We start from the raw sequence: 114003 nt of genomic DNA on the forward strand, positions 1-114003 counted from the left end.
GTCCTGTAACACCCTGCAGTGCCCTGAACTACAACTTGAATTGAAATTGAATTGAATTACAGTTTTGAAAAAAGTCAGCAAGTAAAATGAACCCACCAAAAGAAGCAAGGAACAGACGAAAGAACATCATAAACAACCTGCAGACACATTTGATAAGAAACCATAAGACTGCAGTGTGTCATTTCCTGATACAGGATATGTTAGATTATATCATGCTTGTTGATCTGCCAGAACGGATGAATAGTAATCTGTGATGTGATGTGTACACGGTAGTAGACGTGTGATAGCCGAGTTAACAGGAGACGCTGCAAATCAGTAACAGAGCTGCTGAGCTCAGCTGATGTTTGAACTTGAACTTTTATCACACACAGATCTACTCTGGCATCCCCTTTTGCTGATCAAGCCATTTCTAAGAACACAAACAATCACGGCACCCTGCAAAAGAAAAAAACGTCCACCAAAGTCATCAAACGGGACTTTTATGTCTACTCTACACGAACATTCTTTAACTTGCATGTATGGAACAATTTCTTTACAAAGTCAAAAGTTAATAAAAGCATAATTTTTAGTGCATAGACAAAAAAAGAACATAAAGAAGACTTAAATGCTGATTGAATCTGTATTTAGTGGGTGTTGTCGTCTACAGAGCTTTCTCAAGACGATACAGAGCTACAATAACTGCACTACCGGTTGTGTATGTGCATCACAATTGACATTCCTTAAATGATGTAGTCTGGGATCATGCTCTTCAATTACAGCGTTCAAAAGGGCAGCATTGCATTGCATCGGGCCTACTGCTGCTGCTGCTGCTGACCTTTAAACTTTTTGTTAACTGTTATAAGTCATCATAACTGCAGTGATTTTATACTGTTCTTTTGCCTCAGATTTTCAAGAACCATCAGTTCTCAAAGAGGCACTGTACAAAAACTTCAATGCCGACCTCTGAATACACTAAATACCAGACGTAATACATAATCAGGCGGCAAGCTCTCTCTGCAGCAAATGGTAATGAAGTGAAAAGAGATCAAAGTGGAATTAAAAGTGGAGAAACTGTTCTACCACCCACTGAGATGAATGGACTTTGAAGCAGTCATGTGTGATGCTGGATTAAATCTGTCAAACATGCAGCAGCTACATAACTGCCTGTATGTCTCTGGTGGCTTGTGATGGCTTGGAAAAGTAAAGGAAATACAGCATTTCTACACCTCAACAAAAGCATCCTCACAAGATGTCATGTATAGTGTTTATAGGAGGGTAAGGTGCACTCATTGGCTTATCATTAGGTGAAATGACTTCTAGTCCATGATGAACTGATGAAACATGGAAGGATAATGCAGCTTCTTTAGCCCATGTTCTTCTCAATCCCACTTTACGTGAAGTATGATAAGTTAGTCTTATTAAGGGCTGCCACTAATGATACTTTTGAAAATCCATTAGTGCTCAATCGATTAATTGTTAAACATATTAAATGCCAGAAAATAGTGAACATCACATTTGAAAAGCTGGAAACTGATCATGTTTGGCATTTTGCTTGATAAATGACTTAATTATTAATTAATTAATAATCAAAATAGTTGATGTTTCATGCTCAAACAATCGACTTATTGATTGAACAACACATTCTTTAAGCAGTACTCTTATGATGAGTTTATGAATGGTATTATCCACAATAGTAGTACTAGTAGTAGTAATTGTTTAATTATAATGGCACAATATGTTATTTTAGGCATCTTGACTCTATATGTAGATGAAAATATATATTGCATTGCAAGTGTCTCCTTAATTGTCAGTTACTAATGCCACTGTGTTCATTGTTATGCTATACCAGTACATATTTGGTAAACTACGACGAATAAGACAAATACTTTTTCCTTAATAAATTGCAGTAATGAATATATATTAAACTGTATTATTGGATATATGAGTTGAAATCTTTATAGTGCATTCACGAACAAATAATTGTTATCTAATAGTAGCCTATATGGTAGTAATAGTAGTAAATTAAGTAATTATTACATATAATAATAAATTAGTTAAACCATTGTGTTTATTTATTGCTATTTTTACGATTATTTTATTTGTTCATATACATGTATAACTGAGAATTTAGTTCAGATTTATTTATTTATTTTCTTACTTACTAAATGGAATTGACGCTCTGGCACTTTAAGAGAGCTTTGGAGCCATGAATGAAACGCGGCCATTCATAAAAAACACATGGGACGGATGTCAGAGCAGTCTTGAAGACGATTGGCTCGCCCTTTGACTGACTTTGTGTTCTAGCCAATGGGAGGGCAGCACAGGGCTCGGGCTTTTAGATCCAGCGGTCAGAGCTCTTCATTGAGGAAAATCCACAGCCGAGTTTTGATACGAGGAGCTGCAGGGGATGTAGGGGGAGGAAGTCTGCGTTCATTTTCACACTGACAAGAAACTTCACGTATCAAGTGAGTCCTGTATTGTTATCATATCACTTTATAAAAACTAGCGTGCATACGTGGGCTTGTTTTTGCTTCGTTTTATTACATCAACGCCGTCGTCGCGGTTTTTTTTTTTTTGCTGGCTGTGAGCAGATATGGGCAGACGAACGCCATTTTCTGAAAATCAAAGGCAACATTGCGTCCATTTCCCCCGCATCTGTCAGCTCTGCAGCGCGGTATTTCCGTTTGCAGCAGCTGTCTTTACGGCCTGCTAGCATCACTAGCAGCGTGAATCTTTCTCTGTGGTAAATTTCTCAATGGTGAGCTGGTGTCTCTCTTCTTTCTCTTCCCCCCCCCCTTGCGAGAGTCAAGTTTCACCTCATTGAGAAAAAAACAAAACAAGGTCCCTCTCCCGTGCGTCACGGCAAACTCCATTCACAAATCTTTTATTTTAGTTTTTGTTGTGTTTATAGTCAACTGAACAGAGTGAAAAGACAAGGATTACCGAGTCGTATCATTTTATTTTGTGTTGGTGTCGTTTGAGCAAATTAACCAAACTTCCAATACTACAATTCTTCGAACAAAAGCAGTTGTAGCGAGGGCTGTTGTTTACTTACTGAAGCCCACTGCATTCATCATCAAAGAGAGAAAGAGAGAAAAAAGACATTGTGAAAACATTTGTGACTTTCGTTTGTTGTAGGCTAATCATCATCTAACAATTATGAGATAAAGCTATGAGACAATTTATCTTTTAGTATTTTTTTAAATTGTACTGAATTTAGTTTGATTAACTAAAAATAATATGCTTTTGAATGGGTTTTAATTGGTTAGAGCCTGATCAGGGACTTTGAAACTTATCCAAACAGGTTTGGACCCATTTTTCTATCACCTATGCTAATGGCAAGGCTTGTAAAGTTACTAACTCATCATAAAAACACTTTATTGAAGTAATGTTGTGAAGTATAGCCTACATGATATCTGATACAATTTGTTAACAAAAATCAAAACAATAATTCGACCATAAAGTTAATTCTTGACCGTGGGAACTGTATGTGTGACAATCTGGACTGAAGCCTTTATATAATTGACATATACATCAGTTGTGTAGTCATGTTCAGGAGAGTTCCGAAAATGGGGCACTATTCCATTTAATTGCCTTCCTATAAACCTGTTACAGCCACCCATTATTTAGCAGACTGGAACGCTTCAACTAAGTGCATTAGACTAAACATGTTTGACCACTTGATAAAACTCCTTTTTTTGCTGTGGTGGTGTTTAAAAATGCCTGTCGTTTTTGCGACATTTAAAACAAAGATTTATCCAAACTACATTAATGATTAACAGTGCTGCCAGACTGAAGGAAAGTGGACTATAGGGCCGCTCAAATATGGAAAAAATATTGAATTTACAATTATTTAACACAATTACTCATTGGAAAGATGTTTCATTTATTGAATAAAAAAAAAAAAGTTAAACAGATCAATAGTGAAAGCACCTGGAACTGTGAGATTACCCTTCTTCATACTTTTCATTCAGAACACAAGACAAAATAAGAGTTAACGTGCAAAACATAATGTGCAAATGTTACGACCGGCTCACAGGCCACAACAAAATAGGGAGATGCGCAGTCAACTTAACAATAATGAAGTGGCATTTATGAAATAATAATGCAAACAGGAAGGCGATGAGGTGTGGTTGTCAGTATCGGTGATGTATGAGAGTACAGTGAAGAATGTGTGGAACATGAGGAGGAAATAACTAAACCGAATGAAATCCTAATGGTGCTCGGTCAAGGGAATGCTGCACACTGGTCCCGGGGCAGGTGGGGTTAAATGGCCTGGGAGGACTGGCCGGGTGCTCCCAGGCTCAGAGCCGCCACAGCGAAACAATCGTTTTTCTTGATTATTTTGTTTTTAAAGATCATTAGGAGCCAAAATTGTAATCGTGCTAACATTTTTCATTAATTGCACAGCCCTTAATGGACTATACAGCTGCTTTTCTGTTTATCTCAACTAGCATCACCTATTCAGACGTCTTTGGAGAGCAGTTCCTCCTGCAGCTTGTATGCATGTCAGATTTAAGTTACAGGATGTTGCATAACCCTGTCATTGATGATAAAGCTTTTATAGTCACTGTAAACCTCGCTGTGGGGTCAGTATGTCAGCAAAACGCAAAGATACATGAAAAGATGATAGTTATATGGTTGTAGTAGGAGTAGTAGTAGTAGTAGTAGTAGTAGGCTAGTAGCAGCCAATGCATTGTGCATCTAATATATTGTGCTCATCTGTCCTCCCACCCCTCCTTATTGCAGGGTGAAGACTTCTGCAACATGGACGGCTTTTATGACCAGCAGGTCCCTTTCGTGGTCCCAGAGAGCGTGAGTTTTTCACCCTGTGCAGAAAGCCGATCGACGACTGATTGCATTAAGGGTTTACGATTTATGTTCGCTAAACAGTTTTTGTTGTCAAACTCCTAGAAATGTCACGCAGAGGGAGCAGAGAGATGTCTCAGCGACCGGAAAAGGAAGTTCATGGACACAGAGCTGGCTCAGGACACAGAAGGTAGGCTCATCATGGCCTCATGTCCACATGGAAAAGGGTTTACTGTGTTGGTATTTACTGGTTACCTGGAAGAGTGAAATGGCTGTCTGGGAGAGTTTTTGGAAAGTGACTTGGTTACAATGTAAAAGTTATTTTACTAAGGAAAGTAATATTGACTATGCATATTGTTACGTCTATTTTAATATATAATATATATAATTCATCACTGTCTTGCAGAGCTCTTTCAAGATCTGATCCAGCTCCAGGAGATATGGATCGCAGAAGGTGAGACCTGCAAGCGTCATGACACAAAATGCACAAATTGACTATTACACACTGTATGCACTTCTCTGATTTAAAGCCGTGTGCTCATGCCCCTTCCACAGAGAGTAGTAATGGGGAAATGTAGGAAATGACTAACTAAAGCAGAGAAATATGAAGCACTCAATACTGTATTAATATTGGATGAAGAATTAGTAAATGTGATGAGAAGCGTCTTTTAACATCCTGTCTTTTCCCCTCTGACAGCTCAGGTTCCTGATGACGAGCAATTTGTCCCAGATTTCCAGTCCAATAACTGTGAGTAGCTGCTCCTCCTCTAATATTTAGAGAGAGGGCTCAGAGTTGTAAAACGGCGAACAAGGGACTACAGATGCAAATTAGCCTAAGGCTAACTCTGGTGCAATGCATTAAATGATTACATTTATGTTTAAATTGCACACTGTCCCTTACAAATACAATTGAAATTGAATTGAAGCATTTAGTAGAAGAAAACATGCTTTATTTATGCCTCGACACGTGGAAATGGCCCCAAACATTGGCTCTACTTAGACCTGTTTGAGTGACTTTTTCCTGAAAACTCCAGCACCTAGCTGATTATGGAAATTATTAAGACTAAGAAAATATTGATTATGGAAATTATTAAGACTAAGAAAATATGACACTATACATTTGTAAGCTTAAAAAAAAAAAAAAAAAAAAAAAAAGATTTAAGTCTTAAGTAGAAGCCAATGGTCTCGGGCCACAGATGGTGTTGACAGTACATAAACTACAACAATGGCAGCTTTATCAATAAGTAGTCTCTCATTGTCAGATCTTACTCCATGAGTAAGGTCTGGCTACACCACACACAGCCTATATCCTCGATGTTCCACTTCCACGATTGCTCTGTTGCCGCCGGAAATTCTGCCGGATTTCACTCATTTAGGCCGGATATTTGTTGCCTTGGGCTTCCTTTGTGTTGGCGTTCTAACCTCGGGTGCATTTCTGAGGACTATGGTTAACTGCTCCTCAGATCTCTGCAGGGTAAATCCAGACAGCTAGCTAGACAATCTGTCCAATCAGAGTTTTCTGTTGCACGACTAAAACAACTTTTGAACATAGGCCTACACATTTCACCAAAACAAGTTCCTTCCCGAGGTGATTTTGCAGCGGCACCGTGGTTCCATACGGCGGTTAGCGCCGCCCAAGACGATTGTGATTGGTTTAAAGAAATGCCAATAAATCAGAGCACATTTTTCTCCCTTCCTGGAATTCCGTGGGGACTAGCCAGACCCTCCTCCGCAGCGCCGCGCTGTAGGAAGGTCTGGCCAAGCGAGACTACATCAACACATACATTTGGCGAAAGGAGAGAGAAAACACTCTGGCTTGTTTGCATTTCTTTTAACCAATCCCAATCGTCTCGGACAGAGCTAGGCTCCGGACGCAGCTCTCCAAATAGTCCCAGCAAGGAACTTGTTTTGGTGGAACATTTGCAACCCGCAATAGAAAAAGCCACATAAAAAAACTTAAATGAAGTTACCTGTTCACACAGTACAGTAACGTGTGAAGAAAGAACAAAGCAGGCCTGCCTTATTGCACAATTCAAATTTTCATCAAAACTTGCAATATTTCAGCGTCTAGCTTGGTGGCTCCGGAGGTTGTTGTCGGTTTCCGTGGCGAATGGACTCTTGAGAACGGTAACCCACAAATACCAGAAGTGGAAGGGCACAGCCTGACATGTACTTGCAATGTACAGTACTTTCGGTGCACCAGACTAATCAATAAATAAAGTAGCAATACTACACAAATACTCACAATATGTTTAGGATGTATAATCCGTATAGTAACCAGTAACTATAGCTGTCAGATAAATGTAGTAAAGTACAATATTCCCTTTCTGTTGTAGTAACAGTATAAAGTTGCATACAATTAAAGTACTCAAGTGAAGTACAAGTGCCTCCAAATTGTACATTGTTGAGGCTTTGTGCAGTTTTTCTTCCAGATAAAGTTTTTATTGTGTTTACGGAGTTAGAGTATATGACCCTCACACCAGCCAGCAGTGGATCTGTGCCAATTAGATGATGGTAGTCATGTGGTGCAGGTAATGGTACCTTTTTAAAAATAATGATGTCAGATAAGACCTGGGGAAATGGAACATGTAGTGCCGCTGCCAAACACGTACTGCATGTATTTATTGCTGCTTGATAGCTTGCCTCAACTGAACGACTCCCGGTCCGGACAATAAATCTGACAGCGATTGCGCTGTGGATGGAAACCTCTCGCCGCAGAGTCCAGGCCGGCTGAGATCAGATCGGAGGCTTTCCTTCTTTTCTGCTCAAACCCGAAACTACATCTCTAAAAATAAGACACCGAAGACATCGCTGTGTGGCTTAAAAATGTTTGTTTACCAAGAAACTGTCACAGGCTGGTTATCTTCTTCTTTTTTTTTTTTTTTTTTTTTTTTTCATTTATGCCGTTAATTATACTTTTCAGATGGTAGATCCTCCTTAGGTATCCTGTAACAACCAGGCTTATTCCAACTGTTCACGTTTCTACTTATTTTAAGACATTTGTTAAAATTTAGTATTTTTGTCGGTTAACCAGGACCATTTTTTTTCTGTGGCTTTGAGCACACAAACCCCCCCCCAAAATTCTGTTCACTTACGTTGTATTGAAGTGGTGGCAGAAGTCTCATCAATAAATATCTAAAAACCTTGGCACATAAAAAATAAGTAATACATCATATTTATATAATAATATCTAAAGATATAATATTTGATACACTCTTAAGTCTTCTTTTTTGATAGTTAAGTATAATCTAATACCATTTCATCTTCTAAATTCTAATGTATTCTTATACTGCATACTTAACAGTATTTTTTTTATTTTTTAATATTTCTTACTCTCCTTCCTGTTTTTATTCTTTATATGTTAAGTGAGTGTTGTAGTTTGAGAGCAAAGATTAACCGGAGTCCAATTCCTTGTTTGTTTGCACAATCCTGGCCAATAAAGCTGATTCTGATTCTGAAAAGAAAGTATAAATTATTATTCATGAGTGTGTGTTTGTTTGTGTGTGTGTGTGTGTGTGTGTGTGTGTGTGTGTGTGTGCAGTGATGTTTCATGGACTGCCTGCCAGCAAAGTGAAGAGAGAGCCCAGTGTGTCGAAAGACCTGTCTCCCTGCAGAACGCCTCACGCTGACATGTGCCTTTATAGTTACAGGTACAAAATGACTGTTGTAGGCCAGTGTGTTGTAAGATTTTATTTATTTTTTTTATCGTAAATATATGCATATCATGCAGACGTTTATGATTACAGCTGCTTCCTGTTTTCTCTCCTCAGTGCCTGTGACAACAAGCCAGCTGGGCTCAAAGCTCTGACTCCAGCCTCCACACCCGTACAGTGCGGCTCCACCCATCCTGCAGGACCTCCACCCGTACAGAGGCAGTTGCAGCCGTCTGCCCCCCAGCTGACCAATAACTGCCCCCCGGGCCACGCTCCTGCCCCGAGCCCCTCCCACCACCGCATCCTCCCACAGCCCAACCAAAGCCAGCAGTTTGCTCTGCCTCATGTCAGCTGCCCCAGTGCATCTTTTAGCACAGAACCAAGGTGAGTTCAAAAGTTAATAATGGAGAATTTTTTAGACCTTTTTTATTTTTCATAGGACAGATGAAAACATGAAAGGGGGGAGAGAGAGAGGGGGAATGACATGCAGCAAAGGGCTGCAGGTTGGAGTCGAACCTGCGGCCACTGCGTCGGGGAGTAAACCTCTACATGTGCGCCTGCTCTACCCACTTAGCCAACCAGTCCACAAAAGTTAATACTTTTTTTTTTTTTTTTTTTTTTTAACCTTTTTATTTAACCAGGAGTTAAAGCCAGGCAGCGGCACAAATAATATGGTATCAGACATAAGACAAATTTATAACAATTTCAAATGGAGATAAAAACTGATGTTAAGATAAATGAAAGATATTAAACATTTAAAACCTCTTCAGCCAGATGTGCTGGATTCCAAGTCATTTTAGAATCGCTTTGAATGCGTCCATTGAAACCAGCTCCCAAAGATTGGTGTGGTTTAGTAACTGATTCCAAGCCGAGGGAGCACCATACTTAAACGCCTATTTCCCCGGTTCAGACACATCTAACGGTCCCTAATGTCCATACATTAGGGACCGTTAGAGGGAATAACTTCCCATACTTTATTCTAGGATGTACACGCGAAGGTAAGAACAGCCTCACAAATAAGAACACGCCAATGGTTAAGTCTACTCATACAAGGCCAAGCAGACACTGAACAATGCTGAGTCAGGGCTATGAGATTTGTGATAAATCTCAGTGCTCCATGGCAGACAGTATCCAGCATGTACATACAACATCGCCGTAGTCCAGCACAGACCCAAAGGTGGCAGCACCAGTCTCTCTTTGGCCTCAGGAGGAAAAGCATGTTTCTAAAATAAAAACCCAATTTCAACTTGAATTTTTTTTTTTTTCCACCACTTGCTGCATGCGAGGCTTAACTGAGAGTGAATAAACAATTATTATTCCAAGATACGAGGTTTAATAGCATTTTAAGCTGGAAACAAAGCAAGTTCAAATCCTGAAAGCTCCTCCGGTGTTGTTCCACACTGCAGGTTCCAGCGGCAGCTGTCGGAGCCCTGCTTGTCTTTCCTCCCTCCGGAGAAGGCGGTCAACACGCCGTACCAACCCTCGAGCCGCGACGGGCGCCCGCCGTATCAGCACCACCTTTCGGAGCCCCTGGTTCCCAACGGCCCCAGAGGCTTCAAACAGGAGCTGGTGGATCCACGATACCCAGAGCCGGGGCCGCCTGGTCCAGGTCTGGCCCGGCCCCAGGCCGCCTTCAACCATGTCTCCATCAAACAAGAACCAAGAGACTTTGGTTTTGACTCAGGTGAGGGTGTCCTCTGAGTCGAAGCAGATTTGACTCACAAATTGCTACATTTTTGAATGTGCGAAACATAATTAACATGGCTCTGACAGGAACATTTTTAGATGGCACAGTGTTTTAGTAGTGATTCAGAGACCAGAAAGCATGCTTTGTGTGTCTTCCAGAAGTTCAAACCTGCCAGTCGTCGTTTGGGAAGTCTTCAGTCTTGTACCAGAATAACAGTGTTGGTAAGTTGATGTGTTGGCTTTTAAAATAAGTTGTTTCTTGTTGCATTACAAGAGAGAAAGAGAGTCATTTTGTAGATTTTATTTTTTGTTGTCATTTTTTTTACTTTATTGTATTATTATTATTATCATTAAATTTATGTTTAGGTTTTGTCATTATACATTAGAGCCAATATTGATACAAATATTTGATTTAAAATCCGATTGCAACAAAACAAACAGATTTCCCTAACGTTAGTTATTGGTAGTTATTTATGAGTCCTCACTAAAATAATATAATAATGCAGTTTAAAAATAAAGTTGTTTTATTGTCACAAGGGAACATCAAAATATGAGTTCTGATAAATAAAAATACAAACTTAAGATATGAAACAAAAGAAATCCAAGCGTGTTGCCCACAGGGAGGTTGTAGAGCGCCCTCCGGTGGACAAACTATGCAACGCCAACACTCAGAACGCGGTTGAAGGGGGTTTTGTCCGTTTTTGTTTTATTTTTTTAAGATACCGATAGTTTGGAAAATATCTAATATCGGCCCGCCGATATATCGGTGTGGCTCTATTATACATATCCATATATGTAAGAAATTATTATTTTACTACATGCTGGGTCCATTCAAAGCTCTTTCTTATGGATCTTCAACTCATTTTTAATGTTATCAAAATGTTCAATACAGTTTAAATGACAAGAAGAAATAAGTCCTTTCTCAGTAGAACAAATGTAAAATGTCCTAATATTAAATTTTTACGCCCCGCAGGGTTTGGTCCTGACAGAGAGCCACGTTTGTACTATGATGACACTTGCGTTGTGCCAGACAGACTGGAAGGTAAGACAGAATTTGAACTTTAAATAAGCATTTAAGTATTTCTAATTACTGCTGCTGGTGATCTGGAAGGAATAGACCTAATAATGACTATTGTGGTGCCCCGAAATAGCGAGAGGTGTACTTATTGTTTCCTGTTGGACTCTGTAAGCAGGTAAAGTGAAGCAGGAGGGTTTGCCGTACCAGCGCCGCGGCTCCCTGCAGCTCTGGCAGTTCCTGCTCACGCTGCTGGACAACCCGGCCAACGGGCATCTGATTGTCTGGACGGGACGCAACATGGAGTTCAAACTCATCGATCCTGAGGAGGTCAGTCATCGTCCCACACCACACAGGGCTGTTTTTAAGAGGCGTACTGTTAGAAAGGCTTGAATATTATTCAGCTGGATGTTTTATTGCTTGTTTTTTTTTTATTTTAATTTTTCTCGTGTCTGGTGTTGTGTTAGGTGGCTCGGCTCTGGGGGCTCCAAAAGAACCGACCGGCCATGAACTACGACAAGCTGAGCCGCTCGCTGAGGTACTACTACGAGAAGGGCATCATGCAGAAGGTAAAGGCAGGTTTCACTTGTCTCCTCCAGTACTCCATTCAATTCAATTTTATTTATAGTATCAAATCATAACAAGTGTCCTCTCAAGACACTGTACAGATAGAGTAGGTCTATACCACACTCTATAACATACAAGGACCCAACAATTCCAGTAATTCCCCCAAGAGCAAGCATTTAGTGCGACAGTGGTGAGGAAAAACTCAATTTTAGGGAGAAACCTGGGACAGACCCAGGCTCTTAGTAGGCGGTGTCTGATGATGCCAGACACCGGTTGGGGGTGTGAGGAACAGTGGCAATAATAGTCCCAATAAAGATAATGGAACAGAAATACTACTAGAAATAGTAGTTGTAGTAGTTGAAGCAAAAGTAGCTTTTTTTTTTTTTTTTTTTTTTTTTTTTGGGGTTGTCCTTATCAGAACATTGTCGTATTACACGATCACATCTGAGTTCATTTAATTAAAATGTTTTTTAAATGGTCATCTTTAATCGTCCAGTGAACATCATTCATTTGTCCCACCTCTGATTGGCTCGTCCTGCAGGTGGCTGGGGAAAGGTACGTCTACAAGTTTGTATGCAACCCCGAGGCGCTTTTCTCCATGGCTTTCCCAGACAACCAGAGGCCGAGTCTGAAGGCCGACCCGGACGCCGTCCCGGCTCCCTGCGAGGAGGACGCCCCCCCCCCGCCGAGCTACGAGGACGAGGGTCCGTACCTGGCCGACGGAGCGGAGCAGGGACTGGCTTTCCTTGAAAGCTACCCGTTCTAGACTCCACAGCCTGGCAGCTGGAGGGAACAGGAGGTATTTTACAGGAGGAAACTGAATTACTGAGCAGTGTTTTTGAGATTACCAACACGTATACCCCACGTTGTGTTTGCCACAGAAAATTTGAATTCATCAGAGACTCTCTCATCGAAAAGAAATGTCTCTTTTGCCAAAAAAGCTTTGGTTGCAAAATGATGATTCAGCTTGGAGCTAGAATGCAACTCTTTGTCGGAAACTATTGTAGTTCCGATTTGGTTTTATTTGTTTCAATGGCTTAGGGCCAAAAAGAAAACCACAGAAGAATTTGGAGATTTCCAGAATAAAGTTGTAATACTTTGAAGAAAGAATAGTAATATTAAAAGATGAAATTGTGATTTTTACGGGGGGGGGGAAAGAGTCCCACAATAACTTGTAACTCACTGTTTCAGGAAAAACGTTGTACTTTGAAACACGAGTTAAAAGGCTAATGCATTTTACAATTCAAATGTTTCTCGTGCGGCTGTATTCTCAAAATATTACAGCTTTAAATTAAAGTTTTACGCTCATAGAGTTTTTCTCAATATTTAATATTTCTCCTCGTCGCAGGGACCCTACAACCTGCTCGGTTGTAGTTTTGTAGCATGGCGTAGCGTATGTGAACTCTGGGATCTGTATTTCAACCAAAAAACATCTCAAAACCATGGGCACTCCTTAACTGATTTACTTCTTATTGTGATTTTTGGGTAAACCTTATACTGCTTGAAAGGGACACACTTGTATTTTCCAGATGTTATAGTCCTCCTATAAACATGTATATTGAAATGTCTTTTGTGTACTTTTTCTTGTTTTCAAAGCTAATATTTTTGGCATTATATTGACTTGTAATTTTTCGTAAACTGTTTTATGACAAAGGTACTGCTACTATTTTTCTGTAATACTGCCACTACAATGCTAATAATAATAATAAGCATGGACTTTCTTAAAACCGACTCCCCAGTTATTGTACTGAGATAGTTTTCTGCATTTTGTATAGTTGATTTGCTTCGTTGTCTAGAAAATGTGTATAATTATATATGAATATATTTTTGCAAAAGGCTGCATTTGCTTGACGTTGTACTATGAGCCGCAGAGTTGAGCTTAGCCTGCTAATGTATTGCATCAACTCCAGCCTCTCCAAGAGGGATGACTTCCAGCCTTTGGGTCCTACAGAAAGAAATGGCTGTAATGTAATGCTATATTTTGCTATATGATCACATGGTGGTTTAAGCGGAGGATGTGGTGTATGTGGAGGCTGGAGAAAGATACTGACACTGGTGTGATGTCTGCCCTCAGATACTGTATGTGTGCCTTCTGTTATCTTTACTGATACAATAAACTATTTTACTCTTTTATTTTGCCTCACTTGTAGATCATTTTAAAAGATATTTTTTTTAAAGCTCTGTCTCCAGTAAAGAGAAGTGTAAAAGCTTCCAGCACCTGGTATTCCCAGGCAGTGTCCCATCCAAGGCCTACTGATCACCAGGGCTGGAATGTAACTAAGTAAATTTACTCAGGTACTGTACTTAAGTACCCATTTTCTTTCAGTTTTCCTCTGCAGTAAACATTTGTCCTTACAGACAATATCCAATCAGTCCCAAATATATCCTGCAAAAACAATGTCCTCAGTTCCTGTAATCCTTTCAGCAGATTTCTGATTATCTGACATGTTAATACTCACAATATAATGTCTGTTTCAACTGCTGCATAATAAACCCCTACACATCTTACTTTGGTGATTTCCTTGGGGTCAACATATACACTTTAACCACCACTATAACTATATTTACACAAAGGAGGAAAGTCTTTTTTTGTCATTTCGTATGGCATTTGTTTTATTTACTTACAATTTTACCAGTACATCAGAAGCACCTTTAGTCCTTTCACTAATTTCTTGCAAAGAAATGTCTTTGTTCTGCAGAGCTTTAATAAGAGAGTTCTTCACACTAGTTGAATTCTGAAAGAATGCCCACAGGGGATGCTTGCAACTGGTAATCGGCTGTTTTACAGGCAGTATTGATTCATTTAATATACTCATTTACAATCAGCTAACATGTCTTCAAATCTGCCACACGCTCAGGCCCACCATAGTTAGTTTTTGCATCACATCCCATCAATTGATGAAGCTAGTCAGAGTCAAAACACGTCAACAGTTAACACTCCTCCAAAAATGTATCTTCTATAGTTTCATCTGAACGTGATATTTACTCTATATAGGGGTCAGTATTAACTACACCAATTAACCATTTACCACCCACTGTTGCACCCAGGGGGAAACTAACACTTTGTAGAATATTCATGAACTGCACTGCTACTTGCATGGATATGAACATGTGATGTAAAGATTAGACTCATTTTTTGGTCATAAATCAGTTGTATTGACAGGTTATTGATTGGGATCCATCCCACTAACTTCCCTTTCCCTCCTCTCCAGGGAGACGCGTTACCGACCTGAGGAACAAGCCACCTACTCCACCTACGAGCCAGATGTCTGACTGTCAGCAGCAGGAGGACCTTCCTGTGCTTTAGGAAATTGTTTGCGGTTCCAGTACCAGTTTTTATATATATATATATATATATATATATATATATATATATATATATATATATATATATATATATATATATATATTGTGTAAATGTTTGACTGAACTAGGTTTTTATGAAATAAAGTTTTAGCAGTAACCAAGTGGTCTCACTGAAGTGAGACTAAGACGAGGGACTGTTAAACAGAGATGGACTCGGTATAAGAACCACAGCAGAATCATTTACACAACACCCACTCCTTTTTGGAGCCTCATCTTTTGTCTCGTTTATACTCGTAGATCTCAACACTACAATTATCTTCCCTTTGTACAGCGGGATAGTGGTAGAATCAAAGGTTGTCAAATCTACATATTTTTAAGAATACAGCATGGTATTTATTCTGTATTATTCTTTGCAATTTGTGGGAATTGCAGCTCCGTGCCAAACTTGTGTTATTACATTAAATAGTTTGTTCCACATGGTACAATATTGTTCTGCCTCAGTTTCCCAGACTTTGTAGGGGGGAAAAAAAAACCCTAAGGGTACTTATCTTTCCTTAGTGGCTACATTGTTTCCACTGAAGTGCTTCTCTGTTTTTAAGCAGTGTCACCTTGTGTCTGCTTTTATCGGTCTTAAACTCTGCCATAATGGAGTGTTCCAACATTCTGATTACTGTCCAAATAGTTCTTACTCATTTTCCTAAGGTGTTTATTTATATATATTTTTTTAACTACATGATTTATCATAGTCCCCCACACGGGTGTCAATGGCAGTTTCTATTCCCAGCTGAATCCATGCTTGACAGAGAAAATCCTTGCTTGATACAAATTGTATCATTGACTAAGTGGCTGATGTTATATACAGTACATGGACTTACTGCCTACTATGTTTAGGTATCACAACTTCTTTATCTGTGCTTTTGGGTTTTAAAGCTGGCTTATTTTCTAAAGGAGCTCCAATTCAATCATGTGAGAAATATATGCTTTGGTTTACTTGTTAAATGTCCATTTGAAAACAAAAGTGTGTTTTTTCACAGTTATTGGGGTCAGTTCATTTCAAGCTTTTTTTAGCCTCTTTATTAAGTCCTTTTAAAGTAACATTATACTACGTTATGCTTGGAATAAAAGATAATTTATGTTTAATCATTAACTTCTCTATTGTTTTTATTAAATCATGAATTAAGTGAACAAACCCCAACCATGTTTAATAAGTAAAGTTTTATATTTGGGCCAGTCCCATATCCCATGGTGGCCATTTTTAATGTCTGTAACACTCTACCAAAGCTCTACCTGGACTGTTTGCAAATATATAAGACCATGTTTGCCTTTACAAAAAGATGAGGTCTTCATAGAACCAGAAATGATCCAGTCAGTAAAGAGATCTCGAGAATAACAACTGCTCAAATGTGGACAGACATTTAGCTAGCTAACTGGAATGGGAAGTGTTTTTGTGTATTTTTAAGGACAAAAATCTTTAAATATCTTTGTGCACAGTGCACTACAGGGTGGTAGTTTGAAGAAGTTAATTTCTCCACACACAGGAGGCTCCCTGAACACTTACGAAGCTTATGCCAACATGTCCTTGTGTAATTACACACCTGACCTGTTCAGATGTAACATATGCTGGGATGGCCCAAAAATAGAAATTCAGGCAAACGTTGCACTTATATTAGTAGGGCGTTATATATTCTGAATGCAGCATTAACCTATCTTTGACTAGCTTAGGTGTACTTGATCAGCTAGAGCCAAAGCAAAGTGTAACGCAAGTTCAAAATGGCCACAAAGGAATTAAAGTCTACAGAGTGAGCTCATCATCCAGTTCATTACAAGCCAGCTACATAAAGCCCACAGGTTTCTTTCCTGTCAAACGTGTCACATTGTACAAATAATGAATAATTGTACAATGATGCTGTTGATGAGAGAGAACTTTTTGTGTATTGAAGAAGCGCCTTCTCTCTGGCCTCCTGGCACTGTGTGTCAGTGTGGCACCTGAGTGTGGGCCAAAAGTAATGCCTCTTCATGGCATTGTGCTTATGACACATCCAATACTCTGAACTATGTTCAGCTAACTGTTATGCATGTTTTGATTTGTTTTGGTTTCTGCATGATTCCTTGTGTTTAATTTGTGTACATAGCTGTGTTTCTGTCCTGGAAGCTTTGTCCTGATGTTACTGTGAGATGATTGTAGCTGTTGAGATGCCTCTAGGCTTACTTCTATAGAAAACTGACTTGTTTTTATGTTTTGTTTCATATATCCGTTAGTATTGATTTCACAACACCAGCCTCTTTACAATATAAAGTCAAGAGGCAATGCTATTTGTTTTCTGTAAGGCTTGAAATTTCAGGATCAGGAAGAGTATTTTGGAATGCATCCCAAATTTGCTTTATGACATAAATTTTATGAAAAACATTGTTTTCTTTGGAAGTGCACTTGGCCATAGGTAGCGATAATGGAAATGATTATGATAAGTTGACTTCTGTGCTGCAGATATTAAAATGCTATACAGGCCACAACACTGATAGAATGAAAATCCTGTTTCAAATTAGTCAGTAGTAGAATAGCCCTGTAACTAATTGAATATATAACATTCTTACTGTAACTGTGATTGTTCATTAAAGTACTGCCTCGAAATGTGATATCCATTGGCTTTGTTGTAGTTCCACCCCACACTTATTACAATTTTAAAAGAACATTTAGAATATTTCATTTAGAAAGCCCTGTACCGTATTATCTTCCTGTAAAAGTAACATTTAGCCCGGTATTATTTTGCGTAATAATAACAGTACTTACAGTACCCAAGTCTTGGCAATCAGGGGAAACAAAAATAAACACTGTAACTATAAATATAAAACTAGTTAGGTTGTTTCCCCAGAAAGGTCTGTACACTTTTAGTTGTGTCATCTCCAATGCATTTTCTATCTATTAGACATCAGTAGGCCAAATCCCACTCTATCCACCCTCTCTGTCTGCTTCAACACACACACACACACACACACACACACACACACACACACACACACACACACACACACACACACACACACACACACACACACACACACACACACACACACACACACACACACACCTGCTTGTATCAGGTTAGGGTTATCTATTGGCTGAGCAAGCTCCCTGTCTCCTGACCTAAACTTCATGTGATTGGTCAACGAAGCCATCAGTCAAGACAGTCAGCAGCCAAGATGGCGGAGGCTACGGGTAAAAGAAAAGATAGCTTTTCATACAAAAAGATGACTCAATAACCGTTCAGTCGTGGATTTATCTTTATGAAATGATTGTGAAAAGTCACAGAAGTCCCACGCCGGATTACGAAACTTCTGGAAGGGCTACGGTTGCACTGAAGTCCTCTGCCCTTTGAAACGGCCAAGCTGTTAGCTGTCAGGCTAAAAACACAGACCAAGGCTAGGTTGAGTCATATTTATTATTTATTTATTTTACAAAGACAATATAATGATCAATGCCTCGATGATGATAAATGAGATGTTGACCCTCATGTGGCACTGACGCTCCAGTTACTCCTGTTAGGTCAGTGGTGAAGTGTTTGCATGGGTTTAATTCCAGCTTGAGGTCTTTTCATTGGCAGAACTGTCCCCTTGTGTATGTTAGACCAGGCGGTGGTGTTGTGATTCAGTATAATAAGACTATGGAGAGAATGTGATAGAGCAGAATGTAAACTGCTGTTGGTAGTTCTCATAACTCTCTGAGAACGTTTAGTTCTGGTTCCATCTTCTCCACTCAGATGGGTTTTGAATTTGACATTTTGTAGGCAGATAAATTGAAGGCAGATTGAAGTTCTTCATCGCTTAATATTGTTCTCCCCCCGCCCTCAGCTTCATGCCTTCCTGAACACACACATTGCATGTATTTAAATTGTGTAAGTGCCACAGAATCGTTTGTTAAGGTTGGAATTGACTGGTGCAGATGACCTCATTTGTGTGGTTTGGTCATCAAAAAAATAAATCTGAGAAGACATGAAATCAAACGCACACTTTCAAGCACTGTGTGTGTGTGTTTTAAAAGTGCTGTCGCCCACCATTATTATTATTATTATGCCAAAGTTACAGTTAAGTTGGATAGCTTGTTTGACCTGCTGCCCAGAATAATCCAATAAACTCTCTTCCTCCTTGTTTTCTCCCCAGATGAGTTTCTGGACCACAACTGAGAAGTTCCTTCACGTCATTCATGTCCTCTTCATACTGTACTCACAGTGTACTCATAGTATTGTATGTCATGATTTTTGTGCGTAAAAAAGTAACCGTATAGTATGTCGAAAAAAAGTGATAAAAAGCCATATTATAGTACGTTGAAAATAGTGATAAAAAGCCATAGTATAGTATATCTAAAAAAGTAATGCACAAAGCCATGACATAGTATGTACTCATAAAAAGGCAGTAATAGTAGTAGTATTATGTGTTATGTAAAAGAAAAAATCAATGTAAGAGTCATACAAAATGTCCATAAAAGTGGATGTACATTTTTTGGGTGTAAAACCTTTAAATAAATTATCGGAGAGTGTGCAATACTTGGAAGTACCCTTCCAAGCGCGTTGTCGGGTTCAAGACCTGCTTGCTGCCAGTGTATGTGCAAACACTTAGATAGGACACACATAGGAATAGACAAATGCAAAGTGTGAACAATAAATAACTGTACCAACAGCTGATATGTCAGCTTCAGGAATAGCTCACTGAGATAAGCTACTGACTTCAACTCTGAAATATGAACAATAAATACAACTTCCAACCAGGATAGAGTATCAGATCAGATAGCTCAGTGTGATAGAATGCTGGTTGGAAGAACACAATGGTTGTGAGTTCAATACTCATGAGGAGCACATCTTATGATGAGGTTCATTAGTCAGGAATACAAGGTCCTTCACCCAGGAGACTGGGGTTCATGTCCCATGTGTCATGGAAGTACTTTCCAAATCTCAACTGTACTTGGCTCCATAAGGATGCTGAGGACAGTTGGGATTAGGAAAGTACTTAACCATGACACATGGGACATGAACCCTGCTCTCCTGGGTGAAAGACTGGGGATGTACTTATGACACTTAGAAAAAAAATTTATTGTTCCAGTTGGCAAAAGGTAAGGTGCGTTGCAACCCCGTAGGGGTTGCAACGCACCGTTTATGACAGTTGGGAAACCCCAATGCCGCCCCTTCGGGGCGGCATTGGGGTTTCCCCCTCTGGGGTGGTATTGGGGTTGCTTGTGGGCGCTGCCTCCCTGGGCAGCACCCTCTCCCTGGGCAGCACCCTCTTCGGTAGGCACCACCCCGAGGGGGTGGTGCCTACCTTACCTTGTGCGCACCCTGCTGGGCCATGCTGGATGTGAACCCGGGTCTCCTGGGTGGGGGGCTGATGCCTATTCCACTCTGCCGCCACCTCAGCCGCCACCTCCAGCGAATACAGTACGCAGTTAAGACGAATTGTTGGGTTTAGGAAAGAAAGAAATTTTCTGTGAAATGCAGGATACAAACACCAGTCCATCAGGGTGATTGAACCCTAGACCTGCGTGTCCTCTAACTAGCATTCTATCATGCTGAGCTATCTGATCTGATACTCTGCACTGGTTGAAAGTTGTATTTATTGTTCACATTTCAGAGGAGAGAAGTTGAAAAACTGTCAAGACAAATGTGGGATTTGATCCTTCAACCTCAGATGGTTGAGTCAATAGCTTATCTCAGTGAGCTATTCTTGAAACTGGCATTTCAAGTTTCCATTCTATTATTTGTTGTTCAAACTATGTTCTTGTAGACTAATTGATTTCATGTGACAAATAAAATGTATTGATTTATTGGTTGATTGATTGATCTGCTAATTGAGCTGTTAATTGGTTGATTAATGTATTATTTGTTGATTACTTAATTGATTAATTAGGAATAGCTCACTGAGATAAATTACTGACTCAACAATCTGAGATTGAAGGATTCAATCCCACTTTTGTCTCGACAGTTTTTCATTTCTCTCCCCTGTAGTTTGAACAATAAATACATCTTACAACTAGAGCCTTTCCAAGCGTTTGACAGAGCTCAGCAAGTTAAGGTGAAGGTTAAACTCTCATGAAGACTGGAGGATGAGTGTTCCATCCCTCTGTGGTGCTGTCATTTTCAAAATCTGAATTGAAATTAAAACTGAATTGATAAATTGAAAAGGAACTTCTCCGTTGTGGTCCGGAAACTCTGCACGCATCTGGGGAGAAAACAAGAGAAAGCAAGAGTTTATTGGATTATTCTGCTTCAATACATTTGTGGCCATTTCTCTTCCTTAAGGAGGAATAAAAGACACTGAGACACAAGGTAAAGCTACTAGAGCTGAGAAGTGTAGCTCACATACAGAGGACAGGCAGTGTTTTGTTAACATCATTTAGTATCTGAGCTGCACCCTAAGGTCAACTGCACGCAGCTGCATTGCAATCCAGCTGACACAAAGACCGTGACAAATGAAATGTGTGATACATATTAATATCAGGGCTGCAACCACGGGGGAAAGAAGGCCGGTGTGGTCCGATACTCCACCGTACCACTAAAGATTCAGTGCCGGTGTTGTGCCCAAAAAAGACTGCCTGCCGAAATACGACTGCACACCACTAGAGGGCGATGTTGATCATGTTGTCCTGATATCTAAACCAAGAGTAAATAAAATGTTATTTAAAAAGTTAAAATAACTGTCCCATTTTTGAGCGGGGAAATATTTGTCACAAGTTTACATGAGAAACAGATTGGACATACATTAGCTAGATTACATACATACACATATTTATAGGACATACATTATTTAGATTATACACAATTTTTAACGATTTTCACGAGAGCAGCACAGGGGCGCACTGTGGCCAAAAAAAAAAAACAAACAGGGATGCCATCAGCAAACAGTTCTACTGGCCTGAAATGTCAGATGACATTGACACATGGGTAAATGTTTAAGATTGCCTCTACAGCTATAATCACACTGTATGCCCTCACATTTAAATACATCTAGGTCTACTGTAATTCATAAATTCATAAATAAATTCATTAATAATAAATAATAATAATGACTTAAATAACAAAAATACTTGACTACTTTAACATGCTATTATGTGTGTGTGTGTGTGTATATATATATATATATATATATATATAAAAATTATATATATATACTGTGTGTGTGTACATACACACACACAGTATATATATATAATTTTTTAGAAGAATAAAAAAAAAACATAATGTTATCTCTCCCATACCACGCACACACAAACATTTCAATCTTTTTCATTCAGGTGGCCCAGTGTGTGAACACGGAGTGAGTTTGCCTGACACACGTGACAACATGAGCTAGAAACTCAACTTTTGGAGTGTGCTGATTGGATACTAGGCTGATTGGATACTAGCCTCCTCCAGAGCCTTCCACAGGTCTTCATCAGTGTGATGGTTGAAAGGGTCCAAGTTCTTCCTCATGGAGCCTGTAAACAGCATTGGGTCCTGGAAAACAAGGGGGGGCAGCTTCCCAGGTTAGTCATTGAATCAGTTGACTTTAATCTAGTTGAGTCTCCAACTATTTTAACCTATGGTGTTAGTAAACCGTTTTGGGCTACGTTTTTTTTTTTTTTGCAAACTAGGGTTAAGAGACTTAACAGTTAAGCAGCCATGACACCATCAGGGTCAGTAGCACTAGAGCACCAGTGTCGAAGAACTTGTTATTTGAAGCGGTAGCTTCATCAGACAAAGAAAGGAGTATTGGTATCTTTTCCCTTTGTCTAAATACCTGCTTCTCCTTATGTAATGTACCTTCCTGTCCCATTCAAGACACTGGTACTTGACAGGTCTTATGTATTTTACTAAACTAGAGAGAGAGAGTGGTAAAATAATGTGATTTTTACACAGCAGTTCTTAAGGTATGAGTCTGTAAAATAATAATAAACTGTGAAGGGTGGATTTGCTGAACAAGTACACACTCTCTTGATAAATATGTCTCAGCAAACCTACTGTTTTGGCCCAGAATAGCACGGCATGCATACTCAGGCTGTAGCCACAAGGGGGTGTTGCTGCCTCTTGGTACAGCAGAGAAGCTACAGACCATCAGATTATATAACCAACCCATACCAATTCATTCCCATCAAACTCTCAACAATTGTGCATTGATGGAAACTTCAACTTGAATTTTACAGACACAATAGTTTGTGGTGTTGCACTAGACTCGCCAGCTCAAAAGTCTTCTGTACATGGTCCGTTGTAAAACTGATCATGAGTTGAAGCTTCACATTTAAATACTTTGCTACTAATGTAGAAATTAACAAATGAATCATTGGATATAGCACAGTGGTAATACTGCATGGGTTTACTGCCCAATGGCAAGATGTACAAAGAAGATCATGTGCATCTTATCAAGGCTTTAAATAATGCATGCTAACTTATTGTGATACAGTGTGTGATACATGTATACACAGTATCTCAGAGTGTTTTATATTAAGCATAAGGTCAAACTAAAAAAATAGTGATTGTATTTAAAAATCAATTCAAATGAAAAAATTAAATCCTGCAATGTATACTCTCTGTCATGCTGCAATTCTGTTTAGCATTTAAATGAAATATGATGCCATACAAAAAGTCAAATAAAAACAAATGCACTAAAACACACTTATTACAAACACTCACTATAGCGCTATACTTTTGTGCATAATTAATTCATAGATTTAAGGCAGGCTTTCTCACGTGTATATACAAAGCAAGCCTGTAAATCATAATGGATGAGAAAATGGTTATTAAATGGAATTTGAAATGGCAAAATATGAAGATCTACATATAACTCTGACATGTTTACTATGATAGCAGTGCTTGGAACGTTTATTCTCAAGAGTCAGGTTTATTTTGATACAGTCCCTTAAAACACATAAGGTAGTTTCTGGGAGTATATCATTAAAAAAAATGGTCAGAGGGCACTGGGACCATAGCCATGTATTTACGTCTATGACTGGGACACTCCGCTGCAGTGCAGCATCCCAAGCTGTAGGGGGCACTGCGACATTTAATGGCTGACGCAGAAAGCAATGGAGACAGCCTATCCAGAAAATGACATGTCTCTGAGCCCTTGGCTTTAACACATGCACCTTCAAATTTCTGTGACTTTCTATAAAATTTAACTACTTTTATCCAAACATGTTACGGACATTGTGTCGGGCCGGCGGTGCCGTTTTTAAGGTAAGGACACTGTTTAATCATGCACCAACAGTCTTTCTGTGGTTATAGTTGACAAACAGGTTGGCTACCTAGCTAGCTGTTTGCTAACTTAATACGTTGAAGTTAACGTTACATTAGTCAGTTATTTCAACTGGTAGCACTTGACATTTAAGCTCCCTATATGTGCAGTTATATCAGTAAACACAGAACTTTCTCAATAACATAAGCAGACAACGTTACCTGGGTGCTGTTCCTGTTAAACTGGTTGCAGTGCGTGCTTTTGGCCCATACGTACCTCGTAATCAGCGTCTTAACAGCTTGTGACAGCGTTTACAGATATTATTTATGGGTCTATTACAATGCGCACATATGCTAGATATAAATAATATTGTATCTGAACTTTTTTGTTTGTTATCGTACTGCACTGCTATTAGTACGGATGAAATAACATTGTAGCTCCAGCACGAAGAGGTACTCATTGACGTGATGGCGTCATCAACCAGATGTTTTCCCACAACCTTTCAGTTTCAGCCATTCATACAGTCACTGGTTTCAGTGTTGTCAGATGGGAAATGTTAAACTATCGTTATAGAGGCTTAACATTGTTTTATTTAAAAAAAAAATATCGTACGCGTGTCATAACCAAGTGAACAAATAGGCTGTAATTTTACAAAACACGTATTAAATGACTTTATTGACACGCCTACAAATTAACATTGTTTTTTAAGCAAACTGATGTGGTGCATGGAAGGAGGTATGTCTCCATAAGTCCATCAGTCTGACAATGTTTGTAATAGCCTGCTATTACAAAACTAAAGTACAAGACAGCACGACTGGAAGATATCCTGCTTGAAGGCCATTAGTTAATTAAATAAATAACTGGGCTAAGTGGTGCGTTTAAAACGACTTGATTTGACCACAGCATAGGCTACCTCAGTGAAAAGGTTCAAGCTCCATCTCATAGTTGCTGTATATCATCGTACATTATGGCACTTTTGGCATTGTTGTCATCCAGAGGCCAACATGATCATATAAATACAATAACTATGGTACATCTGGCAACACTGTTACCAAAATTGAGTTCTCGGAGATAGTAAAAGTGTGGGTATTATTGTGACAGACTAACTGATTTGTACATCACTGTGTGTCTCCTGTCTCTGCAGACCTCTCAGCAGACTGCGCCCAGGCTGTGGGTGACTCCAGCACAACAACGATGGGCCTCCCGCTTACCCATGAACACCGTAGTCCTGTTTGTGCCCCAGCAGGAGGCCTGGGTGGTCGAGAGGATGGGTCGCTTTCACCGGATCTTAGAGCCAGTAATTATTTTCGTTTCAAAAAGCTTGTATACGAGGACGTTACTTTATCTCTCCATGACCACAACTCATCTATATATATTAATAAAAGTATAGGGCTGCACAATATGAGGGAAATCTGCAATCAACAATATTACTTGCGATAAATAAAAACTGATATTAAAGTGTGCTAAGTTCTGCACATTTCTGCTGTATTCTGCTAAATATAACAAATTGCTTGTTGAATTTAAAACAAATGAAAGGAAATCATTTTCATCTTTCAACTAACGCAAAAAATCTCTAAATGTCTTTTGTGACATTGCAGCCTTTTGAAATGTGTTTAACGCGCCAGTTGATATCACAATAACAATAAAAAACACAATATATTGTGCAGTCCTAATAGAGAACTAATACTTATATTTTATTCCACCCTTTGTCCTTTCTTATAGGGACTGAACGTCCTCATTCCCATGCTTGACCAAATTCGTTATGTACAAAGCCTTAAAGAGATCGTTATTGATGTTCCTGAACAGTCAGCTGTTTCCCTAGGTAAGTATATTGTTTTCCATTTTTGGAAAAGTGAAGGCAACAAATGACATAAACAATTGTGCATATTAATGGTTGAATTAACCATCTTCATGGCTGAATGAACATGTTCTCTGTCTTTACACAGATAACGTGACTCTGCAAATCGACGGAGTCCTTTTTTTGAGAATCTTAGATCCTTTTAAGGTATGCTGGTAAGAATAGGTGACGATATATTCAAAAGTACAAGCCAACATTCTGTTACTACTAGTGCCTGGTTGGTTATGTAGGGGGATAACATATAGTGATTATATTATTGATAACTAACTCACTGCACTTTTTCCCATCTATCAAACCCTAACCCAGAAAAATACTATGATTAAAACAAAAAAACATTTATTTAGATTACTTGCACTTTTTACAGTATGTAAAGTTCCATTCACCGTTTGAAAATTATGATTTAAGCAACGTACACAAATGCATCAAAACTGCTGTCAGACCCTCACACTATATTTACAATCATACATTATTTTACACTACTATAAATTGATTGTTAAAATTGGTTGATGTTAAAAATCTGTTATATGAACACTGGTTTGTAGTAATGGACCTTTTTCACAGCAGACATTTTGACTTGTCATAGTAGGAAAAGAACAGCTGAAAATGATAACCTGAACTAGAGGTCGACCGATTAATCGGTCGGCCGATTTTTGGCATTTTTTTACATAATCGGCATCGGCCAATATCCCAGTACATCAAGCCGATTAATAGGCAGGCGCATCTGCGGGCAGCCTAGTGTTAAAACCATGAATAGGCGACATTTTTTACAGCGCACTCAGACCACCTGCCTCCAGCCCCTCCCCTCGTGAATTCTTGCGCTGTGTGTCTCGCACAGTCACTTCAGGCTCTGACGCTACCGTTAGTAGTAGCTAGCATATTGCTGGTGTTCTTGCCTTGGGATTAACTGTACTAATAAAACCGTACAAAACACCGCGGCCACACCGCTGTGGAAGCTCCCCGAATGTCATTTATCAAAGCCTGGTTGTTACCCCTGTGCGTGGCAGTCTCATCCACTCCTCTAACGGAGCTAACTGGAGCTAACCACTAACGGAGCTAACCTGACCTTGATTTAAGATATTTCAGTGAGTCAGCATGCCCAATACCAGGGCCTCTCCTAAGTGGAATGCAGCCATCTGTAATGGTTTCGAACACACCTGTGCTTTTCCTACTATGACATGTCAACATGTCTGCTGTGAAAAAGGTCTATCAAGAAGCTCTGTGTTTTGCCAGCAGGTGGCGCCAGTTGGTTGTATTATACCTGTACATAAAATGATACACATAGGTGTGTGTGTGTGTCTCTCGCTCTCTCTCTCTCTAGGCGAGTTATGGTGTAGAGGATCCAGAATATGCTGTGACTCAGCTTGCACAAACCACAATGCGTTCAGAACTGGGCAAACTCACGCTGGATAAAGTATTCAGGGTAAAAAAAACAACAACAAAAAACATCTGCACTGCTTGGTTTGCGACAAAACATTGCGACAAAATAATGATACAGGTATGTACCTTTAACCTGCTGCCTCTCTGGTTGTCAAGGAAAGGGAGTCTCTTAATTCCAACATCGTCCACTCCATCAACCAGGCGTCAGACGAGTGGGGAATCCGCTGCCTGCGTTATGAAATCAAAGACATACAGGTTCCACCTCGTGTTAAAGAGTCTATGCAGATGCAGGTAAGACACGCACACACACACACACACACACACACACACACACACACACACACACACACACACACACACACACACACACACACACACACACACACATAACCATCCCTATAATTCAGGGGTACTGCATTTAGCAATCCTCTTTTGCAGTACCATCTCGTTTTCAGGTGACCTTAGTAATGTTATATACTGTTGGAATATTATAACCTAATCATATTAATTACTGTGTTTGTGCTCATTGCTCATAGCGTGCTAAAAAATAAGACGGTTACAATATCCTCTGTACATGGAAGAATGACTCAGTTGCACAGGATGGTTTAGCTTTAAGCTTTGACTATAGTTTATCATAGTTTAGAACTATGATTGCACGTCAGAGGCCCAGACAGAGAAGTGAAACAACAGGAAACGGCAGTTAGGTCGACGTGTGTGTGCGTTCAGGCGCGTTGGAAAAGATGACGAAGAGGATGTGAAACTAGACCGAAGACGCACAGTCAGCTATGATGAAGATAGCAGCGCACATAGACACAGATTCTGCCTGACAACAGGGAAGACAGCATCCGAAGAGGAGAGGATAAGAGGGCAGGGACCGGTACATTCGGGACTCAGAGCTTGGGGGGGCTTCGTGGAACTGAGCTCCGTACTGAGTCACTGGTTGCTAGGGATACGAAGTCTTTGCTTGAGCCCGCGTGGGTTTGTAATACTTCAAATACTGTTCAGTAAAAGCGATTGAGTTAAGTCGTCTCTGTACATCATTCACGGTATTCTGGTTGCCTAGGTCATCAACGGGCACGCGGGGAGTTAGAACTTCCGAGTCCGATTTCTCTGGCCTTTCCGGGCCTTCCACTTTTCCAGTCATTCCCTTCGATACACGTGTATGTTTAATTAATAATAAATAGTAAGACGATCAGAGACTGCTACTACACTTGATAGTTCCTCGAGGTTATGAAAATTGGCTCAGGTTGATTTGAGGACCGTTTTCTTTTTGGCTGGAGGAGAAATATTTGGCATCCCTTCCTGTGTGATTGTTTCCTGTGTAGGTGGAGGCTGAGCGCAGGAAGAGAGCCACAGTGCTGGAGTCTGAGGGGACGCGGGAAGCGGGCATCAACATCGCCGAGGGTCACAAGCAAGCCCAAATCCTCGCTTCAGAGGGAGAGAAGGCTGAGCTGATCAACAAAGCAGCCGGTTGGTGCATTTGACTTTTCATTTCCGCCTTTAATCACTGGGACAGCTTAGATGTGAAAGGGGAGGGAGAGAGAGAGAGAGAGAGAGAGAGGGGGGGAGGAAATGCTGGACATCGACGCAGGTCGGATTTGAACCTTGGGCCTCTGCGTAAAGGAATAAACCACTACCAACTGAGCTACCCGGGCGTCCGTGCATTTGACTTTTGACTTAAAGAAACAGTTTCAACTCGGATTTTCCATTGACTCGGTTACAAGCATGAATCATGCAATCACTTATGTAATTGAAGGTCTTGTTAACGTAGGACTTAGGCCGTCATTACGCCAAATCCACAAAAGCATTTAATTACGTGCCTGCAGACTGTGTTACAACACTACACAAGGATCTCCCGACTCCGACTTTAAACAAAGCAAACATGGGAGCCCATTTGAGTGGAAGTGAATCAAGGGGAATGTGGAAGAAGTAGGTTTAAAGGCCCACAGTATACTGTAAATCCAAAACAAATCGACTTTTGTTGATACTTTGCTGCGTTGTATCTAGGTGAGGCCCAAGCTGTGTTAGCCAAAGCTGAAGCCAAATCCAAGGCTATTCGTCTGCTGTCAGATGCCCTGGGTGAACAGGTAACAAAGTAGATTTCACGGCTTCATTTGTCATTAAAAGGATTTAGAGATGATCCTGGGGTGATTTTGACGTCATTCCGAGTCTTTCACAGTGACCAGAATTGTTGGTTGTGTTCCCGACAGAACGGAAATGCTGCAGCCTCGCTGAGTGTTGCCGAACAGTACGTCTCTGCTTTCTCCAACCTCGCCAAAGAGTCCAACACTGTGCTCCTGCCCTCCAACACTGGTGACATCAGTGGAATGGTCACGCAGGTATACTGGTTTCTGCCCACTAATAGACTTTGAGATTTACTCTAAATATGTTTTGTCCACAAAATATCTTACGAATCTTGGAAATGATGGTCATTGTAGGCCTGGGACGATATAACCTGACTCCGCCAGATGGATTGCTTCGCATTTGCTCGGCATATCCATCTGGGAACTTTCCGTTGGAGAACTTTTGGGAAGGGGCGGAAATACTGGTTAGCTGATTGGATGAACCATCGGTCTGTCACCTATGTTGGTGATAGACGGGCCAAATCAACCAATCAGATCCACGAAGCGTATGAAAATACAACCACAAGCCCGCCCCTGCTGCTGCAGGCAAAGCATAGCTCGTTAGCTCAGCATGCAAACATGTCGGTAAAGGATATTTGCCGTTTGTGTAACGAGAATTTAGGAATAAAAGACACCATTTCAGGTTCCCGGACCATATTCCAAAAGAAGGATCCAAGAGAAAAAAAGCATTAGCGAGCGGCTAACAGAATTAGGGCTACCGCTGTCTGATAATACTGGTTAGCTGATTGGATAAACCATCTGTCTATCACCACCTAACCCACCTCAAAACCAACGCTGATTGGCCCGGTCGTTTGGCTAACGGCTCCAAATTTTCTCTGCCTCAAGATGCCAGACTGATCTGCGAGTGGAAAACTGGAGCTCGCGAGATCAGGACCTCACGAGGCTAGGGACGATATTCTTTTGTCTCGATTCGATTATTTCACGATACACGGGAGCCAATTCGATTTGTATTGCGATTTATTTTTTTATAGCAATTCCATAAGTATTGCGATTTTAATAGGTTAATGTGGCTCAGGAAAGGGAAGTTTGGGGTCCACTGCTGGAGCTGCTTCCCCCGCAACCTGATACTGGATGAGCGGACGAAGATGGATGGATAACAAAAAGAAAAGTTGAATAAAACACTTCTGGAGACAATATATCATTTAGCTGACGCTTTAATCCAAAGTGACTACAATTGCTATATACTGTATATGTCAGAGGGCGCACGCCTCTGGAGCAACTATGGGTTAAGGTTCTTGCTCAGGGACACGTTGTTTGATGTATCACAGTATCACCACCCACGTGAGACATTTCTAAAAACTCACATGTCAGCCAGTCTGACACTTATTTCATTTAACATAACATGTATTTTCTGCGTTTTGCTGGAAACGGATATGATGTAGTCGCCGTCAGCAGTATCGAATAAACTAATATTTAGGCAAATCATTGAATAAAAAATGAATAAATAAAAAATATTCTAGGGAAAAGACAAAAAATCCTGATACTTTTTTTTTTTTTTTTTTTTTTTACCCTATTGTTTGGTATGTTTTCATCATGAAATATCACATACTAAGCTATCGCTAACATGTTGGTAACACATTCCATCCGGTTCTTCTACCCTCAGGCCATGACCATTTACGGCACGCTGGCCAAACAGAGGCCAAGAGTTGAGAGAATGAAGACCAAGACAGATGAACCTGAAAGTGAAGAGCCTCCGGTCCAGTCAACAGCAGCTCAGTAGCTGTGGATGCCATGACTGCTCTAAAACTGTAGCTGACACAGAAAAAATAAATAAAAGAGGAAGAGGTTTCTCCACAATTGTGTACAATGGCACTGCTGTGTGGACTCCCCTCAGTGTCTGGTGCAAAGGGCACTCTTATCTACCGCTGGGCACAGGAAGTCACGATGGAGGAACGGCACCGGATAAACCGAGACGAAGCCGAGCGACGACGGCTGGGAAACGAGAAACTGAGCCACAAATTATATTACTTGTGTTGGTGTTTGCCACGTCGCCTTTAAATGGACGTTTGCTGGCTGTGATATTATTTGTTTAAAATATAATTGAATATATTTTCGAAAGCAGTTGTTTTTTTCCGTTTATTTCCTATATTCCAAACCGCCATTTAGAAATTAAGTAAGTGTTGTTCGGGATATAGTTCAAAACCTGAAATCACTTGGTTAATCCCCTTCAGAGCCTGTAGTTTTAGGATGTTACAGTATCAAATAAATAAAAAATAAAAATGTATTTATTTGGCTGTTGATGTTGGGATAATGACTGACTAAGGGAAATGTGGGCACTCAGAAATATAAAAAATAAATAAAAGTTTATCTGTTTCAGAGCGCAACGAGAATAATACTACTACTACCACTAATAATAATAGTGTTATTAACATTGAAGCAGTATGGTTTCTCCAGTGTTTGTATTTGTAGAACATCTCAGATCTACATGGCACCTGGAGCTCCGAGAGAAGTTCTCTATTTCCACTCCAGATGTGTAAATTGGTGTTGGTGGGTAGTTCCAATGGATTTTTACTATTCAGAAACAGTTTCTAAGTTCCTAGTTGCCATAAACGCACCTATAATTACTGCAAGTGTATAGTTTCCCTTTCTTGAGAAGATTCTACACAAACTTTTCTATAATTGACTTATTCTGAGTAAAATCTGATATGAGCCTTCATAATGTTTTAAAATATATATTCAAATAAACAAAAAACAACTAAAATTCATATATTTAAACTGTAAGAGCAGCCACTCTCAGATTAGTTTGTTTTTCAGCAGGTTCACAAAGTTCATCTGTGGCATAGCATGGCAGCTATTTCACAAACCAAACTCATTCCTGTGACGTAAAGCAGTTATCGCTGTTAAAAACGGAACAATTCGACTACATATCTTTCAATTTTTCAAAGCATTGTAATAGGGCCGCTATGACAACATGAAGGCCCACATTTTCTAAGATGTGCACCTGTATGAGAAGAAGTTGTACGTGGTTATTAGTCTGTGACAGAATCATTTAAAAAGAAACGCACTGTAGGCCTGAGAGTGAGGACCACCCGCAAGATAAGCAACGTAATGGGAAGAAAAGTATTTTTTTCAATAATATTTCACTTGACGTGACTTTTATAGTTGCATTTGGTTTGTTGTCAGCCTCTGGGGAGGGTCGTGATCATTAAATATTTTATCATAGAGGTTTAAATTTACCTTCCCCTTTGAACAGTTAATCCTTTCCTCGTAGACAGACAGAGAGAATGCCATCTCATACATATTTTAAGTGCACTTTGAAGCGGGTGATTTTTTTTCCTTTTTAAAAACGTGAAAAATTAGACCCTCGAGAATATCAGCACACCTCTTCATTTGTTGGTGCCACAGACTTCTATTAAACGGGAGAAATCCCGGCATTACAATCTGATAACCTCTCTCTCTCTCTCTATCTTCTCTAAATCTTTGCTCCAAGCTCACATGTTGAAGTGGAGAAAGCAATGACTGGAATGTGGAATTTGGTCGACGGATTTCAACACATAAAGCGTACTGCAAGCAGACACTTGCCACCGTGTGCGTGCATGCGTGCGTGTGTGTGTGTGTGTGTGTGCGGTGGTGTGCGTCTTTAATCCTTGAAAAGGCTGGCAGTGACTGGCCCAAAAATCGGATGTTTTCTCATTCGAGCGTTTCCCAGACACACCTCTTTCTCCTTCCTTGTCGTCGGCCCTCTCCTTATTTTCTCGTCTGTCTGTCTGTCTGTCTGTCCATCTTCCCCATAATTTATTTTACAGTTGTCGGTAACTGCTTCGCCCTGAGAGAGAAAAAAAAAAAAAGAAAAGATATAATTTAGACAAAGCTTCTGCTGCTGCTCACCTCTCCTGGCCCTCCCCTTCTCCTCCTCATCCTTCATGACACACACAGACACACAGACACACATGCCTGCAGCCTTGGGGGCAGTCGAGTTAAGAAGGTATGTTAAGTTTGCCATTTTTAGGACCTTGAACGGCACAACCAGAGGGAGAAAGAACAAGAGAAGAGGGTGAGAGGGGGAGGGAGAAAGTGTGAAGGAGTAGGGGCGGAAAAGGGAAAAGGTGTTTGGAACTGCAGGTGTGAGACCCAATTTTTTAGTGGTTTTGTTTCTCTCCCTCTCTCTCACACAGAGCCCAGTCCTGACATTGAAACAGTGCTTACTGAGGTGAAGAGAGACCAGCAGGAATTGGCGACAGCTGACATGAAGCAGAAACAGCAGAGAGAGAGAGAGAGAGAGACACTGCAAAGGTATTAGCAGCTCATAAAAAGGCACTTAGAGCTGCAGTTAAGCAACTCACACATTCATCACCGCTGGCTGCTACTGAACACACACATTTTTAAAGTCTTGGCGGCAGCAGCTCCCATGACGAGAAATCACAAAGACGGAAGGACAAAGACGGAAGGACAAAGATAACGAATCTGTGAGAAAGGGAAGAGCGATAAGGAACGTGTGAGGATTATCTGATTTTGTTGAACCTCTTTTTGTGCCTGAGAGAATGTCTTTTTGAAAAAGCTATAAAGAGCAAAAATAGCCTTTCGAGTGAATTTAAATCACATAAAAGGGAGAGTGATGGCATGTGTTAAGAGGAAATGTATCAGTGCCAAGGCTCTGCCTGCTTCTGCAGACTGTAAAGCCTGCAATTTCTGGGGAAAAATAGAAGTGTGCCAGTTCAATCAGCTATAACGCACGAATCATCTCCCTCAAATCCTTCACTCCGCCCACCAGATACAATCCTTCCATTCTTGTATTTTTTCTCATTCACTCCACCAGGACGTCTATGAGCAGGATGCCCATTCACTCTGTTTGGACAAGAACTTAATACCAAAAGCTGAACACTTTTTTTTTTTTTAAACCTACTTTCTTTTCTTTCTTTTTTTAACTTCATTTGGAAACAGGATTTGGAATAAGCTCTTCCCTCTTTTTTCTCTCTCTTTGATGCTTTTCCAAGGATCAGGCAGCCTGACAGAAAAAGTTGTGACAGATTTAGAAAACGGCAACAACAACAAAAAAAAGTCCAGAGGGAAGACAGACAGAGCTTTGCCCTGAAGGTTCCTGAGGAAGAAACAAGAGACAGATAAAGAGGCAGGGGTAATCTGAAGAGAGGGAGGGATGAGCGCAGCTGTTGTGTGAAGAGAAAATATAGATAAAGAAAGTGAGAAGGTGCACAAGTGTGAAGGGCGAAGGAGAGGAGACTGACAACACAGCCAAGGCTGGAAAGAATAAGGGAGCGTCAGCAAATGAACTAATCAGGTTGGAGACAAAAGGCAAACAGGACACCTGACATCAATAAAATAAAACAGTGAGAATGGAAATGCAGCAAGACAGGAGGGAAAGACTTCCTCTGAAGTGAAAGGAAAAAGAAAACAGGAGCCGTGTTTGACGCAAAGAAGAGGAGACGATTCCCTCATCATGTTTTATTCAGCTGGTTTCCCAAATTCAAACAACCTGCGCCGGAAAAGCAACTTCGTCCCAGGATAGAATGAAGAGAGGAGCAAAGAGATACCTGCCGAGTCTGTGATACCCTCCTGCTCCTCCTTTTCCTCCTCTCCTCCTTCCTTTCTTTCAATTTACATCCAGCTTTAGATTCACTAACTTCCTCCTCCTCTGCCCTCATATCTCCTCTCCTCTCCACCTCCTCACTATGTGGATACCAGCTTTGCTCCTATGGATTCTTAATATCAGCAATTTGTGCTCAGGACAAGACTATACGGACTATTACCAAACTGGAGACATGGGCACCGAGGTGAGACATTACGTTTCTTTACAATCCAGTGTATAAAAACTCAATGGCTTTTTTAAACCAATCCTACTGAGGAGTTTCACTAACTTCTACAGCTTGTAAATAACCGTCTACCATGGATTACATGCAGTACGCGTGACAAATGAAAGGAAAGAAATCTGAATAAATGTGTGGAGAAAGATAGCAAATGGAAATGCTGCCTGTAAAGAAACTTATTTCAATCATACACTTTAGCCTATACCAACTCTCAAACAATTTGAACACTTACGGGAGATTTTAGAGCAGTGTGTCAACCATCATCAAAACACCAAATGGGAGAATATCTATTGGAATATTGCTGTTAGTAAAGCTGTGTTTACTCTGGAAGTCTCATTATTGGGGGTTAGATCAAGATCAAGAGCTCTTTTAACAGAGAGACCTGACAAAACAAAGATGTGTATAAAAGTATAATCCAGTGTAGAGAAGATTTTCATGATGGGTTTGCTATTTGGTTCCGGTACAAGAATCCAATTCAATTTTTTAGCTTTTAAGCAAGGTGTTTTAATGTAACTATTAGATTTACAAGAGTACGCATCGGAGACGGAATGTCCAAGCTCTGTGCTCATGTGAAATGCAAACATTTTGTCTTTCTGGAGTCAAGAACAAGCTCTGAATTGATAAAAGAGGTGTGGAGATGATCAAAGGCAGACTGTAACCTGTTTCACAATTGAGCTGATAGCATACAAGATGGTATCGTCAGCGTAAAAATGGACATTGCAATGTTCAGTCGAAAAAATACAGTGATCCTTGTGGAACACCTTTACCACCAACGTAGAGGAGTTGATTTGAAACTATCGGCACCAACAGCCCAAACCAGAAAGATATGATTTGAACCAGTTGTAAGAATCAACAAAACCAATCAAAGAGTAGCTTATTTAGCTAAATATTATGATCAACAGTATCAAAAGCCTCGGACAGACTTAGAAAGAGTGCAGGTCTAAAGTGCTGTGACTGCCAGAGAGGCATGTAGTTGTGAGATGACCAGCAATCCTTCAGACAGACAGGACAGCTTAGATAAACTCACAAGTCTAACCACCTTTGTGTTATTCCATCATCTCTAAGGAGCTTTATGTTGGCTTTTCCTTAAACCTACATTGTGTAATGTTTTGAGTTGGTTCTTAGCAAAAAAACTTTGTTCTTTCACAAATGTGTACTCATTCATGTGTAATTACTTCCACCAACTAATCAAAGTGTTCTCGTAAGCGTAGAATCTGCCATTCAGGATCATTCAGAATACATACGGGCGAGTCGCTCAAATGACGGCAGCCATGTAGCGCCTCCATCTTTAAAATACATTAGCCAAAGAGGGACATACCTCCGCATTTCGCCCTCTTAACGCCTAGTGGCACCGTGACGAATGCAAGCGGGGGATTACTTGCCAGGGAAGCGAAAAAGAGACTTAAAACGACAACGCGACAGGCAAAGCAACAAGACCAAAATTAATATTGGAGTGGCTAGAACAGCTGCGTGTAAATGACGGAGAGAGCTAATTTCGGGTTCGGCCACCGTAGGAGGAAAGGCTAGAAAGTAATATTCAGTTGGTCGTCATATACAATTTCACCACTAGATGGGAGAAATTCTTACACAATGTAGCTTTAAATATTTGTTTTAATAATGAACTCAATTACCTGGCAAAACACTCCTAGTAGTAGTAATTACCCAAAGGCTTTAATGCAATCAATTGGATTTACCCTAACTTAAGGGAGTGTAATTTGAGCCCCAGCTTATAAAACCACTTCCTTTACCTTACATTTAATCATGAAACATCAATTTCTAGTGCAAAACATGTTTCCAAAGCTTGTTTCTGTGATGTCATTTCAGATAATACTATGAGCACAATTCTGTGTTAAACTCATCGACTGCTTTGGTTTCAAATGTCTACTTTACTGTAAATGCTGTTTACCCGCCAACCAGGAAACTATTTGGTGTTCTTCTGTGGAAGTGTCCCTGGGGTTGAGGTAAAAGCTTCCTCCTTGTCAAAAATGTCTTTAATGGCAGTGATTTATGATACTTTCTCTTTCATTTATTGATGTTAAAATAGTTTACTACAAGGGATTGTGTCCAAATGCACTGGAAGAGATCTTAAGTAATACAATCCTCGTGGAATTGAACGAAGGAATCCCAAATCACTATATTTTGATGAGACTAGCCAGCTATCAATTGTTAAAAAAAAAAAAAAAAAAAAAGACAAAATAAAATAGTGTGTTTGAACATAAGATTAGCTTCAGACACAACATGTTTCAACTGGAGGAAAGAGTGAGTGACGAATGCATGGGTGTGTGTGCCAGCAGTATCTCATGCTGAATCCAAGAGCATTGGTCATTCGTCCATTATGACCTCATAGTCCCACAGCAATGACCTCATGTCATGTAATCACTTAACAATCCAAAGGAGAGAGAGAGGGGGAGGGAGAGGGAGAGAGAGAGGGACCAAAAGAAAAACAGGAAATCTGGAAAGACATTGAAAGAAAAGAATAAGAGAAAATCATCCATCCTCCAATTATTAATTACAACTGTCCATCAAGATTATCGAGAGCTTGCGTCACTGTCATGTCTGACAGTGTTATGGAGGTTTCAGTGTTATTGTCTGAGCTTAAATACTAAGAACTGTCAAAAAAAAAAAAGATACACCTGCAGAAATGATGCGTGTTAATCAGTACTGCTATAAGTAAAGAAAAACATATTGGCAATTGTAGCCTTGACTTCACTCTAAGGGTAATGGCATTTCCATCAGCCTCAGCTGCAAATGTTAGCATGCTAAAATGCTAAACTAAGATGGTGAGCATGGTTGCATTATACCTGCTGAACATGCATGTTAGCATTGTCATTGTAAGCATGCTGATGTTAGCTTGTAGCTAAGGATATTTTGATGTGGGGTTGTATGAGGTACTTGTAACTTTTCCATAGTCAGTGTATTACATAAGTAGAAGGCGGTCGGCACGCCGCCAGTTTGGAGAAGCAGGCAGGCAGGAGTCACACAGTCAACACGAAAGCTAAGCAATGTGCTGCTGTGGATGGGGGCAGCAGCTGAATATATTTTATTTATATTTCTCAACCTTGCCATCAGACAGCCCTTTCCGACGGGGTACTGGAGCCGTTATCTATGCTCTCGTCAAAGCCACCAGACTCCATTGACAAAAACAACAAACATTCTACCTCACAGAACACCAGATTTGCTGGTCTACCGCTGCTTAGATCGGTTAGTTTGTATGTTAGTTTGTATGTTGTGTGACTTTTGTGCTATAAAAGGATTAGGAGCTAACAAAACTAACAAACAAACTAACCGGTTGAGGCAGCGGTAGGCCAGCAACCCCTGTGTTCTGCGAGGTAAAATGACTGTTTTTGTCAATGGAGTCTGGTGGCATGGAGCTTCCCCCTGTGTACACTTAAACAAGGCGGTTTGACGGCAAGGTAAAGCTGTGAAAAGATTTCAAATATAGCGTACAATTTAACTGATGTAGATTCTTTTTAGGTGTCTAAAATACATTTTGCTGTTCCCCCCCCCATCCACAGCAGTACATTGCTTAGCTTCTGAGCCTGTCCTCCTGCCTGCTTCTCCAAAACTGGGGGGGGTGCCGACCTCCATCTACTGTATGTAATACACTGACTATGGTTAAGTACCTCATTCAACCCCACTTCAAAAAATCCAAACTATCTCTTTAAAGCACCACTGTACAGCCTCATAGAGCATGGCTGTAGCCTCTTAGTCTTGTATTCAATAAACTTGTTTTGTAAAAATTGTCACAGGTTACACATATGTTGAGACATATGAGATGGCTAGAAAGAAACCAGGAAAAGCGTGGAGGTAGACAGAGAGAGAGAGTGAGTGAAAGAGAGAGAGAAAGAGATAAATGGAAAGACTGATAACATCGAAGATCTGGTTTCTGTTTAGGCAATGCCAGCTGTACCAGTCTGTTCCCTCTCAGCCTGGGAAACTAAACAACCACGCTCACTCCCCGGAGGAAGAATTAATATGTGACACTCGCAGCCGACTCCCAGCTGACATCTAGTCCCCACAGATGATACAGCTGCCAGTCAGTTAGACAATTTACCTTTTTTCTTCCATCTACTGTATCTCCACGGAGTGGAACAGAGTCATCCATCATGACGGCAGAAAAATCATTATGGCGATGACTCACAGCAGGAATGTTTTATAGAGCTACTGTAAACTGAGATTGCCTGCATATACCTGGTCAACCACATAAAGCCCTCTATGTACAACAATAATAATGATAACAATAATAATGTGGGTGTTGGCTGAGCTGACAATATCCAGTCTGGTCCATTTAAGCCACGGATGTGATTTAAGCAGGCCTAATGCTGTATTTAACGACTCCACTGAAGCTCTTATGTAGGGGACTCGAAGTTGTTAGTTTAACTTGTTATGGAGGGCACATTAAGGAAGGGTAGCAGAAAGAAATTAATTGCATTGATAAAGCAAACAAAAGGACTTTCAGATGCAGTACAAAAATGTAACCTCATTGGTAAACTTGCTCAGATTACAGCGTCTTGCTCAAGGCCACTCCGGGGCAGGTATTTTCCAATTTTATCACATTGCCTTAGGTGATACTGTTTAAAGTTTATAGCAGTCTATACCAGAAATAGCAAGAATAGCAATACTAAGGCATAAAGAAAACGCAGACTTTGCAGCTTCCTTGAGAACTTGAATGCAACATGTGTGTTTGTGTGTGTTTGTGTGTGTGTGTGTGTGTGTGTGTGTGTGTGTGTGTGTGTGTGTGTGTGTGTGTGTGTGTGTGTGTGTGTGTGTGTGTGTGTGTGCGCGTGCGTGTGAGGAGAGGACACACGTACCCATAATAACCAACAGTAGCCAACAGCAACATGTTACAACACATTGGTAGCTGAGGTATTCGCTGTTTATCCATCTCAAACAAGCAAAGCTTACACTGTTAATTCAGCACTATCTAATAGTTTTCCTCCAAATAACATGACTCGCAACAAATCACTTTTTCATTCAATCCATTTTTAATAACCAACAACAGTATATTGGGCCTGAAATTTGGGACTTATGTGCCAAATGCTAGTTTTTAAGACACATTTTATCGTCTCCTTAACTCCTGTTTTCCCCCGTCTTAGGGATGTTATCTACGAATATAACGCTTTTTATCAACACATGAAGAACTGAAGGTGTATGTTAGCTTAAGAAATATTGTGTCATTAAAGACCCATTTGTCTATATGATTCTTTCTTGTCTTCCAGGCTCCAGTATTGTCAGGTGACCAGGCCAGTTTGGAGTCAGTGACGAGTGTGGATCAGCTATTACAGCTTCTATACCCCGAATACAATTTGCTTCAGCACTGCCTGACGAAGAAATCATGGCACGCCTCCTCTTCCCCCTCTTTTCCTCCCTCCTCGGCAAACCCTTTAGTCCACTCTAACAATGAGGACCTGTGGGGTCAGCCGAGGGAGGAGGCTCTTTTCAAAATGGACAGGACTTTGGGAGGTAAACACTGAGATACTTCACAAACAAGTACTGTACGGTGAATTTAGTTGCCACTGCTTGAATTTAGATGAAAAGCAAACTAGTGGTTTCTGAGATAAGATATTTAATCATTTAATTTGTGAAAGTGTATATAATACCAGATCACTTCCAAAAACTCAAGGCAATATGAAAACATTCAAACTTTATGGGTGCCCAAATTCTTTCATATGAAGGGCCAAAGATGTATCTGGATGAAAGGCCATGGGCCAAAAATAAACGCTGATGACGTTATGTAAAAATGTATTATATTTGATAGAAAATGAACATTCTACATCTAAAATAAAATGTTGGCTGACTCAAAGCCAGTGAAGTGAGCACGGCTCACAGCACGTGAGAGAGAGCCGGCAGAATACCCTTATTCTTGTAAATCTTCGTGGATAAAACTTACGTCAAGTTTAATAAGGAAGTTTAACAGCACTGCAACACTGCAGCACAACACTGGGCTTTACTGTCTGTAAAACTCAGATGAAGTACTTTTCAGCTACACAAAATGTATGTTTTTGTAGTCAATAAAGTTAGGACTTAACAGCACTTTAAAAAATAGGAGAATAAGCATGATCATGTCACATGCCATGGTGGGCAATAACAAAGGCAAAACGGGCCAAACTTGGCCCGCGCGCCCCAAATTGGGTGGCCTTGCTTTAAACCCTAGAGTGGGCTGCCAGACAGATTTCTTTGCACTGGAGACAAAAGTAGCTGGTAAATGCAATAAATAAAAGCCAAGTTGGATAAAAGACTGGAAAATGAAAATAAGATACATTATTTCCTGCCATCACCCCAAAACCCCTAATAACAGATCAATTAGGACCTAAAAGCTCTCTTGTATTCAGATTCAGTTACTAAATCACATTTGTTTTCAGTCATCTTAGAGGAGATCCAGCGGACCTCATGCCAGCCCCGAGAGGTGTGTGTTGAGGTCGCCAAAGAATACCCAGAATCCACCAGTCAGTTCTACCTCCCTCGATGTGTGGCGCTGCATCGGTGCGGAGGGTGCTGCACCAACGAGGCCTATTACTGCACAAACACAAGTCACACGCTCGTCAACAAGACAGTAAGTGGCACAGCTGGATTCTTTCTTGCCCTGTTTACGTCCATGTCAGACACTTCTTAGCACTTGAGTCTTTCAACACTGGCTCACATTACACGATCGTGTTGGTATTTTCTGCTCTCACACTTCGAACGGCCTCGGGAAAGAGGACAATGGGAATCTATCCAATTGTGTAACAAGCTCATCTGTATCACAGCCCGCCCTGCTGCAGTGGTACACCCTTTGGCTACAACTGGACATCAAGTCAATACAATACACACGCACAGTTGCACAATCTTGCATATCATTACATCAACCTTTGCACAGTCACAACCAGCAATATTGTAATGAAAACAGCATCAGAAGAAGAAGAAGAGTAGGGAAATAAAATGTCTTACACAAATTACACTTTTGCGCACGCACGCACGCACACACACGCGCACATCTAACCTTCATCTTTCCTCCTGCTAGTTGATGGAACTGTCCCCGCCAAGGATGGATCGCTCCGTCATCATGATATCCTTCGTCAACCACACTTCGTGCGAATGCCTCTCCAAGCGGCCACTCCACACCATCATAAGACGAGCTGCATCAGATCACCTGTGAGTGAGAGTGAGGAGTGACGTGTGTGTGTGTGTGTGTGTTTACAAACTTTTCTGAGTCATTTGTCTGGTACCCATGCGTTTAGAATATGTGCGTCTGTGCAGGTGTTCCCCTCCTGAAGCTCCCTGTGCCTCCGGGTCATTATGGGATCCAATGAGCTGTGTGTGTGTCTCTACAGACGCCTTAAACTACTCGGAGAGAGAAACAGGTGAGTGTGCATGAGTCATGATAAAGTCAAATTATTCAGTTGATATAAATGGTTACACTTTTCTGTACTTGTTTTCTGTGAAATACTGGGTACAGTTAGCTGTTTTGGGCTCTAAAATCAAATCAAATGAGTCCACTTTAAGGATTATACTAGCCAAAAAGGTTGTGAACAACTGGTGTAGAGAGCAGAAAATATTTCCGGCTGTCTCTATTTTGAGTCCTTTAACACATACAAAAACAAAACAAGCTTGGAACCAATCAAATGCTAGAAAGCAAGGATGATTTTGGCTAATCAAAATCAAGCAACAAAATCAAATGTATAACTTATATCAAAATGTAAATGTTACATCCTCAATAAAGGGTTGAGACCAGGATGTCAAAGAAGCAACACCTATGCAGTATGTTGCATTACAAAAAAAAAAGAAAAAACAGGATTTACCTCATCCGTGAGTTTGAATAGCGTGGAGACATAGCAGCAGGTTCCGATTGGGACATCTGATACAACACAGGTGTTTTCACTGATGAATGGAAATCACCTGCTGCAGAGTTTGGCAGGAGTCTAAAACCTGCACAGTGTAAAGCCCCCCCCTTCCCCTCTCCTGCACAAATAATCCCCCCACATGTTATAATATTAAAGAAATGTGCTTTTATTTCTAAGTGTGTATTGTTCCACTTTGGCCTTGTAACTAGTAAACAGAACTGACAACTCCCAGCTCTGAGAGAGAATGCCAAATTATCCAAAACGTGGCTACACCTAAACCCCCACTGAGCGGGTTTTGGGATGTGAGCCAGATTTCGTTCAAAAACTCCACCAGCACAGCCAGATGATGATGATGATGATGATGAATATGATGGTGATGATGATGCTGCTTGGGCGGCAAATTAAATGATCTGAAGCAACTTTCCCCCCCGGGGGAATGTTTATTCAACTGTAACATGAGAAGCGAAAGTGTCTTTGTGGCATGTTACTTGTACAATCACGTAGTGAACTACAGTGCCTTCCGTCTCCAGTAACCTTTTTCTTTTTTTCTAATAATAAACTGGGAAACCTTACTTAACATAATCCGTAACGGACTGAACAGACTGAAAATAGATACCGATTGGGAAATCGTGCGTGCATGGCTGCAGAAAGACAAAACAAAGCTGGAAAAAAACAACAACTACTAAATACCTATTTTTTACCTCCTTTCCATGTGGCTTCCAGGGGCGCTGGACTCAGTTCTGCTGGCTCTCTGTGGGCCCAACAGGATTCTGCACGAATCCACCTGCGAGTGCGTTTGTCGGAATGGACTCACCGAGGACAGCTGCGATCCAGGCTGGAAACTGGACCACAACACCTGTAAGGAGGGTTACAGTTACTGGAAATATTTTACGCCATACCGTTGTTTGAAAAAGGAATTCAAACCCCAGAGTCTAAGTGGAAGCCTTTGTTTTTCAGAAGATGTGAAGATAGAAAGAATAAATATGAGGGGATACCAGAGAGAGTCTTTACATTGTACTTCTCCAAAGTGTAACATTAGAACCTATTGTGTCAATTGACACAATAGGTTCTAATGCCTGAATAGGGATGCCAAAAGGGCTCCTTCAAAGATTATTTTGTTGGGCTTTTCCACCTTTATTTGACAGGACAGCTAGGTAAGAAAGAGGGGGAAGACATGCAGGAAATCATCACAGGTCAGATTCGAACCCTGGACCTCTGCATCGAGGTATAAACCTCCAAGTATATGTGCGCCTGCTTTACCCACTTAGCCAACCCAGGACACAAAGTGCACCTCTTTTGTGTGAGAAAGTGGAGAGACAAAAAACAAAAACAAATCAATTTACTGTAAATAAACCAAATTGCTAAGAAAAGGGCTGTCGTTCTGAAAGCTGCCAGGCAAGATCGAGCCAGAATGGATAAACACAGACGGAGGGAAGTTTTTGGGAAGTAGGGCTTTATGCAACTACCTGACAAGTCAGAACCTGACCGCCAAATATTCAGCAACGACACCAACAGAGGTGCACGATCCGATATCTGATAACGTTTTGGTTTTAATTCATTAAAATGAAACTCTTCCTTCTCTCAGGTGAATGCCAGTGTGAAGGCCAAGGTGAGGGGAAGTGGTGTCCCACCGGCCAGCGGTGGGACGAGGAGCTGTGTGGCTGCGTGTGTGCTGCAGAGTGTCCCGGGAATCAGCCCCTGAACCCCGACACCTGCCTGTGTCAGTGCAGAGAGAGTCCACAGTCGTGTCTGCGGCAGGGCAAGAGGTTCAACCCCGACTCCTGCAGGTAGGTGTCCGTCCTCGTCCTGGTTTCGAGCCCAAGTCCCTCTTCTTGAGCAGAACACTGGAGTTCTCAGCTCGGCGGTCTTTTCTCTGTGTGGAAAGGGGCAAGCAAAAAGAGAATGTCTCCTCTGGGGGATGAAATTATCCTTAGTATCCGCACTCTGGGTCTCTGCCAACTCCACCCTTAGCTCCTAGAACCCCCTCTGTCCTAAGCCAAAAAGAAAAGCCAATAAGCGATAATAAACAATTCCATCAATGATGTCAAAGATGCTATTTCTCCTCTGTTAGTATCCATTTTTTTTAACAATCAGTTGTGTTACTGTCTCTAACTGACAGGAAACACACACCTTCTCTTCTTTTAATAAAAGTTGTACAGCACATCCCATATAAGCTGAAAATAGTGGGTTTATATAGTCACATCAATTCCTTAGAAACTGCACTTGTCTGAAATATGATCTGCGTGTAGGCAGACTGCCATATGTGGCCGAGAACACACTCAAACTCGTCATAAAGAGTTTTAATAGAGCATGAAATATGTTAGCGGCTATGGAGCAGGAGATGTGACATGGGCTCAAGGGGCAGTTCTATTAGAATATAGTGGCTTAACAACATACAACTTGGCACATTTGATTTAAGAGCAGGTTTTTACTCGTATACTTTCTTCAATGATCATTTGAATTTTTGTTTGTTTTGAAATGCCTGATTGTTACCTGGCAAACCACAATCTGTGGTTACTGTGTCATTATTACTTCACTCTTAAACGCTCTGAGAGTTTCGCAGCTGTAGCTAAGGACAAGTCAGTTCCTGCTTTACAGTAACTTCCATTTGGGAAACAACTATTTACCAATTTTTCCCAAATTAAAATGCAGCATTTCTGCACGTCAGTTCATCACGAGTTACCTGAACCTGTGACTTACACGGAGTGCACTGGTCCTGTCCTGCTGTGCTCAGGCCGGTCAGCCCTTGGGGGGGCCTTCGCTAGTCTTTGCCCTGGGAGTCTGCATAGAAAGGGGCGAGGAGAGTGGGAGTGAGAACCAGAGATTTAGGGAACAGGCAGTCCCTCCAAAACTCTCAATGGACATGTCATACATTCCAAACTCGAGAAAGAAAAACGTTCTTCGTCCATTTTCTTTCGCTCACATGTTTCCATATGGCCTTTTATGGACATGGGGGGGGGGTCCAAGACATTCAACTGCGGGTCTCAGCTGCGTGTCGCGGTTCCCACAGCCGGCACGCAAGAGATCAACCTCCCTCTGACCCAAGAGGCCTGCAGAGACAGACGGGGAGACCGGGCGAACTCGATGACAGTGAGCAGAGCAGCAGTAAGACGGGCTCGGAGACAAATTGAGTGACGAGGAAAAGAACACACAGGCAGACATGAGCTTCGATATGAGCGATATCTAATCGTGGCTTTACACGTGTGGGAAAGTTCACAGACATATATGCACTACACGTGACCCTTAGGCAGAGTCTCTATAACTTTCTCAGCTTAAGAGGGCTGAAATAAATAAGATCTTTTACTCAAACTTAAAATTCAATTTCAGTTAGATTTCCTTAATTGTGTTTTTAAGTAAAATTCAAATATTTCACAGCTTAAAGTTCCAAATTCTCTTCAATCTTAGCCCTGCAATTGCTTTGGAAATGATGCTTTATATCAGCGTGTGGTGCTATAGTGACTTCATTTTTTTAATGTTTTCTAGCAACCACATTACAAGTTTTTACACGCAAACTGGCTTATTAAATCACTGGGTTGAAACTATCTTATTCTAATTAAGTAAGCACTGATTCAGTATAGATTTTTGAATGGCTGGTGCAACCCAATCCAGCTCTTTAATACAGTATGGGACGTTAGTATTCAAGTATGCACAACACATGTCCCTTTTCTATCATTCTTTTCATTGTTTTGTCCTTTTTTTAAGTTTGATACAACATCTGGTCACAGGAGGTGGTGCACTGAAGACAATACACCTACTGTGATTTTGAAGATGAGAGTTCCCAGAATTTGGCCATATTCCTTCCCTCTCTGGAGGAATACTCCCTCTTTTTCTCACGCACAGAATCGTTTGATGCACGCAAAAAACTAAACTTGGATCAGGGATTTTGAAGATCTGAATAATTGATAGTATTCAAGTCAAGGGAAGAGTATAAACTCCTGTCTTTCTTCTCTGTTCCTCTCAACCTCACCCTTTCTTTCCCTTCACCCTTACTTTAAAACTCTCTTAATTCCTATTGTATATTCACTTTCTCCTCTCCATTTTCCTCCTCCTTCTCCCTCTGTCCAGTTGTTACAGGTTGCCTTGCAGAAAGCCCAGACGTGTGTGCCAGGCTGGTTTTTACTACAGCCACCAAGTCTGCCAGTGCATTCCCAACTACATGAGGCCTGAGTGGAACTAACCAACCACAGACAGGAGCAGAAAGACTGCAGGTGAAGCCATTTATTGCCTGTCAACATGAGGCTAGAAAGTGTTTGGCCTGAAAACAAAGGGACAATAAGAAGGACGTGCGTCTTGACAGGAGGACAGGAAGGTGGAACCACACATAGACATGTACTGGATTACAACAGCAGCACATGGAGGAGTTTTATTATTTCTGTCTGTGCTCCGATACTCTCTGCAAGAGGATGGGAGTGCTTCCCGGTGAAACAAAAAGGCCCAAACAGCCACCCATAGGCAGCAAAACTCATAAAAGTGGAGTAATTTCAGCCCAAGAGAAAATGAAGAGAGATATTTGGCTCTCTGGGACCCTAATAACTCCAATCACACATGCCTAAAAGCATGACAGCAAGGCGGGATGGACCAATCAGCAGACTCTAAACCAGCGTTCATCCCCGCCACAACGTGTTTGAGCAAGATATTCAACCAGCGGCCTGCTGCAGAGACACCACTTAGGACTGTGTGAAATGGAAAGTGGAATTTATAATAACAGACCAGAATCCACGCTTCTTTTTTTTTTTAGATTAAATAAGCTGTAGGCACTTTGGCAGTCTTGAGTCGTGAGATGTTTGAGAGGTTGAAGGATTTATTTTTGACGAAATCATGTAATGTGATGTTGCCAGGGCCTTATATTCCTTTCATTTCTTTTAGCAGAGGTGGGAACGGTGACGACATATTTCGGTGGTCTATTCAGAGGATGTTTCCAACACCAGATTTGAATTTTGGCGACTAGTGAAAGGCATGGAGCGAAGCTCTTGTTGCAGCTAGTTTTTTTTTTACTTTGTCTCATGTTTTATAAAAGGGAAGAGGTTTAATGCCAGACCCTGTTTGATTGAACGCTAATTTAAACGCTCCCAAAGAGCTATTATATCCTCCAGTTTCTACTTGCCTCTAACCGTGGCGCTGCTCTTTGAAGATTTCACTCACATGTGGCTGAAAGTGATCACAATTGATGCTAACACTTGGGTCTCTGGATCGTCTGGTAATTTAACTTTACACACTAAGTAATATTATTTGTAAATATTTAAATCTTTGTCATATTTAAAACTGATATTTTGAAGACTCATGAGAATCATGTGTAGTTGTAAAATACTGTATTGAAGTCACAATCATAACTATTGTTTTGCATTAAAACAATTCACATGCCTTTGTACTCGGGTTTGAATTATTATGGAGAATTTGAATTATGTTTTTGTGCAAATTGTCCATTTTGCCTGCACTGCAAGATTCTTTTTAACAGTTCATTTGGGCTATACCATACACCTTTAAGAAAAACAATGATTTTAGGGCACACTAAATACATTAAATGTTAGGATGAGTTATTGCAGGGTAGAGGTGATAGTAGTTTTTGTGCTGTATGGATGTAGAGAAAAACTGCAATTCTGCTACTACTACTAAATATTTAAAGTAGTTTTGAAGTATTGATTAAAAGCCTTGTCAGACAATGTTTGTTTCCCTGTTGAATATTCTATTTTCTGGTGGTACACTGGCAGCGGTATGTGAATTCTGGTGAACACTACATTCCACTCATTTAAGTATAATTTGTTTTGTTCTTTTTTTTTTACATCAAAACTGTCAAATGTTGTCAAAATCCATAATTTACAACATGTGTTATTGTAGAATGTAACTACTCTGCATGTTTTCCAGAAATATAAAAACATTTAATACAATAATCACACATAAAATGTGAAATTTGTCACTGCTCCCTTAAAAAAAAAAAAAAATAATACTACTATTGCACTTAAGCTCTCTGGCAACTAGAGGATAAGAAATGCCCGTTACATTGCTCATGTTTCTAATGACGATCTTGTGAAAAATGCCTCCACCCCGCTGCACGCACACACACACACCTCTGGGTGGGAACTTGACTCTTCCTGTAGTCTCCTGTTTCTTCTTCTCCCTCCTCTTGGGCAGTCTCTCTCTCTCTCTCCCTCTGTCTGCATCTACCACAATAAACAATATTGACTCAGAGAGAAAACAGAGATTGCCTTTCTGTCTGGCCCACGTGATCGTCTGCCTCATTACCTGACTGTCTGATCTGTCTGCATCATTAGCTGATTACACTGGTTAATGGATGAGCTGTAGCCTCAGCTACCGGAAACTTATTTAATCCCGGTCTGCTTTTTTGTACAACATGTGTGAACATGGACTGTGCTGCATCAATACATTATACTCTGCATGTGCTCACGTTGGCAGAAATGTACCCTGAAATAGTCCACGAAGTTTTCAGGTAGTGGGAGTCTGAGGCCGAGGCTACAGCTGGTGGAGGTTCAGCTCCTTTTCAAATCATGAAAATGCAATTCAAATATATCAAAAATAAAGGCTTCCAAAACTTTGAACCTTTCATTGCTAGGTTGGTCATGATTGGCAATTCAGTTCCCCTTTTTAGTTTTAGCTTTTAAGTAGTTTCACCTGTTGGGATTTCAAACTCTAGTATAACACAAGCCAAAGGTTGGCAAAAAGTGAGGATTTATCTTGCGAGTGATCAGTCTACATAAGTCAACATTCTCTCTTCCTCTGCGGCCCACTCTCCAATACTGCTGTGTCTTATCTGTTGCCAGTGCACTGAATCATTTTACCTTCTCCTTTTGGATATAAACTGCTCATTCCTCCTCTGATGAAAACACGCAATTCTCTGGTGTATTGGACATCATTGTTAACGGCAAACTGAACAGATGCCATTCGAAATAAGTTTTATTTTTTACTTCAAGAACAAAATATAAACCCAGCTCCGACATCCCCTTTTATAATAAGCCACTGAAACTCTTCATATATTTACAAAAAGATTTAAAAAAAAAAAAACTTAAATAAATATAACCTGCCGCTGATCATGAAAGACTGATGAGGTCTCCTGGTAACACTTAGAAACTGGTTGTTTATGACGTTCTCTTTGAAGGAAAGAACATTCGACCTAAAAGAGAAATCACAATGTTTCTTTCTATGGTCTTGGACAAGTTCAGTAGATAAAAATCTATGTTTAAGTGAGAAAATATAAGCAAGGATGTCAGCTGCTCCACTGACAGCAAATAATTAACAGAACATGATCGGTGACAGAACCCAGCAAAAATATCAGCGGGATACTGGCACATTTTGTGGTTGGTTGCAGGAACTGAAGCCATTTCTTGAGTCCATCCAGTGATAAAATACAGTGGAGCAGCATTTGTATGTAGAAATCCTTCTGTTGCAAAACTGAGCAAATAATATCTTATGTTTTGCAAGAAAAAAAAAAAAACAATCTGTTAACCTAAAGAGATTGGTGCACACTGCTCCCTACTGGTTACTCATGGTGAGGACAAGCACATACCTAATCAACCCCATAGGGATGTAAGAAATACAATTAGTATTTAAACAAGAGTTATACATAACATTATCCCAAAGAAGACTGTGATACAGCAATCTTACAACTTTGCAAATGTAAGAAAATCATACGCAACCTCAGGATGTTAAAATAGCATGACTCGTAAGATGCTTCATTCATTTCACAATCCCCATCACTTTGAGTTTAAGCAGAAAGAAATTGATAAATCGTATGAGAAGAGTGCAAAAAAAGCAAATAATGGCATTATATGGCTTACTGATGTGAAAAATTATGTATCCTAGTGATAGCTGGAGCAGCCTTGTCGTCTGGCTCGAGTGTTTTTTTTTGTTTTTTTTCACAGCTTTCAAGAGTCCAGTCTTTAAGCCACAATTCCTAATCTCCATACCAGGTGAAGCAGCTGGAAACAGCACGGTGGTTCCAGAGCAGGCACTTCAGTACTAGCTGTTCGGCCAACGGTCGGACTGGGATTCAGTGCGGTTGTCTTTTGTCGATCGGCCGTTTTCGTGTGTTCCGACCGGTCCTACAGGCACGTGCTGCAGTCAAAGTCAGGTATCCCTTTCAGTTCTCAGGCTCCAGATGTCATCCAGATAGCATGGATCTGTTGTGTTAGGATTCCTCCGGTGGGCTCCACGCAGGTCAGTATATTATGCATCCAAAATGTCAATTCACTTAGACTTTAGACATGTTCAACTGTTGCCTGAAACAGAAAAAAAGAGAATAATGACACACCTTAAAAAATCTAGCTTCCATGCTTGCATTATTTATTGCCATATTAAACCCAATACAAGACAATATTTCAGATTTTTATAACCAGGGTTACAGTACAATACAGTATTCTTAATATCCAAGCATGCTTACAGATGCAGATTATGCAAAATAATATGATCCGTTTTATACTGTCTAAACCTTCTAGGTATCATGTGGGAAGAAATGAGTTTAAGAGGGTTGAGTTCCTGCCTGTTAAGCTTAGGGTTGAACAACTTAAACTCAATCATATGTACAGTATTATTAATGGTGTAGCCCCAAAGTATTTGGGATTTCAGATTTTAATGGTACATACTCAACATGCCCATGAGACTAGGGCCAGTGTCCGTTCATGTAAGGTGCCATGTGTGAATAGTGAAGCCAGAAAATCCTTTTATTATATACAGGAATTATTTTATGGAATAGTCTTCCACTTCATATCAAAATGGCAGTAACAAAAAGGGATTTTAGACATAAAGTTAGGGCCTACTTATGGAATAAAATAGATAATTAGTAGGGCTGTCCTCGACTAAAGAAATTCTTAGTCGACTAACACTTATGATTTTGTCGACTAATCGATTAGTTGATTTAATTGACAGAGCTGTGCGCTTTGAGAGGTGGTTAAGACTAGAAAGGCACAATATAAATGTAGTTAATTAACCATCTGTAAAACTGAGTTTCTCCACAATTAATCCTGCAAAAGCACCACTTTAAATCTTGTGTTTACCATAAATGTGCTCAGAAGTTTCTTAGAAATAAGTAATTAAGCATGAATAAGCATAAAAAATGACTAATCGACTAAAGAAATCTTAGTCGACTAAGACCAAAACGACCGATTAGTCGACTAATCAACTAAGAGGTGGCAGCCCTAATAATTAGGGGGAAATAAAATCTAGATTGGGGACAGGGAAATTTATTGTTTTGTAGTTCATGGTGTTTTAGCTGTTTTTTTGATGTGTAGTTTTATTTTTTTATTGTTTTAACCTTAGGACTGTATGTGTTTGCATGTGTTGTATGTCCTGTTCTCTTACATCAGGGACCATGTTGGAAAAGTGTTTCTCGTTTTTACATGTTATCCCTTGGATCCCCGTGTTGTCTTTCTATATCCATAAATAAACCAAACCAAAAAATACAGCTCCTTTAGTTTTTAATTGGCGTAACTTTGAAATAATAATAAAAAAAAAAAAGACTCACCCTCGTCATCAGAGTCAAATCCAAAGATGTTTGAGCACTTCTGCAGTTGGAGATGGCTCTGCAGATCCTCGGCGCCGTCGAAAGTAGCAAAACAGTTGGCGCACCGCTGTCTCTGCCGAGCCGTCGTAACGTGGGTCTGCTGAGGAGAGGGGGGGCTCTTCGGAGACGACTGGAAAGACGACAGCGCCTTCCTTCGTTTTGGCATGGTAATGTACTTCTCGTCCAGGTACGCTGTGGGTGGCAGGCGCATGAACGGCCTCTTGCTATACTCTTCCAGAGCGTTCTTAAACACCGTAGATTCGACATCCTCTCTCGTTGCTTGCCCGTTGGTCACTACAGAGTAACCCGACCCGCCAATTGTAGACTGCGGCGTTTCCGCTGACGTTTCTCCCTCCTCGCCTGCAGCGCTCCCCGCTACCTCGGCTTTCCCCTCAGCGAGCGGTTGGATTTTGGACTGTTCAGGCTTCCTAGGTGCTGATGAAGCCCCCTGGCCTTTGCATTTCTTCCTGACAATCTCTGGGTCACCTTCCTTATGAACATTCTTGCGCTTCTTATTTGCCTTGCTGGGGTCGGAGTTTTTCGTGACGTGAGGTTTCTTGGATTTGGCGGCAGGGATGAGAGAGCCAGAGCTGTCGTGTGTTGTATCCGTTGGTCCTTCTTTTGCTTTTCCTTCCACGTCAGGCGAGCTTTCTATTGCCGCTGCTTTAGCCTCAACCCGTTGGTCTACTGATTCAGACTTGGCTCTCTTTTTCAAAGCAGAGGCTGTGCTTGCATCTTTGCACGGCCTTCTTTCCTCGAGCGTTTTTATGTCCCCTTTTTTATTAATATGTTTGTTCTTCTTATTGGTCTTGCCTGAGTCTGAAGGAGCACTGCGACTACTCTTTTCTTTCCTTCCTTCTTTTTTCACATGTGATTTCTTAGATTGTTCTTCTTTTGTCACCTTCTGCGTTTTCTCCGAGGTGTTAGCCGGGACAGCAGACACAGATTTACCAGAGCGGCTTTGTGTCGAGTCTGTGTTTTCTGTCTTTGCTCTTCCCTCCTCATCCGCAGACCTTTCTACTCCTGCCGATGCCTTGGCCTCAACTTGCTGGACATCAGATATGGACTCTGGTTCTTTGAGAGGAAATCTTTTCTTGACAATCTTTGCGTTGGCTTTGCCATTTGTAACCTTATTCCTTTTCGACTTGCTGGAATCTGAAGAAGCAGTTTGACTACTGTTCTCTTTAGGAGCGGAGCGTTTTTTCACTTTATGCAGCTTCTTCATTTTGTCAGCTGTCAACTTGTGTGTTTTGTCTGCTGAGGTGGTGCTGACTGATTGATTTAAGCTGTTAGCGGTCATGGAGGCATGAGAAATGCCCTTTTGTTTAACCAATTTCTTCTTCGTCTGCTTGATCGTTGACTTCTTAGACTTTGATTCATCGATTGATGTTTCCGTACTTGTGACTACATCTTGGACCGGCTGACTCTTTTCTTCTTCTTTTGACTCGTTGCTCACATTCGAGGTCTCTGCTACTTTAGTGGGGCTCGCAAGCGGTGCCGTTTTTTCTACGACAGCTTGATCGTTTTGACCAGTAGTAGTGTTTTCATCATGCACAGCTTCCTTTGACTTAGGAGGACGCCCTCTCCTTTTAGGACCTTTTGTGTTTACTTTGACCTGCTTTTTCTTCAACTTATGTCTTACTTTGATATTGTGTTTTAACAACGACGACGAGATGACTTTGTGACTTGCGGTTGTATTTGTTACTTTGTCTTTTCTTAACGTTTGCCTTAATCTCAGATTAGGGCCAGTGGGCTGTGTGGAGGTGTCCTTGTTAGAAAGATTCTTTAAGACGTGTGAATCCTTGGTCGCATTTCTCTCTTTCAACAGAGGTGAGCCGACAGTGGAGGGAGAAGGAGCCTGAACAGGTTTCCCAGGTGACGAGTTATGCAAGGCTTCTCCTCTTAACTTATGAGCAGCCTTTACACTCGCAGTCTTATTTACAGTAGTGGCAGCGGTTGCATCTTGTGGCCTATGATCTGGTTGTTTCTTACCGCCCGGCGTGTTATCGCGTTTGTCACCCGTTTGCGGATTTGTGTTCTTGTCTGGTTTAGTGGGTTGGGAAGCATAGTGCTCTCTTTCATGAAGGTTCAGTGCCCAGAGACAAATAAATAGTTGAGAACAACCAGGGCGGCAGCACACTGCCTGCAGCGGACTGTGCCTCCTGGCATGGCGTCTCATTTCCATCCCAGTTTTGAACCGGGCAGTGCAACCCTGATGAAGGCAAGGATGCCGCGGAGTGAGTCTGTGTCTTTCAACGTGGTGCTGAAAATGATCGAAACTCCACATAACCCTCATGCAACTACTACATTTGCTGTTTGCCACACGGAACGCCAGTTCTAAAGGTTTGACTTCACCGCAGTGATCTTCAAGAGCATGGTAGAGGAGTGCAACACGGTTTTTTGACAGGTCTGTAATCCAGGCGCAACCCTCCACAGGACAGCAGACTCTCTCTTGTGGCTCCGCGTTTTTCTCCTCGACAACTTTCCCAATGTGTTTTGGGGCCGTCTTCAGGACCTGCACAGATTTTGTCTCCTTCATTTTATCTTCAGTCAAACAGCCCAACTTTTTGTCTACCTGTGCTGATGTTGCAGAGGAACCCATCTCTATATCTTGTTTTTGTTGCAACCTGGGATTCTCCACTTCATCATTTGATCTTACTTGAGAGAGCTCCTCCTTTATAAGTGGCTGCTTAGCTTCTGAGCTCAAGGTGTCCTTTCTCGGTCTGCCGAGCCTTTTCTTCTTGCAAATATGCCCATTTACCTTGTGAACAGGAGTTTTATTATTAAGGTGCTTGGACACGTTTTGTTTCTTTTCATGTAAAGACGGACAATCCACTGGCTTGTCGTTGGATCTTAACTTTCTGGAGCCAGATGGTGTTGAATCTGGAAGGCTTATTAATTTAAGACAGTCAGTAGACTGCCTTGTTCTCCCACTACTACAGCACCCAGAAGACACGTTTGTGGTCTTAGCTTTGGCAGAGGTCTTAGGTGTGGCGATATCTTTGGTCTCAGAGACCCAGTTTTCTTGGGTATTACCAGCGGACTCTTTGCTCCTCTTTAGCTTCTCAATATGGTCAGAAAGGTGCATCATGGCCAGGAGGTCATCTTTGAACATCGTCCTACAGAACATGCACTCATCTTTACGATAATGGAACATAGCATGTGCTACAACCCGACTTCCCTTAAAGACCTTGTTACAGAATGTACAGCAGTACTCCAACTTGGATTCCTCGGATTCTATTAGTTTACTGTTCTCGGGCGTCTCTGGACCAATATCCTGAGGTCCCTCTTCCTTCCCTTGCACATCAGCAACTACAGAGCAGCTGGAGGCAGTGCGCAATTTGTGAGGAACTTGCGAGGAATTTCCAGCTGTAGACTTACTTCCAGCTGTAGACTTACTTCCAGCTGTAGACTTACTTCCAGCTGTAGACTTACTTCCAGCTGTAGACTTACTTCCAGCTGTAGACTTACTTCCAGCTGTAGACTTACTTCCAGCTGTAGACTCCTTGGAGGAACTGTACTCTGGAGCCAGCAGTTTGTGATTCTCCAGATCAACTGCCACAGGTGCAAGTTCAGTAACCATTTCTGTTACTAATGTCAGAGCAGATATGTTATTAATACTGTCCTGATCTGTAGGTGTATTAGTAATGACCATTGTTCCTCCGCTTGTGTCATTTTGACGAGGTATATATCCTTTTGAGAGTTTGTGGAAAACATCTGGGACATCCACCTCAGAAATGTTGTTGCCTACAGTGGTGAGCACCTCTGGGATGTCTGCTTTTTCTTGCGCCACAAGATTTCTGGCCGTTTCAGCCTGAGAAGAGAGTGACTTCAGATCTTGTTTTCCATCTCTAAGAACATCTTGAGACTGTGAGGATGCGGGATCAAAAGATCCAATGTTTGAAATGTCGGCCATAATTGAGACTGGAGGGATGTTATCAGTAACTACCATCTGACTGTTGTCCTCAGCTGAAGTTGTGGTTTTTGAAGAGTCTTTAACGGTTTGATCTTTGGAGACCTTATCTAAACCTGGGGATTGAGTCACTTTAGCCGCTTTTGAGGCAATAGTGACTTTCATCTCAACAGCAGACTCTTCACAGAGTTTCTCTGCTGAAGCTTCAGTTGCTGCTAATGTCTTTGACACACTGGTAGCTTCCATCTCTGCAGCAGACTGTTGGGAGAGCTCTCCGCCTGAAAATGTCTTTCGTGAGACTGGTTTCTTAGTTTGAACTTGAAGGACGGTTTCTAAAGCTGGGGATTGTGTAACTTCAGCTGCCGGTGTCTGAGAGGTAATTCCACCTTTCATCTCAGCGGCAGGCTTTTTACAGAGCTTTCTGTGTGGCTCTTTTGGAGGACTTCCTTGCACAGATGAGCGTGTGATGGTTGATACTGAGCCTTGAACGTTCAGCCTATTACCTTTTCCTTTCTGCAGCCGAGCATAACCGTGCAACTGTTGTACAAACATAGCTGCATCCCGCGCTCTAAGAACCACCTCTTTGCGCTGCACAGTCTTCACCGGTTGTGATGCGGCAGGAACCTTTACCGTAGGTCTGTAAAGAAGCACTTGAGGTAAACCTCTCTGTCTGTTCAAAGTGTCCTCCGTAAACGTTCCCATCAGTTCGTTGTCTGGCAGGGAGAGCTCAAGAATCACTTGTGGCGGGGGGGCTGGTTTTAGAGGGCCCAGCAAAAACCCTTTCTGGTGCTTGCCGTTGTTTTTCCTTGCCATTAAATGAGAGTTTACTGAAGGTTTGTGTTTTGCATTGTTCTTAAGCTCCCCCGTTTCAGACCTCTTTACGACAGAGGATCCATGATGCTTTTGATGTTTCAACCCATGCTTTTTGATCTTCGGAAGAACATTATTCTCTCCAAGATTTCCTGAGTCTTCCAGAAGCCACTTGGGTTTTCTAATCCTCCGTTTCGGTGGGTTCTTCTCAGAGAGTCGTGTAGTGCGTTTAAGTTCCCCGTGCCTAACGGCTACACTGTCCTGTAGCCTGTCTAGCTGCCAAAATGAACGCCTCAAAGGTTCAGCTGATGATGACCCTCGGTTGCCTTTCTTCTTTACAGTGGGGTCAACATTAGGCCGTGTTTTGCCTGGACCCACCTTTAATCTCTTGGATACAGTGTCAGTATCATTTTTATGATGTCTGTCCTCTTTATGGTGCCGCTTTTTAGCTGCTGTCCCCTTACTTCCTTTCTGGCATACTGGCGTGCTTAATCGGGAAGCAGCTTCTTTGGTGCAGTAGCTCAGGATCCATTTGTCCTCCATGATTTCTTCCAGGGCACCACTAACCACCTTCTCACTCATCAGCTTCAAACAGTTGGTCCGCAAAGCAATGAGGTTCCAAAACTCTGGGTCAAAATACAAGTCCTTCTTCAAGACCTGAGGAGAGATAGACAAGAAATTGTGTTGGTATTACATTATGGAACAATGACAGGCAACAACTGACTGAGAATCTGAAACTATGCCTTCTCTCGGCCATGATTTGTTAAAAAAGGTGCTATACCTGCAGGGTTTCAAAGCGAACATGATTTCTAATGGGGCTTTCCTCCACGTGGTACTCCTGATCCGGAAGCATGTAAAGAAGGTACACCATCTTGTAGGCCTCAACAGTGCGTTCGAGGAAGAACACGAGAAGAGCACAGGCCCGGCAAACCTCCAGGTCATTGGGTAGCAGGCCGGCTATTGTTTTGTAGATTAGGGACTTTGTGATGACGTCGCAGGGAAGGCAAGATCCCAGAGCATTGGCACAAAGCTCCACGCAGAACTGGATACCATCTTCACCCAGCTTGTAAGATACATAACACATAACATAAATATCAATTCACTAAATAGAGAAACCCTAACAAATCTACTCACATTTATAAATACACATATATACAAATAAACTGCAGTTCAAATATCTGTCTTACCTCTTGCAGTATGGCTCTGATGAATGGGAAGATTGAGTTGACATTGGTCGCAGACAGCATCAGCTGATGACTCTCCCCAAGTAGAGCGTTCTTGGATGTATTCAACCGACTGTGTAGTTTACTCCATACGAAGACAAGATCACTGCAATGAACAGAGTTAAAACTTTTTTTTAATGACACTTAAATGGAGCCCTCAGTAAGTAAGCTGACTTCTTATTACATTCGCATCACACAGAAGTTTACTTACCACAAATAGTACATGTCTCCCCTGCGAAGCTGCTGGGAGAGGAAGGCTCTACTGAGGGCGAGTAGCAACTCGTCTTTTTCCTCACACTCCAAACTGCAGATGATGTGAATTGCATCTTTACCATTTAAATCAGCCACCTGGAAATCAGAGACAGACAACAAAAGCCTCCCTTTTTTAGGACAAAGATAGTTCTCACACGTGAGATCTTTGGTATAACTGTGTGGTAGCTAAGCAACAGTTACAGACTGAAGTGACAATTCTCGCCATTTGACTGAAAGACACGCCAGTCTTCTGCATAACACAGTCGCTCCACCCACCTCTTTATGTAGGCGGTCATGCTGTGAAGTTTTCAAAAGCCACGTGAGGTAGACCTGGAGGAAGAACAAGTGTTGTCCTGCTGTGGGATTCCGAGCACAACACTTAGCCAGGGCCATAGCCTCACTGACCCGCTCACAGGATAACAGGTAGTGCACCCGGAGCTCAAAGAACACCGGCATCTCGGAGGTGATGCACCCATCCACTGAGGAATAGTCAAGAAGCCAGAAGAGAAGAAGATAGATATGGTTTCAGTTTACTTGATACTGCTTGCCGGTGAGAAAACAACCATTGAGAGCAAAAGCATTTTTAAGTATTTAAGGTATTTAGATAAACCTGTTAGTCAAACCCATTGGTTTATGCCTCAACATGAGACAAATAAAAATATTTTGCCAACTAATTTGGTGTAATCAGTAGTTAAGAGCAGTAATAACATTAGTGTTTATCATACTGCAGATGTTAACCATGTTACCTACCTTCACTCTGAGGTAAATTGGACTCACTGAGGATTGCCTGTAAGGCTGGGACGGCCCAGGGCCCGCCGCCCCGAACCAAACGCTCCACCTGAAGTAAGTGGACATTCTGAAGCTCACCAAGGGCCAACTGGTGACATTCCTGAAAGAGGATAAGTACAAAAAGGGACTTCTTAAATTTATAGTATTTCAATTGCTATATTAAGAGCACCATCATCCTGTACTACAATAATGTTCAGAACAATAATCAACTGTTTTCAGAGGTGTAGCGCACAATTAACAACAGTGTCCTGTTGAGAAGATGATCTACCCTTCATGCTCACCTGGAATGTAACGGTGAACTGTTTCAGTGGCTCCTGATGGAAGTCCTTCTGGTCAAAGAACAGCAGCAACTCAAAAAGACTCCTGTGAGGAGATCAACATTGTTTGGCTTCTATCTACAAATCAACATTGAGAAATTAGTTTTTTTTACCTACTTTATAACTTAAGTCTGAGTATTCACAGGAATTCAAGTATTTGTGTTGATGTAAAAATACTGACTGTGATAGAGAGGTAGAGGAATGCACTTAATTGGGAAGCTAAGGGAAACCCCGGGGAAGACAGGATGACGGATGCATGGATGGAGTAAGGTCAACCGCTGGCAGCATGCCAGGTTTTTTTTTTTTTTTTCTGGATCACAAAATGAGTTGCTTGAGCCAAGGAACACAATCAACTTTCAATTCCATTAACGTTGCCACTAACCGTCCTCAAATATACAAGACTACGTTGGAGGTGGTTGTCAAATATTCTTGTTGATTTCTGTATGCAATTGATCTGAAAGGGTTTAACGGTGGCTCAGTGGTTAGCACTTCTGCCTCACAGCAAGAAGGTTCTGGGTTCGAACCCAGGTCATCCCAGGCCTTTCTGTGTGGAGTTTGCATGTTCTCCCCGTGCTTGCGTGGGTTTCCTCCGGGTGCTCCGGTTTCTTCCCACCATAAAGACATGCATGCAACTAGGACTACAGTTGAAAATTAGCCGACCGGCTAACACTGGCGCATTTACAGAAATGTTGATTAATGTGCATTGTCCCAATATAAATAAATAAATCTTCTTCTCTGTGTATGACAATGGCAAGTGAATATGAGGGATTTAAAAAGGATTTTATCCTGATTATTTCATAACACGTATGTGTATAGAGTTAATGCCCTGTTTAATCAATGTCGTTTTTTTCCAAAGGGGTTGTGATGTTTGATGTGATACATGTGCTTTTCAAAGGGCACATTGTGCTAGGCCAGTTCCCTAAGGGGCAATAAAGGGTTTCATTCATTCATTCACAGTTAAACGGATGTGAAACTTGGGACAGCAAAGCAAAACTAAAAATAAATAAATAAACAGTACAAGATACTTACGCTCTACTTTCTTTCTTAAGGGAATGTCAAAGTGAGATGCTTTTGCATACATATAAGGATTTCACCAAAATTTGAATATCTTGTTTTTCAGGAACAATAATTCAAACTAAAAATGTTAACAATGTCCCTGTCATCACAGTCCTACTGCCAACTAGCTTGTGGTATTACTGATGTTCTGTTTAAATTACTTCATCGAGCACGACTGATGAGTAAGAATAGATTTCAGTGAAATAGAATGTGCGTTGCAAAATCCACTTGACATTCGTTAATGGTAAAGCTGTTATAGGGAGCTACACTTAAGCTCTCACAGACATCACCGGACTGGCATCCAGGTGAACCAAAGGCTATTGGTAGCTAAATGTGGCCACTACCATTCACAGTTGCACAGAAACAGCCACAGTAAATGTGGTTTAGAAGAAAGGATATTCCCTAAACAAACATCTAAAATTTGCTTGCACAGACAGTATTTCTGGCTTTGTTCTGGACATTACGAGTAATTAGATTAAGGCTTTTTGCCTTAGACAAAAAGCCTGTCATTGGTGTCGAAGCTCGGTCATTAGCACATTGTGCTGCTATCACCTACAGCAAATTCAGCTAGTTATCCTAAGAGTATTCCCATCACACATTACATGATCATGGCTGGTACTGCCAAGTATGTGACTAAAACCCACAGGCTTTCACCTGACTCCTACACTGAGTGGAAGTGACCACAACGACACGTATGCTGTTGAACTACTTGGAATACAATCGAGACTCATCAAGTACAGTAAGAGATCATCTCTTCGGAAACGGTTTTAAATCACAGCACTTAAGTGGCATTGCTTTCATTTGATTTACTTGTCATTGCTTTTTTTTTTTTTCTTCTTTCTTTAAAACAAAGTAAAATCTGTGGCAATCAGGGTTAGGGTTAAAAAGTCTTTAATTAAGTGTAATATACTTACAAAGCCAGACTACTGAGTGTGTGGAGCACATGATCACAGTTTGATGGAAAGAAGGTGCAGGCTCGAGCGAAATAGCAGAGAGATATCTCAAGGATCCTGAGCTGAGGCAGCGGCACCTGCCAGCGAGAGGCATACTCTTCCACCAGCTGCACAGAGAAGAGACAAAACAAAGACAATATTACCGACAGTATTATTAGTATTACATCAAACATCACAACCCCTTTGGAAAAAACACAGACATTGATTAAACAGGGCATTAACTCTATACAAATGCGTGTTATGAAATAATCAGGATAAAATCCCTTTTAATAATAATATAACAAAGACAATAGGAAATATCACAGTTTGGACCATTTAGCTTGTTTAAGTCTGTGGCGATATTAAATGTTTTAACTGCAGCTGTAGGTACATTGTTGATGCAACAGGAACAAGCCTAATCCTAAAAAAAAAAAATTGCATTTTCAGCCTTTCAGATATTTAGATGTCATTCTTTTCTCCGTTTTGTAACATGGTCAACGTATTGTCTTGAATTTGGACTGTTGGTCAGACAAAACAAGACATTTTAAAACATTGAGTCCTACCAATATCTTTGTTTGGTAGATAGGACATGAAAAACCGACAGCTCGTCTAACTACCTATTAACTACCCCTACAGTAACTAACGCATGGAATTAATCAGCACTGCTGAGTCACGTCTTTTATTATATTGCTCAAATCAAAATACTGACTGGAACAGTCAGGCCTATGTCTGCAGCTTTCCTCTTCAACACATTTACTAGTGTGCAACCAAAACGGGACATTTAGTGCTCTTTTACACAATACTTTCCGTCAAGTCCCTAAAATACAATGTGCTTATATTGCCCTCTAATGGTGGAGATCACTCTTGTGCACCACTGGAATCCTGTGAATGTTAACTGTCAACAATGTTGTTCACAGGCCTTTGTCCCATTAGTACAACTACTTCAATACTATTAAACTGCAGGAAGTTATGAAGCCTCAGTGGCAGTTTATTTGATTCAAAACGCCGATAAAACGCACTGTGCTTCATTAATCCACCTTCACGAGTGTCCAAACTGTTTTCACACAGACCAAAACCTTATATTTAAAAGTTTAAAGTGCATGCCAATAGCTTAGTGGCAAAAATGATTGTCTTGGTTTTGTCAACAGGAAAACGTAGACTAAACTTATTTCCCACTTTTAGTAATTAGGCTAGAACCCCGTTTATGACTCCCACAGACAATCTCAGACAAACTGCCACTTAAATGCACTTTTTTATTATATTTACCAACTGGATTTATTCCTCTAACGTTATAGCATTATGAAAACCTCAGGGTATGGAGGACATCTTGTGATACAAGGAATTATGTGATGTATTACAACAAATGTACACTTTCGGCTACATGTCCTTTTGCTGCAGTTTAAGACAGATAATTAACGTTAAGCTAGCTATATTCGAAGTTCGACTTTATAGCTAAGTGACTACTTAATAATGCAGGCTACTAATTGCATAACAACCTTAACTGAGAGGTTATCTAAATTCATTACTAGTGAAATGATTACAAAGCGCGGTGCAAACTTGCAAAAAAAAGGTGTTCACGCAGTAGTTTGGTAAACATGCAGCGTACTAACTAAGCTAACTTACAGACACATCTTGGGCTAGCTGGCTCAAACAATTAGCCCAGATAGCTTGCTAGCTGTACAGTAAACAATCATGTCAAAAATTACTGGTTTACTGACTCGGACGCTTTAATAAAGTCACCTGAATCTGAGGCTGGGTTATCAGACATAACGTTAATGTTTGAAAGGCGTTACGGCATTTGTTTTCAAAGCGACTACGACTCGTTACCTAGCTAGTTAGATGCTAACGAGCCTACCTGCTAATGCTAGCCGTGTAGCGGCCAGTTCTGGGGGAGGGGAGTCGGCTAACACAACGTTATAAGCTAGTATGTTCGACAATCACATCATGTACGGCTCCTTACCTTGCAAAAGTCGGAGCAGAACAGTTCACTATTGGCTCGCAATTCATCACTTGAGTAGCGGGTCAACAAACTCTCTAATTGTTTTTTGAGCCCCTCTAACTCGTACACACTGCCCTCCTCCGCCATACTGCCTGTCTAGCCTCGCTCGTAGCATCGCCACGGTCAACCACTTGCATTGACAGCGCTGATTGGATACTGCGAACGTTAAGGGTCTCGGTTATTAATCCAGCATGCACCGGAGAAGCGTTTAGCGGAGTCGGAGCTCCACAATTAAATCAGAATGCCTTCCAATAAAGTACCGCCGCCACGGCACCAAGAGTAGAATATTACATGCGCCATAAACCACATGGCAGACACAAACACAGCACGTTAATGACTTAATATTTGCGTTTGCGTCCCATTGTATACACTTGGGAAAGCTATTCGGATTGTCATTCTGCTGTTAAAAACCTTACAATACATATATATGAAAGACTTTTACTCGTGTTTTAATCATATTTATACATTTACATACACGTTATGGAATTATCAAATATATTTACATAATTAATAAACACTATGTAAACGTGTCCATCGTGCAGATATCTCTATATTATATAGTTTCATTAGGATAACAACAAAAAACTAATAAAAGAGATATATAATCCTTAGATTTGACATGGTTTAGAAACATCCTAAGCAAGGCTAAAGCAAAGTTTTATGTTGAGGTGTTTTTAAATGTAAAACTGTAACGTGTAAATTCCATTTAAAGCTATATCACTATAGATTTTTGTATTTATTCATTTTGTAGTCCAACACACTTACACATAAAGCAGTACTCAGGGCGATTTTAATGCAAATATACAAAAATAAATGCACTCTAAACCTAATTGACTGTATGCAAGGAGTCACAGACTTCCTTTAAACTTGATTTAATCATACACAATCATTAAAGGAAAAATTATGCAATACAAAACGTTTCTCTCAGACACAGCGAAGATGAAAAAGTCAAGACAACTATACAGTTCCATCCCAAGCGCTGTATTGAAAAAAAAAAAAAAAACACTAAAATATTTTATTTCAAAGAACTTTGATTATGCATGTATATACATGTTTTTTTTTCTTTATTATTAAAAAGCGGCACATAATAAGTAGCACTGGAAAGATAATGTGCTTATATACAGCAGCTCCTTACTTGATAAATGAGATGAATGTGGCTTTAATACTTTACTATGTCTTCAACAATCCTGTACTTTTCAGACAAAATAAAACAGCAACACAGAGGCCTCTATTCAAGACTGACACAAAATAAAAAGCTTTCTACAAGTAACAAACTTCCAAAAGATTTGCTTTGAGAACTACAAGCAAATATAATAAGAAATAATCAACTGCTTCAAATTATATGTAACCCTATCAAGTTGACACTAGCCTGACATATTTGGCTTATTATACTTTAAGACTCCAGTTCAAAGAAATACAAAAATGAATTAAAGAGCAAACCTTAAATCAAAAACTTCACAAGATATATATTTGTGTTGCCATCTTCTACTCGTCTACCCAACTTGTCATTGTGTTTGTTGCGTTAGTATAAGAAATGTACAAGCGTTTTAGTTCAGTTTAGTTCATCTCGTCGGTGGACTCCGACATGGATCGCTCTCTCCTTTCCCGGCCCGTGACGAAGTTGAGCAGGTCGACGGCCGTCACCACCCCAAAAACCATCTGCTTCAGACTGGGGGAGCCGTCCGTCAAGTCTGGTGGAAGAACAGAATGGGAGAGAGGGATTAGGATGATGAGAAGGACAGAGAATGACTACCTTGCTTGAGGAGTTGAGTTGTCACCCTACATGACTGTTTCCATTTCCAAAAAGCTTTATGCTGCTTTTATAAAAAAGTAGACCACAAATTCAAATTGGTCAGTCTGTGTCCAGCTTTGACCTGACACTCCTCCCCCCTGGCACACCACAACAGTGGTTATTAGAATACAACTGCTGAAGAGAGGAGGAAATGCTTATCAATCCTGCAGAGTGAGAATGAATACAGTAAACGCTGTGTGAAGTCAGGTTGTACTGCATGTTCAGATCAAACACCTACAATCAATGAAAAACAAACGCAACACCCTATTATCAAATTATTATTATTATCATATCTTTTATGGAACAATCTGGAGATATTTTCCTCTCTTTTTACTCATGTATACATGACCTTGAATGGGTGTATGGCACTAGACCAAACAGTAGTGTGCCTTTTTGTTGCTAAATTCTCACATCCAGACTACTTTGAAAGGGCATGGTTGTCCAAAACCTGTGGCCCTTTGGTGCATGTCATTTCCCCTCTCTCTTCCCTTTCATGTCTTCAGCTGTCCTGTCAAAATAAAGGCCTAAAATGCCAAAAAAAACAAAACAATAATATGTAGCAGTCAATACTGTTACCTTGAGAAAGACTTTGGGCCTCATTCACCAATATCTTCCTAAGTTTTTTCTTAAATTTGTATTAAGAAATGTCTAGATTCCAGATGTGTTCTTAAACAGCAGAATTGTTCACAGGCATGTTCTTAGAATGATGAATCCCAGTGGCTTCCTAAATTGACAACTTGTGCCCGTTGCTCCTATTTAGTATAGGTAAGCGCCCCGTTAATTCCTATAAAAGGGCATGACACAGCAGGGCCGTGTGCACACTTGGAGAAATGTTGAAAAAGGCGTGGTAAAGACGTCGGAGGCCTCAACTCCAAAAGAGAAAAACTTTAGTAATTCTCAAGTGGAGGTACTGCTGCAAGAAGTTAGCGAAAAACGACACATCACATTTAGTAGCGTCAGCAGTGGATACAAAGCAGCAAATAAAACCGATTTACTCATGCAGTGAACGCTGTGTCCGGAGAAGGGCGCTGTGCATTGCTGTCTGCCACGGTGCGTTTTTCCATACTACCACCGGGAGGAGCCAAAGTTTGACCTTTTGCACACACATTTAGTTTAGCGGATTTTGTTGCACGTATGGAGCACTAGGAGCTCAGACAAATGAGAGCATATGAATGAAGGAATTGTGTGAAAATGTTGTACTTACATTGGATCTGTTCATGCACCACCAGGGCAAAGTGGTCTGTCTCGAGAATGCGAGATAACTTTCCCAAGTTATCAGTCAGACGGATCTAAGAATGGCAAAAAAAAAAAAAAAAAAAAAAGACAATGACTTAAGAATAATGAATAAAACAAGCAATATTTGTATGAAAATGAAAGCAACCAATGCACAAGTGACAGGGTTAGCGGCTGACCTGTTTGAACTGCTTGTAGAGCACTTTGCTGACCGGGTCCGACAGCTTGATCTTCCCTGCCAGAATACAGGCCAACATGTTCCCTAAAGTCACCATGCCCAGGATTAACCTGTACAGACACACAAGTGACATTACAATCAAACACAATGTACCAAAAAGGATCCAGGCATGCAGTATTTGAGCGTGACAGATCGCTTCTCTTTCAGGACACTCACCCAGCCTCGTCCACCACAGGCGCCTGGTCGAAGCCCTTTTCTTTGAGGATTTTGATGGTCCTCTGACAAGTGACGGTAGGCAGGACGGTGAGGGGGGCGGACAGGTTCAAGCCCTGCAGCCTTAGGTTCCACCACCTGACAAAAATGAGGAAATGGGAGGCTCTTACACAACCATACATGGAGGAGATTTGCATAAGAGGAGAATACACCCTATAATTGCACGTACCATGGCTTTTTCACCATGAGGTCCTCCTCACTCAGGAAGCCCTTCTGGACCATCCACTTGTCACTCAGGAATTTGGACCTTGAGGGGAAAAGAAATAGAAAATCAAGATTTGCGTTTACGCAATACAGATCTGAAGGCCCAGCTAATCTCAGGCGGCCTCCGACATTGTATTTCTGTCTGTAGTCTGGCGCCATTCGAGCAGCAATGACCCTGATCATCAAACAACACACTGTTGCAGCATTTCTTTCTTTTCTGAGAAGCTGTGTGTGATTGATCTATCTATCTTTTCATCGTGACATACAGTATTTTGCTGATCAAATGACCTTGATTCTGGGGATGGGGATGCTGGAAGTGGCTAAAAATGTTTTACACTAACAAACAAGAAACTTTCCCCAGACGTCTGTTCTTTATAATAAAAAAAAAAAAAAAAAAAAGAAAAAGCACTAGACCATGGAAGTCCAAGCATTTCCCACAATTTAAAATCATGATAAGCGTTTTTCAGCTCAATGATTTTTCCAACACATTGACATCAATTGGAAAAGGACTTAGAGAAAAGTATTTTCTCTGAAGAAAGAGGCAACAACGGGATGCCCATGTTGCTCTGCTTCTACTAGATCTGTACTGTAAGTATACAATTAGTTTCTAATGTGTAAGCCAAAAAATATATAATAAGCTGAAATAGTACATCAAGACCGGTTTTGAATTTGTTTAGGTCTTTCTGTCCCGTAGTTGTCCATAGAAACTAGTTGCTGCTGCAGTTTTTGTCAGTACAGAAATGGACTGTGTGGTTACTGGACAGGTGGGGATCCTCACATGTAGTTGCGGATGGAGTCCGGCAGGATGACCACGCAGCGTTGACCCTCTTTCAGCTCTTTGGCGACATGCACTGCCGCTGCCATGGCCGTCCCGGAGCTGCCTCCTGTTACGGAAAAGAGCAAAATGTGAGCCGACTCCATAACCTCACCGAGACGTCTGGCGTTTGTGTTAGTGGGGAACCTGAGCGCTTACCGCACAGCAGGCCCTCCTCTCGTATCAGCATGCGAGACATGTTGAAGGACTCCTCGTCGTCCGACTTGTACCAGGTATCAATTACCTGAAGAAAAAAATAAAGACGTATTAATACAAGTGGTTGTTAGGCCGCCGGTACACATATAAAAAATAGAAGGTATGGAAGAAAAAAACGGGACCCTGGAACTCACCGATCTGTCGAGCACGGTGGGGATGAAGTCGTACCCGATGCCCTCCACCTCGTACTGGGTCTTATCCGTCTTGTTAAGCTCCTCGGGCTCGGCCAGGATAGAGCCTTCTGGGTCAACACCAACAATCTGCACACAACACACCATTGATAAACAACGGGTAGCTCAGCGCACTATTCCTTTAGCCATGCTTCATAGCTTCACTACTTGGTAAGATAAGAATCAGAAATATGATCTCAAGCCCCACCCTGGTATTGTATAGAGCAAGACGTTTTGTGCCCATTATCGCCCTTACAATGTCTGTTTGTTATAAACTGTATGGTGAGGCAAGTGTTTGGACCAAAGTGGCCCGGCTGTTTGAACTGGATCCATATCTTAAAGTAAAATCCAAAGTTACGTATTAGTAGATCTCCCCCTTTTTGGAGGGTTTGGTTAGAAAAGGGAATTATCACACTGGGGGATCTGTGTCTCGGTGGCTTATTGAAATCCTTTGAGGATGTGGTACAGCAATTTGGAATCCCTAGGTCGCAATCTTTTAGATATTTGCAACTTTGCCATCTGGTAGCAGGGATTTTTGCGCCTTATTTCTGTTCAAGATTATGCATCCCTTCTATTGGACTCCCTCCAGATTGTTTAGAATCGGTCTGAAAGACACACCAAATTGTTGGAAATGTAAGACAAAGGACGGCCAATTACTTCATGTCCTATGGTCCTGTGACAAGGCCCAGGAATTTTGGACTGGGACACATGATAACCTATGTCTGATTGCAGGGAGCCAGGTTCCATTCAGCCCAAGACTATTCGTTCTGGGAGATGGCTCAAACCTTAGTGGGTTAGATAAACTCAAAAGAAGCTGGGTCCAGACTAGTTTAATGATAGCCAGCGGATGGAAGAACGAAGGGGTGCCGTCAATCCGGGAGTGGGCTTGTGTGATGGCTAGAGTGGCAGCGTTTGAAAAAACAAAAAAGTCATATTAACAGTTTGCCAGATTGGAAGTTTATACCAGAAAATGGCTTTCTCGAGGGCTCCTAAGAAGCTTTGTGCTGGGGGGGGGGGTTAGGGGGGGCGGTATGATGGGCTCATGGTGTTGTCATCTATACATATGTTTATTTGATTTATTGTCGATTTTGTTGAATGGTCTTCAATATTGTAGCTACTGTGTCACCTTTTCTAGATTTTTTTCTGAGTGGGGGTGGCGGGTGTTCATGTTGCGAGTTGTATGTTGTTAAAAAAAAATGTATCTCACCAAAAAAAAAGAAATATAATCCCAGAAAAAGATGACTTCTGGACAGAGACAACTTACCTTGATGTTGGGGCATCGTTCTTTAAGTTTGCGGGCGATGCCTGTGATTGTCCCCCCTGTGCCTGCTCCTGCCACCAGCATGTCCAGTTTACCTGTCGGGAGAGGAGGAGTTCAGAGAAAGTTCATGTTTACTCCACTGATAAAAATGCACTAGGACAGAGGCAACAAAACCCAAACTGTAAAATTGGTATTGTTGAGGTAAATAAACAAAGTTGTTTATAGCTTGTATATATATATATATAACTTTTTACTTACTTTTATTTACAATAGCATCAAGTCCCATCAGAAATCTAACATCTGAGGATTTTCTTTTCTCATTTCATGCTTATGACAGGGCTGTGGGTAAAAGATCTTTGTACCGTCACACTGCTCCAGGATCTCCTCAGCCGTGGTGTCGTAGTGAGCCAGAGGATTGCTCGGGTTGCGGTACTGGTCCAGGATGTGAGAGTTGGGGATCTCGTTTTTAAGGCGCCAGGCTACGCCCACGTGAGACTCTGGCGAATCGAAGCGAGCGCTGGTGGGTGTGCGGACGATCTCGGCTCCAAGAGCTCTCAAAACATCCACCTGTATAGGAAGAAAAAAAAAAAAAGAAGAAGATAAATCTGACCAAATGTCTACTAATACTGTATAATGTACATTTTAGAGAAAATGGCATTGTGACCAAAAGTGACTTTGGATGATGTGCATATTTTGCTCTACATGTGAATTATGTCATGTAATGATAATCTGCCAAAACAAGGTCCAATAATGATTATGTTATGAGTACCACAGTAGCACGATGTGCACTTACGTATAGTAGCACCACATTTGAATTAAGCTAATTTATTGATAAGAAAATATCATCTACACCCGTTTTTTTTAATGGTTTGCTATAGAATTTTGTGGGAAAACTGACAGGTTTCACTATGAATCTTTCATCAGGACATAAAGATTTTAAAGCGTTGTCACTCCATTAAACAAAAGAACACAATGTGACAAAAATGACTATGACTCAAGTGAATTTTATACCTTTTTTACCAGTCAGCCTTTCCCATCATTTGCTAACTATTAATTATCTTATTATAGCCAATAGTCATCAATATAGATGTGCTGATCCAGGGCATCTCAAGTCGGCATTTAGCAGAAGTAGTAAGGACTTTACTATAAAAGAATGCAGAAGTGGGACAGATCAATTAGGGCTGCTCTTATATAACCTTGCCTGAACCTGAGCATTCACAATACCTTAATAAACTAAGGTTGATTGCCGTCATGTCCCCTGTCTTCCCGTGTATCAGTAGATCAATGACCCAACATGGTGGCCGCATACTGCTAAATGTAGAAATACATATCTGATTTAATCACTATTGTTAGAGTGTTGTCTGTAATTAATCAACCGGTTATTAATAACCAACTGTTCGATCTATAAGCTGAGATTTAGTTGGAGACGACAGTCTGATGCTGCTAAACTGTTAGCAGCTTCCCACTAAAGCTAACGTTAGCTATCCATCAGTAGAAATTGTCGCCAGCATCATTTACCACACTGACAATATTCACGTTTCTTATGAGCCTCATATATCAGTGTTAAAGTTTTGATTAATCCGCTACACAACAGCCGTTTCTCTCCTGATGTGACAGCGCAATTCTTCCCACTCATTAGGGACCCTCTGTGATGCCGGTCTGGTCTATAGCCTGGAGCCAAAGCCCATGTATCAGGATCTATTTTAGGACACGGCAAGAGGACAAATCGAAGACCGGGGTTTTTGGATTGGATTGTTGGTGCAACAAACTACTCACCAACATTTCGGCATAGTTATTCATTCAAAACGGTTTGTTTAAAGTAAAAGTTTGGAGCGATTTACATTTCCTCTGTCGTAACGCTGTTGTCGTCTATGGGCAACGCGGGATTGTTTCCCCCCGAAAGTGGGCGTGAGTCTGTCTGTCAGAGACATTCTGGGATGTTGCGCCAGTTGTGCGTATAGAACAGAACTCACCTTCTCCATGCTCATTTTCTCAGGCATGACGATGATGCAGCGGTAGCCTTTCACAGCTGCAGCCAGGGCCAACCCAATACCTACACACACACACACACACACACACACACACACACACACACACACACACACACACACACACACACACACACACACACACACACACACACACACACACACACACACACACACACACACACACACACACACACACACACACACACACACACACACACATTTTACAACATTGCATACCACTTGTACCTTTAAATACCTCTCCCCCATAGCACCACATGTAGTTAATTACCAGTGTTTCCAGAGGTGGGCTCTATAATAGTGTCTCCAGGCTTGAGGAGCCCAGCTCTCTCAGCGTCCTCCACCATCCGCAGGCTGATCCGGTCCTTGACACTCCCGCCAGCATTGAAGAACTCACACTTGCCCACTACAAAACACACAACGGAAAGATGTGTTCCATTAAAAGCCATTTCTGATAAGAGATGACCCCTTCATTTGTTACATTCATTGTCTCAAAACAACGCGTCTCGCGCGTGTTTGCGCGGTGTCAATGAGCGATCAACAGTCACACGTTCCGTCTGATCGGACAACGTGCGTCTCGGCTCGAGTGCTGGGTGACTCACACAATTCACATTTGAGTCCAAACATTTTGGGGATCTTGTTGATGCGAACCAAGGGAGTGTCGCCGATCCTGTGCAGGATGTTTGGGAGAAGGGTTGGAGTGACCTTTCTGCGGAAGGAGAAAAAGTGGGAGAAAACAATGTTTCAGCGAAGAGAAATGCAAAAATCAGTGACAGTGCGTCTGTGCGTGAAGAGTCACTGCAAAGACAGTCAAGCTCAACATCTAACACAGGCTGCTTTTCCCCATTACCACTAGAGTAAGACCATGACACGTCTTTCTGGTTTGACGTCTTTGTTTTGAAACGTGGCACAGCCCACAAGATGGGTGAAACTAGTTTTCAACGGTTTAAACAAACAAAGTAATATAATCTGTCCAATACCTTTCATTTCCAAAAGCATTTTTAAAGCTATGGTGTGTAGTTTCTGTCACCCCCATGAGGAATTCTAAGTAATGACAACACCACTGTTGTCGTATCCACATGACACAAGCCGTCCGTAATAGAGATGGTCCGATACCATTTTTTGTTTCCTGATACCGATTCCGATACCTGAAATTGCGTATCGGCCGATACCAAAGTACCGATCCGATACCAGTGTGTCAACAATGAATGCCCCAGAACTTTCTTTTATTATCCAGTTTTTACAGTCGGTTATAACGGAAAAACAACATAAATAAAACTACTTTAACGTAGATTTTCTTTAGGGCTTTATTACGTGGTATCGGATCGGTGCATAAACTCCAGTACTTCCCGATACCGATACCAGCGTTTTAGGCAGTATCGGAGCCGATACCGGAACATCTCTAGTCCGTAATCGCGCACGCGCCCCCCTCCCCTCCTCCATACAGTGATTTGTAGCCAAGGAGGACACGGAGGATTAAAACAACATGATGGATTCATCAGAAGAGGTCATTATCTTCACTCGAGTTTTTGCGCGCGAATGTCGCCGAAGAACACCATGTTCTTAACACAGCCATACTGAGAACTACAGAGAGCTGTGTGTGGAGCTGATAGTCTTGATAAGCTTTGCATTAGGGCTGGGCGATATGTAGAAAACCAAATATCACAATATTTTTGACCAAATACCTCGATATCAATACCGCAACGATACTGTAGTGTTGACTATTGGTGCTTTCACAAAATATTTACAAAATGAGATTTGTGATAAATAATCATCAGTAATGTGGATATAATGACTAAGTGGGTAAAGGCAAATAATAGAACAGTTACAACAGTCTGGTAAGTTCAGAAAATGACATCACTTTACTGTAATGCAGCCTTTAAAACCAGGAAAAGACACCACTTATGCCATATTACGATATTCAAAATCTAAGACGATATCTAGTCTCATATCACGATATCGATATAATATCAATATATTGCCCAGCCCTACTTCAGCTACTACTACTCAACTCATTTGGCAATGGCTGGAATGTAACAGACGTTCATTAATATTAACAAGCTACGAGCTCAAAGCTGTAAGTGTCCTTAGGTCACTTAACTGCATATTCAATTGTTTCACAGGCCAGAGCGGTGGAACGCACCAACCTTGGAACTTGTGTGTGAGGCGAGTCGTCTTTGGAGGCTCCCAGGCTCCACGTGCAGCGGCTGGGAAGGTCGGGCCGGATCCATTTCCTCTCCGCAGCAGCGTTCTTTGTGTTCATCTGAATGGTTCCGTTTGCGTCTTCGGTGCCCGCCGCCGGCACCTTGTCGACCCCGTTCAGCGGTAGCGAAGCCTCCCGGAGTTTGCCTTCCCCGTTGGCGTGGCTGAGCATCTTGGCGGCGTGAGGGCACACGGGGCCCTTCACGGCGGTCTCCTTGGTTGAAGGAACTGACGGCATGGCTCAACCCTGGACAAAACAGAGGAAATAGCTTTAGGTTATAAATCGGTTTTGCTTGTTGCACAAGTCTGAAAATCTGTGACTCCGTCTCCAGCCAGCTCAACGTGTACATTCAACGTTTTTCTCCTTAAGTTGATAAGTCATCACAAGTAAGCAGCAGCGAGTGGAAAACAAACACCATACCACTCCTTACTTCCATCATTGCTGAGTCACACCAGCACAGACAAATAAAGCTTCACCATGCTTAAACAGGAACTTTGCCAGCTTCCTCCCCACCCTTTGCTTTCCCTACACTGTAACAGTTAGGGAAAAATGCACTGCTTTATACTGTTTGCGGTCATTTTGAGCAAACAAACTAGTCAAGTTAATCCTGCTTTCATCAGGGTTATGTGAGAAAAAAACTGAATTGCCAGTAGGGGGAGGGTCCGACGAGTGTCTGAGAGTGCCAATATTGCATCATTCATTTACTGTAGAGGGGGAAAAGTCACCGGATGTCACAATCTTCTGAACATAGTCATACTGTGAAATACAGAGAGAGTTGTGTGGAGTTGATGCTCTTAATTAGCTTTGTAGCAACTCATTTGGCAATGGCTTGAATGTAACTGACGTATATTATTATAAAAAAGTTACGCACTAAAGCTATAATGACCACATTTAAAGGTCCCATGGCATGAGCTTTTTTAACATTAATATGCGTTCCCCCAGCCTGCCTATGGTCCCCCAGTGGCTAGAAATGGTGATAGGTGTAAACCGAGACCTGGGTATCCTGCTCTGCCTTTGAGAAAATGAAAGCTCAGATGGGCCGATCTGGAATCTTCTCCTTATGAGGTCATAAGGAGCAAAAGAGACTTCAGATACAGTATTAGGGGACCACTAAGGTCTATATAACAGAGACTTCAGATACAGTATTAGGGGACCACTAAGGTCTATATAAAAGAGACTTCAGATACAGTATTAGGGGACCACTAAGGTCTATATAAAAGAGACTTCAGATACAGTATTAGGGGACCACTAAGGTCTATATAAAAGAGACTTCAGATACAGTATTAGGGGACCACTTAGGTCTATATAAAAGATACTTCAGATACAGTATTAGAGGACCACTAAGGTCTATATAAAAGAGACTTCAGATACAGTATTAGAGGACCACTAAGGTCTATATAAAAGAGACTTCAGATACAGTATTAGGGTACCACTAAGGTCTATATAAAAGAGACTTCAGATACAGTATTAGGGGACCACTAAGGTCTATATAAAAGAGACTTCAGATACAGTATTAGGGGACCACTAAGGTCTATATAAAAGAGACTTCAGATACAGTATTAGGGGACCACTAAGGTCTATATAAAAGAGACTTCAGATACAGTATTAGAGGACCACTAAGGTCTATATAAAAGAGACTTCAGATACAGTATTAGAGGACCACTAAGGTCTATATAAAAGAGACTTCAGATACAGTATTAGGGGACCACTAAGGTCTATATAAAAGAGACTTCAGATACAGTATTAGGGGACCACTAAGGTCTATATAAAAGCATCCAAAGAGCACCATGTCATTGGACCTTTAATTTGCCAATGAAAATAGTTGTTAGTTGCAAGCCATACATTTTAAAGTAGAAAACACAAAGTATCACACGCCTCCCAATCCTTAAGCCCCTGTACATTCGACACAGATGTTTTCTCAGCTCATCCATGCGTGGCATTAGATTTTTCCAACACTGTCCGGCAGAAATGGCAGCAGATGAACCTTCACTAATGAACAGTGGACACACTGAGGCCAGCTGTTAAAACCCCCCTCTTTGGCTGCACCGAGAGTTCAAACGTTGTCCAAACATTGAAACAACAACATATTCTTAGGCAAACACCTGCGCATGGGAGCGCAAACCCTTTCCCTTGCTTAACTTTCATTAGATATGGATTTTTAGTGGTAACCGCCCTTATTACCATCCATCCACAAAATGAAAAACATACAGAAACCAATCTTAAGTGTTAGCGGTCCTTTCCTCCTCACGTGTTACATCGATACTTGATATCAGATCTCTGCAGCCACTAGAAAGCTCCACTGCTAATTACGGTTCCACAACTGCGGTGGTGAAGGTCTAAAAGAGGAGTAGATGGTGTCTGGTGGCATTGCCGAGTTTAACGGGGGCAATGCGATCCTCCGTGAGAACACACGTGGCACTGAGCCCAGGGCTGCTTGGCAGAAAAGACTTGCAAGAGGATTTAACAAGAGGAGAAACTTATATTTTTGTTTAATGAGCCACTTAAGCCAAGAATCAAATCCTCAAATACCTACCAGGCTGAAGAAATACTGTGTACTAATCACCTGATCTGGCAACATCGATCCCAATCTAATGAAAATCCCTGTAATATTCTTACCTTATCAGACTGGTTTATCTGCTTAACTCGTGGCATTTCTAATCTCCTTCGGTATGTCCAGTGCTCCCATAATGATCACTAATCATACATCACGGCTAACTGGGCAGCAGCCCTTTATGATTTAGGCTATTTAAAAATGGCGCAAGTGTTAGAAAATTCACGTCTGAAAACTGCTCTGCCAGCAACAGCTGGTCAACAGCACAAGAAGAGCAGACTATAGATAAGCACTCACCCATAACAAATGCCAGGCCAAATGTGAACAGCAGGAATGCTGGCAGTAGAAAAACAATGTAAAACAACATGTAGTACACCTTAAAACCCACCACCACATGGTCAGGAGCAAACCTAATCGGTTACTGTGATTAAATGTGTAAGCTGTCAGGAAAAGGAGTGACCACTGCTGAGGATATCCTCAAGCTGAAATCATTAGTCCATTAGATGATCAAAAGAAAAATCAATCGTCATCTATTTTAAAAATGTTTGGTCTTACAATATAGTAAATGAATGCGTTTTATTTTTTTTTTTTTGGCGTAAAGAGAAAAAAAAACATATGGCAGATTAGTCAAAAATAGTAAATAATAAATCATTTTTAGTGACAGCCCTAGAACATTCACAGAACATAATCGTAATGTAGAGTTGTTCATTCCCTGGTTCCAGCTGTTGAAATGTTAGTCTGCTTTATTTATTTATTTATTTTTTACATTAAACTACTGCCACAGAGTGTGAAGAGCCACTCTGCTATGCCATAGATGTAGCTGCTATCATCAGCACCATGTGTCAATAGTCAACAATGCTATTTGCATGGTTTTGTTGCCTAAACCTAGCCACTAAACCTAGTAACTGATCATTAAAAATAATAAATCAGCCAAGTGTACAACTTAAAAAAGTGTATTGCTGGGTTTGTTTTTTGTTTTTTTTTAAACAGTAAACTATATTTTATATATCAAGCAGACAAATTAGGAATTAGAATGTGTCACGTTTCTCCTCGCTGGCTGTCTAACCGCTTAACGTTAATCGCTGAAATCATTGAGGGGCTTTAAGTTAGTTGCAGCCTATTAGTCAGGCGAAGCTCCACGGTGCTAGTCGCAGACCTGTACCAGAGTGATAGAGAAATGGCTCGGACCTGTACTAAACAGCTGCACTACCCATAACATCCGGTAGAAATGTAACGGGAAAACTATAAATAAAAAGGCAGCCAATTAAATTTTTTTTAATAATTTGGGAGAATAAAAGAAGCCAACATTTACACCATTCAGCACTGACTGAATAAATGGTCAAAACGTAAACGTAACCGTAAGAATTCATGGAGAAATACATTAAAATGAGATGTAACGTTATATCGATTTTAGTATAAGCAGCGAATAAGCGGAAACCTAAACTACACCAAATTATGTGACAAATGATGCAACAAAAAAGGTGAATTGCGCAGTTACGATGTTGCATCAGAATCAGAACAAGGCTCAATCACAAAATAAAATACCACGTGTTTTAATGTATCCATTTTATATCAACCTATATATTCCGTACTAGTTCATTCTCACTCACCTTATGGTTTAAATGTGCACACAAACCTGCAAAAGAAAAATCACAGACAGCCGCGATGTACACCCGCAACCACGACAACGATGCAGAGTGAGCAACTTCCGACAAAGACTGCGGGTTTTTCGTGACGAAACACGTGGACCAAACAGGGACGTGGCCCAAGTTTTAGGGTCCTCTCCGATTGGCTGCTGCGAGGGCGTCTGCTTGCTATGCTCCACCAATCAGAGCAGAGATTTCTCTTTAAGGGTTTGGGAAAGCGTTGAGTTGAAGCCATCAGCCCCATATGTTTACCTTTTAATGACCAGACACGTTCTCGTAATACATCCACGCCTAACACACACTGCACGTACTTTTGACGACTACGTCTCAATTTCTGGGAGGTGGACTCCCAAAACATTCATTATTATTTATATAAATATAATATAAATGTTACTTCTAATATGAGTTTTGGCAAAGGTTGCCATATGTTGGGCTTTGTACTTTTTTTTCTTTCTATTTTCTATTTCAGAGTATGTTCTCATGGAACAATTTATTGATATTTCTCCCTATACTTTTAAGTGCAATTTCTAAACCTAAGACATCGCCAATTTTGTTCTTAATGTTTTAATCCAGTAAGCATGTATTTGTTTTACAGATTCATCTTAAAAATCCCATGGCATGAAAATTTCACTTTATGAGATTTTTTAACATTAATAAGAGTTCCCCCAGCCTGTCTATGGTCCCCCAGTGGCTAGAAATGGCGATAGGTGTAAACCGAGCCCTGGGTATCCTGCTCTGCCTTTGAGAAAATGAAATGTTTTGGAATCTGCTTGTTATGAGGTCATAAGGAGCAAGGTTACCTCCCCTTTCTCTGCTTTGCCCGCCCAGAGAATTTGGCCCACCGATGAGAGAGAGACATCATGGCTTTCAAACGAGAAAAGTGGCAGTTGGTCAAGGCCACACCCCCACCCTCCACCTTGCCCCTCACACTCTCCTCCTCAATAGCTTCAGACACAGAAATGGCACATACTAAGGAAAGCTCACTGTGGGACTGGCTCTAGTGGCTGTAGTTCTGCACCAAGGCTGAATTTCGGGAAAGAGACTTCAGATACAGTATTAGGGGACCACTAAGGCCTATATAAAAGAGACTTCAGATACAGTATTAGGGGACCACTAAGGTCTATATAAAAGAGACTTCAGATACAGTATTAGGGGACCACTAAGGTCTATATAAAAGAGACTTCAGATACAGTATTAGGGGACCACTAAGGTCTATATAAAAGAGACTTCAGATACAGTATTAGGGGACCACTAAGGTCTATATAAAAGCATCCAAAGAGCACCATGTCATGGGACCTTTAAGCAAACAGTAGTGCCACGTAAAAAGAAAGAGCTGATAGTAGGGGGAGGGCACAGACGATTGGCTGATCAATCTTTAGCTAATATTGCATCATTCACAGTGCTATAAAAATCCAAATGAGTAAGCATGAGACTTTGGCAGTGTTTTAGAAGTATAAATTAACATACATTTGCAGCAATAATGTTGTATATTTGTACATTTCCCTGTACCAGTTTAAATATTATACTAAGTTGGAGTAGCAATAAGGAGAAATGTGACAGGAATTTAAAAAAAGTTGGGTTATTGACTATCTGAAAAATAACTCCCACTATTTCTAGCAGCACATGGCCATCATATCAGTATAATAAAGTAGCATACATTTCAAGAACAGGGTCAGACAAATATATATTCATCCTGACAGATCTAAAGTTGGGCATTAGACAACATCGGATATGAACTTACTTTGCACTCAAACAAATAATGAGATGCCCTTAAATCCTCAATATCTTGAGACCTACACTACTGGTCAAAAGTTTTAGAACACCCCAATTTTTCCAGGTTTTTATTGAAATGCATGCAGTTCAATGTCTTATTATACTCTGAAATGAAAGAATAGAACAAATAATTGAAGTTAAAAAAGAAATCATGGAATCAATTTATAAACCAAAATGTATTCTACATTTTTGACTCATCAAAGTAGCCCCCTTTGGCAGATATAACAGCTGAACACACTCGTGGCATTCTTCTTACAATGGAAATCAAATATTCTTCAGAAAGTTCTTCCCAACTCTGTTGCAGAAGTTCCCATAAATGTGTGGCACTTGTAGGTTGCTTTGCTTTCACATTTCTGTCCAGTTCATCCCAAACCAGCTCAATGGGGTTTGAGTCTGGTGACTGTGCTGGCCACTCCATGTTTGTAAGCTTACCATCTTGTTCTTTTTTGCTAAGGTAGTTCTGCCATAGCTTGGACTTATGTTTTGGGGCATTATCTTGCTGTAGGATGAACCCCTGACCAACTAGGTGCATACCAGAGGGTACTGCATGGTGCTGCAAAATGCTGTGGTAGCCGTTTTGGTTCAGGGTGCCTTTCACTCTGTACAGATCACCGACCGTGGATCCAGCACAACAGCCCCAGACCATCACGCTTCCTCCTCCATGTTTGACAGTTGATGTCACACACTGAGGAACCATCCTTTCGCCTACTCGACTGTATACAAAAATCCTGCGTGATGAACCGAAGATTTCAGTCCATAACACCTTCTTCCAGTCTTCAGTAGTCCATTGGCAGTGTTTCTTGGCCCAGGCAAGCCTCTTTTTATTATTCTGATGTCTCAGCAATGGCTTTCTTGCTGCAACTCGACCTATCAAACTTGCAGCTCCAAGTCTTCTCTTTACAGCTTGCTTATTACGACCACTATTAAGCTGTGCTTGAAGCTGTTGTCCTGTGAGCCGCCTATCACGCAAGCTGTTGACTCTCAGAAACTTGTCTTCGGATTCTGTTGTGGCTTTGGGTCTGCCAGACCTCTTCCTGTCAGAGTTTCCCCCAGTTTCTAAGTGCCTTTTGATGGTGAAGAATACTGTACCCACTGACACCTTGACTTTCTTCGCAATTTCTCTGTAGGAAAGACCAACATTCTTAAGTGTTATGATGGTCCGTCTCTCTTCCATTGTTAATTGCCTTTTGCCTGAGGGGGTTGTAAGTATTCCAGACAAGTTGGAACACCGGTCGGAATTGGTAGCACCAACTTTCAAAGCTTGATCAACCTCCATTGCTGCAGAACAGCTTTTTAAGTTGTTAACCCATTCCCTGTTCCCTGAAAAAGGCATTTTTGTAAAATTCTGGTAACATTACTTTTTTTTAACCTCAGGCAGTTCACCACGTACCATTTCAAGCTATTCATTGGACTTTAACTGCTAAAATTTCAATAAAAGAAAACTAGAAAAATTGGGGTGTTCTAAAACCAGTAGTGTATCTCAGGTAAACTTATATTAGTTCTGTGCAATTTCTTGCTCTTGCAGCTTCTAAGGCCTCACCAAAGTAACCACATTTGTTAAAATCCTGTCACACGCATGCAGTCTTCTAATAATCAGCCCGTTCCTTGTATAAAAAGGTCTCTACGTAAGTTATAAGTTGATGTTCATGTAAGCAAATGGTGCCAGTGCAGAATTACAAATCTGTTTTATTGAGAAAGCGACACAAGCTTGTCTTAAAAAAAGGGAATAAAAGAAAAACACTTCCAACAATTCACCAAAAAAAGAAAATAACTTTGTCATCACTGCTGGGGTTAAGAGGGAAGGATTTGGTAGGACATTGGGTTCGGTCTTGGCTTCTTTCAGAATCTTCCGGAGCGCTCTCGGTCCCTCGACCTTCTTGGCCTCTCGCGGTCCCGCCGTCGGTCCCTGGAGCGGGAGCGGCGTTCGCGGGAACGCGATTGAGAGCGGGGCCTGATCGGAGAGAAGAAAAAAAAAAGTGATTCGCAAATTCTGATTGATCCTTAAATATAAAATGTTTCACCTTCCAAGATTTCTATACCTTCCCCCTTTCCTGCGGCGGCCGTACAACTCCCTTCGAAGTTCCCGCGATATGGGTTTCAAGTGCATGAAGTTGCAGAAGCCCCCTCGGGTGCACTCTCTGGAGGGAAACAGCACACGAAGGGTTAACACTTGCTTGGCTTGCATTTGGTGGAACAGGGCTATGAGGGAAAAGTTGGCTCTTAGTTCTACATGCTGATGCATGCCAGGCGACCAGGTAGAATATCAGATCTTTATCTCCCCCCCCCAAACTAAGTTTGTCCTGTCGCTGGCAGAGCAAACAACACCCAATCCAATGGAAAAACACAGAGGGACTCGTAAAGGAGAGGAGTTTCCTCCCACTGTGCAAGGACAAAGTTTGTCTTTGCATTTAAGAAAATGTGATATTTCACACAGCTGGTTATGTTTTCAGTGCTAAAGGGCACGTGCGTGCTAGCTGCTGGCAGGGCCTGCTTCCCCTGCTGGGGGTCCTTGAGGCAAAAATAAGCTTCTGGGACCCCAATTTACTCCATGTTTGTTTCACTCTGTGGGCAGTGTGTAGAGATTTTTTTTTTTTTATTACGTTTTCCATAGGTGTTATACAAATAATTACAAAAACCCACAAACCTTACATAACCCAAATGAGTGTAAGAGACATGTAACATACAGTATACAAAGACTATTGGATATACATAAACAGAGCATGTCAACACAAAAGAACATAAAAAATATAGACAGTCTTTGACTAAACGCTACAGGGGACAGTTTACAATGGGGGTGGGGGAGGGGCGTGTGTGTACGATGAGTGTTTTTGTGATTGTAGTATAAAATGTTGTGAGTCGTGGTATGGTGTTATAGATATGAGAGGGAGTGGGTAAGAAGCTTTGAGTTTGTTATGTTAGGTGAGGCTCACCAGAAGGAAGGGATAGAAAGAAGAAGAAAAAAAAGGAGTGGGGGTGGAGCTTGGTAGGAGGGCTATTTGTCTATGGGAATTGAGGAGCAAGGTGAAAGAGAGAGAGTTTTTCTATGCTGGCCTAAGGTTTACCGAGTGGTAATTTGATTAAAACGCAGTAATTTAGGAATAGCCGACATTAAATCACAAAGCTTAAGGAGAGAGAGCCTCTGTTAAGATTAGGCAATGAAGCAACCACCCAAACATCTTTAGGCTGTTATGTCTGAGGATATTGTGCTTAAATGGCACCTACACCCAAAGAAGCTTCCAGGTAGTTCAACCAGTTCAACAAGCCTTTCAAATACCAGGCCTCAGGGAACTGGGCCTTTTTATCTGGGTAGTAATCCAGCTTGAGCTGCAGGGGGAACAGTGAAGCTTTCTCTTGGATCATCTAGCTGCAGGGAGGAGGGGGAGGGGGGGGAGATTTTTCCCCACATCACCAACCTGCTGCCAACACCACATGTCTTTCTGTGACTTTACCTGATGCCCCTACACACATGTATTGTAGCTTATCCAATAAAATGAATACAATGTTTCACTTTCAGCTGGACTGATGCAGCAGCAATCATTTCAGGTTGTGTTCTAATTCCATTTGCAGGTCACAGAGACAATATGCTAAGCTATCCTGCTTTTCTTGTTCGATATTTGCCGATCAGACAAAGTGAAAAGGCAAACAAAAAGTTCTCTGATCAGGTGCTGGTAAATGCATTTATTTAAACATTTGGTAATTGCAGTAAACATTTGCAATTGTTGAAATGTTGGAAATGTTTACTGCACTTGCAGAAAATTAAGATCCAAGTAGTCCCGCTTTGCCAGACCCTCCTCCACAGTGTGCTGAAGGAGGGTCTGGCTACTCCACGCCGCATTCGGGGACGGGAGGAAAACGTGCTCTGACTTAATGGCATTTCTTTAAACCAATCAGAATCGTCATGGCCGGTGCTAAGCTCCGCACTGAGCCGCCGCAAAACAGTGTGCAACAGAAAACTCAGATTGGACAGATGGTCTAGCTAGCTGTCTGGATTTACCCTGCAGAGATCTGAGGAGCAGTTAACCATAATCCTCAAATCCACCGGATTTCAAATTCCAACACAAAGAAAGAAAGGAAGAAAACGGAAAATACACGCATCCGGCAAAATTTCCTGCGGCACCGGAGCAATCCAGGAAGTGGAACGCCAAGGATATGGACTAAGATCCAAGTAACCCTTCGCTCGAAAATATGTTGTCAAGTGGCTGACTCAACGCAATATTGTTAGGTTATACATTTTCAAAAAACGTATCGTAGGATTTATTACACTTACCCCATTTCATACTGGCGGCAGCAAGCTTCCCTGAAGTCAGTGACGGGGGAGAGCTCTGCGTGGATGGGCTGGGCGTTGAACCACCGATTGTTCAGGTCCATGACCGCTTTCTCGGCATCCTCCTCACGACGAAACTACACACAGACATACGCACACTTAGAAGAACTAAGGACAGCTTAGAATAACTGACAACCAGTGGCAGCTAATGTGTGAAATATAAATACATGTGACTCAATGACCCTGAATTTACACTGGAAGTGAATAACTTGCCACAAGGTTCTGACTAAATTAAAATACATTTTCATGACATTCAGTCCAATTCGGTCTTTTTAATCTTTACTATTCATATACATCTCATCTGCATCAGCTCCACCTCTCTCACAAATACTTTTAGATGCCTCACCAACCTTAACATAAACATTGCCGACAAGGTGGTCGCCCAAGTTATCGCACACATTCATCTCCTCCACCTCGCCGTATTTCTCCTCCATCTCTGTGAAAACCTCCTGTATCGGAAATAAGAAAAAAAAAATTAACCTCTTCAACAGGTGTTTGTCAAGGTTCATTTCTCAAAGTCAAACCAAAACAAATGTATTTTGTATGGTGGCAGTGTGGAGGGTGAGTTAGGTAACAGTCTGAGGAAAGCAGCTGCTCTGTAGTCTGGTCTTATCTCTTAGCTTTTATTTGCTGCTTAAATGTGCACCGGTTAGCAAGAAAAGGTGGGGGGGTGGGGGGACTAGACCATCATCAGGCAAAATTAAATTAAATTTAAAATGTCTTACCATGAATCCAACATATTATTAGCAAATACAAGTCACCTCATTTGTGAAAAAAAACAAACATTAAAAGGTCCCATGGCATGAAAATTTCACTTTATGAGGTTTTTTAACATTAATATGAGTTCCCTCAGCCTGCCTATGGTCCCCCAGTGGCTAGAAATGGTGATAGGTGTAAACCGAGCCCTGGGTATCCTGCTCTGCCTTTGAGAAAATGAAAGCTCAGATGGGCCGATCTGGAATCTTCTCCTTATGGAGGTCATAAGGGGAAAGGTTACCTCCCCTTTCTCTGCTTTGTCCACCCAGAGAATTTGGCCCACCCATGAGAAAGAGAGAGACATCATGGCTTTCAAACAGGCAAAGTGGCAGTTGGTCACAGATACAGTCCCAAAAGATTCACTGTGCCACAGGTATGTTTTTTTGTCATGTTTCTGCCTTTATTAGAGAGGAAAGCTGAGATATGAAAGGAGGAGGGGGTGGGGGTCACAGGTCGGATCTGAACCCTGGACCCTCTGCGTTGAGGTACAAACTTCTGCACGTGTGCGCCCGCTCTACCAACTGAGCTAACCGGCCACCACATGTATGTTTAACACTAAATTATTTATAAAACCATACCAACACTTATTTCAACATCTCTAATAAAGTGCACTACAAATGTGTGTATAAAGGCTTTAGGCCACCCATATGTCATTGTAGGTCCAGTTTAATAGGCAATTTCATACAATCTTACAACAATACATTCTTTTATATTGAAATGAGTGTTGTCAGATGCTGGGTTAGACGTGTGTCGTGGTACTGAAAGTCCGCCGGGTTATTCGTCCCGCTGCTTTTCATTTATAAACCAGCTGAGAAACGTAAACAACCCTGTGCCATCGTAACATGAACAAGAACATGTAGAGTTTCAGATTTGATTCCAAAAGATTACCCTGAATGATTTAAGCCACATATTCAGGTCAGGTCACAATTAGGGAAATAGAAAATAAAAAACAGTTTCCAAACCTCTCATTTTCCATGTGTAAAAGGATCAGTAGCATATTCCTGCTGTGTAAATATGATTATGTTTTATGTAACGATTCTTGCTGTGATGTCATGTCGCTCTCTTGGGTTGCGACGTGCTACCTAAAAGCAGATAACAGAGTCGCGACGTCACGCCACGTGCTACGTGTGGAATGAGGGCGAGACGGCGGCACGAAAGGTCACTCACCTCAAAGAACTCGTCGTAGTGCTCCTGCATTTCCACATCACTGACGGCACCTACGGAATGTCAACAAGGGGACAGTCAAGCCAATGCTAGATGGACGCCGTTGGCAACAGAGTCTTCAAATGGACCGTGTAACTTTTAACAAAAAACAAATCTAACTGTAGCGACGTGTCATGATAGGTCTTGCTATAACAGTTACACCCTGTAAACATCGAACAAAAAGGGTAAAGAGTGTGTATGTTATTTGTTGCCAGAAAAAAAAAAAAAAAAACAGCCTACTCTCTCCCAATCATTACACCGAAGCAAGGTAAAAACTAGAGCTGACCCTCCTCCTGGTTGGTGGGGCTTTACTTTGAAAGGATTTCGCAATGCGTTACCTCCTTTACGGGACTGGTTGTGTAACTACATTTACATGTGCACAGAGGGGCCATGATGTAATACCACAAAATGAATTCTTTTAAGTTTAACTATTCAACTACTTCATGACAACCCCTGGCTATTACAGTACATAAAATGGGAATTCTCTAAAGTTGAGGACAGCCCTAGTAGAAACCTGCTTTAATGAATCAGCAGCAAAAAAAAAAAAAAAAAAAAAAACTGTACTCAATGTGAAAGTGTTAAGTGTAACGCGAAGAACACAGAAAGTTAATTATAGCCTTTAAGTCTAACACATCAGTTTACGGCAGCAAAATGAGGAAGCTGGCCCCAAATGTGTGCACATTATTGCACGACATAGACTCGGGTAGTTTGAGAGAGGCCGGGAATGCATGCAGAACAGCACGTGGCCGGTCAAGTCTAACCCCAGGAAAATGATGTGACGCATTTAGACATCTCTAAGAGGACATGTTCCTACACTACGCCAAATTTATGTGGGGAGGTGTGATACAGTAAATTAAGTGCAGTCAGTGCTGGAGGGTCCTGCAGATGAAGGGAGAACTTACAGTGTAAACCATCAGCAGACTGGGCAGAGTTTTGAAGGTTATGAAGGGAAATGTTCAAGAGGGAAATGGTCTGAAATACAAAACGTAAACGTCTGTGACATAAATCAACCAAAATAAAGAGCTGAGGAAGAAAAAAATGTCATTAGAAAATGTTCTATCAGTAAATTGTGGTCCTTAGTTATTACATCTCGTTAATTACATTCCCGCTAATTATAGGACGCCTTCAAATGCTCAGAAATGGCCACTCTGTTATTTATTGGGAGGTGAAGCTCATTGCCTGCACCCCTCACTGATTTAGAATTTATGGTTTGAGATATTTACTTATTACGGGTAATTGTCAGAAAATGGGCTACAATTTTAAGATTGAAGTACCGGTATGTATACTAGATTTAAATTCCCATTTATATTACAGACTATATATTGGTTTAGTAGAGCTTAAATAGGTTGTGATCTACAGAAAGTAGGTCAAAAAATATTTTAGTTGATTGAAAAGTTTTACTTTGGGGAGGTGTAAAACAAGAAACATTTAACACATAATGATCCAGGTCATGCTTGTATTACTGCTATAATGTTGTACCCAGACTGTACTGCTCTGATGCAACCGCTAGCTACTTATTCACAGTTATGGATCACTTTGATGGCTGGTACATTACGTTTGTTTGTCTAGGCGCTGAATCAAAGAGAATGACCTGAAGCGGTAACCAAAAAACTTTAACGATTTCAAATGGTCCTGAATTGTAAGCACATGCATGCAACCACATTTGCAACATTCAACATACGAGTTAACACAACACAAATAAAACTTGCCCAACCCCGTAGATGCCGATTATATTTCACAATCAAAACTTAACAAAGAGGTCATTTTAGGTCCAGCCTGTTGTCCGAGTAAGGGTGCCAATAAAGGACATTTCACCAGATCCACAGTCACATGTGATGCTCAAGTAAATAATGTCTATGTATGAATGGCAGAGTGAATGCAATGCTTTTAAATATACTGGATACATAATGCAAATACGAGGCCCAAAGGAACAACCCACAAATCAATTCTAAAGGCCTTTCCTGCCCATTACACACTTACCTGTATGAGAGGTACTGCTTTAGCTCTACTAGACTGGGCTCAACATATTTACTGCACCCACCTACAACACACAGTTCTAGGTATTTCACCCTAATTAGCACTGTTTGTATGGGCTCAACATATTTACTGCACACACCCACAACACACAGTTTTAGATATTCAACCATAATGCCTCTTGTTTTAAGAATGGCTGCCTCTGCTTACATTTGTAAAAAAGCAGCTAAAGACGCATCTTCTCAGTCAGGTGTTTGTTTAACGACGTTGTTGAATGCATTCATATGTATTTTATGCTTTTGTGTTTCACTATGACTTACTGTGATTTATCGTGCTTTTTATGATTATCAATTTTTTTTATTATGCATTTATTTATTTGGCCTCTGAAACACTTTGTGACTGTGTATGCGATAAGTGCTATATAAATAAACTGTACTTACTTATATAATCAGCAGTCTGTTGGGCTGTTTGTGTTTTGGCGTGAAGGCTCAGCTACACAAGGTTGAATAACAGATAGTGAAAGTATCAGCAGCAGGTGTTTGTGCTTTTTGTTGGCATTACAAATGACTGAATACTTGGTTTGGTATACTTGGGAGATAATGGGGGTCACAGCAACTGGGTCTCCATCTAACAGGGCCAAAGAGGTACCTCGCATCTGTTATATGTGAGCACCACTTTTAGGAAACAAAGGGAGGTTGCTGACCAATGTTTAACTTACAGCGAGAAGCGTCGGCCGTCTGTGCACTGTTTTGGGGATTACGGTAGATGTTCTGAATCAAGATGGTCTGCAGGGGAAAGAACAAAAAGCATGTGATCAGATAGGAATCTCTGATACATGTCTAGTTTTGATCTATTTCTGATGACATCAACTTCTATTTAAGCCTCCTTACATTTTTTTGATACTCATGCAGGCGTTTCCTTTGAAACTGGAAAGAAAGTCTGCATTCCTGTGCCACTTTTTTTCTCCACTTGTACAAATAATTCTTTTTCAAAATAACTTCTGTAAAAATCACCTTCGCCCATCTACAAAGACTGATTCAAATGTACAATTTCATAGTAAAAGAACAACCTTGCAATTATGAATTTCTCTAATGTTCCAACATGACCTCTGAAATACAACTGCTGGGAATAAGAAATTACAAAACAGGAAATGGCTGACAGAGCAGGTTTTTTCTGTAAGTTACGTAATTGCAGACACATTAACCCCCCCCAAAAAAAAAAAAAAAAAAAAAAAAAAAAAAAATCACATGGGTTAACATACTTAACATTTAAAAACAATACAAACTTTGTCAAAGTAGCTTATCCTCACTGCATATGAACACATTTGACTCTCAGGTCTAATGCCAAATGAAACAGGGCACATTTCAGAGATTACATATGTACTCAAAAAATGACTCGGGCTCCCGGTTAGCCCAGTTGGTAGAGCGGGCGCCCATATATAGAGGTTAAAGGCTGTTTTATGCATCTGCGTCAACTCCACCCCGTAGCTACTCCGTCACTCCTACGGCGTCGTGACCCTTTCGGAGTTCTGTGTCGTGGTTGCTTTGTATCGCGGTGCATTTCACCGCCATAACGCTAGGGGCGGGGTGATACGTCTGAGGTTATTTGCGAGGTGTCTGCCAGCCAGTTTATGTACTGCTTGCTGGTGAAGTGCTAATTTCAAAACGTTACTGACGTATAGACACGGACAACCACGGTCATTGTAACCCAAATATGTTTTGAGTTTATTTGCAAAGCTTATGTCGGTGAACTAGCGTGTTGCTACTCCCCACAGTAGGCTGCTTGAAACGCCGAATATCAACACACAGGACCAGTTGACCAATCACAGTCCTTGCGGTCTGTGTCGCCTCGAGGCAAAGTAAAACTTTTTTGGAGGTGCACGTTGAGCTACGGCGGAGGGCTTGGAGGGGGGTTGGCGGCGACGCAGAGGGGTCTGCGAGGGTACGCCGGCGATTCAACGCAGGAGCATCAAACAGCCTTTACGCGGGCCGGGGTTCGACTCCAACCTGTGGCCCTTTGCTGCATGTCATTCTCCCTCTCTCTCCCCTTTCATTTATTCAGCTGTCCTGTCAATAAAGCCCTAAAAATGCTCAAAAAATAATAATAATAAAAAAATTACTTCGCACATTTTCACCTATTAGATGAATTTCAATATATTTTTCCAAACCGATCAGCTTCATGAGTTATAGAGCGTTCACACAATATCCACTGTGGAATCGGCTACACGGCTTGAGATATGGGCCTGGGCCTTGATGAGTCAAAGGACAAAATATTAGGAGGTACAGCAGGTCGTCCATTCATCGCAGGGTTAGTGGTTCAATCCCTGGCTGCTGTCCACATGTTGATGTGTCCTTGAGCAAGACACTGAACCTCAAGTTGCTTCAGATGGCCAGCGCTTTGCGTGGCAGCCCTGCCGACACCAGTGTATAAGTATGTGTGCGAATGGCTGAATGAGAGGCAAATTGGAAAGCACCTGGTCTGTTAGAACAGCGCTATGGCAGTCGATTTACCATTAACAGTGACATGGGAATCTCACAGTGAAGTCATTGTTGTAGGAGAAACACTGTGGTGTGATGCTCACCTGGCTGAAGGTTGGTTTGTTGTGCAATCTCGAGCAGCGGTCTCCATGTCTGCAAGCGCCAATTTTAAAATAAAAGGAACAATTGACCCTGGAAAAGAAGGAAAGGCGTCATCATACCTATAGTTCACTTTGTTTCAATTGATTCAGTAAAGGCTAATAACCCCAACATCTTTGTTATTGTCAACAAAATCAAAAAGACAAAAAAACAATAATGCCTTTCTCAAGACTTGGATTGATTCAGCATAGTATCGCGATATTTTCCGTGGCAATACTGTATCGATACACAGATGCCAAGAATCGATTTATTATTATATATGTGTTGGTCAGTTTGTCTGCTTGACAATGCCATTTTGCAGCAATAAAATTGAAGTGAGATGAACAAACATAATATCTTTTTAGATAAAACAGATGCTGACATAAAAATGAGGATTTGGGGCACCAGGGCAACATCATGGCACACAGGCAACACTTGTTCGTCAGATCAATGTTGCTTCTGGTCTTTTCATGGGATTTCTCTGTATTACCTACCTAAAAGTATTACAACTAGACAATATGAACTAGATACCGTTTGGGCAATACGTTACAACAATATTGTATGAAAAATTAGATAAATTCTCTGCTTGAATATCTTAACCAAAAGTTACCTTAAATTATATTTTTTTTTATTTCAGATACCACCCCTTCTGCTGTTCTTTTAAAACAAGGCTTTAGACGTCTGTTTGACGCTGCCTTTTATTAAATCAAGTAATTATTCCTTCCTTACACAGCACTGTAACTTTTATTCTTATATTTCATAGTTGTATGTAACGTTAAAACAAGCTGAAATGCCGTGTTGCTGAAATGGCTATATCATTAAAGGTGCCTTGGCTTTTTACGAACGTCATCAATAGTCACATTATTGCAATACATTTAGAATTAACATATCGCGATATTCAGGTCTGTAGAATGCAAACAGCTTATCGTGTGTAGGATGCATTTTGCGGCACTCCACTGGTGAAACGGAACAAAACAATCCGCCTGAGCAAGTCAGCAACTCTGCTAACAAGCTCGGTAATTAAGCAAGCTCCACGTTACTCGGCTTTTTAATGACCTGCAAAGTATGCTTCAATGTGTCGTGTGTGACGTTACGAATAAACTATTGAACACTTTGCAAAATGACATATTTTGGCGCAAACCAACAGCACACAGCAGCTGCATGTTAGCTGGGGTGCCTTCCTGAGTTTCATTCAATGTGTTAGCTGAGCGTTAGCTTCCTGTTGCTAGTGAGCTTGACTAGGACATTCAACAGTGCTGCGGCTACAAACTGAGCCCCGTTAAAGATGAAAAACAACCGCTGCGAACATACTTTGCATAACACTAATCGTTTGTGTGACTACTACAATAGATATTGAATAAAACTTACTTGTCTTTCTCTGTACCGAAAATGGATGCCAGGTACTCCGCCATTTTCGGCTCGTCGGAGACGTAGTGACTGACGTCATTACGTAAAGGGACGGCGATTGCGCAGTCACTACCGCCCACCTGACAACCAGCTGACAACTTGCAATGACCCTGAACGCCACATATCTGCGCTGTTGTCCTAGAAAATACTTATTTTCCAACTTTTCCATGATCTTATTATCTCAAACAAACCTACTTGTCTCGTTGCTCGTCCTTAAGTTATTCAGTTTTTACTTTTAATTTTAAAAGTAAAAACTTGTTGTGCACAACAACAAGTGAGAAGCCAGTAGTGGAAAGTTAACATCAAGTAGCCTAGGACAATAAGTAGGCTAGCCTACAGATGTGATGTAGGCCTACGTGGGCCTACTACTTGTTTTACTTGTAGTATACTTCTTCTTCTGCTTATAAAATATGATGCAGTGTTATTGATGAAACTACCCAGGGTATAAAGTAGGCTAGGCTAGTTAAAATTAGCTCAATGCATCAGTGATAATAATCCCATATGAAGGCCTATGTAGAATACCACAACACCCTGAAAGCACCTACTGAGTAGCCTACTTTTACTTTTGATTGGGTACATATTGCTGATAGTAATTTTATACTTTTACTTATTTACTTGTAAGGGAGTATTTTTATGTGAGGTATTGCTACTTTTACCTAAGGATCTGAATACGTCTTGTACCTTCATTCCACTATGATTATCTGTCAGCTAGAATAAGTTTTTATAGGAAAAACCTCTGGTCAGGCCACCTCTCACATTGCCAGAACTATCTCCACAGCGCTGAGGAGGAGGGTCTGGCTAGTCCACACAGCATTCCGGGATGGGAGAAAAACATGCTCTGGTTTATTGGTATTTCTTTAAACCAATCACAATCGTCTTGGGCGGCCGTACAGAGCAACGGCACCTCTGCAAAATAGCAGGAATAGAAGGAACTTGTTTTGGTCGAACCTGTACATTCAAAGGTTGTTTTAGTCGTGCAACAGAAAACTCCGATTGGACAGATAGTCTAGCTAGCTGTCTGGATTTACCCTGCAGAGATCTGAGGAGCAGTCAACCATCCTCAGAAATCCATCAGATTCCAAGTTAACGGACATCCGGCCTAAATGAGGGACATTCGGCGGAATTTCTGGCAGAGCAATCCCGGAAGTGGAACGTCCTGTATATAGACTAGGCCACCTATGATATGACAACTTGTTAAAGGTGGGCCTACATTTTACAACTGCTTATTTAGCCTACTTTTATCTGTGTAGAAAAAGGACTTCAGATGTGGATACTGTGCATATTGTATTTCCCCAAAGTTTTAAAGGGACACAAGTTGGGGGACTTATACAAGATAGAAAAAAAAAAAAAAAAGTTATCATTTAAGCCCCCAAAACTTATCTATTTGAGCGGTCCTTTAAAACATGAATGAGGCTGATTCATTGAAAGATAAGCAGTCCATAAGCTGATGATGTTGCTCAATAGCAACCACACACACACACACACACACAGAGTGGGCATTAAAAGAGGCCACAGCATCCCCACCTCCCCTTCAGCGCACTGTGCATCCTCTGAAACCACACTGCTGTGCACAAGGCCGCACAAGTTTGCAAGAGAGGCAGACGGTGAAGTTAAAAGAAAGGGAGAGAGGAGAGGAAGTCAGCTTGACGAGGGTGAACCACAGACACTGCCAAGAAATGATGAAGTCGCTGTCAAGGTGCACTGACTGAAACAAGACTCGGAAAAGAAAAGAGAGGTAACATGAGAGAGAAAGATTGTAGTAAAGCATTAGATCCTTGCTATTGCTGCATTGTAGCCGGGTCAGCGCCTAAAACTGGGGGAAGCCCCTAATCTGAGATGTTTTACTGCATTGGACCTGCAACATTTAGAGAAGCAAGACCACCCACGACCTTATCTCCCCTCCAGTGCACTCACAGCCCATATACTCTAAAAGGAAAAGAGGTAGAAGGGAGCGAGCAGAGGGTAGAAAGAGGAAGCAGCGTGTTGCTAACTAAATCCAACCTCGGCTTCAGCACTTCTCGGTTTTGTTAAGCCAAATAACGATGTGCTCAGAGGAACATTTCTCACTTGGATTGGCTGTGACTGCGAGATGACTGGAGCTTTTCTGAGTGTTCCCATCATGAGGCCTTACCACTGCTGGACCGTCCTGCATGTGTCCATCTTGGCAGGGCTGCTTCTCACCTTAAATGCTGACAGTAGGTTCTTATTGTTTTTGCATATTGTCTTGTCTCAATATTTGTGTTACGTTTCCTTCCTCTGCAGGTCCGTTATGTGTTAAATCAGGACTTTGGACTAAAAAAAATAAAATAACAGCTTTGTGACCATTATCCAAATACCGTGGTACAGGTTGGAGGCCTGATTTCTGTGTATGTCATGAATTCTAAAGTGCTGTGTACATGTCTACACAGGATATAGATTTAAAATACAACTGCTAAGTATGTAGGCAGCTTATACAGTTTTTAAAAGGACGAAGTCGGCATATCTCCCAAACCCAACAAGTGGCTCAGTTTGTTGTGAAAGTTGTAACCGATATTAGGATTATGTTATTCTTCCTAGAACATGCCACATAATAATCTTATTATATAATTGTCTTTAAAAGTATGTCATATATATACCTTGAATGTACGTTCAACTGATATGTAAAACTAATTGTATAATGTCGGTTTCAGGTGTTGAAAATACTTTCGGTTAACAGGAGGGTGTTTTTCGCGCGTGTGGGAGCTTGATGGAAACACAGTTTTCATTAAAAAAAAGAAAAAAAAAAGGCAAAAATATTTTCAAAAACATGGAACAACTAAAAACTATTTCTCTAGCTTACTCATTAGCTTCATCAGTCATCTACCCACTTCATGTTCCTTTGTTTCTATACATTTCCGTATGCAATATGTCCTGGCAACAGGATTTGCGTGATTTCTTATTATAGAAAAAGCTATATGTGCTGTGTGAATTACTCTATTTACTGCCACCGACCACAGTGTCATTCACATATTTGTCTACATGTTATTCTGTGGTTTCCTTTAATGTTGTGGTTTGAAGCCAGAGGAGGTACAGTATTATTTAATAGTGACTCAGGTTGGTGGCATTGAGCAACCAACATTTAAAAATGGACTTTGTTTATAGAAAAAATCATAATTATCCATACAGTATTACCACTATCTTACACCAGTATAGTTAACTTATTAAAAATACCAAAATAAGCCGTTGGTTTACAAACAAAGAAAGAACAGGGCCGTTTTTTTTTTTTTTGCAGATACATATTTCTCATAGCGACAAACCCAGTTATCATGGAACTATGGATGTTTAGATTTTCAGTTTTTGTAAGCATTTTAATACTGTGATGTCTGAAAGCTCCAGAACAGAGCTTGAATTGAACTGATTGATTGCTTAGTCAACGGCTGTTTCAAAGGTTAAGAATGAACTCCAGCTCAACGTTGGTGAACAGTGGAACGTGTTGTGTTAAACTGACACTAATGCAGTTGCAGATTTCAGTGATTTATATAAAGTAAATCGGGGGTTATCAGGGTGAAATTCAGATATGTGGGTTTAAAGTTTCCCTCGAGACGCTGTACATTAGGTTGGGTTCACTCTCACTTCCTTCTCATGCAAATTGTGTTTCCACTTATCACAAAATGAAATGTCAGTTTCAGTGTGTTTCTTTAGTTTGGATTTTTACCGTATTAAGATTTGCATCGCATATGATGGTACTTTTTCCTTCCTTTCACAATCTTACTAAGAAAAGCTACTTATGTGTAGGATTGGGCACCGAGGACCGATTCCTACTTGGAATTGTTTCAAAAATTACGATTCCAGTGCAATCGTTTCTTTATTGGAATCGTTTGGAATCGTTTTAGGATTTGGTTTCAAATCCGATCATCGCTTCCCAATTTAATATGCGTAAGTTTTGGTTTCCGTAGCGGCCAGGCGCTTGTTGTGTTGCTGCCTTGGAGCACAGTAAGCAGCGCTCTAGTGTGGCTTTATTTTACATTGAAAAATCCCTGTAAAACTGCAAACCACCCTTGAATCAAAAAAACGTATTCTCCTCTTATTTGTGAAAATAGGCATGTGACCCATTTCAAATCCACCCCTCAAAGAATCGGAATCGAGAATCGATAAGAACCGGAATCGAAAGGAAGAATCGCAATTGGAATCAGAATTGTTATAATCCAAACGATGTCCAACCCTACTTATGTGTATTTCAAATGTCTGGTGTCCTTTAACCAGTGTAACAACTCCCCTGGACTGTTCTCTTCAGGTCTTGCAACGTCTTAAAAGCCCTAAAATGCATTAAAAACTGGAATTTATTCAAAAGTCTTAAATGTTTTCTCTTGCCTGCAGTGAACAGTAATGTTAGTTGGTAATACTGATAACTACAGCTATACGCTCATCCACCCATAATTGGGAAGTGATGATTACTGGCAAATAATGAATGAACTTAAATAAATTATAAATTTTTAATTGGTTACTCTATCCATTTTCCCTCTGCTTATCTGGGTCCAGGTTGTGTGAATTTAATTGATTATATAATTGGAAATTATTGTCATATGCTGCTGCAAAGTACTGAAAAAAAGGGATATAATTGAGTGATTTAGGCCGGTGTGTCCCAAACAGGTATGAAATTGTATTCTATGCGGTATTGAAAAGGCCTTTAACTTGGTATCCTGCAGAAACCATGATTAAAAAAACTTTTATTGTAAAAAATGTTATCATTAAGCTGGTATCCGATGCAATTGCTCCATTACAATAAACTGTAAAGTAAAGATGAATTAACCTATTCTGTATGTGGTTTGTGTCATTTTCCTTTTGCAGATAATGATTCAACTTGCGATATAGAAATTAGAGTACGTCGCGGCACGGTTCATGAAGCTCTCCTTGGGGAAGACCTTCGGATTAACTGCCCAGTTGCTTTCTGCAACAATTCCCCACTGACAGTCTCCTGGTATAAATATGAGACAAGTAAACCTGTCCCTGTTGATGTCAGCAGCAGCAGTCACATTAAAACAGAGTGGACACGTCCAAAGCCTTTAGAAGGGATATCGTATTTGATCTTCCAAAAAATACTCAGAAATGACTCGGGTCAGTATCAGTGTACAACTGGAGGCAGTATGAGTCATAGCATCAACATCTCTGTCTATGGTGAGTGTAACATGTTTCACTAATTTCATACATCTATACTAAACTGACCTAAGAAACCTGTGTTCACATTGTACAGCTCATATTTCTAACTGCTATTAACAAAATGTCTATCTTTGTATCATTAAGACTTAATTCTGTATTATGTTATAGGTGATGGTGAGCGTAATGTTACACGGAATGTCACAAGTAAGAAAAGTTTATATATAGTGTTGTGCTTCGACACTGCTATTCCACATGCTTTCCATGTCTTAATATTAATCTGATCCTTGAGTTTAATTGAGTCAAACTTCTTTTTAAAGCAGAAGAAATGATTGTGGAACCTGAACCCAGAGACGATCTATGGATATACATGTACTTTGCAGCTGGGATTGTGCCATTTGTCATCATAGTGATCATTTTATCCGTTGTATCAATGCGAGGTTGTAAAGGTGAGATGTTGTATAAATATGCCATACGCCACATGACTGTGACTCCAAAAACATAAACTAATTTCATCAAAATGCTATCATGCAGGGAGGCCAAAGAAAGAGCTGCAAACTGAAAATCAGGTAAGAAGAGGATATATTTCAAACTTACAGTCCATCCCATTTCCCCCATTTTCAACACTTTAATGCAAAATGCTTTTTTTTGGGGATGTTTTCAGTACATGGCGATCCCCATGGTCGAGCAACCCTTGCCTCACGCCAGCATCCAGCCCTCGCCAAGAGGAACCCCCTCTGCACCGCCGTCTCGGAGGTCCACCCGGAGGATTACATCACCCTCACAACCCAATGAGCTGCCAGCACCACGAGACACTGAGGAAGAGGGGAGTTCTATTGTGTATGCTGCTCTCAATCATCATCTTCCAGCGGCGGCTGCTGCTCGGCCGCCACGGAGACGACAGGAGGAGACTTCAGAGTATGCAGCTATCCGTGTTAAAGACCCAGCGCCCAATATAAATTACTCCTAAGTGGACAACAGCTCCCATTTGCCGGAATAAATAGGGCGAGGACCACATTTCAATCTGGTACATCCCAGAGGAGCTCAGCAGAGTGATTAAAAGGAGATATACAGAAAACTTGCCTTGGATAGGCAAAGTTTTTTCCATTTGCGTTTTTGTAAAAAAACAAACAAAAAACTGCTATCTTATCACAACATGAGGAAAATACAGCCGGACATCTACCTGAGACTCTAAAGATTTGCCCTTTGCTAAAATTGATTAGACCTCTGCTCAAGGTGAAGTTTGGCTAGGCCGAGCTGTGCTGGGAATTTGTGAGGTCATCATGTACCAATAAGAATGGATACGCCCTAAACATGCCAAATTAAAATGGAATGTAACCAAGTGGTCTCCACTCCATTTCAATTCAGGACCAAAGACAACGAAGTACCTATACTGTTTTGCTGTAAGGGTGCCTTGTTTGCATCATCAAAAAGTAAAATCTTTGCTTTCACGGAAATGTTACTGACATTGTCCCACTGGAGCCATGTTGCAGGATTTCTTCAAATATACGAGGCTGTGAGCGACCAAACTGCCAACCTGATCTCACAGAATAACGTGAAATGAACACGGCCCCTTAACTCAAAAGCTGTGGCAGTGTCACGGAATCGCCGAAAAGTCCGTGATGGGCCACGGAATAATTCCGTGAAATGAACACGGCCCCTTACGTTAAGGAAAAGGTCGTGGGAGGGCGGGACAACAACGGTTTGCGTTTAGGAAAAGAACAACGGGACGGTTGGGTTTAAGGAATAAGGAATCCTGACACGCGGGACACGAACCCCGGTCTCCTGGGTGAAAGTCCTGTGTTGTTTGACCCATCCACCACCCCAACCAACCTCCTCATGTGGATTGTTCGGCCTTTCATACTACTCACTAACGTTGTCGCTCTTAATGCTACGTCATCTTCTCATTGACTTTACTTTGGCATTGTTTTCCGTGGTGGCCACACGGAATTTTCACACATTCCGTCCCACCACCACGTAATGCACTGTTAACAGTTCGTGACCATTTCACGGAATTCTGTGAGACCAGGCTGGAACTGCAGATGCGCTGATCCAACACTCTCGCTCTGATATTACAAACTGTCTGAGAGCAGACAAGTTAAAGGGTAAGGCTGGGGATACTCTGGGTTTTTGCTATTGTACAACAAATCCCATAAAAAGACCAACAAGAATTGATCCTACTAACACATATTGTCTGTGTGTCCAAAACCTGATCCAACTTATGTGAACTGGGTGACATGTTTCTTTACCATGAACACACACTCTAGTTTATTTTGACTCCTACATTCACCGTCCTGCTGACACAAATTTTAATTATTAATCTGCAGCTGAAAATAGTCTAACGAATCCCTTTTTTACTCCTGTGTGAGTAATATCTGTTAAAACCTGCAGTGCCTCTACACCAGATGTTTTAGGAAATTACTTTTCAAAAATGAAACTATATATTTGTGCTTCATTCTTAAAGTTTTGTCTTCTTAAGAACCAATGAGCTTGGGATCAAGTGCCACAGACTTAACTTGTGTTTCCTCTGTCCTGCTGGTGTTAGTTTTAGCACTGGTCAGACAGTATTAAAAAAATAAACTAACGTGTTGGATTTTTGGAATTTCACTGGATTTGTTGACAATAAGAAAAATATAGAACTACACCAGCCTTAACCTCTAACATGCAAGTGGGAAAAGGGCTGAAACCATGCTAAGAAGTCCTCTATCTGTAATTCTACAACATTAGAGGCTAAACACAGCACCATCTCTTAACAAACTAAATGTTTTAGTCTTCAACTAAAGAGGATTTGTTTGTGATCTTGGTTTGAATGTTTTGTGGCATGCACTCACTGACGGTTCAAACTGTGACTTTGTGCTGTTGCACTTCCATGACTTGAATTCACTCTGATGAGTGACATCACATCTGATAACAGTAATGGTTTTATGGGCTTACAGACTGTTTACCACAGCCACTATTAGCACACTTTCTGACTATGTGAATGACGAATGAGCTTCTGTAGTTTTGCTTTTCAAAACCTTTTATAATTGTTGTTTCATTTAAATTATGTGCAATCAAATGGCATAATGTGTAATCAAATAATATGTAACCGTGACTGTTTGATTTGAATTAAGATTATATGACACCATCACTGCTGAGTCGCTTTTGTGCTGTTTTTCCTGTAAACAATCTAATACGATGGAAGCAAAAAATGTTTACTAGAAACCCCCCAGAGCTTCAGCTGTAACGAGGTTAAAAAAAAAAAGTGATCAAAAGCAGGAAGTTAAGTAAAAACCACTGTGATCTTTAGAGCAGCCCTACAGTGATAGCTGTTTGACACTAGTGGATACAGTAGCTGGTTCCCACCATGAGACTTAACTGCCTGACCATCCTCCATGTGTCCATCTTAGTGGCGCTCTTCCTCACTTTGGATGCTGATAGTAAGTTTTTGTCATTCTATCTACCGTACATCACTCACTCTCAATCTGACCAGGTCTTTGTTTCTCTTATGTTAATTAATGTGTTCGAGAATAGGAATAAGTTAAACTATGTTTTGCATGTTAAAGACTGAAAAGGTTTTGAATACACGTATTATACCTCACACATAAAATCCAGCGCAGGCATACAGACATTCAAAGATTCAACAGCGCAGCATTACAAACTTGACTTGGAAATAAACTAGATTGAATATGAATGCTTTTGGTTTAATTCATATATAAGGGAAAAAGGAAAAGACATACGATTTTACTCTGTGAAAAAAACCTAAAGAAAACCAATGAATTCCTGTTAAAATGTCAAAATCTGAAGAAATTGGGTCTCTGATGCTATAACGCAGTAACCTTAGCTCATTGTTTGCACCTCAGGAGGATCTTTATGGAGCATCTTTAGATGGTTGATGGCAAATATTAGCCATTCTTCTCTTACAACCATTCCAGCAAGTAAAAATGACAAAGATTAAGTTTTTTTCTTGGTCCACCTGCGTCATTTTTATTCTGAGAAGAACAATTACAAGTAAAAAGCAGGCTACATCCATGGCAGAACAGCATTGTAATAAGGTAGAATCACCATCAAAGACATCGGGGAAGGTCTTTTGCTGTGAAATCAAGCCTCTTGGTCACTGTTCTAGCTTCATACTTGGCATCACTTTCTCACAAGTTTTCCATCCTCCATTAAGATTGGCAGACCCTGATCCCAACCATGGCTTCAACACCCAAACTCTAACATTAAGGAGTGTAAACTTAACCCTTGTGTTGTCTTCCCGTCGCCTTTTTTCAACTTTTACCAATTTTTACCAATTTCTTTTTTTTTAAATGCTATACGATATAATTAAACACCCAAATCCAATGAGAACAGTGAACTGACTTGTAAAGAGCGTTGTATGGAACCATCCACGTTATCTTTTTAACAATTTGGTTGAAAGAAATCCAAATTTCTGATATATAGAAACTTTGAAAATGGGTCATATTATCCCCGAGGACAACAGGAGGGTTAAACAGTTTTAATTTAGATTTGAGGTTGCACAGAACCCAATGCAAAAAAAGTGCTTTAACCACAGAAATACCACACATGATTTACTGACCTGAATTTGAAGTTTGATGGCTGCAGCTGCAACATTTCTAACTTTTTTTCTGTGCTCGGATTCTTTTCTTGTCTACTCCTGCAGACTGATTTTGAAAATGTTCCATCACTTTTCACTGCTTTCATATTTTGTCATCCTCAGCTGGTATCACATTGCCCCAGTCATTTCTAATCTTCTGTCATTTTTTTTTCGTTTGCAGGTGAAGTTTCAAATTGTAAAGTTGAAATTAAAGTAGGCAGCGCGGTTTACGAATCTCTCCTTGGAGAAGACCTTCGGATTAACTGCATGGTTGCTTTTTGCAACAATTCACCAGCGACAGTCTCCTGGTATAAAGTTGGGGAAACTAAACATGTCCCTGTCAAAGTCTGCAGTCACAGTAAAACAGAGTGTAAACTTGTAAAGCCTTTAGAAGGGATATCGTTTTTGGTCTTTGAAAAAATACGCAAAAATGACTCAGGTGTGTATCAGTGTAAAGTGGGAGCCAGTTTGAGTCCTGAGATCAGCGTCTCTGTCCATGGTGAGTGATCCTTCTGCACAGCATGGATTATACTGGACTGTACAGATGCTGAATTGACTCTCTCACAGTGATATTGCCATTTCACATGCATTATATGGCTTACATTCTTTATTGACGCGGTGTCAAATGTCCTCTTTTATCTCGCAGAGAGCCCAGAAGACTCCTTCTGGCCATATGTGTACCGTGGTGTCGGACTCATGGTGTTTGTCCTCATAATGTTAACTTTATGTGTTGCATCAAGATGCAGGTGTAAAGGTGAGGAGTTTGGATCTTTACATACAGTGATTGTTCAGCAGCAGAGGCACTCTGCAGACGTCCTGATGAAGGTCTAATCTAAAAAAAATAAATGAAAAAATGCCACAAAAGAATAAGAACAAATATATACATAATATAGGACATATATATATACATTACTATAATCATTCTGAGAACAGTAACTAATCTCTCCTGTTCTCAATCTAATCATGCAGGAGAATCCAGTGACACACCAGATCTGAGCTGCCAGCCCTCCCATGATGCATTGCCTCCCACTCATATCTATGAAAACGATTATCCAGAAGGAAATGAAGGTGTCCAATAGCTTATACACAACATACATACACATAGGCACACAGACATATGACATCCACGCACACATAACATAAAAAAAAATACAAAGGAAGATATCAATAGTGTGCCCTTACAGTAAAGTTAGATTGTAGCATGAAATAATGTTTTGCATGTTAAAGGTTATAAAGAGTGAAAAGGTTTCAAGTACACGTATTATACCTCACACATAGAATCCAGAGCAGGGTACAGACACACCCAAAGACTCAATGGCGCAGCAATAGAACTTGACAAGGAAACAGATTGGACATGAATGTAGTTAGAGTCAATTTAATTCCTATGTAGGAAAAAGTAAAAGACATGAGCAACCATGTCATAAATGTAAAGCCTAACTGTGTAAAAAAATAAATAAAACAACCGACATAATTGGCTTTGTAACATAGAAGTTGTAAAATGGGTCTGCTGCTATAATGCAGATTGTAGTTCATTGTTTGCACCTTGAGATGATCTTTATAAATATGTGTACCGTGGTGTCGGACTCATGGTGTTTGTCCTCATAATGCTAACTTTATGTGTTGCATCAAGATGCAGGTGTAAAGGTGAGGAGTTTGGATCTTTACATACAGTGATTGTTCAGCAGCAGAGGTACTCTGCAGACGTCCTGATGAAGGTCTAATCTAAAAAAAATAAATGAAAAAATGCCACAAAAGAATAAGAACAAATATATACATAATACAGGACATATACTATATACATTACTATAATCATTCTGAGAACAGTAACTAATCTCTCCTGTTCTCAATCTAATCATGCAGGAGAATCCAGGGACACACCAGATCTGAGCCGCCAGCCCTCCCGTGATGCATTGCCTCCCACTCATATCTATGAAAACGATTAGTAGTCTCCATGTCTGTGCCTTGATATCAATCTTCTCACTTCAAATGATTCATATCAAAACATTTCATAGTATTCATTTCAAGATTTTGTAACCTGCAACTTGTATCTCATTTATTCACATTTTTACTGATACTTGTTCATCAATGCTTGGCTTTGCTGTTATGTTTTGTATTTTTATGTACTATCCTTTGTGAATGATTAATGTGGTTCTCATGGCCTTAAAATGAACATGTACATTTTTACATTGACCAAATTAAATGATTAATTGATACATTTCTTTAAAATGATGTGTTTATTGTTGTGCATACTTTTAAGTGTAACGGGGGTATGCATACGACAAAGACCACCGAAAGCAGGAAGTAAAGTACACCATTGTTGTATCTAGAGCAGACAGTGATAGCTGTTCTACACAAGTGGACACAGTATTTGGTTTTTGAGTGTTTCCATCATGAGACTTAACTACTGCCTGACCATCATCCATGTGTCCATCTTAGTGGCACTCTTCCTCACTTTGGATGCTGATAGTAAGTTTTTGTTATTCTATCTATTGTACATCGCTCACTCTCAATCTGAGCAGGTCTTTGTTTCTCTTTCGTTAAGTAACACATTTACGAATAGGAGTCAGATTAATAGATAGATAGATAGATAGATAGATAGATAGACAGATAGAGATAGAGATACTTCAGGTATCCAGAAGGAAATGAAGGTGTCCAATAGCTTATACACAACATACATACACATAGGCACACAAACATATGACATCCACGCACACATAATATAGTACAAAAATACAAAGGAAGAAATCAATAGTGTGCCCTTACAGTAAAGTTAGATTGTAGCATGAAATAATGTTTTGCATGTTAAAGGTTATAAAGAGTGAAAAGGTTTCAAGTACACGTATTATACCTCACACATAGAATCCAGAGCAGGGTACAGACACACCCAAAGACTCAATGGCGCAGCAATAGAACTCAACAAGGAAATAGATTGGACATGAATGTAGTTAGAGTCAATTTAATTCCTATGTAGGAAAAAGTAAAAGACATGAGCAACCATGTCATAAATGTAAAGCCTAACTGTGTAAAAAAATAAAGAAAACAACCGACATAATTGGCTTTGTAACATGGAAGTTGTAAAATGGGTCTGCTGCTATAATGTAGATTGTAGTTCATTGTTTGCACCTTGAGATGATCTTTATAAATATGCGTAGATGGTTGATGAAAAATATTTTATAAAAAGAAATATATTCAAAATTACATAATATATAAACAAACATTTTAATTGGGAAGATTTCAGGTCGCACTAAACAAAAAAACTGCTTTCACCACAAAGATCCCACAAATGACTTTAGACCTAAATTTATGTTTGATGGCAGCAGCTGCAGCATTAAAAACTTCATCTGTGATCTCATTGTTTTTTGTCTCATTCCTAGACTGATTTTTTAAAATGTTAGATCACTTTTCACTGCTTTCAGCTGGTTTTATACTTTCCATCAAGCATGGATTAATTGGCCAATCTTTCCTAATCTGTATGTTTTTTGTTTTTTTCCTTTTGCAGGTACGGATTCAACTTGCGACATAGAAATTAATTAATTATAACTTAAATAAATTATTAATTTTTAATTGGTGAATCCATCCATTTTCCCTCTGCAGTTATCTTTTGCAACAATTTAATTGATTAGTCTCCTGGAAATAAATATGAGACAACTAAACCTGTCCCTGTTGGTATCGATTCAATTGTCCATTACAATAAACTGAGTGGACACTTTGAAAACCTATTCTGATGTGGATATCTTATTTGATCTTGCAAAAATGATTCAAGAAACGATATAGAAGTATCAGTGTCACACTGGAGACAGGTTGAGTCATAGCATTGGGGAAGATCTCTGTCTATGGTAGTGTAACATTTTCACTAATTTAATACATCTATACTAAACTGACAGAAACCTGTGTATAAATATGAGACGCTAAATATTTCTAACTGCTATTAACAAAATGTCTATCACATTAAAAAAAAAATTGATATAAAGCCTTTGTGCAGCAACAATGCTATTCCAAAAATTTTCCAAATCTTTATTAGACTGGGTAATCAGTGCCCAACTGGAGGCAGTTTGATTTCTCCCTGCAGCTCAGGCTGGAAACCTGGTGTTTATCTATCCTGCTTCGTTAATTTTGCTGGAACCAATACAAACTGACTTAAGAAACCTGTGTTCACATTGTACAGCTCGGGTTTAAATTAACAAAATGTCTATCTTTGTATCAACCATCAATTTTGTTTACATTACAAGGTGATGGTGAGAGTAATGCAGCACTGGAATGGAAACAACCTGTTGAAAATATATATATAGTGTTATGGTCTGCTATTGGTTGAAGGACTATCAAAATTTACAGATTAATTTGAATCCTGTCCTTTCAAACATCTTGTCCATGGAAAATACAGTGCAGACTTTCCAGACTAATGTTCAATCTTAAAAACTGAACTTGGTCTGGTGATAAAACTAAATCTTTATATTAAATAACTCATATTTGCTTTTTGAGCTTTTCCCTTTCCTTTATAATGTTATATATTTTTGTGCATGTTATAGGTAGGCATTTTGAAAAAACCCAAAGTATCTGCAAGGGATAATGGCTGATAAATGAATATTTAAAAATGCTCCAAAAGCTCTATTGTAGTCCATCCTTCAACCATGTTGAACATAACATGGTTGTTCATTATTTTTTTCCAGTCTTAGCGTGGTTATAATTATACTCTGCTTACCAAGACTGGCTAGTAGTGGTAACTTAGATTTTTTTTGTTCAAAGGACTTTAAGTTTAAAGATGGAATTTGTATTTTTATACATTTGTATTTAAAAGAAGAGCTCAACATATATTTTGATGTTCCTGCAGTTCTGTTGTGACATTACAACAAACAAGTTTTTTTTTAAACTGCAAACCATATAAACTTATTGAGGATCTGATATAACCTCTAAATACAATTATGAACCTGAAAATGAGAGTAATATGAGCACTTTAATCTAAATCCTGTTCTTCCAAACATCTCTGTCCATGGCCAATGAGCCTCGGAATATTGCAGTTTTAAATACCAAACTGAACTGTAGAGATGCAAAAACCTTTATTATTTCCCAAATAATCTGATTGAACTTGATTCTTCTGTGGCAAATAAACAATCTGAATGCTTTTCAGGTGAGGTCAAGCTCACCACGGTTACATGGACGACTTTGGAACCAGGTAAGAAAACAGAACTCACTCTCTTACAATGATATGGCTGTTTAACATGCATTGTACGGGCCAAAACCCACCAACAAACATGATCTTTTCATGAATCTACTTTTCATACATGCTTCTTTGATGGTGAATCAACTCTTTTATCTAGCAGAGAGCACAGAAGAGACTTTTTGGCCATATGTGTACCTTGTTGTTGGAATCATGGCGTTTGTCATCATAGTGCTAACTGTATGGGTTGCTTCAAGATGTGGGTGTAAAGGTGAGAATTTCTTATTTTTACATACAGTGATTGTTTAGCAGCAGAGGCACTCTGCAGACGTCCTGATGAAGGTGTGATCTAAAAAACAGAACAGTAGGAAAACATGAAAAATGCCACAAAACAATAAGATTAAATATGTTATACAGGAACTATTAATTATTATAATTCTGAGAACAGTAACTAATCTCTCCTGTTCTCAATCTAATCATGCAGGAGAATCCAGTGACACACCAGATCTGAGCCACCAGCCCTCCCATGATGCGTTGACTACCACCACTATCTATGAAAGTGTTTAGTAGTCTCCATGTCTGTGCCTTGATATCAATCTGCTCACGCCAAATGATTCATATCAAAACATTTCATAGTATTCATTTCAAGATTTTGTAACCTGCAACTTGTATCTGTATTGTGTATAACTATCTTTGTGTCTGTGTATGTATGTATGTAGGTTTTGTATGTTCCCTCTGTGTACTATGTGATGGACAGTGTGTCTGTATGTTTTTTGTGTTTGGGTGTACCCTTCTGTCTGTGGTATGTTGTGTGTACTTTTATATTTGGACCTTGAGTCTGTAAATAAAGTTATTATTATTATTATTATCTCATTTATTCACATTTTTACTGATACTTGTTTATCAATGCTTGGCTTTGCTGTTATGTTTTGTATTTTTATGTACTATGCTTTGTGAATGATTAATGTGGTTCTCATGGCCTTAAAATGAACATGTACATTTTTACACTGACCAAATTAAATGATTAATTGATACATTTCTTGAAAAAGATGTGTTTACTGATGTGCATACTTTTAAGTGTAATGGGGGTATGCATACGCCAAAGACCACCAAAAGCAGGAAGTAAAGTACACCATTGTTGTATCTAGAGCAGACAGTGATAGCTGTTCTACACAAGTGGACACAGTATTTGGTTTTTGAGTGTTTCCATCATGAGACTTAACTACTGCCTGACCATCCTCCATGTGTCCATCTTAGTGGCACTCTTCCTCACTTTGGATGCTGATAGTAAGTTTTTGTTATTCTATCTATTGTACATCGCTCACTCTCAATCTGAGCAGGTCTTTGTTTCTCTTTCGTTAAGTAACACATTTACAAATAGGAGTCAGATAGATAGATAGATAGATAGAGATAGATAGATAGATAGAGATAGAGATACTTTAGTTATCCAGAAGGAAATGAAGGTGTTCAATAGCTTATACACAACATACATACACATAGGTACACAGACATCCACGCACACATAACATAAAAAAATACAAAGGAAGATATCAATAGTGTGCCCTTACAGTAAAGTTAGATTGGAGCATGAAATAATGTTTTGCATGTTAAAGGTTATAAAGAGTGAAAAGGTTTCAAGTACACGTATTATACCTCACACATAGAATCCAGAGCAGGGTACAGACACACCCAAAGACTCAATGGCGCAGCAATAGAACTCAACAAGGAAATAGATTGGACATGAATGTAGTTAGAGTCAATTTAATTCCTATGTAGGAAAAAGTAAAAGACATGAGCAACCTTGTCATAAATGTAAAGCCTAACTGTGTAAAAAAATAAAGAAAACAACCGACATAATTGGCTTTGTAACATAGAAGTTGTAAAATGGGTCTGCTGCTATAATGCAGATTGTAGTTCATTGTTTGCACCTTGAGATGATCTTTATAAATATGCGTAGATTGTTGATTTAAATTATTTTCTAACAATAAATACATTCATAATTACATAATGTTTAAACAAACATTTGATTTGGGAAGATTTCAGGTCGCACTAAACAATAAAAGTGCTTTCACCACAAAGATCCCACAAATGACTTGTGACCTAAATTTCTGTTTGATAGCAGCAGCTGCAGCATTAAAAACTTCATCCGTGATCTCATTCTTTTCTGTCTCATTCCTAGACTGATTTTTGAAAATGTTAGATGACTTTTCACTGCTTTCTGATTATGTCATCATCAGCTGGTTTTAGACTTTCCATCAAGTGTGGATATATTGTCCAATCTTTCCTGATCTGTATGTCTTTTGTTATTTTCCTTTTGCAGATAATGATTCAACTTGCGATATAGAAATTAGAGTACGTCGCGGCACGGTTCATGAAGCTCTCCTTGGGGAAGACCTTCGGATTAACTGCCCAGTTGCTTTCTGCAACAATTCCCCACTGACAGTCTCCTGGTATAAATATGAGACAAGTAAACCTGTCCCTGTTGATGTCAGCAGCAGCAGTCACATTAAAACAGAGTGGACACGTCCAAAGCCTTTAGAAGGGATATCGTATTTGATCTTCCAAGGAATACTCAGAAATGACTCGGGTCAGTATCAGTGTGCAACTGGAGGCAGTTTGAGTCATAGCATCAACATCACTGTCTATGGTGAGTGTAACATGTTTCACTAATTTCATACATCTATACTAAACTGACCTAAGAAACCTGTGTTCACATTGTACAGCTCATATTTCTAACTGCTATTAACAAATCTTTGTATCATTAAGACTTAATTCTGTATTATGTTATAGGTGATGGTGAGCGTAATGTTACACGGAATGTCACAAGTAAGAAAAGTTTATATATAGTGTTGTGCTGCGACACTGCTATTCCACATGCTTTCCATGTCTTAATATTAATCTGATCCTTGAGTTTAATTGAGTCAAACTTCTTTTTATAGCAGAAGAAATGATTGTGGAACCTGAACCCAGAGACGATCTATGGATATACATGTACTTTACAGCTGGGATTGTGTCATTTGTCATCATACTGATCATTTTATCCGTTGTATCAATCCAAGGATGTAAAAGTGAGATGCTGTATAAATATGCCACAAAACAATAACATTAAATATGTTATACAGGGCCTATTGATTATAATAGAGATTCTGAGAACAGTAACTAATCTCTCCTGTTCTCAATCTAATCATGCAGGAGAATCCAGGGACACACCAGATCTGAGCCGCCAGCCCTCCCATGATGCACTGACTACCACCACTATCTATAAAAGTGTTTAGTAGTCTCCATGTCTATGCCTTGATATCAATCTGCTCAGTTAAAATGATTCATAGCAAAACATGTCATAGTATTCAGTTTAAGATTTGGTAACCTGCAACTTGTATTTGATTTATTCAATTCTTTACTGATTTGTGTTTGTCGATGCTTGGCTTTGTTGTTACTTTTTGTATTTTTATGCAATATGCTTTGGGAATTATTAATTGGGTTTTCATGCCCTTCAAATAAAACAAATGTTCTTTTACATAGACAAAAATAGGATACATTCCTTCATAATGATGCTTTGAATATGTTGTGAATAACGTTGGATATTGCTGTTGACTTCATTTTGTGCTTTTGTGTTCCTGTAAATCAAGCTGTAATAACACAGAAGTGAAATTTGTCACATGAGAAACCGCTATTGTTAACACCAATGTGTGTGTGCAAAATGTAACACATTCAAAGGTAAATAGTTTTGTTTCCTGTACAGGCAACTCTCTTTGTTCACACGTCCGGTGCAGATACCCTTTTTAAATGTGATTGTCTGTGTGTGTGTGCGTGTGTGTGTCTGTGTGTGTGTGTGTGTGTGTGTGCGCACGTGCATACCTCTGTTCTTTGTGCTCTCTCAATTTCAATCAAAGTAGTTTTACTTCTTAGGTACACTATCTGTTGGGAGCCGACTGTCACCTGGCAAACAGGAAGCAAAATTACACCACACGTCACATTAAAAGGTGCCCTGCCACACAAAACCATTTTCACTTGCATTTTTAGAAATATGTCAGGTCTATATGTGTTTGTGTTATGCTGTGAATGTGAAAATGAACTGCTATCTCCTCTGTCAGCTCTAGCCACTGAAAAGAAATAAGCAAAGAAATCAGGTCAAATTACAAAAGCTGGTCAGTCTGATGTGGTGTTGCCGGAACTCATTACTATTCATGAGCTCGCCTGGTTGCGCTGGGTAAAGGATGCTGATAGCCAGGCTCTCAGTGGCTAGCTGTTAGCCAATCAGAGTCAAGCAGCTTAGCTCCTTGAATATTAATGAGAACTGGCACAAATCGAGCTGTGCCTACCTGCAGGCTTTCTATACCACGCTAGAATGGCTTGAAACAAGGTAACCAAGGCATTTTTTTCCACAAAAAATGTTACAGAGTCCATGGTAGAACTTTAGACATTACCACAAAGTAATGAAATACATGTGGCATGACCCTTTAATGTATGTAAAAACAATAAAAGGGTGGATGTTGCTAACATGTGCTATTTAAAGGGATGAGGATGATGGGAATGTCATTAATTCTGCAGTTATTTGGTCATAAAATAAAGTAATGGACAAGTGAAATTTGACCTGCTGCGGCAGTAGAGGAAAAGCCAGAGGATCACTAATGTCATTAAGATACATAATCACATTAAAAATAACTATATTTTAGAATGTTAGCCTACATTTGGAGTAAAAAGAAATTGAAATAAGTCTTCATCTTTAATATTGATAGAGGGATGTGTTGCGTATCAGCGGATAAATAACAAAAAATGGTAGAATAATCAACACATTCTCACTCCCATCGCGTAAAATACGGACACTTGGTCAAGTCCCTTTGGCATTGTTATTGACGCTAAAAGTCTCCTTTAGCATTATATCTAACCGCGCTTTATCTAAACACGCATGGTCGGGACTATTGGCGTCACTTTTAGGTTATGTTAGGTTAATGAAAAGGTCGTGGGTGGGCTTATAAAAAGGTATGTTTCCATGACACACGGGACAAGAACGGGACAGTTGGGTTTAGGAAAAAAAAACAGGACAGTTGGGTTTAGGAAAAGAAGAACAGGACAGTTGGGTTCAGGAAAAGAAGAACAGGACAGTTGGGTTCAGGGAAAGAAGAACAGGACAGTTGGGTTCAGGAAAAGAAGAACAGGACAGTTGGGTTCAGGGAAAGAAGAACGGGACAGTTGGGTTCAGGAAAAGAAGAACGGGACAGTTGGGTTTAGGAAAAGGAACAGGAAAGAAAAAAAAGAACAGGACAGTTGGGTTCAGGGAAAGAAGAACGGGACAGTTGGGTTTAGGAAAAGAAGAACGGGACAGTTGGGTTTAGGAAAAGAAGAACAGGACAGTTGGGTTCAGGAAAAGAAGAACAGGACAGTTGGGTTCAGGGAAGAAAAACAGGACAGTTGGGTTTAGGAAAAAAAGAACAGGGAAAAGAAGAACGGGACAGTTGGGTTTAGGAAAAGAAGAACGGGACAGTTGGGTTTAGGAAAAGAAGAACAGGACAGTTGTGTTTAGGAAAAGAAGAACGGGACAGTTGTGTTTAGGAAAAGAAGAACGGGACAGTTGGGTTTAGGAAAAGAAGAACGGGACAGTTGGGTTTAGAAAACGTGACACGGACACGGGTCTCCTGGGTGACAGGCAAACTAATTTAGCAAAGCCAAAGCACCGAATTGGCAGATTTTGAAAAATGAAAATGCATAACAGGGAAGGCAAGTGCAATGAATACATTTTTAAACGCCAGTGTTTGCACATCAAACGTCATTATTTGTTTAATGCTGATGTTGTTGCATCACCGGAACATTTCCTTTGATTTCAACACTGAAACTAAACTTTCCATCCAAGGTGATCATTTCAGCATAAATCACTTTTAACCAACAGGTGTTGAAGCACATTTTTAGATCCGACAGGCCAACAGATGGGGGAAAACCTTGTTCTGTTTCAGCTCATCACAAGATGAACTCTCTCCCCACCCTGAATCCAGGAAATGAAACATTTCACTTCAGACTGAAACCAGTTACAGTATTAATAAAAACTGAACCAAAAGTCTCCACAGGCCTCCCTGTGTGAAGCTCCATTCAAAAGGTCATTTCAATGACGCAAATCATTTTTTTTATGGAGAAAGTTAATTCAAATGTGTACAAGAACAAAGTTGGCCATTTTTGAGGATTGCTGAAAAATAAAAATAACATAATTTCGGAGTCTCTCAGAACATAAGATATTTTGCTTTTAAAGAGTGGATTTAATAGTTTATTTTCCATACGTTAAAAACTTGACATCTAGCATGCAATGGCATTACATTTGTATTCATAATTAACACTAAATGAGCAGCAACTTCATTTTAGAGTGTCAAGGTGTGATTTCGTGGCACAAAGCTGTGACCACATTGACGGTCTGATCATTTTTTGTAGTCTTTTATAATCAACAAAAGTTCTGTCAAGGAGAGTAGTTTGTCGCTGGTTAAATGGGCACAACAAACACAATTCAAAAGTGAGTGGTAGGAAGTTGGTCTTACAGATTAGGGCTGCATGAAGCACCACAAGCAGCGTGGCCTGTGGGATGTGCTACCTCTGTGGTTTTAA

The 114003-nt window shown here is 40.5% G+C and overlaps 8 protein-coding genes and 1 long non-coding RNA gene across 14 annotated transcripts; 5 read left to right on the forward strand and 4 right to left on the reverse strand.

The window, feature by feature from the left end:
• The first annotated feature begins 2279 nt into the window (after positions 1–2279).
• On the forward strand, positions 2280–13842 carry LOC114550870 (ETS translocation variant 5). Of its 2 annotated transcripts, none has more exons than XM_028571806.1 (13): positions 2280–2444; positions 4729–4794; positions 4894–4978; positions 5195–5242; positions 5486–5536; positions 8330–8438; positions 8559–8825; positions 9848–10125; positions 10287–10349; positions 11101–11169; positions 11321–11472; positions 11610–11711; positions 12251–13842. In XM_028571806.1, the coding sequence occupies exons 2-13, from the start codon at positions 4747–4749 to the stop codon at positions 12473–12475; spliced, it is 1497 nt and encodes a 498-aa protein (XP_028427607.1). In that variant the 5' UTR covers positions 2280–2444; positions 4729–4746; the 3' UTR covers positions 12476–13842. The 2 variants fall into 2 exon arrangements, with proteins under 2 accessions (XP_028427607.1, XP_028427606.1); XM_028571805.1 differs by having other exon boundaries at positions 2281–2444; positions 11318–11472.
• Positions 13843–20667: 6825 nt separating this feature from the next.
• On the reverse strand, positions 20668–27671 carry LOC114550945 (uncharacterized). 2 transcript variants are annotated; one of them, XR_003691793.1, is made up of 3 exons: positions 27569–27671; positions 22360–22493; positions 20668–21219 (listed from the first exon to the last, which is right to left on the reverse strand). It is a non-coding gene; the product is annotated as an uncharacterized LOC114550945 (long non-coding RNA). The 2 variants fall into 2 exon arrangements; XR_003691792.1 differs by lacking the exon at positions 27569–27671 and adding an exon at positions 24429–24712.
• On the forward strand, positions 24000–31810 carry LOC114550944 (stomatin-like protein 2, mitochondrial). Its single transcript, XM_028571945.1, has 10 exons — positions 24000–24209; positions 25352–25504; positions 25930–26029; positions 26154–26212; positions 27384–27485; positions 27599–27733; positions 28768–28912; positions 29450–29529; positions 29653–29781; positions 31190–31810. The coding sequence occupies exons 1-10, from the start codon at positions 24168–24170 to the stop codon at positions 31304–31306; spliced, it is 1062 nt and encodes a 353-aa protein (XP_028427746.1). The 5' UTR covers positions 24000–24167; the 3' UTR covers positions 31307–31810.
• Positions 31811–34346: 2536 nt separating this feature from the next.
• LOC114550825 (vascular endothelial growth factor C) lies at positions 34347–48823 on the forward strand. The gene is made up of 8 exons (XM_028571716.1): positions 34347–35315; positions 40568–40811; positions 41711–41901; positions 42349–42479; positions 42585–42688; positions 43892–44026; positions 44754–44955; positions 47234–48823. The coding sequence occupies exons 1-8, from the start codon at positions 35214–35216 to the stop codon at positions 47343–47345; spliced, it is 1221 nt and encodes a 406-aa protein (XP_028427517.1). The 5' UTR covers positions 34347–35213; the 3' UTR covers positions 47346–48823.
• Positions 45869–64228, reverse strand: LOC114550824 (uncharacterized). Of its 2 annotated transcripts, XR_003691757.1 has the most exons (12): positions 63932–64228; positions 61954–62099; positions 59948–60029; positions 59628–59766; positions 59154–59356; positions 58837–58973; positions 58590–58731; positions 58184–58465; positions 52641–58059; positions 49234–51399; positions 46092–46218; positions 45869–45949 (listed from the first exon to the last, which is right to left on the reverse strand). XR_003691757.1 is itself a non-coding variant. In XM_028571715.1 (11 exons), the coding sequence occupies exons 1-11, from the start codon at positions 64055–64057 to the stop codon at positions 51389–51391; spliced, it is 6597 nt and encodes a 2198-aa protein (XP_028427516.1). In that variant the 5' UTR covers positions 64058–64228; the 3' UTR covers positions 50060–51388. The 2 variants fall into 2 exon arrangements, 1 of the variants encoding a protein (XP_028427516.1); XM_028571715.1 differs by lacking the exons at positions 45869–45949; positions 46092–46218 and having other exon boundaries at positions 50060–51399; positions 52641–56092; positions 56183–58059.
• A 515-nt stretch (positions 64229–64743) lies between these two features.
• On the reverse strand, positions 64744–78626 carry LOC114551178 (cystathionine beta-synthase). Of its 2 annotated transcripts, none has more exons than XM_028572331.1 (15): positions 78485–78626; positions 74268–74569; positions 72723–72829; positions 72392–72526; positions 72085–72164; positions 70474–70678; positions 70115–70206; positions 68815–68940; positions 68624–68708; positions 68429–68534; positions 67616–67693; positions 67390–67524; positions 67175–67283; positions 66967–67051; positions 64744–65661 (listed from the first exon to the last, which is right to left on the reverse strand). In XM_028572331.1, the coding sequence occupies exons 2-15, from the start codon at positions 74558–74560 to the stop codon at positions 65528–65530; spliced, it is 1770 nt and encodes a 589-aa protein (XP_028428132.1). In that variant the 5' UTR covers positions 74561–74569; positions 78485–78626; the 3' UTR covers positions 64744–65527. The 2 variants fall into 2 exon arrangements, with proteins under 2 accessions (XP_028428132.1, XP_028428135.1); XM_028572334.1 differs by having other exon boundaries at positions 78511–78623.
• Positions 78627–81961: 3335 nt separating this feature from the next.
• LOC114550911 (splicing factor U2AF 35 kDa subunit) lies at positions 81962–92640 on the reverse strand. The gene is made up of 8 exons (XM_028571890.1): positions 92534–92640; positions 91132–91219; positions 89269–89335; positions 86541–86590; positions 84968–85066; positions 84561–84694; positions 82333–82431; positions 81962–82244 (listed from the first exon to the last, which is right to left on the reverse strand). The coding sequence occupies exons 1-8, from the start codon at positions 92575–92577 to the stop codon at positions 82133–82135; spliced, it is 693 nt and encodes a 230-aa protein (XP_028427691.1). The 5' UTR covers positions 92578–92640; the 3' UTR covers positions 81962–82132.
• Positions 92641–94208: 1568 nt separating this feature from the next.
• Positions 94209–99377, forward strand: LOC114551122 (B- and T-lymphocyte attenuator). The gene is made up of 6 exons (XM_028572217.1): positions 94209–94767; positions 97379–97705; positions 97856–97891; positions 98005–98133; positions 98219–98253; positions 98349–99377. Exons 1-6 carry the CDS (start codon positions 94662–94664, stop codon positions 98652–98654), a joined length of 939 nt encoding a protein of 312 aa, XP_028428018.1. The 5' UTR covers positions 94209–94661; the 3' UTR covers positions 98655–99377.
• Positions 99378–100899: 1522 nt separating this feature from the next.
• LOC114551107 (uncharacterized) lies at positions 100900–104413 on the forward strand. 2 transcript variants are annotated; one of them, XM_028572194.1, is made up of 5 exons: positions 100900–101103; positions 102442–102759; positions 102907–103014; positions 103230–103328; positions 104121–104413. In XM_028572194.1, the coding sequence occupies exons 1-5, from the start codon at positions 101031–101033 to the stop codon at positions 104201–104203; spliced, it is 681 nt and encodes a 226-aa protein (XP_028427995.1). In that variant the 5' UTR covers positions 100900–101030; the 3' UTR covers positions 104204–104413. The 2 variants fall into 2 exon arrangements, with proteins under 2 accessions (XP_028427995.1, XP_028427996.1); XM_028572195.1 differs by lacking the exon at positions 102442–102759.
• Positions 104414–114003: the final 9590 nt, after the last annotated feature.

This window comes from Perca flavescens, chromosome 24 (assembly GCF_004354835.1).
Source record: "Perca flavescens isolate YP-PL-M2 chromosome 24, PFLA_1.0, whole genome shotgun sequence".
Taxonomy (NCBI): Eukaryota; Metazoa; Chordata; class Actinopteri; order Perciformes; family Percidae; genus Perca; species Perca flavescens.

Excerpts from the sequence above, each read along its gene's own strand:
- LOC114550870 (XM_028571805.1), top strand. The coding sequence starts at position 4,747 with ATGGACGGCTTTTATGACCAGCAGGTCCCTTTCGTGGTCCCAGAGAGC. Across the intron at positions 4,795-4,893 it reads CTTTCGTGGTCCCAGAGAGC|AAATGTCACGCAGAGGGAGC; the intron begins GTGAGTTTTTCA and ends TCAAACTCCTAG. Across the intron at positions 10,126-10,286 it reads AGACTTTGGTTTTGACTCAG|AAGTTCAAACCTGCCAGTCG; the intron begins GTGAGGGTGTCC and ends TGTGTCTTCCAG.
- LOC114550944 (XM_028571945.1), top strand. The coding sequence starts at position 24,168 with ATGTTACGGACATTGTGTCGGGCCGGCGGTGCCGTTTTTAAG. Across the intron at positions 25,505-25,929 it reads TTCACCGGATCTTAGAGCCA|GGACTGAACGTCCTCATTCC; the intron begins GTAATTATTTTC and ends CCTTTCTTATAG. Across the intron at positions 29,530-29,652 it reads CAGATGCCCTGGGTGAACAG|AACGGAAATGCTGCAGCCTC; the intron begins GTAACAAAGTAG and ends TGTTCCCGACAG.
- LOC114550825 (XM_028571716.1), top strand. The coding sequence starts at position 35,214 with ATGTGGATACCAGCTTTGCTCCTATGGATTCTTAATATCAGCAATTTG. Across the intron at positions 42,480-42,584 it reads CGAGCTGCATCAGATCACCT|GTGTTCCCCTCCTGAAGCTC; the intron begins GTGAGTGAGAGT and ends GCGTCTGTGCAG. Across the intron at positions 44,027-44,753 it reads GAAACTGGACCACAACACCT|GTGAATGCCAGTGTGAAGGC; the intron begins GTAAGGAGGGTT and ends TCCTTCTCTCAG.
- LOC114550824 (XM_028571715.1), bottom strand. The coding sequence starts at position 64,057 with ATGGCGGAGGAGGGCAGTGTGTACGAGTTAGAGGGGCTCAAAAAACAA. Across the intron at positions 59,357-59,627 it reads CAATTTACCTCAGAGTGAAG|TGGATGGGTGCATCACCTCC; the intron begins GTAGGTAACATG and ends ACTATTCCTCAG. Across the intron at positions 56,093-56,182 it reads GAGTACAGTTCCTCCAAGGA|GTCTACAGCTGGAAGTAAGT; the intron begins GTCTACAGCTGG and ends AGCTGGAAGTAA.
- LOC114551178 (XM_028572331.1), bottom strand. The coding sequence starts at position 74,560 with ATGCCGTCAGTTCCTTCAACCAAGGAGACCGCCGTGAAGGGCCCCGTG. Across the intron at positions 72,830-74,267 it reads CCTCACACACAAGTTCCAAG|AAAGGTCACTCCAACCCTTC; the intron begins GTTGGTGCGTTC and ends CTCCTTCCGCAG. Across the intron at positions 72,165-72,391 it reads GCCCACCTCTGGAAACACTG|GTATTGGGTTGGCCCTGGCT; the intron begins GTAATTAACTAC and ends GTGTGTGTGTAG.
- LOC114550911 (XM_028571890.1), bottom strand. The coding sequence starts at position 92,577 with ATGGCGGAGTACCTGGCATCCATTTTCGGTACAGAGAAAGACAA. Across the intron at positions 86,591-89,268 it reads GACGGCCGACGCTTCTCGCT|GTGCCGTCAGTGATGTGGAA; the intron begins GTAAGTTAAACA and ends GACATTCCGTAG. Across the intron at positions 82,432-84,560 it reads TGCCGCCAGTATGAAATGGG|AGAGTGCACCCGAGGGGGCT; the intron begins GTAAGTGTAATA and ends GTTTCCCTCCAG.
- LOC114551122 (XM_028572217.1), top strand. The coding sequence starts at position 94,662 with ATGACTGGAGCTTTTCTGAGTGTTCCCATCATGAGGCCTTACCACTGC. Across the intron at positions 97,892-98,004 it reads TGTTACACGGAATGTCACAA|CAGAAGAAATGATTGTGGAA; the intron begins GTAAGAAAAGTT and ends TTCTTTTTAAAG. Across the intron at positions 98,254-98,348 it reads AGCTGCAAACTGAAAATCAG|TACATGGCGATCCCCATGGT; the intron begins GTAAGAAGAGGA and ends GGATGTTTTCAG.
- LOC114551107 (XM_028572194.1), top strand. The coding sequence starts at position 101,031 with ATGAGACTTAACTGCCTGACCATCCTCCATGTGTCCATCTTAGTGGCG. Across the intron at positions 101,104-102,441 it reads CCTCACTTTGGATGCTGATA|GTGAAGTTTCAAATTGTAAA; the intron begins GTAAGTTTTTGT and ends TTTCGTTTGCAG. Across the intron at positions 103,329-104,120 it reads TTATCCAGAAGGAAATGAAG|GAGAATCCAGGGACACACCA; the intron begins GTGTCCAATAGC and ends CTAATCATGCAG.